At 39.5% G+C, this 144,179-nt stretch overlaps 3 protein-coding genes across 7 annotated transcripts; 1 reads left to right on the top strand and 2 right to left on the bottom strand.

The window, feature by feature from the left end:
* Positions 1 to 6,993: 6,993 nt before the first annotated feature.
* Positions 6,994 to 20,074, bottom strand: LOC124063516 (Krueppel-like factor 15). The gene is made up of 3 exons (XM_046397253.1): positions 19,847 to 20,074; positions 16,144 to 17,747; positions 6,994 to 9,813 (listed from the first exon to the last, which is right to left on the bottom strand). Exons 2-3 carry the CDS (start codon positions 17,661 to 17,663, stop codon positions 9,645 to 9,647), a joined length of 1,689 nt encoding a protein of 562 aa, XP_046253209.1. The 5' UTR covers positions 17,664 to 17,747; positions 19,847 to 20,074; the 3' UTR covers positions 6,994 to 9,644.
* A 10,189-nt stretch (positions 20,075 to 30,263) lies between these two features.
* Positions 30,264 to 99,304, bottom strand: LOC124063631 (copine-9-like). Of its 5 annotated transcripts, XM_046397474.1 has the most exons (21): positions 98,880 to 99,304; positions 97,461 to 97,501; positions 81,967 to 82,013; positions 75,883 to 75,986; positions 73,393 to 73,432; positions 73,131 to 73,133; positions 72,029 to 72,105; positions 53,794 to 53,857; positions 52,513 to 52,616; positions 51,176 to 51,280; positions 49,548 to 49,589; positions 49,191 to 49,266; positions 48,007 to 48,060; positions 47,710 to 47,771; positions 47,211 to 47,257; positions 45,397 to 45,578; positions 44,205 to 44,332; positions 39,958 to 40,060; positions 38,804 to 38,861; positions 36,672 to 36,745; positions 30,264 to 33,630 (listed from the first exon to the last, which is right to left on the bottom strand). In XM_046397474.1, the coding sequence occupies exons 1-21, from the start codon at positions 98,957 to 98,959 to the stop codon at positions 33,448 to 33,450; spliced, it is 1,674 nt and encodes a 557-aa protein (XP_046253430.1). In that variant the 5' UTR covers positions 98,960 to 99,304; the 3' UTR covers positions 30,264 to 33,447. The 5 variants fall into 5 exon arrangements, 2 of the variants coding, with proteins under 2 accessions (XP_046253430.1, XP_046253429.1); XR_006844128.1 differs by lacking the exons at positions 72,029 to 72,105; positions 73,131 to 73,133; positions 73,393 to 73,432; ... (2 more) ...; positions 97,461 to 97,501; positions 98,880 to 99,304 and having other exon boundaries at positions 30,264 to 32,124; positions 32,290 to 32,390; positions 33,312 to 33,630; positions 53,794 to 54,401; XM_046397473.1 differs by lacking the exons at positions 73,393 to 73,432; positions 75,883 to 75,986; positions 81,967 to 82,013; positions 97,461 to 97,501; positions 98,880 to 99,304 and having other exon boundaries at positions 72,880 to 73,317.
* Positions 99,305 to 111,710: 12,406 nt separating this feature from the next.
* On the top strand, positions 111,711 to 137,470 carry LOC124063858 (LHFPL tetraspan subfamily member 4 protein-like). The gene is made up of 4 exons (XM_046397938.1): positions 111,711 to 112,177; positions 130,086 to 130,322; positions 132,717 to 132,733; positions 134,040 to 137,470. Exons 1-4 carry the CDS (start codon positions 111,769 to 111,771, stop codon positions 134,091 to 134,093), a joined length of 717 nt encoding a protein of 238 aa, XP_046253894.1. The 5' UTR covers positions 111,711 to 111,768; the 3' UTR covers positions 134,094 to 137,470.
* Positions 137,471 to 144,179: the final 6,709 nt, after the last annotated feature.

A 144,179-nucleotide genomic window follows, 5' to 3' on the forward strand; every position in this document is an offset into this window, starting at 1 on the left:
GTATTTCATGTAAGAGTTTATCTTGAGTCAAATACATAAAGTTGCAGGGGTTTTTTGTAACCCACAGATGAATGAAAGAATTGTGGCATGGAAAATTAATGAGCAGGTATGAAAGAAGAAACTACTGAAATGAGATAGGAAAGGAAGCAAAAAGTATTACCCATGCTCCCTTCATCCCTTCTTTCTTTCCACAGACCTTGCTATCAACAGGAGACTGCTTTGTATTGAATATGGTTGCTAGTCCAATGGAAACTTTTTAAGCTTTTCTTTGGTGCACATGATTAACAGAGTAACTTCTGTTATGTGCTGGTTGTAGCTAATGATCTCTCTCAGACACATAAAAGACTGTGGCGGGAAGATCTATGTTCAGGCTCTTCTGCATGAAAAGGGAACAGTAAAGTTCATGTCAGTCATGAAAATGCCACAGCAAGATTCCTGTCAGCTGCAGTAGTTCCAACCTCAGGAAGGTATTTTGTGTCCACTCATCGTGTATTGTCCTGTGGGAATTATGTAAGACGTGGGCTCTCTGACACACATGAATAGCCAGCTTGCTGGAGAATGGACTCCATCCCCTCCTGCTGTCATATATTTGGCTCTCAGTTGGCTGGTCAGCTTGTTGACATAAAGGAGAATTCCTCATTCCTCTCAGTATTTGTGTGTGTGCACACATGTACACACAGTATGTATATTACTGAACTTTGCATTTTGTACATCTGGTGTACAAAGTGTGCAAGTTGGTGTGTTTTGGTTGATGTTGAGAGTGTTTTTTCATGCATGTGCGTTTGGGGGTTTCTAGCTGCTTGCACCCCTGTGTGCAAATGAAGTACCATTTATCAATTCCACTGCTGAAGAAGTGTAATAAGATGAGCTGTGCTGGCATTGCAGTCGACCAACGACATTGTATGATTATATGTGTGTATCAGCTCAGTTTGGATCATTAATATGCTGCCTTGCCAAGCAGAGAAAAATAACATTATGTGCTCAGGATCTGTCCACCATATGTAAAATACTTTTTCAAAATAAGATCACAGACCAGACATGCTTTAGGTGAAAAAGGCCAAAGTATAATAAAAGGATGAAAACAAATGTTCATTTCATTATACCATATATTTTTATACACTGTGCATCTGTTACATCCCTGTGGCAACCTCAGTTAAATAATATGGGAAGTGGAAAGTGAAGTTTATAAAGAGCTGTCATAAGAAATTATAGCCACACTTCACAGACAAGGTTGCCATGGCAGACAAAACAAGGCTAATTGTTTATAACCATGCAACAGCATGCTAACAATCTCACAAAGCCATTGTGCTGATGTTAGGCAGCTATATTGTTTTCTGTATCAGCATCTTACTTTCACCCAGAAGACTGCATCCAATACGAAACCAAATGTCACTGATATTTTCCTCAGGCTAATCAAGTAGTGTTTGATTAGGCCTGGACATGGGATGCGTGACAAGGCAGCCATATCCGACAACATGATCAAAACGGGTTGCCATGAACCGAGCTGCACATATACAGTGCTAGATGAGAAGTTAAGTTGTCACCAAAGTTATTACAATTCATCCTGACGGGAAAATTAATGTACCAAATGTCATGGTAAGTCATCCAATAGTTCTTGAGAGTTTCACTCAAAACCACCAAGTGAGCCTCACAGTGTTGCTACATGGAAAGTCAGATCAAATCACCAGAGTGTGTAGAATTCATCCTCTGGGAACTTAAGGAAAGAGGATTGTAAAAGTCAGAATTTATCCACCTGTGATCATGACTAGTAGATCAAAGTAGATCGAATGGCCATCCATAAATCCATACTGCTAAATAAATAAATTAATATAATATAATAATACATAAATCTATACTGCCAAAAATGTGTACTCAAACACATCTGATGTACCACACCCGTATTTTGAGAATGCTAGTCGTCCAAGAAACTAGGAAGAACGGTGGAGAGACTATCAGTTACTGCAGAAAGCATAGTGGCAGCAACAGGTCTCCCTGACTGTTCTGCCTGTCTGTCTGCTGGTACAGCTGCTATTCCTGCACCTTACCTGCTCAGTAATGCCTCGCCATCTATGCTTCACTTTCACAGTTTCCTCAGTATCTCCATTAAACCTTCTTAAATCTCCAATTGTCTCCTGTGTTTATATTCTGCATTTGGGTGCACTGTAACAAATAGCAGTGCAACAACACATGCAACAAAGTTATTATTGCCTCAAGGGATAACTTCAGTTGTTGGAATGTGTGAAAGTACAGTACAGGCAGACAGTAAATGTAACAAACTTATGTTGCGACTTACTTGTTACACATGTTCTCCTTTGTTCTTTCATTACCATTTTATTCCTTTCTCTCTCTATCTCAGACACACATGGACGCTCACGTACACACACACGCACACAAATGAATTCAGTCACACACATACACACGAGACTAAACTTGGGTGAGAGAGTTTGTAGGCAGTTGCATAACAGTTATCATCTGATGCCACATGTCAAATCAGCATGGGGCCTGTTGTAGTTTGCTGCTTGGTAAGCCGCTTCTGACCTTCAGATTTGTTCCCAGTATCTGTTTCTCCTGCTTTCTCGAACATACACGCAGCCAGTGGTCACTCAGCAACTTTTTTGGAACTGGAAAAACCCACCTGCTTTCTTTTTTATATTTCCATGTTAAGATTTCAAAATAATATACTCATATTAGATTATAGAGTACTAAGCTAATGTAAAAGAGAGGCATGCAAAGACATTTGGAGGACAAGCTAAAAGATAAAGAGTATATCCTCAGCTCATATAGTTTTGAAGTCTGAAGTCAAAGTCAACTTTATTGTCAATTCTGCCATATGTGCAGCACATACATAGGATTGAAACTGGGTTACTATAAGACCCACGGTGCAGTAGTAGAACACTAACATAAACATATAATATATATATATATATATATATATATATATATATATATATATATATATATATATAAAAGCTAAGGGCATGCAAAATAAACTAAGTAAGATAAAGGTCAGTAAATATAAATATAAATCTAAGTGACATGCAGTGTGGAGAGAGCAGTCCAATGCTGTATAAAGTGGTTGGTGCAGCTCCTGAGTTCAGTGGTGTTTGTGTGTAGGAGTGAACAGTTTCTGGGGCTAACAGGGGATACAATGTTAGCAAACTATTGCCCATCTTGCCTATCCAGCAGACACAGAGCAACACTGTCAGCCCATTAGAGACATATGTCTGGGCATATAATGAATGTTAGCCCAATATTCACTGTCCTTTTTAAAGCACCATGGTTAGGGCTCAGATAAATACCTGAGTCTTAAGCTTCTAGATGCTTGCCAGCAACTATTCTGGGCACATAGCATGCATTAAGTTAAACCTTAGCACTGGAATGACACTGTGTACATCAAGATTAAGATCAATATTAAGGTCAAAGACAGGTTTAAACTTGTTTTGAACAGGTCAAAGTCATATGATCACTTAAACCCCATTACTGTTCAATGAGAATTTGCAGTTAAACAGATGTGCCTCTGGTTTAGTCTGAACCTGATTGCTGTGTCCTGGATGAGATTTTAACTCAAATGTGCTGCAAAACCCAGAAAAATATCTGGGATTTATTCAAAACCACCCATTGTACTAGCAATATGTTGCCAATTTGGCCAAAACGAAGCATGTAGTATGCAAACAAGAGCAAAATCTGCAGATTGCTAAAAATACCTGGGTGCCATACTGATTGAGAAAAAAAATCTCTGGTATGCATCACACCAGGTTATTTTGCATTCACAGCAGACCACTTCAGCAACAACGGCAGAGAAAAGCCAGGTCACAACTGTAAGAAATTTTAATTGCTCTTTTTCTTTCATTACATTACATTAGTCTATTGAAATTGTCCAGTTATTACCAGGGTCAATGTCCACAATATGACCAAACCAGCATTGCATTAACAAAGAGAAAAAAAAATACAATATAGGTGTATATAATATTAATCAATAATAAAACGCAGCAAGTTTTATTGAAGCAAGAAAAACAAGCACAACTTTATGCTTCCAAAGCAACAGAAATAACTTATCCAGAGAGCTAGCTCGTGTTCGAATGTAAAATGGTTTTAGAGCATAAGGGGATGCTACACAATAGCAGTGGTTTGCTGCACAAACTAACAATACAGTATGTGGGTAAGCAATGATAGAGCAAATCAGCAGTGTGGACCATGCACTGTGGGGGCTGAATGGTGCCAACTGAACAGATAAAGTAGGGTGTGTATTAGCTGGAAACAAAGAAAGACAGAGGATGAGACACATGGCACAGCTTTTACAGTCTGGGAAGCCAAGGTGAAGCAGATGAGCTGACAAAATAACTAACTAATAGATAACTAATTAAAATCATTGAACATACATCAGCATGACAAGAACTACCTCAAAGACAGAAACTATCTCTGGGAAAAATTCATTTCATGTCATCCTTTATATACTCAAGCTTCAGAAGGGATGTGTGCTAACTGTTTTAGCTTTAAGTGGCTGCGGTGAAGATTCCGACTTACAAAAGGGTATAAATAAATCAAATTTGGACTCTGGTTGCTTCCAGAGAGTTGGATTATGCTAAATGAGCTATATGGAGTTGTTTTATATTCTTTAATTCTGTTGTTTTATTTGTGCTTTAAAACAAGTCTCCAGCCTCTCCAGCTGTTTTTAGAGAAAACCGCAATGCTGTTTTTTTTTTTTTTTTCTGTAAAGCTCCAGAAATGTTGTGTGAACGAAGAAATTACACCCGACTTTCCATTGGCATGGGGGTGAGCAGATAATGACTCTATTTTCATTTTTGAGTAAACTGTCAGCAATAAATGCGGGAGTGAACATGTCATGTGAACCACCAGAGAATGTGAAGTCAAATTGCTTTTGATGGTAAAGAAGAAGTTAAAAATGTCCTCTTACAACAATATGTTTTCTTGGGATTTTGTCTTTTTCATAATGTATAATAGCAGTAATCTGTGTCAACATCCGACCATCCATTTTCTATACCGCTTATCCGTCAGGGTCGCGGGGGAGCTGGAGCCTATCCCAGCTGACTACGGGCGAGAGGCGGGGTTCACCCTGGACTGGTCGCCAGTCAATCGCAGGGCCAACACACAAAGACAGACAACCACACACTCTCACACTCACACCTAGGGACAATGTAGAGTAGCCAATTAATCTAATGTGCATGTTTTTGGTATTGTGGGAGGAAGCTGGAGTACCCAGAGAAAACCCACGCAGGCACAGGGAGAACATGCAAACTCCACACAGAATGTTAAATTACTTGTGGGAGACTGTGATTTGATTTTGCTCTTGCATGTTCATACATGCTCAGTATGGCATTCATAAGCAATCAGTGTTTAAGAATGCCTCAGTATTTGGTGTCCAGAAATATAAGTAACCTACAACATCATTTTGTCTTTAACAAAATCCTAGGCCCGGTGACATCAACAACAAACAGAGCCCAAATACTGAACCTGAAATGAGCAGCCAGCAGTGTCGTTGAGATCCAGATGTGTTGAATTAAATCCTCCTGTTGCATCCCAGAATGCCTCTGAGGCTTCACAGGCTCATAAATCACCTTGATTTATGCCATGAGCAGACTTACTTTTGCTGTTAGCTACTACCTCTCTGCTTTTAACACCATGACTCAGCAAACACACACAGAACCAGAAAACTTCCAAAGCCATTCTTTAAAATGTTATGAAGAAGGGGGGAGTAAGTCGCGGGGAGAAGAAGAATGAAGAGCAAAGGATGGGGCTATAATTTCCATGCAAATTTGCCGTGTGGTACAAATCTGACATTTCTCATGTTTCCCAGCTGTACTTTCTTCATGTAGCTTCATGGGAAACAGCTTTTTTTTTTTTTTTATCTTTCTCCCTTAGCTGAATGAGAAAAAATAGCACAAGCACAATATATCTGAATGAGTCACTTTTCCTTATGGGAAAAGTAAAGAAAATATCATGACAAAACATCTCTACCTTTAGTTCTAAATGCTGAATTCAGACTGTTAAATAATGACTGGAGGTAAATGTAGTACATCATTATCAACTCAAGATGCTGATAAGGCTCAAAATTTTATCTAACTAATCTAATGTATCTATTTAAGCATCTGACAGATTTGGAACAACATTTGCTTTTGTTTCTGTTTCTGGTTTGTTGATGAATGTCCCATATTCTATCCAATGTTATAGCACTGATTTCCCCCCCGCCACAACTCCTGAGAGAAATATCTATTTAGCTGTTAAATGTTCCACTGTTTTTCCACATATTACGCTATATACCATATTACCACTGATAAACAAGTCCTTGGCTTTCTTGTACAGTACTGCAGATCCACACTCACACTTCCTCACAGTGCTGCTGTGGCTTTGTTGTATAACTGTCTGCCTTGTAAACAGGAGATCATGGCTTTGAATCCTTGTGGTCTCTGTTAATTACATGGTTTACTGCCTGTTGTGAAATCCTGACATTATTCCATGCACCAATGAGCGTGGTTCGCCGTAAGTGGGAAATGTGATAGTATTATTCACATCCAACAGGAGTTAATAACATACAATATACAATATAGACAATGTCCAATATTGTATATATTACAATAAGTCTAATGCAAGTCTATATTCATTCTCTTACAAATGAAAAGTTTAACTGATAACCCACAAGACTCTAACTTACTTCTGGTATGACCACTAGCTTATGGTGGCTAAAGTTAATGTTGGCTAGTTGTTATGCTACATTTTAGCATTTATGCTTCATCCCCAAATTATCGCTTGTGGTAATGGCTCAGCTAAGATTAGTCTCACTTATGTAAACTGATTGGGTGGTGTGCTCTGGTTTACTTGTGGTTTAAAGTAGTAATTGCACCTATTATGTCTCCTGAGCAAATTAGAATAACCAGATTCTACCAAGGTGAAGTAAACATCAGAACAGCACGTGAAAAGAGACTACAGTTACCTCGCCTTTTAATAGCAACAGAAAAAGAACAGAAAATACACCTCTTCCTTTGGGATTTTTATTGTAAATGTGTTTTACATAAGAACAAAAGCAAAAATATACCATTTCAAGCAACTCTTTCTTTGTAACGTCTTTACAGAGCACATACTCATTATGTTTCATAATACATTATGCTATATTATGGGTGTGCAAGTCAAGACAATATCACAGAAATGCATGGGGTAAAATGTTTCTAAATTCAGATGAATGGATGTATTATGAAACTTTTCATGAGCCTTTTAATAATGTGTTGTGTAAAAACTGGCAAAAAAAAGTAAGTTGCCACACTTTTTCACCATATATTTGACTTATCATATTATGTACAATTTCTTTACATATTTAAAAAGAAAAAAAAATCTTTCAAATCACAGAAATCACTAGAACAGTGTTTCAGTTCTGCTTTCAGATACATGTACAGTATTTACATACATTCATGAGCTCACATGTGACACCCATTCAGAAAATTGTTTCTTCTGATTGTATGGAAGGAATGCCTGACTTACATAATGCACTTCTTCCATACAGTGTCTCATTCAGGTGCTGTGTACTGAACACTCAAAAGCTTTGTCAATCATTGTAGGTTTCAGAAAATCCAACATTTCCAAAAACAACTCAATTGCAATTCAAATGTTAACATTTCTTATATTCATATTGTCAACTGATTGACAATAACTGAACTCTGTGCAGTTGGCATTTTGTGCCCCTCCCATAACTCCTTTGGTTTCATCCAGTGGAGATGCAGAAGGACACATACAAGACATTTATACACATATGTAATGTGACAATAAAGCAAAAAAAGTCACTGTTCCCTTACAGTACAAGACAAAGGCATCTCATTTTATGGCAAGAGATATGATATGTTCAAGATAATGGTGTCATTTCTCCATTTTCCGTAACGAGTCATGTTAGGGTAAGACCGTAGCTTATAGTAGAGAGTCATAAAGATTTCCTTTAAATGTGTTATTTGATGCTGTGATGGTACACACTTCTCAACTAAGGGACAACAAGAACAACAGTTAAATTTGATTCGCATCATTTTCTTTTTATCAAAAAGATTTTTTGTCAGGAAGAGAAAAACCAACTTGATTTGGCTATGGAACAGACTTCAATGGGAGCTAACAGAGTCATGTTTCACTTGATAACTGTTTAAGAAAGGTATAAAATATTGCTTAGACTGTGTTAAAGCAAATCTGCGTAGCTTCTCTTACACTGTCAAAATGAAGTTCAATTCACAATGAAACACTAAATTCAACACTTTCGGGTGTTTGGCTGCAGCAGCCTCTTTGGTCTGGTTTTTCCAGTAGCTTAGGGAGCTCATTTTAACTAATGTCTTACCAACATTTGCTAACTTTTTGTCTCTCCTCTACTACTGCTACTGATACACCACATTTAATTTTTGCTATTATTGGATTTTGTAATCACACACAATTTCAACACAAACCACCACTTACATTGCCTTTGTAAAAACATTTTGTTTCTTTTTCTTTTTGTTTCTAAAAAGAAAACAAGTAAAACCTGCCAGGAGGCAAGAAGTTTGATTTGTTCAACTTTGTCTTGCCCCCTTCCCTCTTGGCAATGTGAATATATTATCTTGTGTAAATTTACGTTTTATCACAGCAGTGACACATATTAAAGTATTAAATGATATGGCATCATTTAAGAACATTACAAAACCAGAAAACAAATGTTGTGACATATCATTATCTGATGACAGAACAACAGACATGTTTTCAACCTTGGCTTGAAATATTTTGTGGGTATTTGCTGGATGTAGCTGCAGCCTTAATTCCTCTTGATGATGTTACAGAGTCAAGTCACAACAAAATACAGCTAAACAAAACACTAAATACTTTGTATGGGTAGACAAGCAGAAATTCCATATGTGCCAGTGCAAATTACATAATGACCTGATCTTTATTGGTGAGCAGTAATTCAACATGAACTTGAGCTTTGTTACTGTGTTTGAGGTTTCTACAGAGTTTTATTTTGTTTCTGTAACCAGGCTCAAAGGCAACAAAGACACTTATTCAAAGCTAAAGGAATGTTGATACATCATTTACTCTGTCTAGAAAGAATTAAACCAAGGCCCCAATTGTTCCCAGTAGCCAATAAGCAATGACTTTTTGATAAGGTTACTCTGAAACAACATTTGGCTCCAGGAAGGTAAAAATAAATGTGGATTTTAAATAGTAGCAGACCCCTTAGTGATGCAACTTTTATTCATATAAGGCTTTTAAATCCAACAATAACAATAATACAACACACCTCAAATTGTAAAAATACTCTGAATAGCAAATATTTCAAATTTCTTCAAATTAGATGAGCAAAAAGATTTGAGGGGAAAAAATAGTTATAATATACAAGAAGCTTATTCCACCTGTGAGGGTGATGTGTCAAGTAACAGTTTTCTGTTTTTAGTTTTTAGAGTCTTTTCCTCGCCACCCAATAAATTATCACAGTACCATGAATGTACGTCACACGTACATATTTGAACATAAACACACACACATAAGCTAACGAGTCTTGCACACTCTTTTAAAAGGTGTTCAGACTTCGCCCCCCCCCCCTCTGTTTCGTCACACACAAATACACGCACACAGCTCCCCCCACCCCCCTTTCCGCTTAGCGTCAGTCTGTCACAGTGGGGTCAGAGGAGTCAGTTTGCAGAGCGCCCTGTCCTGCTGCTTCGTGGAAAGCGGTGGACTTTGAGGTGTTTCGACAGGTGATCGCTGCGGGCAAACTTCTTCTCGCAGACGATGCACTGGTATGGTTTCACTCCAGAGTGGGAGCGGCGATGTCGGGACAGCTCGTCGGATCGGGAGAACCTACCAGGAAGGAAACCCATGATGTGATTCATTACATTTTTATTTTCTTGAACATTAAGCATCTCTTTAAAGACACTTCCCCACTCATTTCTTCAAATGTTTGCATTTTATTCCCTCACCACGGTTGTCAACCAACAGTCAGTTCAGTTTCACAAAAGAAAACTGTTGCTGGCATCCTGAAGCCCTCCCGTTTCTGTGCATAAAACAAGCTGTGTGCACTTCCTATGTTAAAATAATGGATGCAGTCATACCTCAGAGTGCCAAATAGTATAAATAGTATATGAAGCTCTTTCATGAGGGCAGTCTGAGAGGTGTGATTCTATCCACGTGTATTACTCTGCGTCTTCCCTGTTAAAGAGCCATGCCATATTTAGCTCAACACATGAGCACTGCAAATCCAAGTTTGTTTTTTTTTTTCAGCCAGTCTATTCCTGGCCTGGTCTGCACTGGTCTCTATGGCCCCTGGTCAAGCTGATGGAGTAGTTCCTGTTGTAAATGTGTGTGTGTGTGTGTGTGTGTGTGTGCCTATATCTTTGTGTGTACCTGCGTATATTAGTAAAGCTGTTAAGATCAGATTAATCTGTAACACAGATTGATTTCCCGGCACATTTCCAGTAGCAACAGCAGTGGCAGCAGGCTGAAGGCATGAAGGTGATAATTCACAAAGATGTACAAATGTCACTTAGTTATTTCAGACCATTTCCACTCTAGGCATGGATTACACAACCAGCCCATTCATCATTTTAATGGCCCTGCAATAAAAAGAAGATAACAGAGCTTATAAAACTAAGCTGTGATGTCTGAAAAGCTAACAACCTCAAAACAAACAAACTAGACTTGAGGACTCATTGATGAGTTGATTGTTTGGTGTTGAGATCTTTTTAATGTGCCTCTCTATGATAAAAGTTTGACTTGGCCTAGCATCAGATAGTCAGAGAATACCTGGTTCAAGTCCAATGACTAGATTTAAGTTGTATCTGAGCTTACTATACAGTTGTACCCATGCATCTATCCATCCATCCATCCATTTTCCCCCCTGCATCTAATTGCCTTTATTTACTATAAATATTATGCTTAGCATCAGCATGTTAGCATGTTAACATGCTGATGCTAAGCATAATATTTACCATTTTCACTATCTTAGTTTAGCATGAAAGCATGCTCAGCAGATAAAGTAAATAAAGTAGATACAAAGTAGAATGTAGATAAAGTAAAACTGAGGTTGTATTTGGTCATAAACCAAAGTACACTATATAGACAAATGTACTGGGACAAGCCTCTTTATCACTGAATTCAGCTGTGGTATGGGGCTCTTTTAGCCCCCTTACTTATTAGACTTAAACTTAAAATTATTACAATTCATCCTGATATAAAAATTAACAGTGTAACAAATTTTATGGCCATCCAATTTGGAGACTCTTCACCTAAGGCTAAAATATCTGTAGGATTCTTAATCTGGATAGCAGCAGCACAGCCTATTCTATAAGGAAACTGAATGACAGACCAGGTACAGTTATGTTTACTACCCTATTACAAATAAACCTACAATATGCAGGGAAATATTGCTAATTGCAAGCTATTTGTAGCTGCTCTTTGGGCAAATCAGCAACAGTGCACATGGACTGCAAGAGACTTGCACACTTGGAGTCAGTGGGATAAGCTGTTTACACAACACTAACTTATTATCATTTGAAAAGATGATACGACAAATGCTTCCTCTTCTCCATCTGGCAGACAGAGCATACAGTTTTAGTTTCTGGCCAACTGATTGATGTTAGTCGCACTCTGTTTTTGGCTTTGCATTTCTCCATCAACTCATTAAATAAATGTGTGACATTTTAGCTGATAAAGTCTCAATTTTGGCCGCTCATTGCTGCTAACTTCGTTTGAAGCTGGGGATTACTGTACAGTTTTTTTAATATGAGTCTTTTGGCTCAATGAGTGAGCTTAACGTGCTTCAGTGTTTCATAGAGCTGAGGGCGAGTGCAGTTGAATGACAATTCTCTTTGGGTGATGTCACCCCTTTCACATTACAAATAATCATTTGATCCACTCTTAACATAAAAATATTCATTAGTGCAGATTTAACATGAACAAATGTTTTCTACTACACTTGAGGCAAACATATCTTCACACCTCTCTTTATCCATCAGACTTTACGTAACTGTACATTTGTGCTTTATGATGATCTGTGCCTGACATACATGCACACATTATACCCTAAAGCTGTACTACCTCAGCTTCAAGCTGGGGCATGATACAAACCATATATAACCATTCTACTGACTAAAACTGGGCCTGAGCCCAAATATAACATGCACAGGAGAGGATCTTTCAGCAGAGTATGCATTTAGGGCTTATGCAAATAAGACAGTCTGATTGTTTTTCAAATCCACTTTTGGGGGAAGATTGATCATGTGCCAGTTCTCTCTCATTGAATCACCATTCATCTTTCTTCAACTCACTACCTCTCTTGCTATAGCTGTACCTCAATTTCTTTGCTGATCCCTTTCCTCATTTAACTTGTGTAAGGTTTCTCTGCTCTGTTGGTCAGAGTGACCTCTGAGTGAGGTCACTGAGTTTATAGGGTGGAGGGCACTTATGTTGATCACTTAAGGACTGTGGTTTTTGCACCTTAAGTCCTTGGGGCGGTTTGGCGTGGCTTCAGCACAACACATAGTGCACATATTAGTGTGGGCGTTGTGGGAAACACACATATGCAGGCTTTGTTCTAGCTTGTCCCTAAACGCTGTTCTGCAGCCAACAGAGTACAGTGAAAACAGCTGAAAAGGTGTGGCGGTTATGCTGATTACACACCTGGAAAATAACAGTAACAGAGATACCGGCAAGCACATGTACTGTACAGTTACTGTTTGTGTGCCATCTTTGTTTTCCTAGTCTCTATTTGTTTAGTTTTCCTGTCAGCTCATAACCTTTGTGTCACCGTGCGCTGTGTTTGTGAACGGCTCGATTTCAATTCTGTGCAAGCTCAAAGGGAAAACACATTAATGCATGACAGCACTAATCTGTGACATAAGTTTGCCTCCTACTTGAAAAGCTACATACAAGCAACCTTAAAACCTCTTTTGACTGGTTTTATCAAAGAGATTTTGTTTGATCAAAAGAGCAGGATTCCATTAATCAATTTGTTGCTTATCATTATAGTGAAACCTCTCTACCTTCACTGAGGTTGTTTTCTAGACCTCACTGACCTCCCCACAGATGCCAGAGGATAGGAAGGTAGTCGTTTCCTCAGAGAATTTATAACATATCACAACTGATGGACAGCGAGGTCAGTTCTCTCTTTTTGCCTATCAGTTGAGCTCTGATTCTAAATCAAACTGTGATGGCTCTGTCACCACCCAACAACATTGTTGTGCTGTGACAATGAATGCATCAGCTGACAAGGACAACACTGCCCTGATGACAGATGTCGAGTACACATATGTCACAGTGTTATTACAGCAAACTGTTTGGTTTGAGCGATCCAACACTGAGAGTCTCCATGCAGGTGTGAGCTGAAAATACTGCATGTGTGTGTGTGTGTGTGCGTGTGCGTGTTGCCCGCATGTGTTAACATGTGACTTTGTCTTTGTGTCCAGATCTGTACTTGAACATGACTACTACAGCCAAAGAGAAAGACAGGGATGAAGGTCCAAAAAGCTTCAAACAAGAAAACTGTTTCGCAAAAGAAGAAATATAACTTTTACTTAGTTATATGTCGGAGTCTAACCAGTAAAATGTCACTCCTCTGAGGAGTCATGCAGCACATGGATCTACAGTATTCTAAGGTTACAGAGGGTAAGAGGTGTCCGTCTCCCCGGCTCACCTCCAATTCCTGGCCCAGAGAGAGGGGAGCAAGAGCAGGACAACTGCATAAGTATACTGCCGTCACATAAAGACTGCAGAAGTGTAGTTCTGGGAGGAATGGTGGTATGAGGATTTTAAGCCGCATTCCAAAACAGTCTCAATGCTGCGTAAAATATAAATAAAAGCAGAATAGATTGCAAACCCTTTTCAACCAATACTGGAGCGAATACAGTATAAACACATAAAAGTTCAAACTTCTAAATTTATAAAACCAATATGTATGTATGTGTATGTGTGTGTATATATATATACTGTATATATAATTTGATGCAGCATTTTTCAAAACAGTTGGGACAAGGGAAACAAAACACCAAGGACACTGGACAAACGCCAGTTTGGAAAATTTCAGGTAAACAGGTTAATTAGTAACATGTAAAAGTGATAGTATGATGGCAAATGGTCAGAACAACATTTTTCAACTGCACATTTGCAAGGAATTTCAACATCTAAAATCTATAATATCATCAAAAGATTCAAATAATCCAGAGAAATCTCACTTAAGGAGCAAGGCTAAATAACTACACTGACTGCCTATGACCTGAGAGTGTGTGCTGTGGGCAGACAGGTCCACATTTCAAAGACACTCATAATTTGTTACAATTTGGGACTGCAAGTGTTTGAAGTTGCCCAAGTTATATAGACTTTCAAGATCCAAAAGGCCAAATTAAAAGAACAGTTCTACATTCAGGATCTACATTTTGGTGAAAATCCTACCAGGGCCTCTAAATTTGGCTAAACTGACTAAAACTTGTTATATCTTGTTTGTTTAAACGTCACACAAGGAGAAACAAAAAGGTTTTCTAATTAAATGTGTGCAGCCACAAAAGTGGTATCTGCAATCTGATCTGGCTTTCTGCAAGAAAGCAAGTAAACAGGTATTCCAAAATAAAGTATACCTCTAATCCTCATCACCAGCTACATGCCATCACAAGGGGTGCCATAGCAAGTGTGTGCTGCAAATACGCTGAACACATTATTTCTTTGTCTAACATGTGAAAGCCAGTTTATGGCATTGACACAAAACTTTGTTTGAGTAATGTGATATTACATAATATGGGTGTATGCCCAGACATAATGCATGCAGTGAAAAACAGGATTTAAGTGACCGCAGGTGCAGTGCAGCCTCTTTACAGAACGTGAACACTTTATCAGTTATAAAGTGTTGACCATGACTGAGCCAAACCTTTATAATTGGATTGAACTGGCTCTTTATCATCCACACAGGGACATTTGCCTTACTTTTTTTTGTTTTTAATCTAACCCAAATGCAAATTCTAATCAGAACCTTATATATATATATATATATATATATGTATGCACAGATGCACGCAAGACTCCTGTGTCACCTTGGGTTCTTATGGCTTAAATGAGGATTTTCTTAATGATATGAAAGCATAAAATCTAATAATGCCGTAGCACTTAAAAATGTGTGATATACTGAAAATTAATTCTGGGTACCATGTCAGCTTGCTAAAAGTGAAAACTTGAACTTGATTTTGCAATAATCCAATGTATCTCCACTGCATTAATGTGTGTGTATGTAGTGTGTATGTGATTGCAGACAGTGAGCAAACAAGTGGAACAACTAGCAAAGGGCAAAGTCTGCATGCAGACAACTTCAAAAGCCACTCTATCTAATCTACAACTTTACCATGGTACAAAACTACACACACAGTGGGTACACACAGCCTGCCTACAGAATACAAGAAATTATAGTCTTTTTGAAAACACTTGAATGAAATTGTCCTGAGGGCGAGCCCTTTCCTGATCCCCTCTCATCTATAAAACTGAGCCTCCTGAGTTATCTCATCATATATTTCACATATATTTATAGTGCCATAAAACCTTTCTCTCTTATCTTTGGAATACTGTAAAGGACTTACATGTTTCAGGCCTCAGAAGGGAGTTTAACATACAAACAACAAAACTTTCCCATCTTATCTGCGCTCTACTGAAGAGCATCACAGTGTCTTCTTATCTATGATAACCACATTAATAAAGAAATTACTGTTCTTTACATTCCAAAATAATGTGAAACACTCACTTGATGTTTTCAGAGTCTATCCACAATTGAGAAAAGTCAAATATCAGTGCTATCTTCTAGCTATCTGCTAGATAGCTATCTTCAAGTGTCTGTGTATGATATGCTGATATGATATGATATGATATGATATGATATGATATGATATGATATGATATGATATGATATATGATAACTACAAAATACATTTATCCACATGTTCAGTCTATTCATTCATCTCCCTTTACTCATCCAACCTTTGATCAGTTTTAGGCAGCAATGTTTGTAGCTCTGGAGGAAGCGGGAACAAATCACTGATAATAATAATAGCTGATACTAATTTATCTTAATCACTCCAGTCAGTGACTGGTTGCGCTTTCAGCTCATGAATTACTCTTATCATTTGATTATATTACATAACAACTCTTGGTTCTGCTCACCTCCATCCACAGCCAGGCCATGTGCAGGCGAAGGGCTTCTCCCCGGTGTGCCTCCTCAGATGGGCTTTAAGGTGGCTGCTCTTGGTATACATCTTATTACAGCCGGGAAAAGAGCACTTGTGCATTTTAATAAGGTCTGCTACTGCACTCTTCTGGTACCTCTGATTTCCAGCGAGGACCCCTGAAGCTGAACCTCCATCAAACCCGCCCTCCCCAAGCCCAGTGGGTTTTGCAGCAATGGGCACCGGTGCAATCCGGACAAATTTGGATGAAGCAGCACTTATGTTTTTCCTTGAGCCAGTAATGTTTGCTGGGGAAATCAGCTGAGGCACTAAGGCAAAGGTCTGCCCCTGGATGTTGACCAGGAGTTGGGCGATTTTGATATCTGACGGGGCCTGACTTGGCTGGGATTCGGTTTTCTGAGTTTGGGTTTGCTGGGTGACAGCATCTGATATGACACTAGGGTTGGGTTCTTGTTTGATCTGTATGGGCTGGATTTGGAGGATGACAGGCACGCTGGAGGCAGCACTGGAACCTGCTGATGAAGCTGGCGGTGAACCACAGTCCTCCTGTTTGATCCCATCATCTCCACTACTAGTAGAACTGGAACCAGTTCTACACCGAGCATACACTGCTGCCGGTGAGCTGTCCCTATCAGGTGTACATGGGATATGTTTGGTCTCTGTGTAGTAGGTGAGTGGAGAATGAGTCACACTCTGATCTGAGCTCTGTGACACTGACACAAGTTCTCCTGCTAATGTCCTTGAAATTTCTGTCTCAGCATCCTCTGATGTTGTTGACATCCCCTCATCACTCCCCTCCTCTTCTTTCTCCATTACTGCCACCATGTTCTCCTCCAGGAACTCCTCAATCTCCTCCAGGGTAGGCTGAAAAAGGAGCGCTGCAGGATCCTGCAGCTCATCCAGGAAGACAGGGAACTCATAGCAGTCCTCTTTGGCTTGCTGCGGGACAATACTCAGCCGATGCTCCCTCTTGGACTCCCAGGCTAGACCCATGGGCAGAAGAGGGGCAGATGAGGAGGAAGAAGACAGTGGGGAGGTTAGGGATTGAGAGGAAGAGAAAGGTGAAGAATGAGAGCTACTACTGCCATTAGAGCTTAAAGAGGTTGTGTGGGAGGCTTGTGAGAGGAGGAGGTCCAGTAAGCTGTCCTGACTCTCTGCTCCTGAGGAGCTACAGCTCCCACTGCTCCTGCTGCTCCTGCTTTCGTAGCTGGAGTCAAGAGCGCGTTGCAATGTCGGTGACGAGGACTCTGGACTGGAGCAGACAGAGGAACAAGGACTGGAGGAGTCGCTGAGGTCATCCTCAGAGAGATGAGGGTTGGAGGAGATTGTCACCCCTTGGTAGCGATGATGGTGATGATTGTAGATGCATGTTTCAGTTACCATGACGCCTGGTGACACGCCACCATTGGCGTGATGACAGAGGCAGTTGTAGTCAGACCCCGGGGAACCGGTATAATACAGGAAGGTCTCTTCACCAAGTGTCAAGTGATCCACCATTCCTGTGCGGATGAATGGCAGCTGGACTCCGAAGATCAAGCTGTTCTGCTGGAGATCGGACAAATGAAAACTTCTTTCTTCTTCCTGTGCAAGAAAAATGAGTTCATCATTTATGACATGATGGAAAAATGTCTTTTAATTCTATAAAATAAAAGTTGGGGCTGGGCAGCATATCCATAATATATTGATAGTGTGATATGAGACTAGACATAATTTTAGATTTTTGAATGTCGTCATATCATAATGTGGCATAAGTATTTTTTTCCTGGAATCCTGAACTTACCAGGCATCTTACAAGTCATCACATCCACATTATTGATGCGTATCAAAAATCTCTTTGTGTTTTGAAAGCACCCCTAAAATTTTGTCAAAATATGAATATTGAACTATCTGGTCAAAAATAATGCAATATTTGATTTTGCCCACATCACTAAATCCTAATAGCAGCAAAACTTTCATTGCTTGTATAAAAAGAGATAATGATCATCTAACGGCACCCACTTTGGCTGTGCTTGATTTTAATTAAATTTTAATTAAATCTAACTTAGTAGTTAACAGATTTGTGCAGAACAAAAACAGCATGACAACACAGTATCTGTCTCTGTGAGCCCTCGATGTTAATGTTTTACATGCCTCAAATATCAAGAGTTTGCCTCAAGTTTGTTTAAAACAGCAGACTGACTAAAAATTATTGTATTATGATTTTGTCTCTACCTGCTGCTTCTTCAAGAGGTCTCCAGCTGATGGCACTTCAAAAGGAGAGTCAACCACGTGTGAAGGAAGTGCAATTTGAAGACTGTGACTGTGTGTGTGTGTGTGTGTGTGTAGCCCCTGCAGCTGCTGGTTAAGACTTCACGCTGACCATGTGGAATCAGGGGTTCCCATTTCTCACCATGTCTAACATTATAGCCACATGGTTCTGCTGTCATGCAATGGTGTGATTCTTTTCATGTCCTTATATCTTAGTAAAACTACTGAAATGATACATAAAGTTCAGAAATATAGGGCCTAGTGATCTACCCTCAGTAATGATAATAAAGCTACAAATGACTAGAAACTTTCTGCAGGATACCAAGGCACACAGTTACAACATAAATTTATTTTACCACAGCAGTTCAGCTGAAGACCAGCAGATTTCAATGGGATGATGAGTGAAGGATTTTGAGTCTATTTTTATCCACCAAACAGCCAGCAAACAATGCACCACGTCTGCATTTACATGGATTAAAATTGCAAGGCATTATCGAATGGCCTTAAATGCAACGAGTGGCTTATGACGACTGAACATGACGTTGAAATCCCCTTAAAAACCTTAAAAGGTTACATGTGTATTGCACGAGACTGAAAACAAAATGATTGTGCGCCCTCTTCTGTGAAGCTAAAAAGCAGCCTGGGGACGTCCTCAAATTCCAGGTGGTCACCACAAAATTACTTTGATTTATTATATCATCAGCCTTACTTCATTGCCTCTGAGTGAACAATCGCGGATAGGCTACAGGACGTTAAAGGCGATTGTTCTGAGGATGTCCCACTGCTGTTGTTTTTTCAGCTGGTTATGTAATTAGTAATCTAAACTCAAAATTCGACTCAGATAGGGTAGCTTATGTGATAACATCATATGACATCAAGCGGCTGGGTCTACTGTTGCTGTGCCAAGGCGATACCTCATGGAAAAAAGTTTGGGGAAGAGAGTTAGGAACATCTTCTGGGCCAAGTCTTAAGTCATTTGCCCTATAGTAACCCTGCCGCTGTGAAACATCAAAAAGGCTTTGACAGCACGATGCTCCTGGTCTTCACCACGCTGAATGGTCACTTATGGATGTTAGCTCAGGGTTTATGGCATGTTTAACATGTTAATTGTGACAGCTAATCAGATCACAGAAAAAAAAAAAGTTTGACGTGACAGAAATATGAACTCACTAGATTCACCAGATTTTAAACAGATTTTTTTTTTCTGTGGGGGGGTCGCAGCATAATGCATAAGGCACGTAGTGCTATAAAGTCACCTATGTAGGGGGCTACACCAAATTCCTCGACTCACTCCGCAGAACCATGCTTCGCACTGTACTCCACAATGAGCGACAGAAAAAATAAAGGTCTAAACACCACAAACATTTTTCCGTCTACTACAACTACTACTACTACTTAAATCACACAGGCATCCCTAATTCTCACGCACTCACCTGTTAATGCAAGGAATCCAAAATTCCGCTCTTTTGCGCTGAGCGCTCTTTCCTTCAAAGTAGCTGTCAGTGCGTAATAGTGCGTAATGGCAATGTAACTCCACGACACGGTCTTTGCATAGCTGTACGCCTCCACACACTCTCTCTCTCTCACACACACACTCACGCGCGCGCACACACACTATCACTCTCTCTCTCTCCAGAGGGCTGGTGGTTCGCTTAGCCGTCACATGATCAGAGCTGGGTATGTTATACCAGTCAAATTAGGGGGGTCGGCTCATGAAGGCTCGCCTGCTCGGCGCGCCGCAATTGGCTGTCGGTATAGAGAGGCCGGCCTCAGGGTTTGGCGTCAATGGAGGGAGGGAGGGAGTGTGTGTGTGTGTGTGTGTGTTTAAAACCAGATCAATAACTATATGGGACTTGCACTTTTTAGACTGAGTCGTTTACTCTTTATTTAAATGTTACACGTATAATAATTCCTTTAGGATTTTCCGTGTGTTCTGTATGTTTTGACTCATTATGATAATATTTCCGTAATTTTCTTTTAACAGGGTTTACGACAGTTTTCCGATATTGAATCACAATATTACTACAGAAACTTTTGAGACTTAAATGTTGATGATAGTTTCTACCGATTTGTATACATTGTGGCATTTAAAGGAAACACAACAACAATGTCTCTTTCAAGAACCTGAGACCGGGTTACTCAAAATAATCCACAGACCCTGCTATGAGCAGTTTCTTTCTGTCAAATTTAACTTATACCTTATATCTATATCTCTTGGATGATAGGCTTGTGACATGGCAGGATGTAAACATTAATGGTGTCTTCCTAAACTGTGAAACTAAGCCTTTCATCCATGGCTTTCTTCACTACAACTGCTTGTAATAAAGTCTGTGGATTACTTTGATTAATTCAGTCAAGATTTCTGGAAAAGAGACATTGTTATTGAGTTTTTCAATTCTATTTTATAGGATCTTTGAGCACCACAAGTGAAGTGTCATCTAGTTTTATCATATTCCAGAGAAGGCAGACATCTGTTCAGCCAATATCTCCAAAACTCTGCAACTCACGCTAAAACAATCAAGATGGACAAACAGCACTGCAGGTAAGAGGAGAGAACTGGCCCTTCAAGCTGCTAAGATACCTGCCAAGTCATTTTTGTTTTATTTATGTATTGCCAAGTAATTACAAAAGCTGTCTCATGAAAGTTTTAATATAGTGCAGGTGTAGACCAGACTCTTTAAGACCCAACATTCTCCATGAACAAGCACATGGCGACAGTGGTAAAACAAGAAAAACTGCCTTGTAACAGGATAATATTACTGGAGAAAAAAAAAACAGGGGCGTAAATATCAGCACTTTAGTTGATAACAGTCCTCTCTGCTGCCTAGAAAGCACACTGAGCTTTTTGACTGTTACACATGAGCATGTCTGATGCGGAGGCTGAGCTGGTGACTCGGTGAATGAGGGAGCCATTGAGTAGGTAAGTACGTGTGTTTACATGCTTCCTAATAACATCAGTAATAGAAGTTTTGCTTTCACTCCAGCTGTGCAGACCTCATATAAACAGCTCCACTGGGCTGAAGTAACTTTACTGGCTCCAACCTAATTTGATTTGACTGTGTGGGTTAGATTACCCTTCAGTGTGTTTGGATAAATGATCCACTTTCATCCTACTTGTAAACATTAGGAGTGTTTCAGTGTGTACTTGTATACTGTAGAGAGTTGGTGGCTATTATGCTGTGTAAAAGGATACACAATGTCACACTGAGGAGGTCTGTAGCAAAGTACTCCCACTGAATTCAACTGATGCTACTCATACTACTGATGACTATCGCTGCCACTAGTGTTACCATTACTGATAGTGCTGCTGTTGATAATTACAATACTACTACAAGGCCTACAATAGGCCCTGTTAAGACTACTGAGACCACTGACTGTATTTAAATATGGAAAACATGACAGCCCCTCAAAAACTGAAGCCAAAACACCTCAATCACCACCCTGGCAGCAGGCCCCAGTACTGTACTCTATACAGGTAATGATCAAAATCAATACTGAAACCTCTATTAACCTGTGCAGAATGTCTTCTGTGAAAAAAGCCCATTCTAGTTTGATCTCTACCACTGCAAATCCATGGAGTAAAAACCTAACTTGATTTATATTGTCATTAAATTTTCAGTTGAGATGTTTTGGGTTTTTTTTCCTATTTTTATCTCAGTACTTTTGCTTTTCCTCACAAATGAAATAGCTTGAAGAGAAGCAGGGCACCTGCTGTTCACTGCATCCTGTCAACACTTCTCTGATTCCTCACAGAGATCACATCTTTGCTCATATGAATAGTCAGCTTGTTGAATAAATTAGGAAGTCTTGGTATCTTGGTAATCTCTACAGGAGAAATCTGTGTAGCCAATTTTAGGTCCAGATATATACATTTTTAAGTCTAATTTGATGTTATTTTTGAGGAAATACAGGGCTTAGAGTCATTACTCACTAACAAAGTCTCATGAAGCCCACAGAGGTTCTTTTCTCTGTCCCACAAACTAATTGCTTTCGGCTGCTCTATTCAAACTCACAAACACCTACACATATGCGTATTATGTAAGCCCCAGATGGACCTAATGAATCAAATTGATTTATTTCCTATGGTAATGCTTGCAACATGCCAATAGTGAAATGGGGAAAATGTGTGCTTCATGGTTGCATTTTTGTCAAGGTTATAACTATTACAGATGATACATTGAACAAAGTTGGCACTCTCACCAATAAATGCTGGAAGGGAGATAAATACTTTCTGGGCAGTCTAAGCTTCTGAGTTTCAAAGTTGGTTATCAAGAACATGGAGCCTAAAATGGAAAAAAAGATATACATAAAATTGTGAAATGTGAATATGTGAAATCATATTGGCAGCTGGCTCTTTGTTTTGTTCCCTTGTTGGAGGTTTATTTACCCCTTCCAAACTGTTTGTAACCTTGGGTAGATGTTCAAGCTGTAGCTGGCTTTAGCCTTACCAGCTGACGCAGACCCCTGCAGCTTTAAAGCCTGCCATATAAACAGGAAGCTACGACAGTTCACTGGGCGATTGGAGGAAGCCTGTGGCTACATTTTCACTACCAACAACACAACAGTTTTTCATGCATTGACGGTTGTGAAATGATAAGATCTGTGACACAGCAGTGGGAAAAACACTGATCAAACTGTGACCCGTTATGGTCACCTCTGAGATGTTAAAAATATGCGTGTTTCCAAGAAAAGTATTTTTGATAGGAGATTACATTTATTACGGGACACTTCACCCTTCGCCTAAAGTTGTTGTTTTTCCCAAGTAACCAACAAACACGCACATTTATTTTCAGACACTCTCCTGAGACACTCACAGTACCAACAGCAACGTAAAGAAAAAAAACTTAACTGCTTGTTGGGAACAAAGATTTCCTCTGAGAATTACACAAGTTTTTATTAAAGCAAATCCCCCACCACCCCACCCCCAACCAATCACTACCACCAACACAAACACTTGTACAAATACCCTTCTTGTCTCTAATGCACTTCTTAGACAGCTTAGGTGGCTTTTAGTCACACTAGCAAGTCTCATCCTATTTGATGGATTAAGTGTCTTTGCCTTTTGCCTGCATACAGACTCACATTTGAGGAAATAGAATTCAGAGCCACAGTTCAGCAAATGACCTTTTTAAACTCTTACTTTGTATACTTTTGTACTTTTGCAAACTGATCTTGAATTTTATGTTAACATAATACTGTCTGTGTGGGGATTTACACATGAGCCGGGGTCTGCTCCGAGGTTTCTGCCTTCTAAAAGGCAGCTTTTCCTCGCCACTGTCGCCAAGTGCTTGCTCAAGGGGGAATGTTGGGTTCCTTATATTACAATTTAATTAAAGAGTTTGGTCTAGACCTGCTCTAATTGGAAAGTGTCATGAGATAACTTTTGTTGTGAATTGGCGCTATATAAATAAACTGAATTGAATTGAAGCAAGTTTGCTAACTTTAAACCACAGCCTAACATGAGACTGATTTTAGCTTAACACACATATATCTTTAGCGGCATACAGTAGCTGCTGTCAAGAAATTGCACTGCAAAATTGTCAAAGATATCAATCTATCTATTTTCTGCTGCTTTTCAGTGCTAACCACTGCACCACCGTGCTGCCCCGTCTTTGGGTCATTTATAAACTAATTTAATTTTGGTGGCACTTCGTTTTGTAGCGGTATTTTACTTTAAAGTCTACGGTGAGTGGGAAGAAGAGGCGGTGACGTGTTTCAAACGAAAGCTCCTAGATGCTTCGATCCAATGTATGCCACTGGAGCATAATCCTGACTGCATATGAAGGCATACTTGAACAAACAACTAAGAAGATTTAACATTTTTTCTTTCGAAACATTAACAAACCCCTTCTCAAAACTCTTTAATGTTAAACAATGAGTCATTATCAGTCTTTTAGCTGACTCAAAACCCCACTGAACACTTTTTTTTTTTTACCACAACATCAGTTGCTTCTGTCCTGGGTTGAATACACAGATAATGTAACACTGAAAGTGAGTGTTACAGTAATACGTGACTCTTGGTGCGAGATGGCAGTCAGTGTGGAGTGAAGCAACACAGCACTTGGGTCAGAAGCGAGTCCAGGTATTTTTCAAGGTTAAAGAGTGAGAGAGAATGTGAGCGAGACAGGTTAATGCTCCATGACCCCAGACACAATGACGCACATGATCTGTCACAGAGTCCACTGTTACACACCACATTCGTTTAGACATGACCGCTTCTGTTCTGTTACTCTTAAAGACAGAGAAAGACAAAACAGAAGTGATTCTGACCTAAATTACCCAGAGTCCATACATCCTGCACTTGTTTGCTCTGCTTCATTTTCATTTGTTTAACCTATAAAAACATGACCAGGCCAGGGTTCATCACCTGCCTTTCAAGGTCATTTACCAATTCTGTCGTCAACACACATCAGGAGTCAAGGTCTTACTGGTGAATACCTTCCTGCTTACTCTTACACACATATTTTTGATAATATATTTATATATATATTTATATATATATTATGGCATGCCGTAGTATATATATATATATTATGTATTTATTTTTACACCTCTTCACTTGTCTTTCATCATGTCCAGTGGAATTCTGCCCCATCGTATTTTGTAAATCTTGGATAACATGCGGCCAATAATGTAGCATTCATTTAGATAGATAAAAAGATGACTTTATTCATCCCCAAGGGGAAATTAAGTAATGAAAGTATAATTTAAAACTCGATTTGAAGGTATTATAATCAATACGTCTGAATTAATGGTGGATCAGTCTATAACTATGTGCATGCGGGGATCTCTCATTGTTGATGAACCCCATAATTATCTTCTATCTCTGCAGTTGCCCTCAGTTGCTGTCAGCTCCATAAACATTTTTTTACAATTTTTGCCCTTTGCATGGTTTCATAAAATGAGGTGTGTTATTATGTTTAACCTTAGTAAAGTGCTGGTAGGCAGGTTTTGTTACCTTTGTTACCATGAAAAGGCAGACAGATAACATTAGCAGCTAGCTGGTGAACACAGTGGAGCATTGAGCACCTAATGAGCCAAATATTTGTTCTCAGGAGTTGATGGAGACCAAAACAGAGCTAAATGTTGAGAGAATATTGGAGATTTACCAACACACAACTCCAAATTAATGCTAGTGTTGCTCTGGAACTGCCAAATTTGTAAAAAGGCAACTGTTTCCTAACCAAAACAAAATCATGGCAATGTTTATAACTTGTTTTCACTTGCCCCAAGTGGTCCAAAAAACAGTTAATGCAGGTTTTAGTTTACATGTCATCACTGAAATACTTAAACTCCTCTCACACAGAACTGTTTCACTCTAACAGTTATAATCCTCAAAATTATAGTCTTGTTAATTTGGTAACATGTGGTTACTGGTGCAAATGGCAGATGTGTTTTACTAATTGAGGTTCCAGATAATAATATAGGACTCACTGTGTCATGCTGTTTTAAACTTTAGGGACGGCACTTTTTAAAACCATGACATTTTGCTGCTGGGATCTACACTGTCATCACCACCATTGTTTTCCAAAACTCCTCAAGTTCCAGATACTGCTGTTTCTCCAGGACAAAGGTTGTACTGTTTAGCGTTGCTGTCATGGCTACTGCCATGCTCCGCAGAGAATATTATGCCTCCAAGTCTTGGATCTGTAGTCCTAATCCAAACCTTGTACAGACACAGAGAACAAAGCTTTGCCTTTATTCAAACCCCAAAAGAGGGTTATAACATATCCCCTTCCTCCTCTTTCTGCTCTGATCAAAAATGGCTTGTACATGATGCTGGCCAACTTATTTAATGGCTTTAAGTTATGTCTCTGTTTATTCATAGATTCCACTGATGGGAAGAGACAGACGGATTATGTGATGGAGAAGGAAAGTATTGTCAAACGATTTTTGAACTAGACTTCCTGTTCATGTTGAGATAATCACTTGTGAGTTGGTTTAAGGTAGTTGACTGATATGACTAAAGTTGAACAATATCATCAAAGTATGCTGTCAACGCAACTGTAGCTGCACTGGTGGCAGAACATACCAGTAATTTAGTTTAGTGCATGATTTTCAAACTACCAGCTCGCATTTCTGTAAAGTGAATACATTTTTTAGCAAGAATGTGCAGTGGGGGGCTGAATTTGTTTGAATTTGTTTGTGTCATACCACAAACTGTTATTCGGTGCATCCTCTTCAGTATTAACGTATGTGATTAAAATGTGGACAATTAAAGGAATAGTCCCACGTTTTAAGATCTTTATAATCAGTCGAGACTGGAAGCAGAAGGAAAAAACAGTGACTAAATCCAGTTACCAGCACCTTTGAAGCTTGCTCTTTACCATGTCACAGGTTGGTTTAAACTGTATAAAAAGCCTAACATACAAACAAGTTGATATTGTCCAAAGGGATTACGGGACTATTTGATGTGTGGGTGTGGTGATTTCCTCTTTTCTTTTCTGTTTTTTTTTTCTTTTTACTGAATTATACAATGAGATAAAATGTGTTGATAACAATGTTATGTTGTTTTTGGTAGGTGGTAGACCAGTATACATCATGATTTAGACAGGCTAACTGTTTCCTCTTGCTTGTCTTGTCTTTATGTCAAGCTAAGCTAACTGGCTGTAGCTCATATTCAACATACTGATTTTGAATAAGATAAAAACAGAACTTTATTTATGCTGAGGAAACATGTTGTGTAGCAATTATAGTAGAAAGCAGGAAAGAGTGCAAAAATAGAATATATCGACAAAATTGTAAAAGTACAAAATCATCAATTAGCAGATCCACAACATACACAATGCCAAAGCTATGAACATAGCTTGCATATACATATCTCATGCTGAGATATGTATAGACAACATCAAATGTCAGGTATGCGTATATGATTAAGAAAAAAAATTGTAGGACCTTAAGCTATTCCTTTAAAAGGATTCAACTCAGTCCCTCAAGAGAGACATGACATGGTTTTACACAACGTATGATTGTGCCCACTTTGGCCATGTTTCCCTTTGGTTTATAACTCCGTCCACGGCGCCTCTCAGCTGTGACAGCATAACAACAACAAAAAGCTGTTTTATAAAGCAGCTCTGGGGTGAGGTAAGTGTAAAAACAGAAAGGCTATATTGTTGTCATTGGTAATACTACTGGTGCTTTTATTGACTCTTTTAAAATTCAACATGATTACGTCTTTGTAATTATTTATTCATCATTAATCAGAATCTGTCACTTTCACCAAGCACAGTTGTAACTGATCACATAGCCTTGCTGAGCTACATTTGATTCCAGTTTATGTTTGAGAAAACCACTTTGGAATATGCACAAAACCCTCAATGGCCTTTGTTTGAGACCACTGGTTAAAGCAATTTTCTTGAAAACGTACAATCTTACAGCAGCCTGTCCAAATCTAGTAGCCCTAAAGAAGTGCAAACCTCAAGTGTGCCTCCCTTTTCTTCGTTTTTTTCCGAGCTTGAAGGACTCATTTATATTTGCCCAAAGTTTCCCTGAGCTAAGCCTCTCTGACCTATTACCCAAAGTCCCACAAAACCAGGTTTGTTCAAGTCCCTTTAAAAAACACGTTTTTGCCAGATGTTGTTCCTTGTTTCTTTCCACATACTCATAAAAAATTAGGTTGAGAAAGAAAAAAAAAAAACGAATGTCGTAATGACATCAGGACCTGCTTGTTGTTGTCAAGAGCTGCAGGAGGGCAATGTGCTAGTGGGTATATGAAAATGAAATCAGCTTGGGTGAGTGCACCTACATGAAAGACAGATCAGTCTTTCTGTCATCTCATTCCACCATGTTTAAAGTCTCTACAATGCGGTCATTCACTGTCTGAGCTGCCTCTGACTCTTTCTGAACGAGCTCTCCTCCTGTCTCCTTGGCTCCTGCCTGCTTCACAACACCTCCTTTAGTAGCATGTTTACATCGAGGCAGAGTACTCTTTAAGTAATTATGTTTAATAGGCCATCACAGTGTGTCCAGCTCCAACTGTTCACTGGCAGAGATCTGCTGAGTCATTTTTCTTCCCCTTTGCTAGTGTCTACACAACAACATACTTAAATAATAATAAGCAGCCTGTTTGATAGACAAACAGAAATGATGTATTGCTCACCATTTTCCATTAGACTTCACCTTCTAAAGCTATAGCCAGCCACATAAATGCCAAGCAGCACACGCTGTATGCCACACTGAGTAACCTTCCTGTACCACAAGCACAAACACCCACCTACCTCAAAGATAAAAAAAAAAACGTAAGCATTTGATGCCTAGCCATGGCTTTAAATGGTGTGTGATATTCATTTTTGTATTGCTTCCGAATGGGTAACTATTGAATAGTTATTAATAGCAATTTTCAACAATTCGAGAATGTTCCATGCTACAGAAGACTGCAAACTTGAACATCACACATCAACAACGAGGAAGCAGCTAATGTATGAAAGCAGATGAAGAGGGAGAGAGAAAAATCTCTTTACGGGTCCTTTCTGTCGCACTGACATTTGAGATGTGCATGATTTGATGTCTGGGCCCACCAACCAATCACAACACCAAGCACTGTCTACTGATGCAAGCTGCTTTAGCAAAATTAGCCAAACAAGTGTTAGAAAGAAGTATGGCATTTCCTACTCAAGATTAAAAATACATTTTATCACTGCAGCAACTTAGATCACCCTGCTGTGTTCTCTTGTGATGGTTCAGACAAAAGTATGTGGACACTTCATCTTGGTGGACTGGCATAAGATATTTTTGACTTCTAATAATGTGCTTCCAATTTTGTGGTAACAGTTTCAGCAAGCACTGAAAATCATAGATAGGAAACTTAATAATAACTTAATAACTGCAATATAGTTAAAAGGTATTATCTTTTTGTCATTTGAAAATGAGATCCTCTTGGCCAATATGTAGATAGATAGATTTCTTTATTGTCATTTTTATGTTTCACATGCCACCAGTTGATAGATGTACTTCATATAAAATATAATAAAAGCAATAAATCAAATAAATACGAGCACTAACAAATAAGGTGAGATTGTGAGGCTAAAAGAGAATAATGAGTATGAATAAAGTGCCCATAAAAACAGTTCCATGTTCACATATTCTGATTTACCAGTCTAATTGCTGTGACTTACAATTGATTCTTTTCCTCTGTAACCTGCCCATCAGTGGTGGCCTGACTTAGCTGTATTTGGTAAAATATAGGGAATGTATCCCTACTAAATATATAATGAACAAATATGAACAACAGCCAGAAGAGGTGCTAAATGAAGGAAAGAAAGAGCCTGCTCAAATTATCCAGAATTGGTGAAAAGAGGTGGACCTCCCATCACTAGGGTGAACTGGAAGACATACAGTAAACCTGATCACCCACCATCAGCCTTGCAAAAACAGTGGGGGATGTCCCAACATCCATAGATATGGAATTAAATGCCATATCATGTATTATTCAGCACTGTATTTACTCATCCTTCTCTCTCTCCTTGCCTGACTGGCCTCTCACTTACTCAACTGATTAAATAATGTTGAGAAATTAGTAGCTTTTGACCTGACTAGTCCCTAATGAGACCTAAATAACCCATAACATCCAGGAAGTGGAGAATGTTTACAGCTAATGACGTAACAGATTATCTTCCCTATTTTAAATTCATTTCAACTGCATTACACCTTATATCAGTGCTGCTGGTACAGACAAGATAAAGTCACTGCTTTTTTAAGAAAATGTAATATTTGGAAGTTACACACATTTTTCACATATGCAGTTTCAGACTTGGTGCAACATTTATACTTGTATCATAACTTTCCTTTGGGTGCTGTATTTATTTTCAACACAAGATGGAAGCAGATACAAGGGACAGAGATGAATCAACGAGTGCTGTGAGTCAGTTATGAGGCAAACATTATTTATTAAAGTGCTTTAATCTGTTTACTGAATCAACCATTTAAAGCCAGAACTCATTTTCATGGGAGGAGACCCAGCGCTGTGTAGTGTTGTAGAAGGAATCACTACCAAGAATACTGTCACAGAATCAACTTGCAACTTGAAATCATCCTCCTGCAGACAAACAACAGCCTACAATAATCAGATTGTGTTGTTTCATGTTTGGTATTATTGTAATGCAGTTCAACAACTTCAGGAGATATGAGTAAACACAAATGTAGTCAAGCCTCATATCAAAACACAACGACATATTTGTCAAAACAGTTAAGGGTTTCTAGTTCAAACTTCTACATTCTTCTTATTTGGACATTCATAAAAACATACAATATAGATTTATTATTAGAGACACAAATGTAAACGACGTTGGTACCTCTACTGTAAGCAAACGAGTGGGAAACATATTTCATCATGTGACCTACTGTACTTTGCGTGCAGTGAAACCTTGTCCGTCGTTTCTTTTTTTTTCTTTTTTTTTTTAAACATTATGATCAGTGGGAATATACACATGTTCACACAGCCAGACGACAAAGACAAAAGACAAAAATGTCCTTGATGGTCAAAAATCCCACTACAGGCTTACGCGTCTCGGTCTGTGACCCTGGGAAGAGGCCATATCACTGCAAAATATCAAAAATACGTGTCTCTTTTTTTGACCAGTTCCAATGACAACGACCACTTGAACACTTATTTATTCTTCAACATGCAAGAACGTGACAGTTAAACTAAATATTGTACAGGTTGATAAAAAGTGAATATACTTGCACAACACATGAAACAGCGGAAGCAGAAGTGTTTACACCCCTCGCAGTTACCCCTCACCTCTCACATAAGAACACAGATGTGTGAGACATTATAGTTCTTTCTTTTTTGGGGTGCCTGAATTCATTTACTTACACTAGTGGTTCTCAAACTGGTGTTGCACAGAGCCAAAAACTGTGGAATGAAGTTGAAAATAAACAAAGAAGAGTTTGGTGATGCTGTCGTTTATTACTTGCTTCCCCTATCATGAAATAAATGGGCTGGGGGGCAGGAAATTTTTTTTTTCTTTTTTGTTGTCCTGAAGGGTGTCATGCCAGAAAAAGTTTGAGAACCACTGGTTTACAGTCAGTTACGGTTATGACAGCTGCATCAGGTCATGCGTCTGCACTGTGTGAGTTAGTATAGGAATGTACAGTAGTCATGCATAATAAAGATACCCTGCTATATAAATGATGAACACTAGGTGGCAGCATTTCCTCACTGTACACAGCTCTGGCTTGCCTGGGAATAAAATGTCAAGTCATGGCAGGGGAGTGGGAGGGACGCACAAAGGGCAGAAACTGGGAGTCAGGTATATTGCTTTTTGGAGATGTGCATTTATCTTTTATTGAGATTAATTTCTCAAAAAATATCTATACAAAGACTTATCAGACAGAGAAAGACTCAAACTAAAGACTGAGCTATAGTCATCCTCTGCGTAGCTTTCTCCAGCTCAGCCTCTCATTTTTCTTTACCTTCTGGCCTCAAACAAACAAACCTCCTCTAACCTTTGACCTTGTCCACCTCTGTCTCTTTGTCTCATAGCCTTATCTTCTATCATCTTTTTTCCTTCAGTTTCTTCCTCTCTCTCTCTCTCTCTCACACACACACACACCCTCATCTGTCTTCCCTTTACTCCCACCTTTACCTTCTTCCATCCTGCCCATCTCTTCTTTCCTTCCTTCCTCCCTCCTCCTCTCTGCAGGGCAGCCAAGAGAGACTGGCATTTCTCTAACAGCAGGAGGGGAAATCTGCACCCAGCCTCAGCCCACGCTGTGCAAAGAGAGGGTGGGTGTGTCATGGCAGAGAGACGTGTATGTGTATGTGTGTGTGTGTGTTTGGATAAGTACACATGTCTGTGGGAAGGCTTAGTGACTGGTAATAATGAACATGTGACCTGAACCTCCACACTAGAAGTGCCAACACTTGTGTGCTAACCTCTGTATGATGTCCACCTCACAAAGTCAGAGAGTCTTCATGAATGCTGTTCTTGTCACTAATGTAGCTGCTGCCATGAATCCAGGGATTTTATAGTGACACTGTGGACAATTGAGATAATCATAATAACAACAGTTTTGCAGTGTGTGCAGGGTGTACAGACAGCTATCACTGAATAACTTTGATAGTGAAAGAAACTTCAAAATGTGATGATACTTAGGCAAGTTCTGCAGATGCCAGGAGCGTCATTTCTCTTCATGCATGCATCCATAAGTCATGTGATATTTAAAAATACGCGAATAAACTGCGACTATCAGACACTGAGGGTTTTAAAGTGGCTTAATCGCCTCCATTAGCTGTACGTCACACCCACTGCTGCAGCTCCGACTGCTAACTGTGTCAAACAGTCGAACTACAGTAACTAACTTTTGCTGCTTTCAGAACACTGCCATGCACCTGTCACCTCAAGCAGTGTCATTTCCCTACAATCTCCCACTGAGCCATGCCCCACAGTTTGAAAACACCTGAACTGAACTAACTCTTGTAAAGAATTGCTATTGTTAAGAAAACTGGTACAGCCTGATAATAATTATGATTTAAATATAAACCACAAACACAAAAAATACCACAAAAGCACCTAATACATACTGGGGTATATTGCTCATCAAGTGCTCTGCTTACATCTGGGACTGGGATTTAATTTAATTTGGTGTCTTATACTTCCTGGGACTCCTGCCAAAAATGACTAGTGTCAACACTTGATAGAACAAGGACAAATGTAAAAACTTTTTCAGCGAAAACGTGTTGAGCGAGGGGAATTAAAAGAGTCAGAGGTTTGAATGCTAGTCAGTGGGGAGTAAGAGGGACAGGTCATGGTTCAGTCTCGCTGTTCTTCCACGCAGTAAATGAAAAGTAAGGCTATATACCAGAGTGAGTTAGACAGGGGAAAGCAGAGGTACAGCAGAAGGTGAATCAGGGATGAACGCCCACTGCGTTGGTGTGATGTGCCTGGTTAGCCTCACCGCTGATAAGAGAGGAAAAGGGCGAGTCACGGGTCGATCCTCCTGTTCCTTTAAGATGACTAATAGCTGGATGGGAGGTGAGAGGGGAAGATAGAGAGTCAGGGCAGAGAGGCAGAGACGAGTGGCGGTGTCGGGGTCAGATATGATGGTGTAGCTCCGGGAGCGGCGAGGAGGAGAGGGCCGGTCGCGGTTCAATTCCTCGGCTCTTCATATAAGACAGCAGCTGGTCGGGGATCTCGGCGAGGACGTCTTTAGCCAGCCGGGCCATGCTGAGGACCTGGTTGCCAGATCTGTCGATGTAGTCTCTAAATGGAACAAACTGGAAGAGGGATAAAATAAGATTTTGTAGATTTTTTTTCCTATAAATTATACATAAATGTCACAGTGAGGCTCATGTCTTTTTTTTCCTCATAATGTTAATGTTCAACAAGAGCTTTTCAGGCATTAAATAAGCACAAACACATTGCTGGCTTCATCTGACTGTTAAAGAGAAACAACTTTCATCATGTAATGATTTGTTATTATTCAGATGAGACATGACCGTCACGGTTAGAGCCACAATATTTGAGCAACATTTAGTACCTGGCACGTGAGAGGGAGTGCACTGGAAAGTAATAATATCTCAGGCTGCATCAGTGATGGAATTCAGGGCTTTAATTAATGGCCATCATGAGTATGATGGATGCTCACAGTGAAGCCCCGCATTCATTTTCTCATCAGTTTCATCTTTTATTACAGGGTGATTCATGCCGCCATAGAAGACAGAACATTTTGTTGTTACTCTTTCATGATTTCCGATTGCTCAAGTACGTATCTGTTTTAAAGACTCACCTAAGTCTAAGCCTTACTCACTGACGACGCTTTAATTTCTAGGAAATTTTCAAATGTAATTAATTTTCCAATTTTTATTTAATTCATTCCTCTTCCTGACATCAAGCCTGCATTACCCATAATACACGACGACCACCAACAGTCTGACTGGAGATTAAGAAACTCGGGGTAAGCTCACACACTTACCAGACTTCACCCAGCTCCTACTGGAGATACAAAACTTTTTCAAAGATGCAGTACACATATAAGCAGGCTCTGATGTGTATAATTTGAGTCTTCGCTTAAGAATTACAACTTTAAATTTGGCTCATTCACCGTTTATCAACGTTTGTTACCCTTTATTTCCTTTGTGCAAAAGACACGATTACGATAATTGAGTGCTATATTAATGACAGCGGCATCAAGGAGGTGGAAAGAAACCTTCATTTAATCTCTCTTTGTGGATTTGAAGTTTTGTTATTTCATGTGTTATGTTGATCTGACAACCGCAGTGAATTTAGATTTGTTATGTCTGGCATCCGTAGTTCATTTAAAATATCAAAATGTCAAAATATCCCTTTTGAACCATGATGATCTATTTATCATGCAAATGAACATGTGGATATTGCAGTTTCAGGAGAAACATTCTCAACAGTAATAACATTGTATATTTTATGGTTTTATTTTATGTATTTTGGTCTCTGCATTACAGTATTACAATTAACACATGACTGTATATCGACATAAAGTAACCAACAGTTTGTAGGAGGTACTGGACAGATGAGCACTGATTGCAGCTGTCCATCAGTTTACAGTACACACATGGGGGTCTAATGTGAGCAATAAGACTGTAATTTATAACAGGAGAAGTATAATCAATGTCCCTGTACTGAAGGTATTCATCATATTGAATCATTAACAAAGGGAAAGCATGGAAATGTAAAGTAATTGAACTTTGTTTTTTTTTTTTTTTTGCCACAAGTGTAAACATCCTGATTGAATTAGTGTCATAATGCAGTTAAGGGCAATCAAAGGAGTACTGTGGGCATGCAAATGTGATTACTGCTGTTAGTGAAACAAACTCAAGGGACGGGAATGTGAAAACATAATTGCAACATCAATCCAGCTTCAGAGTGAAAACATAAATGATCCAGTTATTAACCTGGCGTGTGGTCAAGCATCTCACAGTGATGCAAATATATTATGGTTACTCTGACTGTAGCCCATTAATATGGTGTTAATGATGAAATTAGAAGTAGATACTTCTTTTGCAATAAATAGAAACTGCCACTCTGTTTAAGTATTAAGTATCAGCAATCTTATACACTCACATGCCCCTGTTGACACTATACATTTATCATTGCAGGAGCTCATTTATCATTGTAGCCTAACCCTATCATTGCTCGGCCAGCTGACTGGCCAGTCTTCTTCATGCTGTTCAAACATTTGATAGTTGTGGGTATCAGAGGCAATTAAGCTTGAATTCTCCTATCTCTAAAACACTTCCCAAAATGACTGTTTACTGTTGGTACCTCTGCTCTTATCATGCACTGATGGGCTTACTGCTCGTTCTTCATAGAACTCACTGCTACACAATTTAAAGAAAGAATGGCTCTCCTTTGTTGAGTTTAAAAATAGAATGGACAAATGGAAGAAAGTCAGCAAGGAAATGTCTTTGCTATGTTCGACAAGTGAAAACTTTTCCAGCGTCTTTCACCATACATTTACTTCTTAGCTCGAATAAGTTCTGTTTTACTTGATCAACTTTAACTTTGAATTGAAGATGAACTCCAAGAGTCACAACAGAGGGTTTCTGTTATTAGTTAGATACAACATTTTCTTTAGGGAGATACAAATACAGATGATTTTGTTTTACTTTAAAAGACCTGCACCAGTGCAGGGTTGTGAATAATGATGAGTTTCCCCAGCACTAGAGTTATAACACAGAGAGAACTTTCCTTTTCTAGAGACAGAGCGTTAATAACATTCATTCATTATTGTCGTACAGGCAGAAGACTGTGACATGCTTCCACGAATGTAGGTTGGGTATGTTTCCCTTCGTTTTTCAACATTTTTTGTTGCAATGTGTGTTTTTTTGTTGCAAAACTTAACTATGCAGGTGGCTTTTCATAAAACAGTCATATGGGTTGTTTCGGTCAGAAATCAGGAATTCTATCAAGTCTGCTAAGTAAGTTGGACTCTGTGTGAATCATAAATAAAACAAGATGTGATAAATTGCTAAACGTTTGACAAATACCCAAATACCAGACGCCTGATTGGAACATTCCATAGGTAAACAAAGTCACAAAATTTTCCAGTGAATAGGACGTTGGAATTTTGAGCTGTGTTAACAAGTAAAACCAGGATCAGAGAGTAGATACCCACAGTAGATGGGTATATTGTACGTATATTGTAAGAAGCGACTCCGCTTGTGTGTGTGTGACTGTATGTCGTGAATGTAACCCATCCTCCTCCTGGGACATTCCTCCATGCTGTTGCTGTTGACAGAAACATGCTCAAATCTAACCTGCAAAGAATAATGATGAGTACCTGTACAATGTCTCTCTCAGCAAGACGTCCTCTGGAGGACACTCTCACTTCATCTCCGTCCAGCTCTTCCATAGCTGAAAGGAGAGAAAGCAGCAGATAGGGTATGACTCAATGCCCCTGAGGGAGAATATAAAGATGGTACAAGATGTTCCTCTGTATTTTATAATGTAATTGCTGGAATGGAGTACAACATGGGAGATAAAGAGCAGGCATTCAATGGAGAATGGTTAGAACATTTCATGCACAAAAATTATGTTTCTTAAGCAAAAATGATCAACAATTACACTACAGGTCAGAAAATCCAAATAATTTTAGCCACTCATTTGGAAAAAAACAATAGCTTAAAAGTAACTTCAGGAGCACTTTCAGAAAAGCCATTTCGACCATGGCCAGATTGTGCTCTGATGGCGATTCAGAGGTCTTCAGAAACAGCAGCTGCACAACAGTGTGCATCCCACATCACGAGTTGTTCTGGCAAAGACACAAAACACCTGGGATGTGTGGCGGTGAGCACGACGTGAGGTCAAATCGGCAGACAGACACGCAACCAGAAAATATTAGTGGACAAATACTAGAACTGACAACACAAAGTGACATGCGAGGTACTTAAAAACAATGAGGAACGTGACTCGAGATAGACTCAAGACAGAACAAATAATAACCCCCACTCATGCACAGATGCAAACACACACACGCGCACTTTGAGGTGCTATTAAACCAGTTAGACCTCGTGACCCACCCAACATGCATGGGTGCTTTCTCTCCTATTCCCAACGTTCGATTGTCTAACCAAGTGGAAAATGATGGGCCATCCAACACAATGATGAGGTGTTAAGTCGTCACGCCCTGCTGACCAGTAACAGACGGCACACACACACACAATAGTGACTGCTGAAAAGTCATTGATCTGCAGCCTGTAAGATGCCTGCATACTTGACTCCACTGACTTTCTGCAGCAGCTGTCTTAAGAAGGGGAACGGCATGCTGGTGTGAAAAAGAAGCAATTAGGATACAGCTGCTATCGTGGTTTCCTATTTGCTCACAAGAGTCTCATCAGGTCAGGGTAAAGTCAAGGCTAAAGTCGAATGCTACCTTTTACATAAAACATCACATATCGGTGTCTTTGTCAAGGTTGCTGAATTGAATTAAAATCTTTTAGATTTCAAATTTATTCAGTGCACATCGCTTCCAATAGTTGCCTTCCTGTGGTGGGCTATCAAATTCTGCTCAGCTATATACATTATTGAAATGTGCACTACGCAGAATCTGACCACCAATGATGCTTGGTACAATATTTGCATGCGCAATGCCCCATATTGTTTATGGGCCAGAAAATAGTATTGATGAGAAACATTACAATGTGGATCTTCAACTGAATTATTGACTTAATAGTAGAAATTCAAAAATTAATGATATCTACATTTCATTTCTCACTGGTCAAAATGTTAATGCCTCATATCAACATTTATTGTCTTATTATTGGAAATGGAGATATCTGTAACTTAACTGCAGTTGGTCATCTTGTATCGTTGACTTCTATTCAAATTCAAATACAATTCAGTTTTGTTGTGGTGTAATCAAGTTGATGTATCGGTAATGTAAGTTTGGCTAGTTGACATTCTGATCACTGATAGCTACAACTCACATCTCACTAGACAAAATAATCATTATTGACATCAATAATTCAGTTCTCATCTTCATTGGAGATATGAACAATTGTTCTCACATTACAGATGGTCAATAGAATTATAAAATAGAATTCTTGAGATCTAAATTTTAGTATTGTCAGAATTAAATTGCTGACTTGTTGGCTTAGAGTTGTAGATAATAAAATTGTAATTCCAGGTATCTAGAATTTTTTTTTTAGATATTGGAAATGTCATTCTAACTTGTCATAAAGTTATTTGAGGACATGAAACTATTTGTATATATTTGTATTTTATATTTGTAACGTGTCAAAAAATGTTATGAGATATCTTAAATCATCATTTTAACTTGTCAACTCATCAAGTAAAGTGATTTAAATTAATCAAACTAAAATTAGTTATTGAGTGCAACCCTTTACTTGTCAGTCATGTTTATTCATGGTAACATGAAAAATTAGAGACCTTGTACTAAAATCAAACACTCACCGTCAAACTCAGCTGGTCCAACACCCACGATAATTATGGAAAGGGGGAGTGAAGCTGCCTGCACAAGAATGACAATGAATAATCAGTTCAATTGCTTCATTAAGACACGTGGAAGCTTTGGGAGAACAACAGCACACTAAAGAGGGTTCAATAATTTTGGCATAGCAAACAGTGTCTTGCAAAGACAAATTAAATATTGACTCAAGCTTGTTCAGTTTTATATTATTTTAAACTGAAAGTTGAGGCTATGAACCTGATTGAACATATGAGGAGTCAGGGGGACATTACCTTCATCTTTCAAATCTAAGTAATAATAGGTAATAAGTTGACCACCTGGAGTGTACTGTGTATGAAGACAATAGAACAATAAAGCAAATATCTGAGGCTGAGCTACCTGCACAGGTAATAATTATCAGTAAGGAAACAACTAACAACTTTAATTTAAAATATTCTACACCTGCCTGTCAAGAGAGAAAACAACCTAATTGGATCAGACACTTTTCAAACATTTCAAACAGTCATTTGTCAGGTTGTTGGAACAACTATTGTTCTCTCCACAAAAGTGAGATCAATCACAATAACAGCAAAAATGTTTTTCGTCTCCTTGACTTGAATCTTGAAGAGAAAATCTGAGCTGTATTTTGGTATTTTGGCTTTACTTCTGAGGTACCGATTATCACAGAATGCTGAATGCTGGGACATACCAAGAAGCATCTTTCTTGACAAATAGAGCTTTTGCAAAAGACATGAGGATGGCTCAAATGGGTGAAAAAGTACAGAAAAACTCAACTGAAAAAGCATCCATATCCCTGTGTGTGTTTATATTTACCTGTGTGTGTGCGTGGATGAATATTACTGTAGTTGTGGCTTCAAAACTCATTCACACAGTCACATTGTGAGGACCCGCCTTACTTTTGGGGACAAAATGCAAGTCTCCGCAACGTAAGTCACTAAATATTACGGTGAAGATTTGCTTTAAGGTTGGGCTGAGGTTAGGGAAAAGTTAAAATGAGGGTTAGAATGAGGCAGGTAGTGTTTGTTGTTATGGTTAGGTGGTGGTTAAGCCTCCAGGAAATGAATGTAAGTCTATGTAATGTTTCCAGGAGTGATAGAAACAAGACAGACTGTGTGTGTGTGTGTGTGTGTTTACTCACATTGACCACAGCCTCTTTGGTCTGGACCATGTCAGATATCACTCCATCTGTGATCATCAACAGAACAAAGTACTGAGAGCCATCTGTAATCTCTGCTGCACAGCTGGGAAATGAGGACACACACACACACACACACATACAAACACACAAACACAACCCAAGTTAACATTCTGCCTGAGCACCTGAGTGACAAAGAAAAACAAAAAGCACACCTGCCTGTTGGTCTCATACGTTATTCCTTTGTCTACAGCTGCTCTGGACTTCAAGGTCGAATTAAGGCCTGACACTTTACTGTAACACAATTATTTATCTGACCCTTTGACCTTCACCTGCATGGCCCTGGCCAAGGCCCTCCCCTGACCAGCTCTTGTTCCCTTGTTACTCTGCATTCGATTTGTACTCGATAGTCATAACTCTGTAACTCCGTCACTCAGAGTGAGATTACATCTGTTAAAAACCGAACTGGATGCATTCTATTAGCCAAGACAGACGTTTGTCACAGCCATTGTTGTTACATGAGCTGATTACAAGCAGCACCAGGTGATAAACAACACATTACGCAGTTTTTCATGCCTATCAAGAGCAGTATGTCTATAGGCAGCAGTAAGACAGTATTGTGTATATGGTTTACTAAACTGACAAAAGACAAAAGTGCTAAACGCACACAAAACTACAGCTTTTATTTACAGCTGAAATTCTGGGCAGCCATCTTGGTTTGCGAACTCAGTGTCTGAGGACCGCTGAGTTGACGAGATAGAATTCCAACTTTGGGTGGCGTTCGATTTGTTACTTCCAGCTTCGTAAGTTGGAAAACAATTCAGAAAACGACTTACAAGTACAAATCGAATGCATTCAATAACAATTGTAGGTACAGCAGATGTGTTAAACTTTGGGTTTTCTCACATGGCAAAGTGGTGGCCATGGTGCTCAAGTAAGAGTCATAATTAGTATATGTAAAATTTAGGGAGCTGTGCCTTTTCTCACATTTATAAAACTAAAAATGCAAGTGCAAAATTGGAAGGAATCAGTAATAAAGTGTTTATCTGCTATAATGTATGTTACAAATGCAAACTAGCTTACGACAAATAGTAGTAACTAGGGATGAGCAAGTACACTGTTAAACCATCCTCAGATCAAGGTTTTTGATCTCAGTAAGTAAGAGACCTATTTACAGAAGGACTTTTTTAGATAAACTTGAATGAATAAACTTCAGTCAGATACTCAATGAGGATTTTCCTTCATCATGAGTTCGGATATTGACACATTTCACTCAGAGGATACTCGTACCACTAAAAAGTATGTTATGGATAAGACAGACCCTCTCATTTCAGCTGAGCGCTCATTCAACCCTGATAGTGATCTATAACTAATTGCTAAGTACTCAATATTGTAGAATTAGAGTTTTAGTGTTACACAGTGAAACATTGATGCCAATAACCTACTTGCACCACAGTAAGAGTGGAGTATCACAGAATTTGAGAGTTTATGGTAACAATAGCTGATCTATCCTATTTTTTTTGGGACATGGGAAAGTTTCAAGTCCAGTATTCCCAGCAAATTTGTTTCTTAAAACAGTTTAATTTTCCCGATAACACTCTACTACTATTTCATAGTATTCTGGTTTACATTTTCCTTAGATGTGGATTTATTATTATACTATTCACACAAATTCATACACATGTGACTACCATACATGTTGATGTATTTGACATATAACATTTCCAAAAGGATATTTTCATTTGGGAATAGTCTATTTTCTTTCAGATTAAGTTTTGTGTGTTGTATATACAGTCCATATTGTCATATAGAAAATTCAGTAGCATTTTCCCCACTCAGCAGGTATTAATGACCAATGTTCAACTTTGTGAAAACCATTATAATAACTTAAAAATGCACGTGTTTTGAAATAGGGAGACACCACAAAGAATTGATTTTCAAAATACAAATTCATTCAATAGTTAACCTTATCTAGGAAATCTATCAAATCTGGCCCTCTGACAGGTGATTTCTCTCTAGCCAATAAAGCTGCCTTTAAATCCTACTCTCACCAAAGCAAAGAGCAGATTCTTTGCAGTTTGACCCAGTCTTAGACTGACGTTGTATCCACACAGTGTGGCTGGTCCCACTGGCTTGTAACAGTTTACAGACAGATAGTCAGGACATAACCCATCCGCAAATACAATGGCTCTCTTAATTGTCCAGCCACCTTCTACTGTGTCTATCTGGTTGCGCTGGAACACCAGTGCTATGTGAGACCTTTCCTGAATTATGTCCCTTGGATCTGTCTTATCAGAGAAAAGAACATGTTTTCCACTTGAATTTATGGAAGAATGCAGTATTTGCAGGGGGTTTGAGAGTCACCATGACCATTACTAAAAGTGATTTTTCTCTATTTGTGCTACATTTTGGCTCTTACAACCATTAGCACATGCATTTAATTTGTGCCCACAGTGGCCACTATTAAAATAAAAAAAAAAAAAAAAAGATACAGACAGAATCAATGATATTCAACAATTATTTAACTTTGGAATCTTTGGATTAAATGCCTTTTGATTTAAATCTTACATAAAACCCAGTTAAAATTGATCTGATCTCTTTTCTTGCACCATGGCAACTCCTTTGTTCGAGGATACCATTTCCCCTGCCAGACCAGACTTGTTTACTACCTAAAACTAAAACCTTCAGCAAAAGAAAGACCTTTCAAAAATAACAAGTACTGAAAAACATGGCATGCAGAAAATCATGTGACCTTGCTTGTTGTTTTTCCACCACACTTCATTCCCTTTCCAGCATGAGGTTCAACAAGAAAAACAAATTAATTTACCCACATTGCCAAATACCAGGTCTAGCTTGATATAATGCCAGAGAAGTTTAGAGGACTGTTAACACACAGGTGTGTGTGTTTGGGCGGGGGAGAGAGAGAGAGAGAGAGAGAGAGAGAGAGAGAGAGAGTGAGAGAGTCTTTATTGCAAGGAGACAGAATCTAATACCAACAACTTAACTGGCTAGACACAACATTGATCTGTGACTCTGTGTCTGTGTGTGTGTGTGTGTGTGTGTGTGTGTGTGTGTGTGTGTGCATGTGTGTGCATGCACGCACATGTATGGGATTTTAGCCTTATATCAGATGATACCTCTGTCTCCCTAATAATACAGTTAAGTGACATGAATGTCCCACACAATTCTGATCTAACAACCAGGTAAATCCAACCTGTGACAGTGTAGACAGGTTTAAGGTGTGAAAATGGACAAAGAGATCAGTCAGTCATCTACCTATACTAACCAAGGAGGAGTACTATTAGCTGGTTATAGTTACATTGATTGTATAAATTACACTATATAGTCAAAAGTGTTGTAACACCTGACCATGACATGAACAGGGTCTTCAATAACATCACACTCTGAATAAATAAACAGCTTATCATTTGCAGCCCGAAAAAATGTTGCTAAGTTCACATTTATCAGATCGGAACTACAATCACATCTCATACATGTATGGATTGGGTTTGATTCAGCTCTGTGTGTAGTTTGTATTTTGCATCATGTACTGTAATTTATACATTCTGTTATGGACCTCATTAAAAATAAAGAAGAAGATTTATATTACCTACACTGCATAAACACTCCGTCTACATGGAGTCTGGAGTCTGTCCTGAATTTAGGAAAAGTGTATTTCTGTACTGGGCACTGAGGTCTGGGAATAATCAACAAGACAAACTTTATTTGGAAACACTGGCTTCATATCAGGCATTAAAAGGCCACATTCAAAAACACATTTTATGAAGACTGTATCTGTTTTCAGTAAGTCAAGCTCTTCTCCCGCCTTCATTTAGCACCTTTTAAACTGTCCTTTCCCCATATGTACTGTCCCAACTCATTTTTGTGACTTTTCACTGAAAGTCTGTGTAAGCTAGTCCATGCAAAAAAAATGTCTGCAGTGAGCAGTCATTGGTCTGCTAGCAAAACAACCAAGGACAGGTTGTTTTGATAGTTCCCATTGGGATGGTGTCTGCCGCTTAACTTCTGGATTCTAAACTTGAAAATAAATAAATCTTATCATTAGATGACAGGCTGTAACCTTCTTAATCCTTCATATATTCTCCTGCACTTACCCTCTGCTGTTTCATGTTTCTGGTTAAAACATTAATCAGCAATGTCATTCGGCCCGTGACTATGTAAATGGGAAAAAAAAATCCCTGGGGTTTGATTGAGAAAAAAAACTTTAACTTTAACACACACAAACTTACTTTGCAACTTTGTTGATAACAGGGGCAAAATTAGTGGGTCCATATAGTTGCACTGTCCTCAGGCTCTGGAAATACGCCTCTAGGACCCCCTCTATGCCCACACAGTTTGGACTCTCATTATCACCACTCTGCAACAGACAGCATACAGCACATTAACGAAGCACACATTTATACATACAAAAGCTATAAATAAATAAGGAACATCAATCAGAGTAGGTAACTGTTAATATATTTTACATTGTCCAACCAATGATAATCAAACATATCCTGAAATGCAGCTAATAGCCATGATATTATTTATTCTATCTGCATTTAATAAGCCATTTGTCTGATACACTGTGTAAAAAAAATATATATAGCATCAGCCCCACAAAAAAAACAGGAAACTCCTCCTCTCAGACCTACAGTAGGAACAATATATAATGACATTTTCTTTACCTTTCTGTGTCTAGAGAGGGCTATGCTGCTCACTTTGTTGCTCATGAAAGCACAGTAAGTTTCATGGACATTCAAAGTTGCAGGAGCAAGAATCAGTGTCAACCTTGGGAGAGCACTGACAGGATTTAAGACTCAATAATCTGTAATATCACGGCAATAAAGTTTAAAGGTGCTCTTAAAAGTTTTTAAAGAGATCCCCCAATGATTTAGTGCTTTCTCACTTCCATAAATCCAGGGACTCAGAAGAATGATATTAAAAAAATAACAAAAGCAGCACACACTAGACATATTAATCCCTCTGAGCCAGAAAAGACCCTCTGTGCCTGGTCACTGATTCTGTCTTTTGAAGTTTGTAAAGCAAGTTGAAGCTGAAGTTCAAGCTGAAATAACCTTGGTGACATCATCGGGGGGGGCACCACATTTTTTTTTAAACACATAAAAAATCATTTTTATAAAATCTGGTTTCATTTAACCCAAACTGACTAATTTTGATAACACAAGAAATGAGGTCGCCTCAGCTTAACATCGAGTGGCTTCTGACTGACTGACTGCCCTGATCCCTCAGGAGGATGCAAGGACAAAGTGAAGGGACTGCTGGGAGATTCCTGCTGGCTTGCAGATGAGCCAACTTCTCAACTTGTGCGACCAGCTGTCGTCGCAGTAACAACTACTGGTCCAAACCAGAACCTGTGTGTGTGTGAGTGTATGTGTGTGAATTCATATATTTGTATGTGTGCTCAAGTGTGTATCTCACCAGTGGGAAGGCGTGGGAGATTTTGCCGTCAGGGGGCAGCTTAGCTCCAAAGCCATAGGCAGGAAAAAGCTTGTCGCTGTCGTAGTCCTGGATAATCTCACCCACTGCTTTCAGGGCCATGGCATATGCATTCATCTGGTAGGGACTCATATAGTGTAGGGAGGTGGGCTGGGAGGGGTTACCTTGGAGGAAGACACATACACATAACACAATGATGTGAATGATAATAAGTCTCCCCCCTATCTGTCTGTCTGGTTTTCACCTGCAAAATACACAGCGCAGTGTGTCGCCTGTGGAACACAGGAGATGATTCATGGTTAGAAAGTACTTTATGTTTCATCTTCTTCTTGTAAATGGGTTGCCCAAAAGTAGCAACTAGCATTTGCATTTTGAAATGCAATAAAGACAAACTGTGATGCACTACATTAAGAATGATGGCTTTTACAGTCAAATTTTAGATTTGCAGGACAGAAAATATTCTTGAAATCAAAGAGTCATGTAAATGGGATTATTATGGTGAGTTATCAGTTTATGCAATCATAAACAGTCGCTTTATTTTAAGTAGCAGAATTACTGTGCGAATGTAAAGATAGCCAAATCTGACTGAATACAACTCTTCTCCCCTCAGGATAAGCAGGTCTAGACACTCTCTTCCATTATGGAGCGAGTGCCCTGCTTTAAAGGGAATGAAAGGAGGGCGTTGATTTGATTAGCTATGATAGATGCCTGCTCCCAACACGCGTACTGATAATGTATTCCTCCTGTATGTATTCCCCATCTAGCTTCCAACTGTGCTGCAGGTGCACAGCATGGCTCTGACCATGAAAACAGTTCACCATGCCTCGTGCACCTTGCATGGTTGGCTGCACTTTCCACGATAAGAAAATAACAGCCTAAAAGTAAAAATCTATTCAGACAGCGGTGGGCCCACCATCACAAGCGCAAGTGTAAGTGCCATGAAAAATGAATAAAGGTCATGTTACTTTGCAGAGGGGAAAAGGGACAAGTGACTTTCACACTAAGGTGATATATTTTAAAAGTAACCTACTCCCTGCCTGTAATTACTGAAAACATGAAACTTAGGAAATGTCAGTTTAATAGTTTCAGACAGAAAAAAAGTGACTACGTGACTAAGTGACTACATGGTATTTAACCTTAATGGACTGACAGCCTCAAATGTGGCCTTTAGGAAAATGTAAAACAAAAGAAGAATCAATTAGTTACTTTGTGGGATACCACAATAGTTGTCTCAAACTGAAACTGACGATGTAAAAACACTTTGCTTTCACAACTGAAATGACCAACACCTAATATAGGTTATCAGTTATGTTCCTTTTTCTAACATGGTTATGGATATTAGATACATTATTTGATCATTTCATTCAATTTGTGAGGGATTATGTACAAAGATTAATCCCATAGTAACTAAAACTGTAGTGCTTTGGCACAAGCCTCAACAGCACAGCACAATTACCCAAAGCTCAGAAATACGCCTACAAACACCTCTAAAGCTTACTAATCAAACTTCTTGCTTGTCAAACTGAAATTTAACACAGCAACTTTGAATAATGAATAAGCATTATCCCAAAATGTCAAACTATTCCTTTATTCTCGGCTGTGGAAGACAACTGATTAATCGCTAGCAGTTCATGGCTATTCTGACAGCTGCGGGGTTCTTATTTTATGTTAGTTACAAGGGGTTGAGACATCACATCTGGTCTGCTTTGACACAATGTCCACCCATGTACACCACTATTAATGAAAAGACAAAGTTGTCCAAGTCAAAGACATACATACAGCAGAAAGTGACCTACCATTGGATGCTGTGAAGTCTATAGCCACAGTGAAGTTCAGTTGTGTTCTGTCACAAAGAAAGTGGTAATCAAAGAGAGGAAAACAGAAAAACATTGAGCAAAGATGCAGACAGTATCTTCAGCACATATACACCCCAACACAATGAACTGCAATGTAATGAGTGTACTGGTTCACTGGCTAATTAGTATGACAAGACAATATTCCCTCTACCATCTTGAAGGTCTAATTAGACAAAACAAATAGAACCCCTAATTAAAAGTGAACGAACTGAATAAATAAGATATCTGCAAATAAGATTTACCAATGCAAAATTCCCCCAAAATTCTGTCCCTTTGGAACCAATATCAATTCAGCATGATGCTCACAAAAGGGCTTTTAGGAAATTCAATCTGGTATCTTCACAGAGAGAGAGATAGAGAGACCTACAGAGACACCAACAACCAAAATGGTGGCTGTTGACACTCACTGTGATACCAGGATAATTATCATTCCACTCACCCTCCTCGGATGAAATCCACAAAGGTATACTCGGACTCCACTTTGAAGGACAGCAGAGTTACCTGGCACACACACACAAACACACAAACACCAGCACACATACAGAGTGATAAACAGAAGAGGAGGATGGAATAGAGACCGGTAGACCAAAAGGAAAAATACAAACAGGTGGCCAGACAGCAAAGGAGTCCACGAGGGAGAAGCAGATTTAAGAGGTGATGATACCTATATAAATATATAAGATAACATAAAGTACCAATACAGAGGAAATGACATGAAAGAGGTGGGTGTACTCACAGTTCCAGAATTGATGTATTTCTTCTTTTTGCCTTTCTTCTTGGGATTTAAAACCTGATGGGGAAAGTAAGTTAGCGATTGAGAGGGTACCTGTAAAACCACTTCATACCCCTGAGTGATAGTTAAAAATGAACATGAATAATTCAACAGATCCCTGATAATACTGGCAATCCATGAATTGAAACTGATATTATTTTTCGTTCTGTGTATATCTAGAGTAGAGAAGATAAAATTTAGAGCTGAAGAGATCCATCCATCCAGAGGCGTCGATTTATGTTTTTGCTGGTGGGTGCTCGCCGAGCTTGCATGACTAGTTATTTTGACACGAGTATGCACACACACACACACAGTCTTTCACAAACACACACAGTCTACCTCCTGGTGTTGCATATGAGGAGTTTAATGTCAATGCAACAGCTCCGATGAAGAAAAAGGAAAAACAAAATCCACAATTCAACCATTTACCGGCAGAAATTGATGTGGCAATATTTACACCCGCATTGGTAGCACCAACAGTGCTAACTGCAGCTCCATGCAAATTTGACTTGAAATCTCTCCAGTACTTTGGCCCCGCTGGAAAAACCATCCCGTACAAAGGCTCTCAAAGACTCTTGGTCATGTGTTGTAGATGGGAGAGGGGCACCAGGTTAGCTATCTTCCATTTGTTATATCTTTGACAATGTACAAAACTAGTTTTATCTTCTTTTTAATAATGGAAATATATGTACAATATCGTCAGTACCACTACAGTTTGTAATTCCTTACACACACAAAGTGAGAATTGAAATTGGCATTATTTTAGTGTATTTTAGTCTAAATTTACTATTTTTTATTTTACCATTTTTCTGATGAAAGAAATTTTGTTGAAATCTGTTCATGTTGGTTTATTTATCCATATTATCCATATATGTATCTGTTTGTGAAATACATTCCTTTGAAGGTAAGGGGAAAGAATTTCACCTACATTTTTTTCAGCATTTTCAGGCAATTTTATCTCCTAGTGTGTGACCTACTTCACTTCAGAAAGGTTGTATAAGCCTTTGCTGGGGCAATAGACTTTTCTTGGCCTTTGGAGAGCCAGCCAGCTGGAGTGAATATATCAGAATCACCTCAATTGCAGTTACAAGGTCTTCACAAGATGAAAGTAGTGAGAAACAATAAACCACCCCCATGTCATGTCTCACCTCATAGACATTGAACTGGTTCTGCCCCCGAGACAGCTCTCTGTAGCTGGTGGTGAACTCTCCAATGAAGTCATGGCTGCAGACAAACACCCACACATACAGGCAAGCATGAATACAATTTTTCCAATCTGATATGAATGCTCACGTCTCTATCTTCCTCCTCATCTTTGTTTCTGTCAATCCCACAGTTTCTACCCAATCACACGTCTTGCTGCATGATTAAGTTTGCTTTGTAACACACCAAAACTCTTCAACGCCCCCCCATGTACACTAGGTGTTTCATTTTCTTCTGACATTTGAGAGATATCAGTGTAAATTCCAAAGTTATACTTAATGTTTATCCACAGATGATATTACCTTCCATCTCGATCCCAGTCATAGACATCTACCTTCACAGTCCTGAAACAAACAGAGAATATCTTATTTCTGTGATCAGCTCTGTATCAAATCACCTCCTGTCAATAAAATGCGAACCTGAATTACTGTTTAATAAAAAGAAAAAACCCTTTTCATTCCATCACACTGGGAACAGAGCAATTACATATTCATTGATTCAATAGTGTCACGCTGAAGAGGATTATTGGTGTAGCATGTACAGGCTGTTATGTGAACTCAAGGCCTATTTATGCACAGACTGGTTTCCACCAAGTGAAGATCATCAATTTCAGATCTAGGAGAGAAGTATGAATAGAAGTTTTAAAATTTTTCAGCAGTACAACAACTGAACATACAATTCAATCCAGCTGTAAAGAGTCAAATCTGCTGTGTATGTAAAGGTTGTAAAGGTTGCTGTGTTACATGAGAGAAACTGTATTTGGTTTATGTATCACAGGAGTCATGCCAACTAAACAACACAGAAATTGTCTTTGTGTTTATCTACCAGAAACTGTATCGTTTGTAAGGTGTAAGCTAGCCAACATTGTTCGTGCAACTGTTTGTATTTAGTATACTGACTCAACTCAGAAGGAAGTCCAATTCTATCGGTTCTATTATCTTCCTCCAATCTTTCTAATTTTTCACTTGAAATGAAACATCTGAAACTAGCAGGGATGACTTAATTCATGCTGCATAAGGCAAATTTTTTCCATTCAGTTCAATAACATTTGAACAGTCTAGAAGAGTAGTGTGATTAAATAATTTTATCCCCACTAAAGTTAGCAATCTCGACTGATGAATGTCTCTAATGCGCTTGTTTTGTGGGACCCTCAGTGCAGAAGCTATGCAGAGAATCTATGTAATTATGTACTTGGAAGTCAAACCTTTTTGGCTTCATGCTGTACCAAGGAACTTTCATAGGGATGAATGGATCCCTGTCTCTGAGACTGTATCCAGCTCTCTTTAAACATTCATGACTGAGTCCCACAGACAGGGTAGATAAATTGATAAGTACTGAGAGCTGGACTAATGCCGTGTTAGTTTTGGTCTTGTTATGAAATATCTGACAGCAAGAAAAATATAAAGAAAGACTATCCCTCACTTGTAAGATATGCAGCTCATATCAAAAGCATGATAATCAAGTTAAATATTCAGTCTAAAGGGATAGTGAGTCAGTAAATCTACAAATTACCATTCACTTTAAGGATAAGTAGAGGATAATAGATCCTATTTTTGCATAAGTGGCACTTCTGTATTCATACTTGATGCACAATCTAACCTGATTTTGATATATTACAGTATGCTGTGCGAAAGCTGAGTCAGTCTCAATAACACCAGTGCTGGTCCCTGGTACACCATGACCGACTGCTGGCATTATTCTGACCGCCCCAGCAACAACTGATGTCATCCACATACGAGTCTGCCTGCGCCTTACCTGTTTCCCTACTTCATTTAATCTTAGTGTGTTTTTCCAGGACACACGAATGTATGTTGCTCATGTAAACAGTGAAGTTTCATCCAGGATTCTTCAGTGTGTAAATACCTCACAATCACAGTTTATTCACTCTCCATTTGGACATATGATCGAGTTGTGCAAAATGTTTTCTTACCTGTCATAGTCACCATTGCAGAGAGCTCTAACAGGGATGGTGAAGGACTGCCATACTGGGTTCAGTGTGTTTTTGATCACCTCTGTCTTATGGCAGATGGTGAACCTGCCAGCGAAACAACAGACATGAGGCCAGTGAAGGGAGAGGACATTTATACTGCTCACATTGTATCTGTGAAAATGATCCCACAGTACTTATTTCCAGCTTCCTCCGCAATGCTACAAAATATTTTACAAGTTGTTTTGTCTCTCGGCTTAAGTATATCTGGAGGGCCACGACAGAATTGCAGATTGAGTTTTAATCCTACAAACATCTCTCCAAGACAGACTGAGGTAATAATCCTAAAAACTGAGATAAACCTCAGAGGCTGGTGCCGTATGAGGCAAAACAAAGTCATAGTGAAAAGCTGGAAACAAATGAAATACAGATGATTGTTTGCTTGAACATCTGGAGTCTTCACGTCAAAATTTCTCATGAAAATCTTTGCTTTCTTAGTCCATTACAAATATGGCTGCTGCTGCAATACCAGCTAATGGCAGTGCTTTGATCAGCAGTACCTTAACAGTACATTTTATCCACTTGGGGATAAGTGCCACAAATAGCTTAAAGCAACAGCCATCCCCTGCAATCCCTTTACCGAAACATACTCATCTGAGCTCAGACTTGTCAATAAAGTGATGTACCACCTGTTCTGTATGCATGTAGGCAAATTTTCAAAAATAAGTAACGTTTTTGGACTACCACATTGTTTTGTAGGTAACAAAATAACATATTTTTTAAGGTTTAAATATCCATTGTACCAGCATTATTTTTAGTCAGGGTATTCTTTTTGAAAATAACTTTAACAACTAACTGAGGTTGACAAAAATGACTCCTTTGCTTTCTACTGCCATTTATACTACTCATGACATGTGTACAATTTTAGATGTTTGGTCAAGACGGTACCATAATAGCAGCAGCCTGTTGTAGCAGTTTCCTGAGGTTCCCTTTTGGGATTAATACAGCACTTTATCTGTCCATCTAAAGCATGATTTGTATTAGAATCTCAACTTTACAAGATGAAAAAGCAAGTCTGAACTTAGTGGATACAAAAGCTAAATGACTGTGAATGAATCATGTAAGTGAAAAGCTCTCTTGGCCATTTGGCAAATTGCATGCACTTTTGAGACAGTCCCTAACTTCAGGCTTCACTGTAGGATACTGAGATAAAGTAATACCTGTGGAACATCAAATCTGTTCATATCTGAATAATTTATTCACATTTGTTTAGACCCCACCTACCAGTCCATTAAAGTCTTACATAATGCAAGTGTCTCGGGGACATAACAGTGACTCACGTTCCGTCCTCATTGCTCCGATAGAAAACCAAGAAGGGGTCCGACTTGCCAAAGAAGTCTTTTTTGTCCAACTTGTTGGCACACAACTGCATTGTAGCAATATCCTGAGAGAAGAGAAGCAGTTTTAGTTGAATGTCAACATGATAATTTCTACGTAAATTCATTTCTAGGTCAGCAACTCATTTCTTGGCAGTGAAGGCACAATTTTTTTTTTTCTTTTGTGGACATGGGTGCAACAGTCTAGCAGCTGAGAGCCCCTCAGTGTAAAACTCATGCATAATGGCAATGCAAATGTGGGGTGGAATCACAAATGCCGGCAATTGGAATTGCTTAATAACTGGCGTACATAGATTACAGTGATTGCAATCTAGAGTTTCATTTGAATTACAGACTTATGGGCTGTCTGTAATACAGTCAGAGAGGCAAGGGAAGGGCTTCATACATATGAATGAATGGTTACAGCAGTTAAGGAGAAACTATGTTATTGCTCCTTCTCTTTTGAGATGCCTCAGATAAGAGTAGATAGACAGACAGGCAGAGAGACAGACAGACAGACAGACAGACAGGTAGATAGATAGATAGATAGATAGATAGATAGATAGATAGATAGATAGATAGATAGGTCTTAATGAGGTCTTTAAGTCATTGCCTCCAGTAAAAAGGCATCATGGGAAACTATGCTAGTTAGTGATAGGGGTTGTCAGATTATAGACACACATTAAAAGAGTATTTGGTACTTGTCAGGAGCAAAACCTGACAAATTTTGAGGAGCAGTAACAATGGTAAACACAACCAAGATAGACTTGTTAATGGTCTCTGGAGCCCACCCACACACACATACGCACATACGCACACACACACACACACACACAAGGAAATAGGAAATTCTGTTCGTATTTGACTGTCTGGTTGATATTAATATATTATTGTGGCAGGGGAGTGCCAAAACTGGAAGAGAAAAATCCCTTTGTTCATAGCTTGACAGTTCATTTTAAACACATTTAGAGGACTTTGGGGGGGTCTGGGTAACACGATATCAAGTGTTCATTAGCGTGGAACATTGAAAAAATACACTTAAGTGCCGAGCGAAGTCATTTACAGATTAAACTCGTGTACAGATTGTTCCATCATTAAATATGTTCTGCATATCTTGCTGCGCATGGGTGTGAATGTGTGTGCAGGGAAGAGGATTGCAAGCTATTACAGCAACAGCATCATGGCAAATAAAAAACACAGACAACGTGAAAATGTTTCAGCAACACTTCGGTCGGTTGTACTGACCCTGCAGTTACTGAGCTCCTCTGCAGAAAAGATTATGGTTCCACACTTTTTACCTGGAATCCCACTGAGAGGGAAAGGAGGGAGAGGGAGAGACAGACACAGCCATTGAGATGGAGGATAATTGTAGTGTGACATAAATAATACAACAGTCGTGTAGATGTCATTCATAGCTATGCACTGTTATCGTGATAGGTGACAGCACAGCATGGAGATTGTCATATTTACAAGAAAAAGCTCACTTACTTTTGAACACAGTGATGTCTGTTTTATTCTAATAATTCATTTCCTGCCATTTTGACTCAAAGATAAAACAAATGAAATAAAAATCACTACACGCCAACTCAGGTATCCAAATCCTGTGGATCTGAAGCACATTTTGGTCACACCACTCCCACCACATATCACACCTGTTATCTACACCCACACAGTAGTTTGAAAGTGATAAGAGTGTATGCTTCCTAAAATTAAACATCATCTTCTACCATAACAGCTGCTAAAGCAATAGCAATAAAATGACTTACCAGGGCAGTTTTTCTGAGAGCAAATGCTGGCAGCTACACATTATAATTTGGTCACGAGGAGCTCCTCTGGAGCAGCTCAATGTTGTTGGGTGGGCTGCTCAAAGGCACCTCCGAAAATTTTTCATCTTTACATCCTGATTTATTGTGCCAGTTCAGGATATATTAAATACTGAATATACAGTAAGTGTACTGAATATTGCTTGGAAGAGAATGCTTAACACATATTTATTTATTTATTGGTGACCCTGTGAAATATCTGCTGAACAGCAAAAGTTGCGGTTACAGTAGAGAAAAGTAATAAAGTGAAAACAAAAACAGTAGGATGGGTACACACTTTTGTCTGTCTTACTGTCCTGATGTACTTGGACGCCTTAATAAAACAAGGCCATTCCTCACGTTGCAGGTAATATCTGTGTTTTTCCTGCTTAGTGAAGGGAAATGTCTGCTGTGAGAAGGCCTATTACTGTGAAGCTTCAGTAGAATTATGTTTGTGTCACCTGCATGCTTAAGCTTAATCTGTTTTTATTCAAAAACAAGTGACTTTTTTGAAGTGAAATATACTATAATAAAATTATTGATCCAAGAAAGGAGTATATTAAAGCTTGAATCATTTTAAAAGTAACCGCTGGTCTGATTTCTTAAATGTACAACAGCAGCTCTCAATGGTATCAGATCAAATGAGTTTGTATTTTTTTAAGCACAGATTGTTAGAAATTGGAGGACTGGCTTGCACAAGAATTCACACTTTCGTATGCTTCCCTTCCACCATGTCCTCCATTTTTTGGTTTCTGCAATGTAGGCTATTTAAGGTTAAAGCTTTTTTTTTTCCCCCTTCTTTTTTGACTTCAGACTGACTGCAATGAAAGGACACTTTCCTGAACCGACACAAAAGCGAGAAAAAGTGAACAAAAAGAGAGTGGAAAGTGCATTCTTATAAAAGTGACTCAGAGAAAAGGAATGGAGGGAATGAAAACAGAGACTGGCAATGAAAGAACAAAAAATGACAGGTAAATTGTGATAATCGGGTCACAAAAGGGCCAAGCGTGGCTGCTGTATTTTACTTCCCTAACTCACAAGATGAGTTTAACAAAGATGAATTCAGAGCAGGGGAAGTGGGAGGACAAGAAAAGAAAAATATGGTTGAAAGAAGGATGAGAGAAGGTGAAGAAGCGAATGTCAGTCTTGGACATAAATGATGTTGGCATGTAGCCAGCACATTTTAATTATACTCATCCTTATAGTCCTAATAATATCCACACTGTTTTGCAATATAAAATGATTCTGAAATTAACATTACACATTTTCCTTATATTGGAAATGTTTGAATGCAGGGGTGAACTGGTTGAAGGCTGAGGAAAGCAGGTTTAGTCGGTCACATAAACATAGACCACTGTAGGCATTTGAACACTGTTGTTTTGCTTGTGAAGACAGTCACTAGGACTGGATTCTGAACAATTTTAAACATTGTTATAGATAGTCTAGTACTGATAACAGTACAGTACAGCACTTCCCTATCATCAACTAGTAGTTTGCGTCAGTGAACTTTCAGGCTTTTCATCAGCATTGGATTTATTCAGTGGCTACAGCAGCCATTGAACTGAAGCATAAAGCTACAACAGGGGAGAAAACCACAGCCAACTGCTTTTAAAAAGTACACTGAGAGACATTCATTGTTTCCACAGCTGACAGCTCCAGTGACAGCTAAGTCAAATTGTATGGCACAGCCACAATGTGTTTGAGTCTTGATATCCAGAATCCCATTGCAAATCCTTGTCCTTCTTAAGCACACATAGACACATGCACACAGCAAACAGTGTACTAAAACAGACTACAGAACACATTACTTTATTAAAAATAGTACATAAGATCACCTATTGCGATTTGCAATTCAGTTCAGCTTGATTTTAATAATTTCATGAGCAAGAATGTAAAACTGAATGAATGATTTTTTTCAATTTTCATGACAAGTGATTATTCTGTTTTATGGCTGCCTTTTTGGCGTTCGATTGCATTGTCATCTATCACCTTGTGCCACAGTGGTGTCTAAATCCTTTTTTTTTTTTTTTTCGGAAACAGGGGGTCTTCGGCAAAGCCAGGGGGCAGAGTTGCTGTTCACTGACCCTGTGTCCCCGTTCAGTGTCACGATAAACAGACTAGACGGCAGAATAACAGCCCCATCAAATGAGTTATTTAGCTTTGATACCACAGAAGAAGAAACAAAGAATTAGCAAGAGAACGGGCAGCGGGTGAGAGAAAAGGGGAAAGGGAGTGACCATGAAAAAGTTTAGTTACAAAGAGGAAAGAGAGGGACAGAGGGAAGAAAGAATGATGAAAACAAAATCAAATCCGACGACAGTGTTTGTTAGCCATGTCTGATAAATCTACAGCCTTCCATGACATAGTTCTGAAGTCAATGGATTCTCTTGCTCATAGTGGCTGCCAGCTACAGGCGGCTACAGTGAAAGAATTATTTATGACTTTATCTACACTGTGAGTCAAGCTGCACCCCTGCCAGCCAGCCCACCGGATACAAGAACTGCCTGGACTCTGGAGTATCCATCCAAGTGCTGACTGCTCACTGACTGCAGAATAATAAGAACATGCTGCTCCTCTGCTAGACAACACAAGTATTTAGCCTGGTGTGCTTTTCATCATGACGTGCATCTGATGCCACAGAGACTTGTTAGAGCTCTGCTTTGAAAATGTGTTTACAGTGTATCGCTGTAAGCTTGAATTACATGATACGAAGCAACAACACAGATTTTATGCGGAATGATCTGGAATTACTGTATTTGCAACGTCTTCCACAATACCTACAAAAAAACGCCATCAAAGTGACTCAGCTATGAGCTGTTTCATACAGGGACACACAGCAGGCTAAGCTGCCATCTGCTGTTAATGAGAATGACGTGAAGTACAGTCTCTTGACAGAACACTGGTTAACCTTGGGGTCATAGCTGTCATTTGAAAAGTTCATGAAGTGTCAGGCATGAGCATATTAGCCTATTTCGTTCTGGGAATCTACCCAATATTTCCTCTGGCTTGGACCAGGCTCTCTGGCTCTTTACCTCACAGTTCAGTGTGCAAATTTTTCATTCTGACCAAACAATGCAGAATGTGATTTCACTGATTAGCTCACCGCAGCCAGGGAATATTTTCTCAGCCCATATATGCATGCAGGTATAACAGCATTAAGAATCTCCTGACGAAGTTTAAAAAAAAAAAAAAATTCTTCTAAGGGCAGTAAGTCCACTGAAAAACATCTCACCGTCCATCTCACAAGTGCGTACTTAACAGTGATGCTGCTTTTTCCATAATTCAGTGACTTTCCTCATTATACTGTATTAGCTAGAGCCCAGCTAATACAGATGACGTTACTGATGTTCGTTAGCAAAAGAATTCTGATGTAATGTATTGATCAAATGTCAAGTGTGGTTATCATTACATGACAAAGGTATGTAATGGAGGCAGAACATTTTCCCATTTAACCAGAAACATTATTGTCCAAATTGACATCAGTGCACTGAAACGGTAAGCTTCACAGGGATATTAATATTTAAATATAATATGCTTTTCTGCATCATGTAAAAAGCATTCACACTTGCACATAGCAGACAATCTACAGTAAACACCATTATTGACATATCCCCAATGTCTGTGATAGGCCTGTCTTGAGCATTACTATCAGCTGACTGTTCAAGCTCTGACTCTGTCACTGCTGACTTGTGTGATGTACTGTTTGTGTATATATGATATATATGTTTTGTTCTGTTTTTTTGCATTGTTATGATTAATCTGTGTTTTCATACATAGGCGATTATTTGAATTATATGTTGTAATGTATATTTTGTATTTATTGTATATGTTAAAATGCGGGCGGTACGATGGTGCAGTGGTTAGCAGGTTCGAATCCCGGTCTGGGCCCTTCTGTGTGGAGTTTGCATGTTCTCCTTGTGCCTGCGTGGGTTTTCTCCGGGTACTCCGGCTTCCTCCCACAATACCAAAAACATGCACATTAGGTTAACTGGCTACTCTACATTGCCCCTAGGTGTGAGTGTGAGAGTGTGTGGTTGTCTGTCTTTGTGTGTTGGCCCTGCGATTGACTGGCGACCAGTCCAGGGTGTACCCCGCCTCTCGCCCGTAGTCAGCTGGGATAGGCTCCAGCTCCCCCACGACCATGATGGATAAGCGGTATAGAAAATGGATGGATGGTTGTTAAAATGCACACCAAACTTCAGCTGAAAAGGCAGCCCCATTTTCAAAATGAACAACACAAACCATAAGTGCTTTATTTTAATTTGCTGATAGGTGGTCCTTATCATAACCTTAAAAAAATGTACCTAATTTGTCATTTCTTTATTACATCAAGGCAGCAATTATAACATATAATGAGGGAAAATAACCTCCTTATAATTAAAAAGTGGAAAACTAGAATGTAATGTAAGCTATGTAGGTTATACAACAGGCAATGAGTTCATTTTTTTTTTTTTTTATCATCATTATAATTATTATCATTGTTCTGGGAGCGAGGGTCCCAGTAGATTTGCTCCCCCAATAATTTTTTTAGAAATTTGTACAGTGCATATACAACTTTTTACGAGATATACACCAAAAATTTCTCATGCTGCTTAATAATTTTGTCATGCAAGCAAAGGTGTCATTAAAAAGGCTGGTAGAACTTTCAGCTCAAAGCTTCAGATTTGGGCATTCTGGGACTTGTAGCATTTGACAGTGAGACAGGCAAGTAGATTATCTGCTGAACAGTAAAATCAGAATAGTGGTTTTGTATAACCTTACTAACAGGAAGAATGCTGTATTGAATACCTGGTCCCCTTAATTTGGAACAATTCTCATAAAAATTCTTTATACCTTACATGGAATATTTCTTTTACTGTAACATTTACAAAAATGCTCATTTTTGCTGCACTCTGTGCCAGGTCTCTCTTCAAAATGAGATCAGAGGTCTCAATGGGACTGACTTAGTTTAAAATGGGTCTAAAAACTACACAACCTAATATTTTCTTCTTTTCAAGATAAGTTTCTATTTTTATCAATGTTTTCATGAATACCTTGTTATACGACATGAAAAGTCTTGCATTAGTCTTATCTGATTATGTTGTTCTGCTATGAAGAACTGTCATCTGTCTTAAACATCTAGTATCACTAGTTCATTTGTTTTCATCACAGTGACTCTGATGCAGACAAGAAAGGTCAGCTCACCTTGGAAGTCTTATTTCTCCTTTAAATCAGTTTACTCCCTGTGTTCATCTCCTAACCACTAAACTAATTTCTTGTACGCTTAATTCTGTCAGTGCACTTCCCTCTATCTCTGTGCATGCTCCCAAATCAGTTAACCTGTCTGTTCGTTGCCATCTTTTTCCAAAGATTCCCTGTGGAGTTTTTTTTTTCAGTGTTACTAATAACCTTTCCAGTACGAGCTTGAAATATTTGCATTGTTTCCATCACTGTTCATTTTAGACTGCCTTTAACAGCACCTGGAGTTCATACTAAATTATCATCTCATAAATAAAGACCTCTGGTTATCCTACTCCAGCCACTGCTGCTGACATTCAGGGCCAAATCCTAAAAGAACGGGATGGGATATGATGAATGAGGCTGTACATTTTTTATTAATTATTTTGTTTAGATGTGATTTTATACTTTATGTTACTAGATTAGTTTCAAATCTGACTCTCCACTCCCACTCCTAAATGAAATGCCACTTTGTATGAAAAACTGATATCTAAATCACAGCATAGCATATCATTTCATAGCTTAGCATAGCATAGCATAGCATGGCATATCTAAATAAACTCCATAGTAGTCACTACACATGCAGTTCTGCATAATAAGCTGTGTCATGTTATATGCCTCAGCATGAACAAAGGTGTGAGCTGAAACAAGCTGTGGCAGAGAAACGGTGGGGGGGGGGGGCATCATCCTAACCTGAATCTGACAACATGGGTACACAGAAAGCATCATGTTACCTTCACACCAGCTATCTGCTGAGACACACCTCATGACTTCAAATGCAGAAGAATTATTTGAGATGTGTTTTGCACACTGAAAGAGGCTTTTAAATGGGACTTACATTGCAAGCCAGTAAGTCTAAGTCTACTGATCTGTACACAGGGCTGAGGGACACTTTGAGTGCAATAACTGAATGAATGCAGGTTATATGGGACAATAGACCACGGACTGTGCTCTCGCTCTCCTTTTTTGTGAGTGCAGCTGGCACTGATAGACACACACACAAACATGCAGCCTCCAAATATACAAAACCTCAAATGCAGACTAATGGGGATGATTTTTACCCCAATGCAGAGCCATTATGTTGTTTTGCAAAAGGGGAAAAAAAAAACGGGTCTAAAGTCAAAAGCGTAGTTTTTTTCTTCCTGCTGTTTAAAGGTTGTAGTATTCAGATAGTAAGATGCTATACTCTGCTTGTTACACACTGGTCATGCATGGATCGTCACTGATTTAATCTGTAGACTTATAGAAGGTGCATTCAGTAACTATTCCATGCTCACAGCAATGTCACTATGGAAAATATCATGGGACATTTAATTACCTGGACTGCATGTGGCCCTTTGGATGTGTGGAAGAACACATAACAATAACTGGCATCAGATCCTGACCAGTCCTGTCTGCGTGCTGGGAGATTAAAATGATCAGTGAAGTTAAGCTTCTGCGCCTCATGTGCACAGCATGTCACTTAATGGGCAGACACAATTATTATTTTTGCTGTGGAGGCGATCGCTACAGGTAATGTAATTCATATTTTCTTCATTAATTGTGAATTATTCACCCGCTATTAATCACAATGATGATTTTTATTACCCAGCCTGCCCCATGTACATCTACAAATATTGAGGCATTTGCAATGCAGTCCATTGGACTGGGAGAAAACCACAGACCCGTCCCTCAGCAAGAAGACTGCTGCTGTTCAAATAATAATGCGACAGGTGAAGGCACACCTGATTTTTTTTACTAACACGTTAGAGAATAAATATAAGTCTTTTGTGCCTTGCACCATAGATTGCACCCATATTATGTACTGTTTACATGGCAAAAGGGAGATAGAAATGTACTTGGGCCACGCATATACTACAGATCATTTAAACTGGGCCCAAAGTCTGAGTGCCTTATCTAATATTAAAAAGGAGGCCTGCAAAATAGGTGCTATCTTTCTGACTCAGAGTGGTGTTTCATTACTCAGATGACTAAAGTGTTGCAGCCCTGCTTTGTCCAAAGGAGACATTCAGCTAAGATCAGGTGATTCCTTTCCTCTGCAGATCCAGAAAAGGTCACCCATGCTTTTGTCTCATCCAGACTTGACTAATGTGGCACACTTTATTCTGGTATCAGCAGGTGAAACATCCACAGACTAAAACGTACTAAAAGAAGCAACCACATCACACTGACCCTTTCTGTCCTTCACTGCTTACCGGTCACTTTTAGAATTGATTTTAAGATTTTACTGCTTATTTTTAAAATATTGAATGGTTGTGGACTTGTGGTTCTTAAATCTTGACTTGACTTGTTATTAAAAGTGACTGCACTTTTGTCCGTCCAAGTGTCCTCTTTCAATGTTATCTTAAAACTTGCTTTTAACTTGTGGATTTTCACTAATGGTATTATTTACAATTCTTTTAATAATATTATTTGTTTTCTTTGTCTGTTTGATTTTTTTACTTACACTTTTTACTGTAGAGCTCTTTATAATTCTGTTTTAAAGGCACTATTCAAATAATGTTATTATGAAGTTAAAACACATAAAAATGACATTAATAAATACATTAAACAAAACCTGATGAAAAATTAAAACGTATCTTTCTCTTCCCACTCTGAATTCTTTGTCCTATCAACAAGTGGTGTTGCTAACAGATTAGAGGTGTTGTCTGTATCCGTGACTGTTACAGAAAAACACTGTCACATTATTTGCCAAGATGCTCAAAGCTGGCAAGCACCAGACTAGTTCTAAGCTAATTTCCACTTGCTCAAACAGAGCCAACTGCAAACATATCTTTGGTTTACGAGATAAAGTAACAACTAATTCTTGCCAGTTGGAAGAGACACTGTAAATCTCTGCCCTGATTCATCTGTTGTGCAGTCGAGGTTGGTTTTTTTCAATGGGGATTTGGAATTGATAAAACAAAGAATGATTTCCGTTTTGTATACACACATTAACACACACAACAAGAATCACTGGTTTAGGATGATATTTACTAAAACTGAACGTGGAAGCCTAGCAATTTGACATGGACAAGGATAACTATACCTTTTAAATCCCATCTGCAGCAGATGAAACATTAAATGTGGCCGATAAGGTTTAACATTGCCAACAGAGGAAGAAGAGGAGCAGCAGCAGCAGCAGCAGCAGCAGCAGCAGGAGTGTTTTGTCTCCGAGCCTGTCATAGCAGAGCACGGCAGCAGATGAGACCTGAACTGCCACACCAGATGGCAAGTGACTGGTCTGCAGGACACAGACCACAGGGGACACTCAATGATGACACTGTCGTGTGTGTGAGCAAGAGAAATAATAAGACAGAAAGAGAGTGAGACTGAACACGAGTTTTGCTGTAAGATTGTAATATTAGTTTGCAAAGTAAATGTAAGGATCTGATGTCAAAACAAAATGTCACTTGAGTCTTTGACTGGATATCTGGAACACCTAATGGTACCTGCCAGCAAATTTATCATCTAAATTAAACCTAAAGTAAGTGTTAATTGGTGACTCTGGCATTCGTGACCTTTAAAGGTCAGTAGTCTTGCTAACTAGTTTCTAATGTAGGAAGGCTATAAGCTTGAAATCAAGGCTGGATCAGGACCGACATTCAATTTAACCTGAACCCAAAGCAAAAATTTCAATCCATGCCAACTAGAGCACGAGACATTTCTGCCACTAGCCACAGCTACTGTAGTATGCAAGCAAGTACGTCTTAGGAAGGAGATGCTCAAATTTAAAAAGTGAAAGACTAATCAGTGATTCTGAATGCTAATACATAAAGAATAAGAAAAACAAAATGTCACTCTGACATAAAACAGGCCATTTTTAAAAATTAAGAATGACAAAGCTTTAATTGATTAATATGTCATATAAAACCACCATCAGAATAATTGTAAAATCAATGGAACTATGAGAGTGGGCAATCAAACCAGCAAATTCTCAGATGAACACTTACATCCCTAACTGACCATCACAGTTTTTTGTGCCGTAGTTTAAAGACTTAAAGGTTACACAATTAGCCTGTCACTTGTCTCATTAATGCAATGTGTTTTGTGAATGTAAGTCTGTGACTTTCAGAGCTTATACATTGTCACTTGACACTATGGATATTCAGAAGGTGGACCATTAAGACTTGTATGTGAGTAGACTGTATTATGTTTTGTCAGTTAGTAACAAGCGCTTCACTATATAAGCTTCCTCCATGCTTTCCATGATTCTCATCAACAGCTGTGGACCTGTTAGCATACAGCTATAGAAGATGAAGGAGAGGAAGCATGAAAGAAAAGCTTCTTTTAATGTGGGTAACAGCAGTTGAGCAGATCATAACTTTCGTGTCATGTGGACCAAAGAGGACCCTAGAAGGCATGGAGGATACAGATCAACTAGCTGAAAGAAGGTCTGTGTTTGATGCATATTGTGAAATATACATAAATATTGCAGTGGAAACCAAGTGACTGTTTATAAATAAAATAATTGGACAGGAAGCTACACTTACATATACCAGTTCTTCAAAAATGTAGACCTTATGATGATTAAATGATAACTAAAGTTACAATTCATCCTGCAGGGAACAGACTGTGTGTACTAAATTCCAATAGTTGTCCAGCCACACACAATCACAAATACCAACCTCATGCACTTCACGAAAAGGCAGAGGATCATCTAGTTATTCACCCTCTGGGACTCTGAATGTTAATTTTGTGCAAATTCCATCCCATTGATTTTTAGTTTTTAGTGCATAACTGAAAACTAGCTGGCAGCACTACAGCCATGGAATCACCAAATCACCAAAGTCACATAGCATCCACTATTTACAGTATGTTACACACACACACACACACACACACACACACACACACTATGGCTGTAGTTATGTTGTAAACAAACAGAGGACTCAAAAAACAGGAGGTGAGGAAAAACAGGAACTGAGGAAACACTATAAAATGCAGAGTACTGATGAATAATTAAATAATAATATAAAATAAGGCAAACAAAAACAAATAAAGTTATGAATAGATAAATAATAAAAATACCCTAAAACAATGAACAGGGGAACTTGTTTTTAACCTGAGAAACTTTTGACCCTCATCATGGTTCACTTCAGCAGGAGTCACTTTCCAAAAATGCATTCCTCTCCATCTGCATTTCAATGTGTTGCAACAACATAAAACAACATCCGCACATCGACCTCCTCCACCAGCAGCAGCTCAGTAACAGCTACGATCTGCTGCCATTCGCTACCCCTCACAGAGCAGAAATAAAGCCTTTCTGTGCCTAAAGTTTGTGGTACTCTTGGTTTGTTGGTCTTTGCCTACATGACATCAGCCACAGAGCAGAAGGCATCCCATCAACTGGCTCCAATTACACACCCTGCCCTGTGACACACTGCACTAATAGACTGTCCCATGTCTCTCAGCGAAACAGAGACAGGTATAATTTCATGACACAGGCCGTTTTGTTGTCAGGCACCCAGCAACATAACGATCCCTGTGGACAGCTTGTTTAGTCCACTACCCACCTCATCAGTCTACATCTGGGTGCCTGGCAGTATGTGGTATTGCTAATAGATCAGTCTCATTTTTTTCATATTACATTTACAAACGGATGATTTGTCTCGGTTTTGCTTGCTTGTCAACTGCAAATGATGATGATGAGGTGGTAAAAGTTTTAGGTCATGCAAGGTACTGCTCTGTTTCCTATATGAATTCATACATTATACACAAGTATGTGTCAAAGGTTACATTTCTCCAGATAAATACCATCTCCAGTTTAAAAGTACGCCTGGTATGTGGTCATACTGTAAAGGTGCCCATATAATACATCCTGCCAAGCTCACCATTTATCTTTTTCAAAAGGGTGCTTTTTGGAACATTGTTATGCCATTACCGCCTCAGCTATTAGTCCCCCTTGGTTACCATAGCAACATACAGGTAAGTGTAAAGGAGTGCTTAGTTTGCCACACAGCGTGAAGCCCGTTTCTAAAATTGTTGACCTATAAAAACATACACCCACCGACATGTGGAGGCTACTAGAACAATATATGTTTTAAACTCTTGTGTGCATGTGTGTGTGTGTGTGTGTGTGTGTATGTTGGATGACAGCAAATGCAGAAAAAATATCAATAAACATTGTTTTATATACTGGGTCTGTGTTGTCTTTGTCCAAGCTTGTGTGTGTGTGTGTGTGTGTGTGTCTCACAGCTTGCACCACAAGTGGAGAGATTCTTCTAAATGACAGCACATATAGAGAGGTCTGTGCAGTTTGGGAAGCACAGACAAATCTGTCTCTTTCTGCCTCTATAACAAAACTCCTCCTTACCTGCATCTATCTTCCTTTTTCAATTGCACCATCTCACTTACCCCAACTTCATCCTCTCTTCTGTTCGATCTTTCGCACCTTTTCAATCTTCTTCAACATATTTTGTTCCTCTCCTTTTGTTAAATTACTTTCTTTTTGCTCCATTCTTCCTCTTTTCCTTGTCTGGTGACTTGTCTGTCCCCCTTTACATACCTCCCTTTCACTTTCTATCTCTCCTTTACCTCCGTTTCTCCCTTCATCCTCCTTTGTTTCTCCCCCTGGGCTTTGCTGTGTCTGATCTATCAGAAGCTTCAGACAGCTGTCTATTCCCTGCAGGCAGCCATCAGAGACACTGACCATATGGGAGGAATAGTGATTTGATCTTATTGTTCCCTTTTCATTTTTAGCCTTTTCCCAAAACACTACTTGTGTGTCCGTTCCCTTTGTTCCTTTTCATTTTCCTTTTCTTTAAATCTTTCAGGCTGTCAAGAGCCAAACTGAACGGCTTGTGGTGCAGAGGGGAGGGCCGTGGAGGGAAAGTAGGTATTTTTGTGACAATACCATAAACGGAAGGTGCATCAAGTGATCAATGGGGAATAATGTGACAGTTGTGTACTTCTGCTGTATTGTTTTGCTTGTTTGGCCTGTGTTTTTAAATTGAAAATGTTTGTCTTGAAAGGAAATTGAGGCCATCAGGTATTTTTGTCTCAGGTATTTTAGGATTTTTCTATGCTTGGCAGAGAAGAATGGAGATAAAAATGGAAAAAGGCATTTATGAGGAATTATGGAAAATAAAATGTCAGCCTCAGCTTGATATGTGTATATGTACTATTCAGCACAATACAACAAAGGTAATGGAGAATCAATATTTTGTTGTTTTTGCTCTCTGGAGTATCTGCATCTGTATTATTTGGCTATGAGCAATGACTGAACTGCAAGAAGTTAGGAACACAGACTTGAGCAATGCCAGAAAGCCTGCAAACTAGCTTAGCCTAATTAGATTGAGCTTAGATGTTTACAGGCCTGATGCAGCTGACCCAAATAAATCTGTGATTTTTGGACACAGATTGTCTGTACAGGATTATATACTTGGATTCACCTGGATTTCTATTTTGATCCTGAACACAAACCTTGACCTACTGAGTAGTAGTACCCTGCTAACTTGATTTAGTTAGCCTGACTGTATCTGTGTAGGTGCTGGTTGCAACTGTCAAAGCTTTGGTTTTTTTTGCTGATTCAGCTTGTTCTCCATTAACTAACCAAATGAAATGCCGACAAAATGGCCTGCTACACTTTTGGAAGAGGAAGTTGAGTGTGTTCTTGCAGGTCAGTATTGTTCAGTCTGTGCTCCGTCACATCCAGAGTACCACCCGGTCATTTGGTACAGAACTGCCCTAAAACATGCAAAAAAAGTTCCAGAATAAGGCAGCCAGATTAGTTCTCATCTGCTTTTTCCTCACCAATGTGTGCTAGATGGATAGCAATTAACCTGGAAAATAAATAAATGAAAGTTATTTTTTATCTTTCTGCTTTTTTTTCCCTTAACACCATGTGTGTGACAATTTTATGTTTGACTCTATGGATTGTGCCCCTATTGTGGGTTTTGTTGCTTTTTGTTTAAGGTATATAGTTAATTCATTTGTTTTCCATCTTTATGTTTGACTTCTATAGCACTGATGATATTAAATGAGGTAATTGGCGTTACTTTCAGTGTTTGTTAGAAGGACCTCTGTGCTACGTGCCCAAAACCAAATGTCACCTAGTAAGTGACTAGCTGAACTAGTGAACATTTAAGCTTTTACAGCTAATAAGCCTTTTATTTAACAAAGGAGTTTGTGTGCATTATTTGACTTTTCATGGAGTCTGATGAGACCTTTGCTCTGTGAAAATGTCAACTTTCAGCTTTCCAAATCCCACTTCAACATCTGTTACTTGAAGGTAATACAATTTTCAACTGAAACTGAAAAAAAAAAACCTTGTGTTGTTAGCATATGAACTTGACATTTACCTTAATGGCTCTTTAATTGGTCACACATAACTAAAGTCACATCGTGCCACTTTGTTCTCACCTTCAGGCTTTTTTATACCATACACCTGCTAATTAGCACTGCAACAAATACCAGCTATAAGAAGAGTAGACTTTGATGACATACGAGGCCAAGAAGCTGAAACAACTGATTGTAGAATTACATAGTAGTCTGCAGCTTTTCCAGTTTTGGTTGATACATTTACTTGTTAAATTTACTGAGGTTAAATGCAAGTATTTTCCTCAGTCACACTTTCATTTGATAGACTGGGTTGACAATGTTGGACAGTTTCCTTTATCAGTGTCTTTAAGCTCCATTGTGCCCCATTAATCACAGAACAAGTCATTATACCAGTCCATCAGACAGGGGTCTTATTGTTTGTAGCCTTTCGCTTATGTCACGTTTCTCATTTCTCTCCTGAAGGTGAATTCCTTTAAGGGATACGGTGAAAAGATGATTAATGTCTTTAAAGTCAATTAAATAAAGAAAATTAAGAAAAGGAGAACATAAATCTATGTTGTCGGCATGTGTGTGTGTTTCTGTGTCGGATAGAGCTTAAAAGGAAGCATACAAAATGCTAAGAATTTAACTGAGTTGTGCAGAAATTATGGCTTAAATGTTTCCCTGAATAATGTTTTCTATCCTTTTCATTTTGATGTCAGAGCTGATTTCTGTTTTTCAATTGCTTTATATGTGTCTGAGCATCAGATTCACTTCACATTCCAGTATTGCCAAAATGTAAAATAATTTATAACTCTCTGTCCACTTCTGCTCTGTTTTTCTCTTCGTCCCCAGCAGCAGACCATAACTGGCTCATTGTTTGGTCTGTCTGAGCATGATAAGCTTTCTAAAACATGTCAATAGTGCTACTGGCAGGGGACAGCTGCAGGGCCCATAAACTGGCCCCTAGCCGAATAGGATCAACACCAAGTCTCGCTCAAGTCAGTGGCCATATAGCAGCAGACACAAACTCTACAACCCAGATGGACTTGCTATTGACAGATTGTAGTGTTAAATATACAAGTATTAGTTCATAAGCAGAGCTATTGGTTGTGCTAACTCTATGAGCAATGCCAAAGAACCTTCTGGGGGTGAAAATGATATGCCTGGCATACTTGCACAGCAACTAGAAAGTCTGGTGAAAACATCAATGGATTTAGTTCAAGTTTGAAAGTGAAATCACCACTTCGGAGAAGTGGATAAAACGGATAAAGGATATCACTCAAGGTCTACCTGATTTTTCCAGAAGTTTCAACTGTTTCTCACAGTCCTCAGTAGACATAGTTTGGTCATGGCTTGTTTGTCAGTTGAAGTATGCAACCTCAGTTGCCTGACAACAGAGACAACTGACAAGTGTCTCGGCAAACCTCCTTTTGCTGAGAGAGTGTGAGAAGTGGTTCAAAGCTTAAATATTTTTCAGTCACAAAAGTAAAGAGGGTGCATCCTGCTTTACTTTGTATTGTATTATTGACAAATGAACATATTTTGGATTGTTGGACAAAACAAGACATCTGAAGCAAAATCTAAGAAGCACATTTTATAGACAAAACTATCAAGAAAATCATTATTGGATGAACCAATATGAAAATAATCATTCTTTGTAGTCCTAGAAGTGAGCAGTTTGGCTCAGAGTGGCTCACTTGCTTGGCTACTTTGCTAAATTCAGCTTTAGCCTTCCTTAGAAGTGTCGTAGATGATGATGACCACCTGATGGTGCACAGTGACACCTGGAACACTTGAGGGAAAGAGTTGCAGTTGCAGTCACAAGGTAAAGAGGCAAGTATGCTAACGTGTCACTCATGGTTGAGCATGTACTTGGTTGAAATGAGTATACTGATACTTTTTACAAGTACAAGCATCAACTGAGTAAAAAGTGCCAATATTCTGAGGCTGTCATCATTTTCTAATGAAAACAGCAACTTCTGATTAGGGCTGGGCGATATTAGAAAAAATGATCATACGATTTTTTTTGTTCAAAATGTTCGATAACGATATATAAAACGATATACATGAAATCACTATTTTTTCATTCTTTTTTAATCGGATTGCTGTCTGCGAGAAGTGCTTGCGGCCTGGGAGTTGATAACGAGGATCGATCACTTTCATTAGATTTTTAAACCCGGCTGTTTCGACAGTGCAAATTGGCTGCATGCCTTTTGCGATGAATTGTGTGATGGCATGTGTGATGTCTTTGTGTCGTTTCGATGTTTTTTCATACACCATGGCGCTGGAAAGAGCGGACTGTATGGTTTGTTGATCAGCTTTCCTCTTATTGCTGGTCGAGGGGGCTTTACCAACCTGGCAGCACTCTGTGTGCTCTAATGGGTGATATTGTTTTAAATGCTGAAATAAGTTGCTGGTGTTTCCTGTTTTAGTAGGGACGTGACTTCTACACATTTTACACAGGACTTTGCTCTGTTGTTTATCCGATTTCAAATAGCCAAAGTACCTCCAGACAGCCGAGCACTTCTGACCCTTCTTCTCAACGATTTCCTCCTGGGAAGAACTGAGGCTTAAATGCTGTGCAGAACTCTGCCCAGCCGAGTTTTCGCTCATTTTTATACAGTCTTGCCTGGTTGGTTGGAGACACGCTGTAGTGGCTGCAACCACTACGCTATAGAATCTTTGCCGCAAACTTTGATGAGATGCTTCTGTTCTGTTAGCCACCACAGCGGGCCGTGTGTGTATGTTTGTACACACAACCTGGTGGCTCTCTTCAAAAACTGATGGGCTACGTGCGTCAATTTTTAGTTATGATTGGCTACTCGCGTGCCCGTGAAAACGTTGGAGATTTTTTTTGTGAAGGCGTGCGCTATCGAATGTTATCGAATGTGTCTTAATTTCTAATCGTATTAATTATAAATCGCGATTAAAATCGAAATCGAAAAATCGCCCAAGCCTACTTCTGATCAACCCACACCAATTTCAGGCTTAAATTAACAACTTCTAGTTAACCCCACTCTGCTTTAGTGCCACTCATTTTCATTTTAAGTCACGCCCACTGCAGACACAGACACAGCCTGCTAAACAGATACAAGTACAGATCTGAACAGATAATGGTGTACTTGTTTATCCCTACTGTCCTAAAGGAGCACCTCACAAAGCCTCACATGATGTCATCTACCTCTTCTCTTCTTGTTCCCTGTTCAGTTGTTTGACTCAGTTAATAAATTCACTCAGCCAATTAGATTATTGAAGTTTCAGTGCTCTGTTCAGTCTCTTCCTAATCAGCTCATGTGTCAGCCAGTACACAGCATACAAAAATCCCTCGAAAAAGTTTCTCCTTCAAATGGAGCTACAAAGTAAACAGCAAAAACAATCAAGCAAATCGTCTTTCTTTCTACTCACGTAGACAACCGAGCTGCAGTGCAGAAGATACACTTGTTGAGCTGGTATTATACAGCCTCTGATGCATATGCTGCCCTGTAGTGGCACTGAGAAGAACTTTTTGCCTGCACCGTGTATGATGAGCTCCACAGTGTATCGGCAGACGTGGGGATACCTGGACTTAGTAATAAAATAAGTTCAAGTCTGGTTCATGGCTCCTCTGACCTCACAGCTCTCTCTGTCTCCCATCATTCCTTTCACTCCTTAGAATATATTATGTTATCTAACACTACAGAACTACAATAAAAGTAGGGTTTTGTGTTTGCAATAAATGCATCATATTCTCCCTTTTTACTAAGTGAAAGAAATCCTCTGATTTCTACTTTCCACACATAACCAAACAGAATATATGATCCGGTTCTGTATCCATCTGTCAATATTAAATTTTTTACTGACTTTCCTCACAATAAAATAGTGTTGCAGATTTCTGTCACTTCTATGCAAGACATATAATAAAAGGTCTACTTCAATAACAGCAGCTCATTATGCAATAATGCAACAGCTTGATCTGGCCTCTCACAATCGAATGCAACAATACAATAGATGGGGCTATTTAAATTAAGGTGGGTCTCCACACATTCCATTAATAAGATTGCTTTCCACTGCAGCCAATAATATAAATGGAATGAGAGACAGATGGGGTGTTGTTTCATTCTAACTTTCCTTTTGTGTTTAAACAATTTATGTGCACAACTTCTATCATGAATACCTGAACAGCACAAAAACAGCAATTGTTTTCATTGATACAATACAGAGTATGTTGGCGGACTTACGAGAGGGTCCTTTCCAGCCTCCCACCAGTGGAGCCAATGATTTCTCCAAGGGTGCAGAATGTCTGGCCCAGAAAGTCCTTTGGAGGAAAAAAGATAAAAGAGAGAGAATTAACTCCAAGTCAAAGATGCTTCCTTGGTAGGACAGGTCCTACAGAGGCGAAGCAAGACCTTGTCCTTGAATTCAAAGAACACATGCTATGGAGCATCCAAGGTCTTGCCTATAATGCATATTGCAGCGTCTGTAAGGGTGTCCCTCCGCCAATTTACAAGACTGGAAAATAATTCCTGTGTTCAATAGGAATTATGAAAGACTATGAAATTAACAGGGATGGTGATAAAGATATTAAAATCCATTAAAAATTCATCTCATTTTATCAAGCTCTCATCTCAAATTAAACTTTAAATTTAGGGATCATTTCCACCTTTTTTATAAGCATGCATTAACTGAAATAGGTCAAGCCCAGGAGGTCTTAAGGAGATGCATTATTCAGGTACATGTTCACCAATCGATTACTCTTAAAAGCACCACTGTGCAAAACCCAAAAGCAGTAAGTTTACTCCTCCAGTCAGCATTTTCATTGAGCCACAGATTTTGACTTTTACAACCAGTCTAGAAAATACAAAAACATACATATGGCAACATAAAAAAGCAGAGTGTTGACACAACGTAATAAAACTGTTATGTTTTGATGTTTGTAACGTGTGGGCGCCAGCAGGTGTAGGTCTGAGTCCCACAAACTGAATGAGTGGATCTCCTCTAAATGGCTTGACATGCACAATCTGCTCTGGTATACTGTCTCATACAAAGACAGCTTTTACTTTGAAGTTTGTTGTTCGAAGGGTAGTTTTACCTGAGTGAATCACAAAATGCAGACAGACAAAATGAGGACTAACACCACAGGGGTGGGGTGCTTCCAGATGGGAGCTGTTGGTGTTTGTCCTTGATGACATGAGATGGAAGAATGAGAGAAAAATACAAAATTAAAATGAATAAAACACTCTGAGAAGAATGACATTTTTTGGAAAATAAAAGTAAATGAATGAGGAATCATTTGGTGCCAGGACTCATGAGGATAATACAATGCTTATACACAGCACTCACCTTCTGCTCTCCCACATTAGTTGATTTGTTAGGGAGGAAAAAGATTTCGTCAAAAGATGGATTTACAGCATACTACACACTAGAGTAGAATAAATAGTAGACTTTATTCATGCTGAATCATCATTAACTGCTTCACTCGTTCACTGTAAATTAGCTTTAACAGGATGAGTAATGCTGAATACAACGCCATATATTTCAGAGCTGATGGAAGCTGTCAGCGCTGACTCAAAACTGTCATTTGAGTTTGACATACTGTACTTACGTGTTTGGAAATGTTACAGCTTCTAGAGTCCACATTGTACCTGTAAGAAATGATTGGAAGAACTTGTGACACTGTAGCCTACTAAGAGAGATTTATTACAACTATGTCCCTGTTGCGTTCGCTAGGTTGCGGGTGAGACACGGGAAAGCCACGGGTGATTGGTGGTAACAGGTGAACAAGTGGGAGGTTCACTTACCTGGTTGAAGCATGGGCCAGTAAACAGTTGAAACGTAGACAAGTAATCCAATAGCGACAAACTAGAATCCGGTAATGAACGAGCACGAGCTGTAAGCGGGTACGAGCACTAGTTTGGCATGTTGTCTCGTCAGGAGAGATGCGCCACCGGTAAGCTGCTGTTTACATTCTTTCAGCTGCGGTTTAAGTTTGTCTGTTGTTTGTGTTGCCGCTGTGCTGCCGTGATGCGGTTCATGTGCTTGACAACTGTTACTTTGGTCACGCTGATAAAACATTCTTAGCGGTCTGTTGATTAACGTTGCCGGTTTCATAGTATCCGTGTCTGTTTGAATTGTAGCGCTTTCACCGTCACATGAGTACACTTCCTATTTTGCGGTGCTGGTTGGGTGACGTAGTTGCTTGTAATTGGTTGTATTCCCGCAGGAATACAACCAATGGAATGCAGGCTGGGTAATGTAGTCAGTCGGTTAATACTAATAATGAATTGCTATGCTCTGCTTTACTATTTAAAACTACATTCACTGGTTGCATTTAGGACAGCACTTTTAGGCTATTGATTTAATATGTATGCATTGTGGTTTGTGTGTGGCAATACAAAGTTTAATGTTAATGTACTTTGCTTGGTCATTCAATTAACACACTATTTATATTGTGCTATTTAAAATGCTTAATAATGCTTACTGATTATTGCAATTGATGGATATGTATTTATATGAATTCATACAGTATATTTAGTCTATATTTGTGTGTTTTTATATGGATATATTTTTGCATTATTCAGAGTTTATACAGTATGCTTACTTGGCTTTCAATATTGCTGTTTACATCATAGCCTTTTTATTCTATAGGTTTATAACCTACTACTACCTACTGCAATTTGTGGCTACTACTACCTACTGCTATTTGTGGATGTTATCAGTGGATTAAAAACTTAAAACTGGAAAATCAAACAAAGTAAATAAAGACCACAAAGAGTTATAACAACGTGTCCTCTCCTGGCGCCCCGTTCGGTGGGGAGAATCTTAAAGAACCGAACAGTCCCCCTGATATTTCTCTTTAAGCGATTGAGGTGTTTACTTTGGAAAGCACCAATTTCCCTGCCTCATTTTTTACTAGCTATTGATCATGCAGATACACATTACTGAGCAACATGTTATAGCACAACATATTTCCAATAACAAGTAGTGTAAGGAATTACAGTTTGAAGAGTTTAGAATTACATTGCAGGTATTAATCCCAGTTCCACCACTTTGGAGCACTACTGGGATACGTGTACCTGGTGGTATATCAAATGTACAAAACATAGTTCCTCCTATGTTCTGTCCTCACTCTACATGCTCAGTTAGTTAAATTAAACTGTTACCATTTCTAGTCCTATATTTAATATAGAATCATGACAGTTCAATCCATCCTTTCAATATAATTGTTTTTTAAACTGATTATAAATGAGTAATAACAAATGGACTTTTGTCAGGTACATTGCATAGCCCTACTAATCATTCTACCCTTTCCCATTTTTTTTATTTTAGTTTAAGGTTTTTAGAGATTGACTTTTTTTTTTCAAAAGAGCAAAGAACAAGGGAAATCTGAGAGTGCTTTTATCTTGATGTTATGTAAAATAACAATAATAAAGATGTTTTGTGAAATTCTCCTGCCTGGTACAACCTCTCATTTAGTGTAGCATCTAGGCTGTTTCACAAAAAGCCTATTATTTGGGGACTGAACATAAAAAATGACCTTGCAAAGCAGGAGGGATGCTCTTAGGTTGGAAATATGCACAACACACATCATCATAAACAATGTCCCTGTTCCATTTTCAAGATTTCACCACTGTATATACAAGCTGCTGCTGTACAGACCCCACTGAGCAGTAAAAACACATGTCTGGGCCTTGATTAAAGCAGAGGCACGTAAGTGATCTTTCTCTAGTATTGACTGAGAATAATAGACAGGTGAACTAAATAGAATAACAAAGTGGACAAACAGACACTAATCTAATCAATGGGGCTATCAAGCAGCCTTGGTAATGGGCCCTTTAAAAAAAATCTCTTTTCATGGCATCCCAATCCCAGCATCTAATTTTAGCATTGATTGGCCTGTTCATTTATCCTAATCGGGTGAAATTACCTTTTCACCAAAGTGACCTGCACAGAAAGAAATTATTCTAATGCAATCAAAGCCACTGCTAGTTTCTGAATCCACACTGAAGCTGGAATAGCAGAATGTATTTGAGTTTAGAATTAAATTCATTCAGGCTCATTCAGGAAAAGTAAATCAAAAGCTGGTACTACTTACACATCGAACCTTAGATTCTGTTTCTCCTCAAAGAAGAAATCCAGGACAAACTTCCTGACGAAATCTGGATTCCGAGTATTATCGATTACCTCTGTCCTGCCAAACTACAGAAATATAAAGAAAGTAGTAAGTGGTGGTGATAGCAGCATTGATTCATGAGTAAATATATGGTTATGGTATTATTGTGATAATAATCAAGAAAAAGTACAGCAGAGAAAGGAGTGACAAAAATTGATGTGATTCAGCAGCAACCCACCCTGTAATATTTCACACAGGATTGAATTCAGGTTTCCTTTGCAAAAATATGGCCCCACCGAGCTTCATTGTGGTGTGTGCTAAATCTCGTGTCCCCAAAGAAATCAGACTGCTACATTAGAGCCAGCTCTCCACCCTATGAGCCCACAAATTCCCAGTCCCAGCCTCCCTCCTGGGCCAGGCCTTTTCTCCATCTCCGTGACAATCACACCGGTAATCCCCCTGGTGGACTTCCAGCCTCGCCTCTGCGGCCTGGCCTGACAGCACCGTGTAATGAGCTATTGATCTTGGTACTGCCTCACCACGGCCTCAATACCTCTACTCATGTCTTTAGTGTCCAGTGCACATAATCCGAGCAATCAACTGCATCCCCAGCCTATCCATTACCAAAGGCGCGAAGGGGAGTGTATTGGACCTCAGAACCTAACTGTTGCATCGACCCAAAGGGAAAATCCTGTGATATTTCCTTGTAGTGTTTCTATTTTTAGACCTGGAGGCCTTTGGATTGGTTAATAGGTGTTGCAGTGTGGTGGGTGAAAGTTAGGGAATTGCTTTGTTACTGGGAAGATGTAAGAGTAAGCAGAGCAGCTGACTAGACAATTACTGGTTTCAACATAGTACATATGTAGACCTATTACAAATACAATGTATTTTTTTCAACTACTTCTGACCAATATCTTTGATTTTATGTTTTTTGGGGAAACAAATTAATTCAGAATCTAAGGAAAGCAACATTATGAAAGCATTTTATCATAAATTAACAGCTTCACAATCATTTTGTTGGTACAATGACTTGGAATATGGAGGATGGTGGCTCTTTTATTCCCATGGCCCCTGAATGCCTGTACTTGCATTAAAAAGAGGTCCTGACAAACATTATTCTCAGATAGATTAGCACCTCAGGTGGTAAACTACGTCTTGTTTTGCAGTTGCTTTGATCGTCTTTAGCGGTTGCTTTGATCATCTGATATTGATAGATGTGTGTGGAGGTACATTAAAGCCCAGAGCATGTTTAATTTAGTCAGTTTTCAGTCCTTTGCCTTTGTTTTATGCCTAAAACAAGTAAGGAATTTAAATAAATATGAAATGATTTCCTTTATGGGCAGCACAGTGGTGCAGTGGTTAGCACTGTTGCCTTACAGCAAGAGGGTTGCAGGTTCCTTCTGTGTGGAGTTTGCATGTTCTCCTTGTGCCTGTATGAGTTTTCTCTGGGTTCTCCAGCTTCTTCCCACAGTATTTTTAGTTTATCACATTGACAGAACATGACAAAAACACTGCATTAAATGTGACCTTTACACTTAACTTGTGTAAAAAGTAGATGAAAATTTTACATGCAACACTTTGGGCATAATTATTTTTTTTAGTGCATCACTTAGTTTCATGATGTTGCTTGTGCACAAAAGAAGGATTTGTGCGTAAAATGGTTTCCGTGTGTGTGTGCATAATGTGTTACCTTGTAAAAGATTTACATTCATTGTGGGTTAATCACATGGAGTTTATGCAGACCACAGCTGTATTATTAGAAAGCATTTTTGAACCAGTTCATTGCAGATTTGTTGCAGAGGAAATCTGTAAATCTCAGGCTTACAGTAAAAACACAGCACTGCATACAATGTTTTTGTAAATGGTGTTATCATTGCATAGTGTTTTTCTGTTGCCTTTTGTTTTGTGCTTATTTCAAAACATAGCACAGGTAGGTCAGCTGTGTTTATTCAAGAGCTGCAAAAGGGAGTGAACTGACCCTGAACTCAGCGAGTTGTTTGTGTTCTACAGCATGACCTTGGCAGAACTCCTGTGGACTCTGGAAGGAACCCAGGTTAAGATGTGTTCAAGCTCACAAGGCTATTGAGTGATTTGAGCAATTATTTTATTATTTTAATATGATTCCCATGAAATATGTTGTCCTCTAACACTTAGTCATGACTACCGTAATTTCCAGACTATAAGCCGCTATTTTTTTCACACACTTTGAACCCTGCGGCCTAAACAATGATGCGGCTGGTTTGTGGATTTTGCCTTGAGACGAAAGTGACATTGAGAGAGACAACGAAAGAGAGACTGACAACGTGGACACCTGCGGCTTATAGACAGTTGCGGCCTGTTTTTTTTCTTTTCAAATTTAGTGGGTGCGGCTTATATTCAGGTGCGCTCAATAGTCCGGAAATGACGGTGAATATATTTAGGTCACTACAAAATTTAAATAGGATCCCAGTATTCACAGTGAGAAGCTGACTGAGAAACTGTTTATTCAGGGCCTTTGCTGCACACCAGAGGCTGCAATCCAAACCAGACCTGGAAATAATTTGACATGGTCACACCATGAAGTGCCACAGCAAAATTCAGCCAAACTTCTGTTGCAAAATGTTTAGCTGTGGAAGCTGTGTAACACTGGGATGATTCACTGGACTAGTTTGTGTACCACTGTGGCTGGTGAGCTAACTGTTATCAAGCTAGCCAGCTGGGACTTGTTAATGCTTGCAGTCACAGTCAAGGCTGATTTAGACTTGCCTCCAGACAGCAAACCTAAATCAGGAGAACAACCTTAACCAGTATATCTGACAGTCTTCAACCATAAAACTTAATTTCATAGATTATTTTCTTTCATTCTAGTGATTTTATGATTCTATTGCAGAAATGGAGTGTTGGGAGGACAGTAGGGAAGGGGCACACTGAAAAATGGGACACTCGGGAGACTCTAGAGGGTTGGCAAGAGGCTGCATCAACAAACACTGTATGAAAAACAAATATTGAAGTGGAGTTTGCAGGATCATTTGGTCCAGAAAACAAACAAACTTTTATTAAACTAGAGAACTACGCTAGAAATAGAAGAGAAGGAAAGATTTCTTGGATTTGTCTTATTGCTTATGTCTCAAGTACTGTATTTTCACACATACACTATAAGTAAAAGTATTGGCACACACGTCTTTATTACTGAATTCAGCTGTGGTGTGGGGCTGTTTTAGCCCCTTTACTTTCAGGGAAGGAAATCGTAATGTTTCAGCACACCAAGACATTTTGGACAATGTTATGCTTCCAACTTTGTGGCAACAGTTTGGGGAAGGCCCTTTTCTATTCCAGCATGACTGTGCCCCAGTGCACAAGATTCAAGATTCAAGAGTCTTTATTGTCATTATGCAAGCATAATGAAATTTTGTGCAGATTCTTGGCTTAAAAGCACACTTATAAATAGCAGCAGAAAATTAAAATTGCACACTTAAGAAAAATATAAAAATATAAAATACAAAATACATGTGAAGTAGATAAAGTGCACTTAGTGCCAGTCAAGAGCCATAAAGACATGGCTGGATTTTACACCCCAATTGTGGGACACCTTCCCAGAAGAACATAAGCTCACAAGTTATAGCTGCAAAAGGGAGACCAACTCCATAATATGATGACATTGAAGTCCCTATAGGTATAATGGTCATGTGCCCCAATACTTTTGTCCATATAGTTCATTTCCTGATTCAATTCCTCTTCTGACAGCTTAAGTGAGGTATTAACCACTGTGCCCATCTGATAAAAGTAGAGAAGAGTAGTGATTCTATCATCATATTAACAATGAGCCTAATTTATCTAACATAACCTAACTTGTTTTAACAGCATTAAGAGTAATATTTTTTAAAGGGGACATATTACAAAAGACTCACTTTTCCAGTGCTTGTACACATATATTTGTGTATTTAGATTGCCTAGCCACTCATAAAATGTGAAATACGACAACCCAGTGACTCTGTATGATCATATGTTAGATCAGAAAATATGGGATTCTGCGTGTTGTTTTGATTTTGCTCCCCTCTTGACCTCAACAGGCTTAAGAGGCTTATTTGCATAATTCGCCCCCCCCACCTCAGTCTCTACCCACTGATTCAGACTGCCACTGATTCAGGGAAACATTTTTGTTTCTCACATGCGCCAGATGCAATTGTCATGTCTAAAGTTAGAGCTAAGCGTGGGAACTGCTCTGTTGTTGGTTGCATCAACCAACACAGTTCACTTCTTCGCCTTCCAGCCTCAGAGGACCAAAGAAATCTGTGCATTCATTTTATTTTTGATGGAAACATCCCAGCAAGAGTTGCTTTAATGGGTTTTGGGACAGTTTCACAGAGAATACAACATGCTGTTATTATGTTTTACTGGTTACTAACTAATTAATTAATTGATTTGATAAACAGTTTTGTTGCGCAGGGGAAAAAAGCTCTCAGAGCTTTGCTGACAGTAAGCTTAGCCATAAGCCATCTCGTTAGCTTGGTTGCTGATCATGTTAACACAGTGTATTCAAAAGACATATTCATTTCAATAAATTCTGTCTTGTAGTTTTATTGAAGTGGTTTATACTAAAATCTGATGGTGCACCAGAGTGAATAAACTACAATGGCTTTTCAAATTTTGAACTTTCCAGCTTTCTGTTATCTCAAGATGGTTTGCTTTTGGTCAATGTCAGGAACCAAACTTTACCACAATTGAACTGCACATGGATTAAGTTCAGCTCCCCAAGCGAATGCAGTAATCCCACTGATTACATTAAAATGCATTGATTTCACCACATTTAGCAGTTTCAAATCATGCCATCACCAGGCATTTTTTCTTGTTTTACAACAGCTTGTAATGACACAGAGTTATCTATAGTCTTGCAAGGGAAGCTATGATGATGATTTGTGGGAGCCTGTAAGAGGAGGAACATATCCATGGACAGGAAAAATGGAACCATTTGCGAAAACAGTTTAGTGCACAGCCTGATGCAGTGGGAACATTAAGCAGCCAGAAAAGAAACAACAACCTTTAACATACCGCTGAGAAAACACTCCATGATGGTGGTGGTAGGTTTTCAGGTTCTAGTGATAGGATAAAATGAATGGGCTAAGGAATTCCCTACTTAAAAATTTAATTTAAAGATTATATAGAGATTGCCTTAATGCAGAACATGATGTCAAAAGAAAGCAGGTTTTGTTAGGTTTCCACTCAAGCACAATTATCTGCTGATGATGTCAATATGTGCAGAGCTGACAGCTAGATGTTTACTCTGCTGATTGCAGTGCGATTCATGCCGTGTTTTTGATTAAGCCCTGTCACACGGAATAAAAAGGTGTGAGGTGTCTTGAAGTGAGGGGATCAGTGGTGGCAAAGCCCTCCCTGACACATTAGGGGTGACTTTGAATTTGCAAACGGGCAAATACACTGACTGAACACAGAATGTCATAGGCAAATTAGATGAAGGGAAATAGGGATAAGAGATAATGTGGCACGTATCTTTGTGCTGGAGAGGTGAAAAAATGAAAAGGGGGAGGAATTCAAAGGTGCAGCAGTGAATGGGAGGTCACATGACCCCAACTTAAAAAATAGTGAAGGAGGACAAGACCACAAGAAGTCAAGGGGAGCAGACGGTGCATATTTGATGAGGGTGAAGAGGAATCTCCCTTCTCTTTCTCCCAGCTATGAGACATGATGTGAATTCCTTTTGTCTTACATTGGCTCATATAATGAGTTTGCCTGATATAATGAGATCAATTTTATTTATTTATTCTTTAACCTGTATTATTAATTCATCAGTTTGGGTCAGGTATATGGAGCTTTTGTGCCTTCCTGTGTCTATTACAGGCCTTTCTTACACTTGTGTGGGCAAGTGAGGAGGTTGGCACTTTCAATTATCCACAACAATGTTCTCAGGGGTTTGCAGTCAGTTGCCTCTGGACTTTGTTTTAATAACCACCTGTCTTTGCCCCGGTTGAATGTCTTAAAGTTTATACACTGCATTCCTAAACAAAATGCACATGCAGACTGATAGACACAAATATTGATGCTGGAGTACAAAAAGTTCACTTCACTTACCTCCCTCCATTCTTTGGTTCCCACAGCCTGCAAATACAACACGACCACTGAGGAGAGGAAGTCCAAGGAGAGGCATGAGGAAAAGAAGAAAAGCAGAAGAAGCATTTCATTTTTAGTGATTATCTTGATGTTTTTACATGTTGGCACCTGCAGCATCTGAGAGATATAAAAATACTCAGGTAACAAGATCAATAAGATCCACATTCATTTCATTAGATCTGGCGAAGCTTGAAGCAAAGTCAATAATACCTTAATAAAAGCCATTACAAAACCACTGTCAGACTGAGAAGCTCAGTACAGTTACAGGATTTTATTTAATCTATAATGAATACATTCACCATAATAAGACAAAAGAAAAATACAGCTGACCTTGAAAATAATGAAAACATATCAACATGACATTTTTTGGTTCTTTCTCACTTTTCTGCCAAGTATACCTATGTAACAGTGCAGGACTACTCAATTTCTCAGCTTTCTGCCTTGAAGATATGCTGTCACCACCTTCAGCTCGGACTCTCCCTGGATATCAATATCTATAATTAAGGAAAGGCAGAGTTGCTGTGCATGAGGCTTTATTCTAAGGACTAAATGTAGTCTGGGTCTCATTGATAAATGTCAAGTTCCTCCAAACCACACAGAGATTGTCGATGTTCAAGTGACAAAGCCCACCAGCAGCCTTAGTAATTATTCAATTCAATTGAATTTTATGTATATAGTACCTTATACAATCAAAATTGTCTCTAGGTGCTTTATAGAAACCCAGAGCCTGAACCCCTAAGCAAGCAGACAGTGGCAAGGAAAAACTCCTTTTTAACAGGAAGAAACCTTGAACAGGACCCGGCTCACAAGGGAGAACTATCCTGCTGATAGTCGGCTGGGTGAAGGGGGGGAACAAGAGGTAGACAGGACAGAGAGGATGAAAGAGAGAGAAAGAGAAACATACATGCAATAAACATCATACATTATAAAGGACAAACATGACAAGTTGTTATAATTGGAATTGTGAAAGACTATGTATTGTTTGTATTTGTTTTTTAGCTGATATGTTGTGTAAGTTAGTTCTAATAGCACTACATAGAAGAACAACATGGGCAGATGTTGACAGTAGACATTGGGTTTGTCAGAGGGCTGGATGCAGTTCAACATGTAGATCTGGATGGAGAGATACCTGCAGAAAGATACAGAGAGAGAAAGAAAGGGAGGGAGAGACACAAAACTACGAGGAGAACTGGACACACAGTTAGTGACATAAAATAATGAATCATATGTTGACCTGATGAGAGGAGAGGAGGGGAGAGGAAGAAGAGCAGAGGAGGTGGGGGAGTAGAGATGGTGGTGGTGTTGTGGAGGTGGGCGAACTGCTCAGTGGATCATGTTTGTGACCCCCAGCAGCATAGGCCTATAGCAGCGTAGCTATGATAGAGATTAAAGACTAAGAGTTAGTCAGCCCTATTCTACCTGTGGCTGTATGTCAAGAAGTGACTGTAACTATACCTACCAGCCCTACACACTTTGTTTGAGGCTAACTATACGCTTTACTAAATACTTGCTTTACTAATAGAAGCTTAGTTGGGGAGATATGATCCCTTTTGCTGATTCCTGTCAAAACTTGCTAGCTGCTGCATTCTGGATCAGCTGCAGGCTATTAATAGAGTGATTTGAACATCCTGATAATCATGAGTTGCAGTAGTCCAGCCTAGAAGTAACAAAAGCATGGACAAGTTTTTCAGCATCACTCTGAGAGAGGACGCTCCTAATCTTAGCAATATTACGGAGGTGAAAGAAGGCGTCTTAGAGAACTGTTTATTATGATGGATAAATGACACGTCCTGATCGAAGGTAACGCCGAGGTTCCTCACAGTCGTACTGGAGACCAAAGTAATGCTGTCCAGAGAGAGAATATTATCAGCTACTCTAATTCTGAGATGTTTGGAGACATAATAAAAAATTGGAGGTCATCCAGTCCTTTATGTCCTTAAGACATGCCTGGAGCCTGGCTCTGTTTCTTCAGGCTTTAAGGATAAGTACAGCTGGATGTCATCAGCATAACAATGAAGGTTTATGCCATGTCTCTGAATAATATTTCCTAGAAGGAGCATGTATAAAGTGAACAGGATGGGCCCGAGCACTGAACACAGAGCACTGAACCCTGAGCACTGAATTATGACTCCTGTCAACGACAATCGTCAGGTGACCTAATTCTTGACTGCCGGATGTGTCACCATAAAATCTTGTACAGACAGTTTTGATCTCCAGAGGATCTATCCCACTGAGTTTGATGATCCTCTGACTTGTCCTCCATTTCCACCAGGAGGTTAATAAGTAACTAGTTAATGGGTTGACGGTTTTGGTTCACACTGAAATATCTCAACAACTGCTGGATTGTGTTGAATTATGGAATTTGGTACAGACAGTCATAGAGTCCAGAGGATAAATCTTAATGATCATGGTAATCCCCTGCCTTTTCATCTCATGCCATTATTCAGTGAAAGAGCTCCACTTCTATAATGTCAGATGATCTGGCACAAAATTTGGAAAGATTTTCCTAATCCCTAAAGAATATAGTCCTTTCCCCTAGAATTCATGTTTATATACAGCTAATATGTAACAGCATATACATTTGGTGATGCTGTTTACTGTAATATTTTGGTTTATAAGTTAATACCTTCAGAGTTACATTCCCAGCAGTTTCAAATGTTTCAAAGACTAGATAAATTAATAAAATGAATTGATCAGTAATTCATCAATAAATCCAAAGTTCAAAAATTTCCACTGCCAGCAAATAATTTGCACAATAATTGTATGTGATTTTTATAGGAGGTATATTTTACACTTCATTTACCACAACTCCTGGAGACCAAAAAGAGCTTAGTTTTCCATGAACATTACTGGGTCACAAAGCTGTAGTATTGCTGGAAAAAGAGTAATAACAGTGGGTATAAGCCAAAGTTAAAGTATGGGGCCACAGACTGGCTATTATTTCTGGTTTACAAAACCCTACTGTGGTTTGTTCACCAAACATTTCATTTATCTTCTGTAGAGAATTTTTGCTTTGCATAAATGAGGCAGCCCAATTATAGCTCACACATTTATCATGTTGTCATGCTAAAATCAAATATGTTTGTGCATATGCAAACAAACAAAGACTCACTAAAGTCTCCTATGAGACATATTAGTAATTGGCCAAGTGTTGCTGTGTCCAGATGAGCACCAACAGTGTGCCTCTGTGAAGTTTGGACATTAGCTCTAATGAACCTCAAACTGGCTGGACAATTAAAACCACATCTTCCCTCCTAATGAGCAATTAACAGAGGGGAGATAACTGAGGGAGGGCAGCAGACAGAAAACCTTTTGCGCGTTGTGTCTTAAGAAGAAACCAATCTTTTCTTCATCAGGATGTTAACAATACTAAAAGCACACAGTGCTGCTTAAAGAGGGTTTGTAAATCCTAATTTAATCCATTTGTAAATAGCATGTAGGCTTTCAATTTAGTTCTAGAAAACATTCAAGGAAAATACCATCCAGGGATTAATCAGCTTGTCTCAAAGTCATATCACAATGCTCCCTTTGCCTCAGCAACTAAAATAATGTTCGTGACGTTCAAGAAACAGGGAGGAGTTCTCTATTGGAGATAAAAGTCACAGGACCTTCATGCTTCCCCAAGGTTGCAGAGTAACAGTACCACAGCCCAAGAGTGTTGCACACTAATCCATGTCAATGCTACATCAGGGTCCGCGGTGTCCGAAGAACCTGGCTGATTGCCTGTTTCATGGAAAGTGACTGAGAAAGGAAAGAGCCCATCTGGTCACCCATGGAACAGCATAATCACATGGTAATTCATTGTTGCTCTGAGCCCTACTCCAACTACAACTGGCTGCAGGGTGAGGACACGGGTGACTCTGGGCATGAATGAATCAGAAGTAAGCACATACAAACAGGAACATATACAGACATTTTGAGGAGCTGTGGCAACCCCGGCACTGTCCTCTTGATGATGGCACACTGTAGAAAATTGTTGGCCTTGATTTGCAATTTCATTGTATTAAAAATAAACCTGTATATAACTAGTTATATACAAATATAACAAAAGATATAGCAATACTATAAATCATGCATTCAGATTCCTAATCCACATGTCCACACTTTTTTGAGCCATGCCTATGGATTTGCAATAACTGCACGTCAGCTGAGGTGAGTCCATAGGACACATATTGTCATATTTTTATCATGTGTTTCTTGAATGTTCATATAGTTTATAAGGAGATTATAGAGATGACTGTCATCATGGTAACACTTCAGATTAGTGAACACATACTAACCACTGAATATTTGCTTATTAACATGCATACCAGTAACATGCTGGCTCTTTATTAATCACTATAAAACTTAATTCTGCATGACTGTATTCTAAAACCACTAGGCCGATAACTAAGAATGATTTATGACCTTCATGTGTTTTGAACATTATGGGCTTTAAAAGGTAGTGGTATCAGAACTGTCCCTTTATCACTTCAGCATGGTCTATGGTCTATATATTCAAATATGGTCTATTGTTATGTAACAAAACACAAAATGCAAGCATTATTACTGTCTAAATAACTTTGAATTAAGTTTTTCTGTGCTGTTGTTTCGAGGTTGGAGGCACAGCATTGTCCAAAATGTCTTGGTATGCTGAAAGTGGCTGACCCCAACTCCTGACCACAGCTCCATACCACACCTGAATTCAATAATAAAGAGGTGTGTCTAAATACTTTCGTCTATATGATGTAATTAATGTGCTAATTAATTGTGTGTGTGTGTGTGTAGCAAGTTTCATCCACAGATAAAAAAAATAAATGAAAAAAAAAAAAAAGATCCCAGCTGGATACAAACACACAAATATTCCTGGCTACAGCGTTGACCTACCATACATTTGTGTGTGTGTGTGTGTGTGTGTGTGTGTGTGCATGTGTGTATGGTGCTTCATCTTCCTTTAATTTCCCCTGGCTAAACTATCAGTCACTGTGGTGTGACAAGCAGATGACAGCCAGGGCCCTGAAAAAGAAATTATGAGACATACTCATCTACTCTGGATACTTCAGCCTGTCTGTCAAACAAACAAGGTGATACCTGCTCTCTTAATGTGGTTTCTGTTGGTCCGATCAACTGACGTTACTGTCATAAATAACAACAGCATTTTATTTGGTATGACTGTAATAGTTTGATGTAATAATAACGTTTATTAATTTGGTCCAGAGGAGCTCAAACTTCATCCACCATGCACGTCCCTGCCAGCAACTATTTTACTGCTGTGCCCTTTCTTTTATAAGATATTGCTACAGAACATGAAGAATGTGTAATCTCCAGTCTATGCAGATATGCAAGCAAACGGCATTTCAGTCCATTCTATATTAAAATTTATGTCCCATCAGTGTGTTGAGCTTAATTGAAAATGGCAAAGTGTACTTTTGGACTCATGCCGAGCGAGCTGACAGCAAGAGTCACCTGTGTGAAGGTTTTTTCGACTGGGGATTTCTTGCTGCCTGCCTGTCTCTTGGATTTGCGCTGCAGGAAAATATAATCAGAGAATAGGCACACATAGACAGAATGCCACAGGCTTACTCACAGGAGGGCACAAGCTGCTCACGGTGAGGTGAAACATGGGGTGGGAGTGGGGGTGGAAAGGAAGGAGTAAAGGAGGACGGAATATTAAGGAGAAGGATGCAGAGGGAAGGTCGAAGAAGAATAATAGAGCAGTTGAGAGCGAAACAGAATAGGGAAATAGATGAAGAAAGTCTTACGTGATGAATGTAGAAGATGAGATGGAGGACTGTGGAAACACAGTCAGGCAGCAGCAGATTTCAGCTGTAGAAGATGGGGTGGGTTTTAGGGGTTTGGCTGTTAGAAATCCCTCACAGATCCACTTCTCGCATAGCAGTTTAGGTGAGGCAGGGTCTGCACATAGCTCCCCACTAATCTATTGATCTCTTGCCAAGAGAGGGATAAGACACGAGAGCACTGAACCTTTGGAGGCCAATTCAATGGAGCAGGTATGACAAAGACCATGGTTGGAAACCAGTATGGGGGCATAGCCTGCATTTGGGAGGTTTTTTAGGGGAGGTGGGGTGGGGTTCCTGAAAATCCAGCTTTCACATGAGCATAAATTACAAAGTGATGCTGCAATAATGAAGAGCACACCATCACAGGTGGCACAGATTCCCTCTGATTCTCAAAATCAAGACATATTATTATTTGAGCTCATCAGAGCCCACTCTTCATCACATTACATTCAACACAGATTTTCAGCCACAAAATACGCTACAAAATAACCAATTTCCATGGCAATAATTTTGACAACATAACTACCTTGATATTTTATTTTGGAATTAGGTTGTGTTAGATTATTACATTAGATCTGCTTATGGTTAGATTTTTGCAATACAGATCAGTTTGTACAGTTTTAAGATGAAATGTAAAGATGCACCAGGGTAGTGATTGTTCAGGGAAAAGGGAAAATGGTATTGTTAAGTAAATATGCCCCGCTCCCACAGGATGAGTGAGCCCCTGCTCAGCAACAGACTCTTGATCAGTGAGCTAACCCAGCAGCACAAAGAGGCCAGCAGTGACAGTGAAGACAGACAGCTGGGATAGCAGTGTGTAGAGCCAGAATATTATCACATTTAAGTCAGCAAATGAGGGGTTTATTTCAATAAAACCAGAGCAGGTGATTGCTGGAACAGTGCAAAAACTAAACCATGATGGTTTTGTTGAGTCTCAGACCTGTGCAAAAACATCTGCAATCTGTTTTCACGACCACAGGTGAGCTACGTGTAGGGGAGGCTTGTTGCAATGATGTAGCCTACTGAGATGATCAAAACCAGTGTGGTTCTGGATGACATCATATGCACCAGATGCAGTTACAAGGTTAAAACACACACACACACACACACACACACAAGCACAAGTAGACCTACATTAAACAGAAGAGGTTGCGCCACAATCAGTGCACTTTCAGAAGGGACGTAATACCAGAAAACGTCTCTCCCTCTCTCTCTCTCCGTCTTTCTCTGCAGAGCATGTGTGTTTGTCAGGAGAAGGAACGGAGAAATGAGGGGAGACTGGCCACTTGTTAATCAGTCTCAGACAGTACTGTCAGACAGATCTATCAAAAATAAATAAATACATAAAAATAAGAAAATGCTAAAATGAGTTACCAAATATACTTTTGGCAGCCTTTTATATATCTGGGTGACCCCAAGTCAGTGTGTGGGAAACATGATGTGTGTTGAGAGAGAGAGGGAGAGAGCGAGAGATGTGATATTGTTGATATTGTTGATATTGTACTGGGTTTCCAGAAATAACTGAATGTATGGGAAACATTGAAATTGCTTTTTAAAATCTGCATGCCCACAATCATCATGGAAACATATAAAAGTTAAAAATGTAACAGCAGAGTATTGTTTTATCACATTACTGTCCTGTGTATGTTTCAAAAACAGCCTTTTTAAATTAATGTGGCCATTAAATGGCATGAGTGTGGGATGGGCATTGAATCAACAGGGGCCACTCACTCTTTCCTCACACCTCATTAGGAGACCATAGGGGTAATTAGAGACCAGTGACCTTTATTTAGATGGTCTGGCTAAGGCCTTGCCTTCATTCATCTCAGCTACTGAGCCTTTATTAAATTATAACTGACCTGCCTACACTGAATAAGGAAAATGTTATAGATTTATTGCTATTATTATTACTTAAATCAGTCATCTTTAGTTCCATAAGAGAACTCGGCTTTAAAAATTGCAAAAGCAGTTTTCACAAAGTTTATTCTCAAATTCTTACAGCTGCAACCCCCCCATGGAGACAAAATATCTGCAGTTCTAAAAAGTAATGACATTCTAAAAATGACTTAATTCTACATGAAAAACGTCATAATCATATAGTTTATATATCAAAATATAATCTACCAGATGAGTAATTTTATAACCACAACAGGCACATAAACAGATTTTTAGACCACAATGAACAGCAAACAAACATCAAAACTACAACCACACCCGCTGTGTCCGAGCAAAACATTCACTCCTACTTGCTAGTGAGTCAGAATCCTCAAGCAGATACAGCAAAATGAATCTACAGGAAGTATCACACAGTGTGTAGAATGTAACAAATATGACTCACAAACTTTGCAGTGACTATGAAGACTACAAATAATAATCATGTACAGTTATGTGTATGGACATTATTGTATTTAATTTTAAATACTCCTGGACCGGAGTGGGGAGGCCATCTCTCCTACAGATTTTAATGGAGTAAAACACTCATGCAATTGGCTGAAAACTGTCAGTACTCCGCTGGCAAATGATGTTACATAAGAGAAGTGGGATGTTTCATATGGGAGCTTCATAGTGTTTTCGATAATGGTGGATAGAAATAAAAGAGCCAGAGAGGCTGTGCAAGATGTGTGTAGCTTTGGGAGCTGCACAGTGAGAACATATCAGCCATTTAAAGATTTCCTCAGTTTTCGTTAAGTGTTCTCTCTTGAACTTTCTTCAAGTTTTACCGAGCCAATGTCATCATTTCTTTTTACTTTAAAATTGAAATGGTATTAATGCAATGTCAAATTTGAATAGGGGGGGGGGGGGGGGGTGGAAATTGAGCTTTTTGAAGTGCAAAAGAGTCACTTCAGTGGCAGAGAAGCTGTGTCAAACACAAAGAAGTACAGAAATGGCTAGTGGGAATGAAAAGAAAAATGTCTCATCAATTCCACTGTTTTCATGTGGGTCCAATCATACAGATACATTTGTCTCAGGCCACGACAGAACAGCCCATAATCTCTCCAGAGATTTCAGTTTTCTTATTACTTCAGTTCAAATGGATGAAGAATTCTGCTCGCTCGGGGGAAACTGTACGAGCGGCGTTCGCATCTCTCCAAGGGCAGCGTCAGTGCGGTTGAGGTCACGCATGCCTAGAATATGTTAAAACCCAGTCAAGACAGGACTAAATAAAACTGTGCAAAGGGTCAGCACGAGTATCCATCCAACGACAGCAAGGTGAAAAAAGCTTTGTTTCAAAATGAAAAGTCCATCATTTAAAAAAAGTGACACCTACTCTCAAACACTGACTGACAGCGTGAATTGGTACACAGCATGCATGAATACTTTCCAACAGGGTTTACATAACTTCCGTCTTTGGTGAACAAAATATCAACGTAAAATCAACTAGTGATTGATTGATTCGATGATTATACTACATGCTTATGTACAGATCACTTCAGTCTGATCAGAAATAAGTCCTAATGTGGGTCTAAATGTGCTGGAGAGGACAGGGTGAAACAAAATGAAGCCTGTTGTAACTCACTAACTTACTGTCTTCCTGTTGTTTACATTGAGACTCATTTCTTAAATTTTGAATTGCTACAAATGCAGTTACAGTTACATGGCAAACTGAAGCACCTTTTGACGAATTTGTGTATGATCTAGTACGAGGATGATTGTTATGTGGTAAAGACACACAATGGAAAATAAGCATTAGTTTTTCTTATTGTGGCCACTCTGGTACAGAACACAACAAGCTGAACGTCTCACATTTGACATACATTATAAGCCTGATTCCAAAAAAGCTGGGACATCGTGTAAAACATAACCAACAAATAACCAATACCATAACCAATAAAGGCTAAAACTCTCTACAGAGCTGAGGGGAACTGCTGCCGTTGGTGCTAAATAGCAATTTGAGCCACTGACGATATAAAAAGATTTGGCACTGGAGCTTTAAAGACAGCTGTGCCTCTATGACAACTGATTAGCCAGAAACTTGGACAGGAACAGCAGAACACAAAAACTGGACTTAGTCAAGACCACAGGTGAGACTGGTGGCCAAGAATGAGGTCCAAAAAGAGAAAGAAAAAGAGAAAAACGAATCTGGACCAGAAGAAAATGTGGGCCGTGCACCCTGGGGTTCATGGTCTTCATGAAGCATATAAATAAAAATAAAAATACAGCTGTTGATGTCAACAGAATAAAATGTGCCTGTCTTGTAATCAATCATAAATGTAAAAGTAGAAAGAATAAGAAAGTCAAAAAGAGGCTTCGAAAGAAAAAGAACTCTGAACTAGAAATATGATGTTTCTCATATGTTTACCCACTGCTCTCCATGCTTCTGCTTATTCTTCCAGATCAATTAAAAGCCAGGCTCCTAGTTCTTCACTTCAGAGGGAAGAACACACTGCAAAATTATACGTACTTTACGTGTGGGCAGACACAAAGGGGCATCAGGCAGTTTAATGGTGGAGTACAGGAAAACTCAAATTTAATTTACACAATGACCAGGCAATGTGATACAGCATCCCCAAGGACAAACTCTGAGTCATCAACAAATTAGATAAGGAGAAGTGCTTCACAGTGTTGCTTTGCTATCTTGGCACATTCTTGTACAAAGCAGCAACGCACAAATATGCCACAGCAGATGCACGCAGTAAAACTCTGGCAGCAAGGGGGGGAAAAAAACCTTGTATTTCCATCACATTCCATGACAAATACCTCAGGTGTTAGGAACAAAACAGTATTCAAAACTGTACTGAAATGAAAGAGAATATCACTCACAGGATCATTGGGAGCCAAACTATCATCTGATATGAAGCACATCAAAGGGCAGAAGCCCTTCTTTTTATTTTTGCATGTGTCAAAAATGTACAAAGTGTTTCCATGTTTGAGGCCTTTGTTGTTATCTCTCTTTTGATATCTGTACTGTAGATCGGTGATTTATTGCTAACAGTGTCACATTTTGCAACAGAGCGACAAAGTCTGCACAGATGGGAGGTTAGGGTGGATCGATGGATCAAATACAGAATTTTCACCCAAGAGACCAATGTTTGTGCCCTATGTGAAATCAAAAATCAGTGTTGGCATTTTTAAACTTACATACCTAAGTTAAAGTATGTTACGTAAACTACATAGACAGAAGTATTGGGCCACCTCACCATTGCACAAACTGACATCACATTCTAAATACACAGACAGCTTTGCAGCTATAACAGCTTCCACTCTTCTGGGAAGGCTTTCCACAAGATTTTGGAGTGTTTCTGAGGGAATGAGTTCAGGCACTGATGTTGGACTAAAAGGCCTGGCTCAAAATCTTCATTCCAGTTCGTTCTAAAGGTGTTGGATGGGGTTGAGTTCAGGGCTCTGTGTGACTCAGTCAAGTTCTTCCACACCAAACTCATCCAGCCATGTCTTCATGGAGCTTTGCATTGAGCACTGGGGAACAGTCATGCTGGAACAGAAAAGAGCCTTCCCCAAACTGTTGCCACGAAGTTGGAAGCATAACATTGTCCAAAATGTCTTGCTTTGCCGAAAGCTTTAAGATTTTCCTTCACTGGAAGTTTTTTGGGTGTGGAGGATTTGGTCCCTCCCAACATTCACTGAGTTTGTTATTTTGACCAGGCCTCTCACTGATGTTATATTTAATGTTCTACTTATATATGGCGACAAAAGATTGAAATATTGAACTGGTTGCACATTAAGTTGAGGTTGTAACACAGAGCTGACCCCTTTATCAAATGCTACCTGTTAATTCTAAATGACCTGTGTGATTAACTCACATTCAGCTATGTGATGTCAAAAACTCCTTTTGATCTGACTGCATACTGTGCTTTTTTTCTCTATCTGTCCTGTACGATTTACACAATCAGGAGACTACAGTAACTCCCACCACACGAATATCCCTGATTAAGCATGTTTAATTTGATTAAATCGTTCATATGAGAAGAGGAACAAGAATGACTGACTGAGCAGGTCAGTCTCCTCTCCTGGCTTGCACCCACATTGTTAATTACTTCCTTCCTGTCATAAACTGCAGTCACATCGCTGCCATGGCATTTCCTCCCATGTAGCTTTGCTGCCAGATATCCAACAGCTGAGACTCGACAGTCGTAAGGACTGAGCACACACAGCAGGGAGCAGCTGTGACTGTAAATATATCAGTTAACTGAAGATTTAAGGGCTTGTGGTCCAACTTAGAAAAACACCTGCAGACAAGTTTATCGAGATAACAGCTCTAGATTTTACTGTATTTCAATAGACAGAAAGTGACATCCCATTACAGTATGATTATCTTTGTATTTAAACGCGTTAGTTAACAGAAACATTACTATTACGTTACTATTATTTCCAGGGCGTTGGTATATGTGCTGTCAGACAGACGGTTGTCAAGCCTGTCACTTAGTTTCAGCTTCGTATGACAGCCTCAGTTTGAAAGTTATTGTGCACTTGTTAGAGCTCAGTGGGTCAGATGGCAGAGGTTCACATGGTGAAAAGACTCACTTTACATATTGTATAAAATCTCAGAGTGGTCCAAACCTGAAAGTGGAACTGTCAGAAGCCCAAGATTTAATTTAGGAATGGATACAAGTTTATCTGACAATTGTATACTGCTGGTGTGCTCACCTCTTGGTGTGACTTCCTAGGTGGAGCTCAAAATCAGTTTGGGTGCCAAAGTGCCCGAGCAGCCATGGATTCGTGTCTGTGTCATATAGTTGTATGACACAGACACGATGTACGTGATATGTTGTATCATAGTTAAAGTTTAGCCATGCTCAACAAGATGATGCTGTGCTTTTTTGTCATCTGTTTTTTTGCAACATTTGTCTGAACATGGTCTTAGTTCATATGTGTGAGTCTAGGGACTTAGAAGTAAAGACACTTAGCGACCACTAGAATGCATAATAATACTAATTATGTTAGCAAGCCTTAATTGGTGTGCATACAAATACTCTGGGGTCCAGTGTCTCTACTTGCCATATTCATTATGAAACCAAGGATTTCCAAGTGAAACAAGATGACTTTTCTTAAAGTTAAGAACCAATTCTTATCCTCTCTTATCTTTTACGAGCACAATTTGCCTTCATTTTAATATTGTACTACCAAATGTGCTGTACAAATATTTTATTGCTACTGAGCTGAAAATGTTTGCATTCGTTTTACATATAACTTGGCACATTTGTGTTGCTGTTGCACGTCACACCCTTATCATTGGCTTTATTTCTTTTCTATTTGTATAATTAACCTAATGTCAATGGATATCAAGCAGCGAGGACAGAAACAAATTCATTATAGTCTGATGTGTTCAAGGTGCCTAAACACAAAAAGTTCTGAGTCTTAAAACTCCACCTTTCCTCTCTGTCTGTGTTACTAAGGTTACAATTGGTACCAGTGTCTCTTATAATTACATCTTCCAGCTGTGGTGCTCATAGCAACAGGCAGCTCTGAGCACCGTTTTCCACATCTGCTAATGTTGCCTGGACTGAAGGAAAGCCTCATGCACCACTGCTCCTTGTCTGTACTGGTTGGAGCCCAATAGCTCCTCAGGCTGCACAAACATCTGTGGCCAGTCATAGACATTTTAGCTTGAGCCTCAAGGTCAGCCTGGATGAGGTGTTAGACAGCTGTGCTCTCCAGCTGTGATTTGTGCAATTCATTTAAAGCCCAACTGACTAGCTCATTTGGGGTAGCATGTCTGAGAAGGATGTTCCCTGTTGGCTCTCAAAGGTAGCACACTGCTCCTCTGTTCAGAGGCTCCTGGACATACTGCATTTAGGCTGGTAAGGATGGAGACCTTTAGCATCAGAAAGGCAACAGGAATAAACACCTAAAACTTGTGACAGAGCAGTTTGTAATTCTCCCTGTAGTTTTTGTACTCTTTTTGAGGGACCAATGCACTAATGTTTCAAACTAAAACACATTTTCTGTTGCCTTGTCTTCCACATGGTTTTGCTGACACAGGAAAGCTTGAGATTATTGTTTTATTACAGATTTATGCATAGCTTTATCTGAGGGTTGTTTTCTTCCCTGTGAAGAATTCTTGAGAAATGTATCAATTGATCCCAAACAGCTAAGTTTGATTTGTTGTATTTAAATGACTGAAGCACTGCACTAATATCTTGTGTGGCCATGTTCTATATGTGTTAATTTAATGTTATCCAACTCTAAATGTCTTTTAACAGCCTTCCTCTGTTATTTTATTCTCTTGTTTTCTAATCAATTAATCTATAGATGAATGTCGGGGTTTTTCAAGCATTTAGAGATGAAATACCTGCCTGGAAACCCATCAAAATACTGAACTCAAAAGTAAATTTGTATGCAACACATGTCACATCTGTCTTGGTCATAGTTGAGCTGTCAGTTTTGTCTTGCTAACGTGACACATTGAATTCCACTGAGATATGGCAGCTAGTGGCAATGATAATGCTAACCGAGACTGTCCACAAAGTTTTACCTCTACAGGCAGCGAAACATGAGCTGTGCATGTCACACAACATTCACCAGCAGTGAAAAAGCACAGAAGACTTCCTCACACAAACACTTAACATTAGCACAAAAATGAACATTGGTATTCTATAAGAAGTTCCTACTGTTAAGGGTAAGAGCAAGGTTAAGGGCAGCTCTAAACACCTGCTGGTACTTTGCACAGTATAAAACCTGGGCTCCGCCAAAACCACTGGAGCTATGAGGTAATTCTGCAGGCTGAGCTAACGATGACGTATCCTTGAAATAATGACCCTTTACCACTTATTACTTTGCTGATTTGTGCAGTGAGAGGTACAACTTTTCATATCTACCCAGTAAGCTCCCCATCGTTCGTTTGTCTTCTACCCTCACCATGCTAATGTGTCTCTCTCCTGACATGCGTGGGGGCTGCCTATTTCGTGGCCACTGAGAATTTTCAGTTCTAAATGCCTGGCAGTTGTGGATTAACGTAGTAATCAGAAAGCATAAACAGTCACCTATGGTGCTTGTCAACATATAGAATTTTGTTGGCAAGGCGCAATAGGATAAATGGAATGATATCCTTTAAACTAAAATTTCCAAATGCATAAAAGCTACTGTATTTGTAGCTGGTGTCTCTGAAAAAGTCTTAATTTGTTTACTGAGTCTTAGTTTGAAGAGAGTACACAGAATTATGTGGTTGGTAGAATTCGATTGGAACACAGCTCAGAAACCTGAATACCTGGTTAACATCTGTAGATCCCATATGCCGCATTAAAGAAACATTTCAAGTACATGTACCAGTGCAGAGACCCAGAGGTGAATGGTCACAGGTTGTCAGGAAATTCATTCCAACCCTTCAATACTAGTACGTGCAGGGGGTTTTTTAATCCTCAAATTGTCTTCCAGCTCTGACATCCTCCTCCCCTTAATTGTTCTCCCTGTCATTTTTTCCACAGCACAACACACTGAGACTCAAACTTGGCTTGACCTCAACCTTGACTTTTCAACCTCTCTTCACTCTTCTGTTTTATCGGCAGATTTATTGCCCATTGACCACCAATGCAAGAATCAGAGGAACACATGCCTCTCCCTCTTGTTTTTAATGTAAACTTAAATGCATAAATATAGAGTTGATAGTCAGTTTGATATCTAAATTGGAAATAAAATAGTTTATTCTCTAAAGTAATGAAAGACAAACGAAGAATGTTGTGTTATTACCAGCACGTCAGACAGTAAAGAGTTTGTACATACCAGGATCTGACTTGGAGAATGTATCCACATCCAGCAGACTCCTGTGGAAACAGCAACAGTGCAAGTAAAAATGGATCCAGAGGGTCCAAATGGGTCCATATTAGGTTACAACAGCACTGACTTAAGGCTACATTATCACAACTGAAACTGAACATAAATTTCATGTGTATCAAGAAGCCATCTAATGCTTTAATCTGGGAAAACCTCAGTCAAGCTTTAGAGGTATTTGTCATTACACAACCCCTGAGCTTAAAAAAAAAACAACAACAACAACAACAACAACAACAACTGAGGGCAAAAGTGAAATCAAAATACTATGCATTTACTACATTTTTGTGCAAAACCATGGTAAAACTCTATAAATCCTTAAAATGTCTGAAATGTAATTTTAGCTGTTTTGGTTCTGTGGTGGGAAATGGGAGAACTTCATCATCTATTTTCCCATCGGATCTCACTCCTCCTCCCAGGTTGTTGCTGTCTAACTCAGGTGTCTGGTCACTTTGAGTCTGACTGATCTCAGGAGGGACTTTACAGGAGCAACAGTCATTCATTATTCAGGAGTGAACTGGAAAGACAGTCAGCACACTGCCAGGCAGGCAGCCCTGACTGAGTCGTACTGCTCCGCCAGCCAGCCAGCCAGTCGCTAAGCAGAGCAGCCAACCATTCAGCTTAGGCATCCTGACAGCAAATAATCAATTCAGGTAGATAATAATACTGTTTTGTTTCAGGGTTCTAATAATAATATTAATCATGTATTTCTGTATCATTGTTATTGTATTTACTGGCATAAATACATTTCAATCATACATGTTGTGCCAAACATGTATGACACTACATCATGTTTCTATAACTTTATGCTTTTAAGTGTCACACAAACAATTCAGCTGCAGTATCCACAATCAACCGTGTGTGTGTCTGTGAATATCAAAAGGTAATCTCCTGGATGGTTGCCAGGTCTTGCAGAAGTCGAGAGAGTCTATAAGGATTTCTAAATGTTGCGACGCTTACTGGAGACAGGTGATGCTCCAGAAAGGGCATCAGTAAGTAAAACGTCATAGACAGATAGCCTTGCTTTAAAGATGTCTTTCTCATTTACACGGCTGCACCGACACATTACATAAAAATCTTAACTGTTACAAACACTGAGGTTTGTCTTTAGAGGTGGCAGAAATGTGGAGGCACACTGGGGAATAACCTCAGCGGAAGGCATCAGTGTTAGATCAGAAGAAGACGAGAAAAAAATAAGTCCACACTACTACAATCATGTTCACCACACAAGTCTCATTAACTTCTGTCACTCTGATGCTTTGCTTGCTTCTAAATTTGAATATCAAATCAGACGCATTTACAGGTGACACAACAGACTTTTCATCTGGATTTAAACTGGACTGTATTTGTATGAGAGCTGTTTGACCTTACCGGCAAGATACGGTAACTTCTATTTTAGTTGCAGGGACTCTGGTGTTGAGAGGATCGAATTCCCCTATGGATGCCATCATCTCGACTCACGACGCTAATGAGCATCCGCAAAGAAAAAAAAAAAAGAAAAAGAAAGAAGATGTGATCATTCACAACAGGGTCGTGATTGCAGTAAATCCATTGTGGAGATCTTCGAGATTCTTTTCTCTCTCTCTCTCTCTCTCTCTCTCTCTCTCTCTCTCTCTTCTGGAGCAGCGGAGGCGGGAAAGACAGAAACAGCGAGGGAAAGAGAGAGGGAGAGGCAGTGAAAGTTGTGAGGCAGATTTAAAGTTCATTCATCCTTCACGCGTTCACGGTGCGCCCCATGTGTCTGTCCGGTGCTGAGGAGGAGGAGGAGGAGGAGGAGGAGGAGGAGGAGGAGAGCGCAGCCAACCGGAGACACCAGCAACAACACGGTGCTCTCTCTCCTCTGTCTGCCTCTTCCCACCTCCCTGTGTGTGTGTGTGTGTGTGTGTGAGGTTTATTCACTTATGTTTAGTCACCTGTTACTTAACACACAGAATATTTTTCTACACACACAATTAATATTTACATATTCTCAGCTACATATTCAAGTTGTCTGAACTGTTGCATAAACATTAAATGCAGTGCAACAAGAGGCTGAGTCATTTGTTACTGTGATTTAAGTTAATTGTGCATATCTCACATGCAATATATAAGCAGATGCAGTAACACAAAACATACACCTTTATCACAGTCTTTTGAAAAGTGTTGCATGCATGATTATTATTGCCGTTAATGTTGTCTAATGCACGATTCACTGATTTCACACGTGAATTTATGTAGGCTTTATCATAGATTTGCTCACCATTAACAATTGAATATTTAATTCACAGTTAGTCGATATCCTACATTCACTGACACACCATCAAATGTGTCCAGGTTTCACAGAAAAAGAGCTGCGTGTCCTGCTCTGCTGTCAGAGAGACTGCTCACATTCATGGGTCTGAAATGCCTTTTAGTGACATGTCTCAGCCAGCTGTTTATTAACATCAATGCTGTGTTTGCTAATCAAAAAATCATGAGTTATTAATGGTGAGCGACAACAATTCATGATACACCCTGTAATTTCATTTATGCATTGAATGAGTAACGCATTAGTCAAGCAGAGCATATGTTTTGTGGCTTGAGTGTTACCACAGATGCATCATGGATAAATGGTGGAATGTAAACCAGTGTTTCAGTGAAGTGATTATCGTAACGTACGATCACATATGCAATTTTTTGAAAATGTTTTGCAAATGCTTTTAAAAATAGTCTACATTTCTTTCACATAAGTGTAAAAATATTGCATTTCCCTGTGGGTTAAAGAAGAGGGTTTTCATTAGAAAAAAAAAAACAAACCTTTGTCAGCTGTCCCTTTGTCTCAAAAAATAAGTTTTCCCCAGAAGAGAAAAGAGAAAAGGCTTTGTTTGTTATGTGATTTACGTCAGACTCAAGGCAAGGTCATTTTATGTTTTATTGCTCAGTATATGGTTTTTAACATCAATGATCATCATGAATATCACACAAACAAAAGCTTTTCAATTTAGAATAAGCATTTCATCGCAGTAATAAAGGAATGACTACGCAAAATGTCCCAGTAAAAGATCTTTCCAGTAAGCTTCAGTCTGTTCCAGATCTTCTCACTAATTGCTGTCAACGCAAGTTTGCTTCCCAAATCACCAGTGACTGTCAGAGGAACGCCGTTCCTCTCTGCTTCACCAACTTTTGTACATTAAACAAGTTTATTTTGGACATGTTAGCTGAGAGAAGCAATTAAAAACTTATAAAAAATGAAACTAAATAAATATATGGATAATGAAACCTAAATATAACCTATATATATGTGTGTGTACACTGTACACTAAACAGAACAAAGGAGGCTGAGGCTGAGGACTAGTGAGTGTCAGAGCCACTGTCCAGGATCAAACAACAAGACCAGACAAGACAAGACAATCTTATTTGTATAGCCCATTTTTACCAGACGTTTGCCTCAAAGGACTTTACATAACATCACAGCAACATCCTCTGCCCTTCGACCCTCACATCGACTGAGGAGAAACCTTTAACAGGGATAAAAAAAAACCTCAGGGTGAGCAACAGAAGAGGGATCCGTCACCCAGGACGGGGAGACGTGCAATTGATGCTGTACAGGCAGGAAAGAAGTTAACAGCATGAAATATGGGATAAGCAATACTTTAGGAAGATGGCACCCTGAGATGAACTGCTAAGTGAATACGTCAGGCAGCCGAAACTTGGCAATGATGAAGAGGAAGAGGATGAACTGTCATGGAGGGACAAGCCCCTGCACGGCATGTACCACTGACAGATAGAAGAAGTGTCTGATATTAAGCAATCCTATCAATGGCTAGAGAAGTCTGGACTGAAGTACAGCACAGAAGCACTAATCATGGCAGCACAAGAACAGGCACTCGGTGCAAGATCAATACAGGCTGGGTTCTACCACACCAGACAGGACCAGGTGCAGACTGCGCAAAGATGCCTCTCAAACAATCCAGCACATAACGGCAGTGTGTATGATGATGGCAGGAACAGCGTACATGGAACGCCACAACCAAGTGGCTGGCATAGTATGCAGGAACATCTGCAGTGAGTATGGGCTGGAAGGTCAAAGTGGAAGACGCTTCCCAAGGTGGTTGAGAATGACCACACGAAGATCCTGTGGGACTTCCAGATCCAGACTGACAAAATGGTGATGGCGACCCAGCTGGACAATGTGGTGGTCAACAAACAACAGAAGAAGGTAATAGTGATAGATGTAGCGATCCCAAGCAGCAGCAACATCAAGAAGAACAACAAGAAGCTTGAAAAATACCAAAGGCTGAAAGAGGAGCTAGAAAAGATGTGCTGAGTAAAAGCAACTGGTGCCATTCGGGCACTGTGTGTGTGTGTGTGTGTGTGTGTGTAAGATGAACTCTGAAAGTTAAAAAAAAACTGCTAGTAATTCCCATTAGATGCACCTAAAACTATGGAAAAAGCTATTGTGTATGCCTTCAGTTAGGATTTTTATTGCTAAAGTATCTAATTCAGGATCTAAATGTGGTTTCCATACTACAAGATGTTGTCTTTAGTCCAGCTGTAATTCCAGTCAATAAGGGTAGTGGATTAAAAAGTATGGTGATGTGTGGTGGAATTAAACAACCTTTGGTAAGAGAAGATGTTAACAAAATGCATCATGGACACAGACTAGCCACACTTCATAAACATGGATACAGCCATTAAAGGATAATTCCAGGGAATTCAAAGCAATTCAGATTAATATGAACTCACAGGCAGCCCGCTATCCTGATTTGATCCCAGCATTTTGGTCCTCATCATCTCATATAAATGGGAGTTCTGAGAACTGGGAGACATTTAAAATGATTATACTACTTCCAGCATCAGTAAATACTTACATCAGCCTAGATTCATTTCAATCATAACTAATGACAAAGGGGAGACAGTGTTTCCTCAAGCAGTGCTCGAGCATTCAAGATGGTTATGATACATAATATGTATGCAGAAATCCAGTTGTCTAAAAATCCAGTTAGAAGTTCAATAACAACTTTGTGGCTTTGAAATAGCAATGTCATCTCTCTCACCACAGTGAACTACCACCGTATTTAGACAGCTAAAATCCGTTTTTCTGCTGCCTCCATCTAAAGCAGTGCATTTATTGCTTAGCTTCCTACGCCGGTGCTCCCGGTGCTCCCGGTGCTCCCGGTGCTCCTGCTGCTTCTCCAATCTGCATGGGGACTGCTATCTATCTATTATTGTTAATATATTGACTATCAATAAGTACGTCACTGAAGACCACTGCAAAAAACCCAAACCAAAAGTGTAACTTTGTCCTTTACCTAATCTTAACCCAGTGTTTTAGTTCACTGTCTGTAACCATATTTAGTTTATGTGCAACAACCATATCCCCCAGTAAAGACTTTGTATTTTAGAAAACCTGGACAAGATAGTCAAATGCCAGCAAAGGTACACTGGTTGGTCTGTGGATCTCTGGACATGCAATGAAGCTGTCATGATCAATAATCTTCAGTTTTCACTGTACTTAATGGAAACTGTGTGAAGTGAAATACTTTGTAAGCATAGTGGAAGTTATATACGTTGTGGGGGCCCATTAGGGGCCCAACAGCTGTTTCTCACCCCATGGTTGCCTGACAGTTTCATGTCACAAAATGCAATAAACCATAGGACACCAGTGTAAGGTAACCTGAGAACAACAATCTCACTTACAACATATGCCAACAGTCACCTGAGGCCCTGAGCAAGAAACACTGTGTGACCCTAATTCATGCTTTCCTGCTGCCCTCCCACTTCTAACATTCACGCCACAGCTGACCTTATTGTTCACTTTCTGAAAGGGAAAAAAGGGATGGTTACATCATATACTGCATGTATTCACTGGAGCAGGTAATGAAACAGTCAGGCTTTCACACTCATGGTCAATTAGTTTAACAGAAGAAACAAGCTGTCATCCTCTAATGAGATGTCTGTGCTTCTAAATCTGGAAGGGCTACTCTGTAATTTTCCATTAATCAGCTCTTCTGAAATCATCAGGACAACAGTGTTTAAAGCCTCCCACTGTGACCTCATCACATGAATTGCATTTCCAAACTTTCACAGAAATAGATGTGTTTTGAAATATTGTATTTTTGGAAAAACAAAGCCACAAAGAGCTTTGAGAAGACAAAGGGAAGAAGGTGAGCGTGAATATGTTGCAAGAACAATAGGAAAAGGGAAAAGTGGTACAAGCAAAGGCAATGATAACTTTTAGCATAAGATCTATAGATTGGTTCACAAGTAATGGAGTGCATTTGTATTATTTCTCTCTTGGTTTTTATACACACCATACATGACAAATAGTTGTTAGTCCCAGCTGTGTGTGTGTGTGTGTGTGTGCAGAAATATAATTTTGCAACTGATTGGGAAGAAATTGAAAATTTTCATGGGTTGAAGGAAACTGCAGTGAGAAGATAGGGAAGTAAGCCAGAAATGGAGTAAGAATAGATGGAGAATGGTAGCTAGATGAAGAAAATGAGACAGGAAAAAAAGGAAAGACTGAGAGTGTAGTGCTGAGAGGACAGAGCTGTAAGTCTAGTTATTTAGCCATTTTCCTCTCACCAGTCAGTGGCTGATCTATAAATAAAGAAATTGGACATTAGAGTAGGATGTGTGTGAGTCTGTGTGTGTGTGTGTGTGTGTGTGTGTGTGTGTGTGTGTGTGTGTGAAATGGAAGCTAATTATTCAAGGAGGAGAAATCCTGCTTAGTTTCCATTTCACTGCAGTCCAAAGCAGGTGTCTGAAAATAGTGAAAGCCTCCAGCAATTATGTAAACAGAAGAAAACAAATATTCCGTACCTGCAGATTTTCTTCAGGTGTTTTTGCTTTCCTCCTTTTTCATTCCATATCACATCTGCTGTCCCATCTGATCGGTCGCTGAGACCTCCTCAGAGTGAAATGCTGATAAATATTGATTTCAAGGCAATAAGAAAGATTTGTTCTTCCTTGTTGATCTTAAAAGCAAGAAGTACTGGTAAACAAGAAAAACAAAAAATAGAAACATATATTTGTGCTTATTGAATTACAGAATGTGTTTTTCTAACGTACATAAGTCCTGGAAAGTAAATATGAATATACGCTGATAGTGTCTAGATCTTTCATGTCTAATTTATGACTTCATAGGAGGCCAGTAATTGCTTTAAACATGTAAATAACTACTATTGGTGGGTTCATCAGGTGAGCAGTCTTTATAAACAGAATAATAATAAAGTAACAACTACAATGTCCATCCACCCATTTTCTATACTGCTTATCCATCAGGGTCACGGGGGGCTGGAGACTATCCCAGCTGACTACAGGCAGGAGGTGGGGTTCACCCTGGACTGGTTGCCAGTCAATAGCAGGGCCAACACACAAAGACAGACAACCACACACTCTCACACTCACACCTAGGGGCAATGTAGAGTAGCCAATTAACCTAACGTGCATGTTTTTGGTATTGTGGGAGGAAGCCGGAGTACCCGGACATAACCCACGCAGGCACAGGGAGAACATGCAAACTCCACATTTGAAGGGCCTAGACCGGGATTCGAACCTGGAACCCTCTTGCTACGAGGTGATGTTCCCTCAGTCCATGATCATTCACGCCTCTCTTCCTGACAATAGTGTCAAATTGGAGGAGGGGGCAGGAGTTTTCTCTGTGGATATTCTGACCATCTGAGGTACACACAGTGGGTTCTGGGTCTATGTGGCATTGTAATACAGTAATTTTAGGACCTCTGCTTATGAAAACAGTCAGGGCACAGCAAAACCCTGTTCAGTTCTCCATTACCCAATACCATATTGGTCATTTACCAGGGGGAACTACTCTGGCCTTTTCTCACCTCTCTGGTAGACAGCAGTTTTAAGCGAATCACATTCACTCCAGTGCCTTGCAGCTCAACCAGTCCTAGCACTTGAGGACTGTAAGATCTTGTTTGCATGAATGCATCTGCCTTTGTTTCACTCTAAGAGATCATTTTTTTAGAGATAGTCTCCTGTAGTAAACAGGAGTGTGTCTCAGTTCTGCCACATTCACAATTCTGTCTGATTAGGACATGATAAGCCTGTCTGAGTGTGCTAAATGCGATGCATTATGGTTCAAAAGCGCATGTCTACCCACATATACACAAGCATATGCTGATTATAGCAAGACGAGCAGAAACACATAATGTATGACTGTGTGACTCAGTCTAAAGCTATAAAATATGAGAAGTAATGGCACCAAAAAGAAATGCATGAGGCGTGGAAGAAAACCTCAAATGAACCACATGCTGCTCCATATTTCATAAATGTTTCTCTCTGAAAGAGTAGATGAATGAACTGGCCTCTGCTACAGCTGTGTGCATCTTAGTGTGTTTCTGAGTGTGTCTAGCCGTGCAAAATGTTACCATTTCCAATTTCCAGCTCAAATCACAGTTTGAAGTGCCTTTGATGATGCAACAGCACATTTGATTCGAAAGGCCTCAGTCTGAACGGCTCAAACTCAGCACAACCGCTGCCAACATTCAGTCTGTGATCAGCTGGACCAACGTCCTGCATAAGAGACAACTGCCACAGCATCTCACAGCACTTGACTTCCATAAAACCAAGGGCAACAGATGCAGAAGGAAATGCTGAAGCTGCTAGATGACCATCCCAGTCCATCCACAGAGGCAATATATTACACATTGTTTCAGGGTCAGGGGTAGGAGTGTGATGTTAAATTGTGATGATGCTACTACACTGTTTTGTCCACATCTCACTGTTCTTCATCAAAAAAAAATAAAAGAAATAAATAAATAAAAGGGAAGCAGTAGTTAAAGCACCTATGAGCTATGTAATGCTCATTGGAAGTGAATTCCAAATGTCAGGTTTTTCCTCTGGTTTTAAAAAGCTGAGCTGTAAACATGACATGATGGTAATGAGCAGAATGCACCTAACATAACAAGGTATTTGTTATGGCAACTGTGAAAAGGGAAACACTCCACTGTAATGAAGTGGAGTGTCTGTGCTGTAGCTGTGCCAGATTTGATTAAATGCTCCCTTCTAGTGTTCACTGCACAACATTACAACTCAGCTACATTTTGTACAGAAATTTGCTTGGCCTCAGGTAAAATATCACGTGGGTGCATCTTCTCATCTGGGAATATATATTGATTTTTCAGTGAATTCTGCGCATGGTCATGTCTAATTAAATTCAAGACACAGAGGAAAATGACCTCAAAAACATGAAATTTATCATTTACAGTGGTGGAGGAGGTAGTCCAGTTACCACACTGCAGAGTCCAAACAGAAATAAACAGCTCTGCATGTGCTGAAAAATGAAAGGCAAATGAAATGATTAGTGACATCTTCAACAGATCTATATAAATATTCTGCTGTGTGAACTACAGGTGACAGAGTACATACACAGTGAAAAGAGAGTATATATACATCAACAGTATTATAATCCTCACTATTCAATTATTATTTTTATTATTTATAATAACGATATACAACACACTTAAGAGTTTGTGTGTATCTCTATTACTGTTGATACTATAGTTAATCAGTATTTATATGACAGTCTCATATAGGTAGGACTGCATATAATAATAATTATAATAGTAATAATAATAATAATAATAATAATAGTAATAATTACCAAAGGGGCTAAATTGTTGCTGTTATGATCACACCATCCATCCATCCATTTTCTATACAGCTTATCCGTCAGGGTCACGGAGGCCTGGAGCCTTGATCACAACATATACTGCATATTATTATAATAATATATTATCATTAGTAGTAGTAGTAGTAGTAGCAGTAGTTTTATTTCTAACAAAAATCTGATAAAGGAAAGTTATTTTGATTACTGGATGACGTACAAATTCAGGAAGGTATGTGAAAACGTCACTAAACATTTTTTAGGACCAGTTGCTATTTCATTTTTTTTCTTCTTCTCAGAAAACCCCATGAACAATCAAACCTAGCAATGAATGGATTCTACTTACAAGTAAAACCTGTACAACAACTTCGAACTGTGCCAAATACAACGCACTGGGCTTCACCACCACAGACTATATTGGTTGTAACTGCTGTGGTGGTGGGCCAGACGCATGTGGTATTAAACTGAAGCCAGCTTACTTACAAATAGTACTGAATTACTTACAATAGTACTGGAGGTATCACTCAGTAGAGAAATTCCAAAACTACGTGGTACTGGGTTATTTTGGTTGCTACCTTAAAGGTATCCAGTTCTGGAACCCAGCCCTGTACATCACAGAGGTGTTGTTGAAGGATATATTGTGACTAGTTTTTGAAGATTCTTGTACAAATGAATGGGCCTGGGGCTTGAATCTTCACACAGGTTGGGAAAGTAAAAATACTGAGGACAGACTAATGCATTGTTAACTGTTCTTACTGAATTTATTGAAATGGCAAATGGACTTTACTTAGCCCTCTTCTAATCTGACTGACCACTCAAACTCCTTTACTACATGAGCCAGCACTCACCCAATCACACAAACATTCATGCACTGGTGGCAGAGGATACCATGCAAGGTGGCACCATCTTATCATGAAAGATAACATTCACATGAACACTCACACCCCTATGGAACATTTGGGGTTCAGTGTCTAGCCCAAGGACATCAGGGGCCAGGGATAGAAGCACCAACCTTCCCACTGGTACACCTATTCCTCCCGATGTTTTGATGTTATGAGCCTTCAGCAGAAATGTGTACATACTGGCTCATACAAACAGTTTTTAGGAACGTGTGAACATTTAGCTGCACTGTAGACACTTAACTTTAAAGATTGATAATTACTTGGAAATACCCATGGACTTTTATCATTGCACACTTGCAGTTCACTGTCGTTCCAACAGATGGCAACCTAGGACAAGATCTTGTGAACAGCCATAAAGTGCTGCGTGTTGATGACAAGGAAACATGCGTAGAAATGCAGTGTGTTAAACACACATCCTGTTCAGGTCTAAAAATGTGCTGCATTTAATATGATAGCAGGAGCCAAAAAAAATCATCCAAACAAGCAGACATGGACGAGCATACACACACACACTATAGTCAATTCTCATGTGGTGTTTTACAGCTGCATGAGGCTTTTAACACACATGCAGAGTGCAGTCATGCACACACACTGCACGCAAAATTCGCAAACCCCCTCTTTTCCTTTCTCCTTCTCTCCCTCCCTCTCCCTCTCTCTGAAAACACCTCTCATTTCTCAAGAGGCATCCCCTCGCTGTGTGCAAGTCTATTTTCTTCCACTGACATGTCCTCACTTCAGCAGCCACAATGCACCTTTTGCTCTCACTCTACCACTTTTAGCACACACACATGCTCACACGCAATACTAGCACACATACCATAAATCCCCACATGCTCGTACATGTGCAGACGTGAAAACACACACATACACACACACACACACACACACTTGTCAGCTCCCCTGCTGCTGCTAACAGATGACAGCATGCCTCGGGATGAAGAAAGATAGTCTGAGTCGTGTGGAAGTGGAGGGCAAAAATACATGTGTGTTTGGACAGCATCCAGATGTGCTACACGTGTTCTGAATGTGCGCTGCGGCCTGAAGATATGAAAGAAAAAATGAGCACGGTGTATTATTCATCAGATTTCTATATCAACCGTCATACATGTGGAAACATGAAGGAATGAGCTTTTGGTCCTCTAAGAGTTCTGCTGCATATTTATTTTGTCAAGCTCAAATACAACCTGCTTGAAGAACATGACCCTACCGTGACCACCATACACAACAGTCTTTGTATGTTCCACTTCTAAAACATACACTCTATCAGAGACCACTGTCTTGGCCTAGTTTTCCATGAATATGCTCGCTTGAGGGCAGATGTGTTTCTCCCCAGAGTGAGTAACAGAGCTTTTAATGGACATGAAGGCTTCAATAGTTAAGGCAGCATCTGGCCGTAAAGAAAAAAAGACAGCTGAATACACAATACGCAGTTCAGTACGGTAATGCATTCTGCCATACAGCAGTAACTTCATGTTTTTCATATCGAGATATTCTGTACTGTTCACCCCTCACCTAAGAAAACACAGTATTTGCACTAAACACAAACATGGCACAGTTTTGTACAATTCATGGTCCCCAGAGGATCAAGCTAACTGACTTGGATCCCTTGACTTTGCCTCTGGCTCCACCAGTGAGTCAACGTTTTCAGTTACGCTTACAAATACTTTTGTCACCAGAATTTTTCGTGGTTTCAAGAGGTTTCAAGGGATGAGGCCTAATCTTAGATCACCTGATTTTTCCTCTAGCACCACCATGAGGTTGACATTTATGATTTTCAGTGAAATGCTTCAGCAACTGCTGGATGACTGGCATCACATTTGGAACAGACATTTATGTGCCTTTCAGGATAAAATCCAACAGCTTTCGTAAATCAACCTTTTCGTCTAGCGCCATCTTCAGGTCAAAATGTCAGTTCGTCCACTCCTTTGGTTTTTAGCTAAGCGTCTACAAAGCTAACAGCACTCCCATCACTCTGAAGCCTACCTTATCTGACCTTATCTAAGCTGTACTTTGTGTTTACGTGCTAATTACCAAATGTTAGCTTGCAAACATGCTTAATTAAGATAGTGATCTTGGTAAACGTATCACCATCGCGTATGAGAATGTTAGCATGCTTAGCATTTCTTTCGTTTCTGATGCAGATCATGCTGTTTTTACAGATCTTCACTGGCCACAGTGTGGGACAACATAGTCAAAAACCAGGCATGTTGGTCCTGAAGGGCGCACATTTAAATAGGAAAACATAGGAACGCCATTTACATGAAGACCCTCATATGATACATGACGTGTGACTTTAAAAAATAAAAATAAAAAAAATGATAACGTAGTAGGCTATAAAATATACGCTTTCAGAAGTGCTGACACGGATGTCATATTTCGCCCTATAAGGTGTAGTGAGGCGACGTAAAGAACTAGGCTACTTCAGCTTTAGCATCATTCCACATCATTCACTGAAGACGACTGTAAAACATCTGGAATATTGTGATTTCAGGTTTAACTTCACTTTTTTTTCACCTGATACCGTAGTAAACATCCTGTCACACTGAGGTGCAGGAGTCAGAGCGGTTATTTCACAAGGGTTCAGCGTCCCTTTGTTGAAAACGATCACTGAGGTGAGGAAATATTTGTTGGTCTATTTTCAAATTCAAGGTGAACAGGAGCGGAGACGCGCTTTGATGCAAATGTCCCCCTGCTGCTGCTGCTGCTGCTGCTGCTGATGCTTCCGTGCCGTACGTGAACGCGCTCCATCGCTGTCATCAGTACAACATCAGCATCTTCCGGGGGGGGCGCGCAGAGAAACGGGAGGAGGAGGACGGAGAAAGAGAGAGAGAGAGAGGGAGAGGGGGAGAGAGAGAGAGAGAGAGGGAGGGAGGGAGAGGGAGAGGAGACATACTGGATAAAGGCTACGGCAAAAACCATGATGATAATGGAGTCGAAGCGGTGGAGGATGTCGGATTTACGGGAAAGGACTGTTGAAATTTGACAGAGGGTCCGTGTTGAAACCTGTTCACGATTTTTTTTTAATTCATCCGGTTTGATTTCCACATGCTGCGTGGACTGTGAAGGCGAGCAGAGGAAGGGGAGCACCCCCTCCCCCCCCCCCCGCGCCCCCACCACCCCCCCTCTCCGGATGCCTCGGAAGGTAAAAACGGGGTCCACCGTTAGCGCTACAGGCAAAAAGACGCATCTCATCTCACGGATGGTAATAAAGGACATCCAGAAGAGATCTCTGGACTGATGGATGAGGACGAAAAACAGCTTTAACCCCCTCCACCCCAACCACTGTGAAATAAAAAAAATCCTATTTTGATGTTTTTTTTTTTAATCATTCATGGTGTAGCCCCAAGGAAACGAGCCTTAGACAGCAATGTTGAATCACTGGTGTTGGTAAATTATTCATTAGCGATGTAGGTAGGCTATGATTTTGTATTGCTTCAATGTAGCATTTTCCCTCATCCACCTTTACAATGTTTAGTCTTGTCATGTCATTTTTGCAGGTTACATTTGCATCGTGTGGTTATGTAGGCCCATTTAATAGCCTTTAACAGCCACAGAAGAATCAGCCAAAGCGGGAGAAATATTAGGCAGGAAAGCTTTGAGGACGCAAAAAATACAAGATCTGGGCAGTGGGGGTGTGGGACTGTCTGGGATTTTTTTTTTTTTTTTTTTCTTTTCTTAAGATTTACATTTTTCTTTGTGAGAGTGGAAAGAGGACGGGGGGGGGGAAGAGAAATATAAGGAGAAAAAAAACTAAAAACGACCAAACATGTTGCCTTCCCAAGAAGCCTCCAAGATCTACCATGACAATTATATGCGCAACTCCCGGGCCATCGGGGTGCTGTGGGCCATCTTCACCATCTGCTTTGCCATAGTCAACGTGGTGGTGTTCATCCAGCCCTACTGGATCGGCGACAGCGTCAACACGCCGCAGGCCGGCTACTTCGGCCTCTTCCACTACTGCGTGGGCACCGGGCCGTCGCCCAGCCGGGAGCTCACCTGCGTGGGCAGCTTCTCCGACTTCAGCTCCATCCCGTCCGGAGCATTCAAGGCGGCTTCTGTGTTTGTGCTGCTGTCCATGGTGCTGATCCTCAGCTGCATCGCCTGCATGGCGCTCTTTTTCTTCTGCAACACCTCCACCGTTTACAAGACCTGCGCCTGGATGCAGCTGCTGTGCGGTAGGCTCTCGTACAACTGTTGTCTCTCACGGTGCACACTGTATTTCGTCTGTTCGGTCACACAGATGCATGTATCAAGTCCCTGAAATGTGCCAAAAACAAGCCAAAACTCAATTGACCCTTCTGTTGTATTTGCATGAATTGTCACTTTGCAGTAGGCAGGTGTTTAGCTGTATACACATATCATCACTTAGTTTAGGAACGTTCTAAGATGAAACAGAACATTTTTTAATGAATGGATTCAGTTCACCCACATTTACTTTCCACCAGAATCTGTTGGTCTCTGTTACATGGAGAAGGTACTGTAAGGCGACACCAAAACGAGTTCATTATTTCAATGCTTGTGAAGATAATTTAGAAAGATGCAGACTGCACATATAAAAGCACAAAACTGCAAATGTCCTATGTGAAGGCTATCGTGGTGACACCATCAAACACCATCACGGACGTCTGAGGTCAGTATGTTAGAAACATCACAGGAATAGCATGGGTAGAGATACGGTTTGTGCAGCAGTTTCATTGTGTGCTACTTGGAATCAATATGCTGTAGTCTAAAGGGTATAGGCCATGTCTTGTTACAGTTAATTAGAAGTGTTGTACAGATTTTCCATTCCTGCAACAACAGGAGATAGTAGGTGTACATCTGACCAATTATTCACACCACTGAAAGCAATAACAGGTCCGGAGCTGCCATGTTACGATTGATATTCTGAGGATACGCCACTGCATCTCTAAAGAAAGCAGCAGCAGGATCATAGTTTTGTGCTGATGAAATGCAAATGTCATTCATTCATCCATTTCAGCTCATGATGCAGTGTAATGTGATGTACGTTGCAGTGGGGTTGTGAATTCGTTCCGCTGTGACTGAGGACCGTACTGCTATTTTGAGGTGATGATTCCAGGTCGATTGGATTACTGATTTAAGAATGGTGATGTTTTGCCTCCTGCTCTGGTGGGCAGATTACAGTCTGTAGGAATGATTGGGGATAAAGGTTAGCTTCCCAACACATCCAGAACATACTGAAATGTGCTACTTTGACTGACAGCTGAATAACTTCAGTGTTTACAAATGGTATACTTTGCTGGTTCAGTTTGAATTTTTGCCGGAGCTAACACACCTTTGTAGCTGGCAGCATTAAAGGCACCGACTATGATAGTCAGGAATGGTTTGTGGTGACTAATAACACCAGAAATTAAATATGTATTAATTAACCACATCACAAGTTCCCAGAGCCTCAAGAAACATTTTGCTTGACCAACAGTCCAAAAGATGAAGAAAAGTAGCAAATACCGATGTTTGAGGAGCTTGAATCAGAGAGGTTTTGCAGTTTTTGCCTAAAAAAAAATTCAGTGATTAATCGATTCTGAAAATGGTTGCAGATAACAGGATTGATTATAGGACTAATCACTTCCCCACCTTGTATGGTTCTTGAGTGTTCTGATCAGCTCACATGGAAACAAGAATTTTGTTTCAATTTACTTCTGCTGTCTTTTTCAATTTCTTCTGATTTTCAGTGTTGGTATTTAACAAGATCGCTGTATAAGATAAAGTCTCAAATACCAATTTAATGTACGGTGATTAGATGTCACAAGGATAAGTGAGTAAAATGACCATGTCAGCAAGACTTAACCTTCTGAGCAGCGAGAGCACCATGAATCTGCCTGAAGGTGCAACAAATCATGATTTCTCTCATACACACATTTCTAGCAAGCCTCCTGTGTACATCCGACTTCTTTATAAGCTCATCAATGTGATAAATAGGCCAGGCAGAACAGCGTGGGAGTCAGTTTTCTGTACAGAAACAGTCAGCATACTGAATGAGAGGGAGGGAGAAAGGAAGAGAAAGACAGAGATGGAAAGAAACGAAGGAGGGAGGGAGAGGAGGGAGATCAGCACTTTTATTTCCTTCTGCATTGTTTTTTTCCTCATCCTCATCTGCCTACTCTGTCCTCCTCTTTTCTGCCGAGTGTGTTGAAAGGGGTTGGTGCTCTACAATCAGCACGAATCAGACATTTTACTATCTTAAGCAAAATTTTCATGACTTAACAGGAATGGAACCTGGATCGTCCCACAAACCATTAATCAAGAAAAACACTGATTAAACCCCTGATGGAAGAAGTACTCAGACTCAAGTAAAAGTAGCAATAACGCAATGTAAACATTTTCCTGTACACAGTAAAAGTCCTGCCTTAAAGATATTTCTCAAGTAAAAACAATAAAGTACTATTCGTGAAATGTACTAAAAGTTTAAAATATTATTAAGTTGTTAACGCTGATGCATCAATACACTTATAGTGCATGAAATGTGATGAGCCCCAACTACATACTGTAAAGCCTGGGAAGCACTGGCTTAATCTTTGAAGATGTACTCTGCAGAATTTCCTTGTTAAACATTCACTCATACAGAATTAATCCTTCCCAATCACTGGTTTCTGTATTTCCACTATTAGTGAACAGGACCTTTATTTACCTCCGCTCCAGAAGGTAACAGACCTTTATATGAAGCAGGCTTGTATTAGAGGTGGACCTTTATTTCTACATTATCATTTTCTTTCTTTTTGTTAAGGACTGTAAACTTGGTAATATTTCAGTGTGAAGCTTCATTTTGATGTTCTCCCCTCATCAGAAACCTGACTGGACTCTTTCCTCTTTTCTAATTTCTAAATACATGCATGTGCTTTGGATGACAAAATCTTATTGTGTGTTGAGTGTTCAACAAAATTAGGTTTTCTATTTTGCAACAATGCAACTCAATCTCAGCATATACTGAATATGCTGTATTAACTTCTACTTAATGTAGCTAGATCTTAACAATTCAAACTTTTTTTAGTTAGAGTAAAAAAAGAAAAAAACTTTTCTGTAGAGTAACAGCATGTATTTTGGACTTCCCATATATTCTGACTATATTAAAATGTACATAGTTTTTTTTTTTGTTATCAAACTAAATTTCTGTCTGCGCTGTAATTTGTGAATAAATGTCACGATGAAACTTCAGAAGGTTCTGCTGTCCTTCCAGTGGCTGCATATGAAGCGTGGCAGAGGTAAGTTGTCTAGGCTTGGCAGACAGCCTAATGCTGTTCAGCACCTTGGAGATGATCATTTAATCATCCACCCTGCCCTGCTGGGTGCAGCAGCAGCAGCAGCAGCAGGTCTCCTGGCACTGCTCAGTGACAGAGTGTACCACCGCAAATACAGGAAGGGCCAATTTGAGGCGATGGTGGCTAGATTTAGGCCAGCTGGACCAAAAGTGTCAGTTATGGAGCAGTTTGCACCCTGATCACAATGGTGTAGCAGACCAGCCAAAACACTGGGGTGTGAGTCTCCTGGCAAAGCAGAGCGACTCAGTGTGTCTTGGCGTCTACAAGGAAAAAATGCATCAGAGTTGGCCTGTGCATATACTGAACTGAACAAATGTGAACAAGGTTAAATGATTATAAAGTGCCATTCATAGCTGTTGGCAAAAAAAGTGTGACTGTAGGCTCAAATGAAGCAATATTGACTTGCACGGGTGTCTGGTCACGGGGGAACAAACTTGGAAAGATAGATAACATCCTGCATTTTACACTGGCAAACCTCTTGGATGTCACAAAATGGTCACTAGTTACATTGAAGCTGCTATGAAGAATGCATCAAGAACAGTTACTGGGTGGAGAGGAAACTGGATAGAAATATTATGGGAAATGATTTTTAGAACGGAGTATAGCCTAAATTGGTAGTATGTTGCTAGGCCATATTCACAGTCAGACAAGGAAAAACATTATATATATGATTTGGATAATTAAACGTGGTTAAACAATGTGAAAGACAGCAGTTGCTATTCTCAGTACTCACAAGGCCATCTTCAAAGTCTCACAACTGCTATACAACTGTTATAAGCTGCTTAAATATAATGACCTGATTGCATGGACTGTATGAAGACAAAGTGTAGGTAGGTACTTAGGTTTAAAAGTGGGCAAATGTATATTAAATGGTTATTTGGTAAATTTAAGACAATAATGAGTTGAGTCTGGTTTGGAAAGTAAGTGTGCGTAGAACTGGCATAGGTTTGAGCCATTAGCAAATAATCAGTAATAGGTGACAGTCTTCCTATATCCCCCAGTTATGTCACACCTCAATGGGAAAGTGGATAATGGGGTCATTTTACACTTAGAATCTTGGCTAAGCAGCATTTTCCCTCACACAAAAAGAACAAGAGGAGGGCTCAGTTTTCCAAAAGCACCTAAGGTCTGCGACGAGCTGCACTGTACGCACCTCTAGATTAATTCAGTGGAAACGCTTCTGGGAAAATGGATAGATCCTTGATTTTAATTCCCTGTTTTTGAAAACAGATGAGGTTTGAGTTTTCACCTTCCTACAGAAGCTGGGAGGGCTATTTAATTTCTTGAGGTTGTTCCCTTTTCTCCCTCTCAGTCTTATTCTTCTGTGATTCCTCTCCCACCTCTTCTCCATCTTTCTCCTGTTTGTATCGTTTTCTACCAGTTCTTAGCACTTGCTGCACTGTAGAAAAGCTCAAGAGCCCACAAGCCTTTCTCATTCCTCTCTTCAGCTGGCTCAGGTCTCCATTCGTCCATCATGTCTTTCGCTGTCTGTTGCAATATTAAACAGAACTAAGCAGGACATGGGCTGTGGCACAGGGGAGGAGCTGTCTTGGGAGAAACGACCTGTCGGCGACTGCTCGGTCTTAGTGTTTTTGTGTGTATGTGGTGTAAAGAGATAAAAAAGATGGAAACAGTGTGTGACTTGGAGGAAGTAATAGTGTGAGTAAAATCCAAAAGAAGGGGGGAAAAAACATACAGCACAACATGTGGAATCAGAATAACAGATCAACTTGTAGAGGCCGCTATTGTCGAGGCTAACATGTTAGCAAACACTTGCCCATTTACACATTCATCATACAGCTAGCAACATCAGCTTTCATTTGGAGTCGTGTTTACATGTGCATACAAGCCTAACGTGCACTCCTGAGGCGATCAGACTTCTTAGCTGCTAAATGTCAAATTCACTATTGTTTCCGTCAAGTGACCAACATTGTCTGTATGTCACCTGGTGCTGGGCAGGTAGTGCGCAGCAGGTTTATTAGAGCTTTTCCATTCACAGCTAAACATTCCTGGAGAGCTGAGGTGAATCCAATAGCCAGAACCCATTTTTTTAACCTTAATTTTTCTTTGCTATTGGACTTGGTAGTATAGCCTTTTAGATTGGAATTAAAGGGGAAAAAAAGAAGAGTTTAACCAGGCATCATTGTGTGTGTTTCACTCTGTATCAGAGAATTTAATGTGGTGGATTTGTGCCTGCAAACTATGCTGCTAATCTTAATATGAAGAATAAGGCAGCAGTACTGCTGGTGTTATTCATACTGTGGTCATATTGTTCGCAGTGAGGATAGTTTTTGGTCCTGTGAAGTCCTGTTTATTGATGAACTGAGCCTCGAGATGTCCGCTAACCTTTTCATTAAAGTGATCGATGTTGTTCTGCAGCAGATTACTGTGTGTATTACTGGCTTGCACAGCCTCTTGTTTCTTATTGGTTGGTTGGTTTTTCATTGACTCGGAGCGGTGATCGTAAGGTGGATGCTGCATGAATATTCACAAGTTGCTATACTTATCAGAAAACTATTTACAGAACAGCCTCAAAATTGAGCTTCAAATCAATGTCTGCCAAACGAGATTTAGTTGTGATGTGAGAAATGATAGATTACTTCAGTACTGACTCTTACTGTAGATACTGTCAGTAAACCAATGATGAATGATTAGAGGCTATCTGTGAATCAGCTTTGTTACACTTTGTAAATATTTGTGATTAACCTACTAAATGACACTTGATTTAACCAATCACACCATAATATTTCATTATGTGCACATTAGTTCTTATCTGTGTGTTCCCCTTGGTAAAGCAGTGCATCATACAGCATGAGTTGTTACTGGCAAGGCATCATTACCTCATGATTACTTAGCATTACTCACCATTTTTCTGTCCCCTCAAGAAGATCATCATCCTACCCAGCTGACAAGGAGTCTTAACAGGGAATCCACAACTTGTTCATGAATGACCCAAGCTATAGACTGCAGGGTTAGAAGGCAAAAAAAAAAAAAAAAAAATCTTGTAATTTTATTCAGAGCACATTTTCATTAATATTCACATCTGCATGTTACATTATTAGCTAACACAGTCAGACTAGATGTTAGATGCCCTCACAGTAGTTCTGTCTCCAAGAAATATTTGCGGAACTTAAAAGATGTTTAAATCTGTTTAATTATCTTACTTGTGACACTTTGGACCCTGACCTCTTACTGTAAAACTCACTGTACATGGTTTACATTGTAAGAGGATCAACAAATGCATGAACTCTGGTTGTGAATGAAGTGAGCTTTAACTCAAAATGGCTAGTGTTTAATCATAAATAAGAGAGAATTAAACTGTCACATTCAACCCTATTGACAGATGAGAACACCAATATTTGGGGAGGAAATTGTTCTTAACTTTTTCCTTTTTCTTTGTTTTTTTTTTTTTTTTTTTTTTTTACATCCAGCGTCAACATTTTTAGAAATTTTCCTTTCTATTGTGTCTGCTGACATTACAGCAGCTGAGTGAGCACAACACACTGCAGCTTAAGAAAACACACAGACAAAAGACAACCAGATAAAGAAAGCGTCATCAGTGTGAAAAGAAGTGCAGGGACACGTGTCAGTGGTGTCGCAAATGAGATCAAAGTTTTTTATGCTTTTTTCACGCTGGGATGGCATTGTTGAGATTTCATTGCAGGTATGGACTGTCAGTCTGTTGCTTATGGTTATGGCCAATTGAAATAATCTGACGAAAAACACACAATGATGGTTGTGTTGTGACTATTTGTAGTGTGTTTGTCTATTTGGCTGTGTGGCGTGTGTTTGCAGCACATATGTTGTCAGGTGGATAAAGATGTTTTCTTAAGTTACAGTATTTTGAGCTTTCACTTTAACAAACGGCTGAGGTGAGGCACCTAAAACATTTGGTTTAGGTCAAGAAAAGATTGTGGTTGCAGTTCCTAAAGAGGCAAACGTCAATTTTAGGTCTCTAAGAGTCTTTAAGTCCAGTGTTGTGCGTGAAAGTCTGAAAACACGTCACAGGCTGCGCTGGCACTGACAGTCAGCACTGAACATTAAAAATCCAATGTGGACAAAACTCTGTGGCTGAATTTTGAAGAAGAAGACACATTAAGTGACCAACATTATCACTTTTTTTTTCTTTTTGTCAGTTTTTTAAAATATATACTCAGACACAATTGTGTTATTGTGTATGGGTTTTCTTTTTTTTCACACATGCAGTGTGAAGTGTATCGAAAGCAATCGAAAAGCCTGTGTGTGAGAAAGAGAGCAGAAAGACAGAATGAGAGTGACTGAAACATAGCAACTGAATGTGTGTGTGTGTGTGTGCTGATGATACGCTACCATGCCTATATTTCTGTATGAACGTACGTGCATGCGTGGCCACACAATGCATCTGTTCGTGTGAGCGTGTAAGACAGTGGGGAAATGTGTATATGATGGTGTGAGGGTTGAATTATTAATGAGAAACGTTTTCTTGCTCTTCTTTGGGGCCCGTGTGTGGGTTTCTTATGTTTTGTTTTTTTCTGCTGTACTAGTAAATGCATAACGACTGTCTGTCCATGTGTTTTTGTGTAGCTAATGAGTGTGGTAATGCTAGTGCACGTATGTAGATAAATGCATGCATGTGTTTCCAGCAGAAGCTAAATAAATGCTGCAGTGGTCGAGTTAAATATAGAACTACAGAGGGAGAGAGAGAAGACTTTCCCTGGGGGATATCCCTGCCTCCCTCTCTCTCTCTCTCTCCCTCTCTCTCTCTCTCTCTGAGATTTCTGCCTGGCTTTTCCCAACCAAACGTACATGTTTTAATTATCAGGCTGTTAATAAATAATTCCAAAGTCACCGGGGTGTTTCTAAAAATACCCTGACAGCTGAATAATGGATTCCTTTGACCCTTCTCAGCATTGTCACTCAGTGTGTGTGTGTGTGTGTGAGAGAGAGAGAGAATATAGAGAAATAAAAAGAGAGACAGACCCTGAAGCTTGTTGATAAGATGTATAAATATGAAGGAAAAATGGAAATTTCTCTGCTATACATCAGGCATACATCATTTTATTAATGTGTAATTCTTTCTAGAACATACATGCAATCTGATGAGGACATAGCATATTGCAGCTTCATTGTGATCACATTATGATAATGGGTGATTTCATTCATGTATGGATTGCACTTTCCTTCCTGTAGTTCAGCTAGTTTGACCATGTGCCATTTGATTGAATTTATGCTTTGTTTAAGTAAGTAAGTGAAATGTCTAAGTACTTTGCTGATGTTTTTAAAGCGATCTGCAATAACTGCAGAGGCCAGCATTGTTGTGGTGCCCTGTGAGACAATGAAAGGACAACTGGAGGTTGATAGGCAGACTGCTTCTGTGGCGATGGAAGCACTCAATGTGTTTTTGTGTGCATAAACTGTATATACGGTACATATATTTCGTGGCATCAGTTTGGGGAAGGCCCTTTTCTATTCCAGCATGACTGTGCCCCAGTGCACAAAGCAAAGCTCCATAAAGACTTGGTTGGATGAGTTTGATGTGGAAGAACTTGACTGACCCACACAGAGCCCTGATGTCAACCCCATCCAACACCTTTTGGGATGACCTGGAACGAAGATTTCGAGCCAGGCCTTTTAGTCCAACATCAGTGCCTGAACTCAGTATTGCTCTACTGCATGAATGGGCAAACATTCCCACAGAAACACTGAAATCTTGTGGAAAGCCTTCCCAGAATAGCGGAAGCTGTTAGCTGCAAAGCTGTCTATGTATTTAGAATGTGATTTCATTAAAGTCTCTGTTTGGTGTGACGGTCAAGTGGCCCAATACTTTTGTCAGGTCACTGTGACATCATAGTTTTCTGTCCATCATTCAACAGCATAACTCATGAACAGAAGGGCAGATTGTGACCATATTTCACATTTTGTCAGATCCTGAACTTGGTGACACTAATCTTGAAACTGTGCTGATTGTGTAGATCTTCTGTGCTGAACATGTGCATATTAGAATGTATAGCTTTGCCGCCACATCCATATTTGAAGCTTCGCACTCCACCGCAAGCTCACTGGTTTAGGTGACAGGTGACTGTAGTTGCACCGTGTCAGTTCCATCTATGAAAGCAATAAAAAGTAAAAACATCCAAGGGGGTGAATACTTTTTTATAAGTGCTGTATGATCTATTCTGACATTCACTGTCATTGTCGTGACTAACATAATAATAATACAGCATACGACACACATAGAGTGCCTGACTGTCTGATTCTGATGCACATTAACCGTATCGCCAGTCAAGAACCTCAATATTGGAATATTCTTCTTTAGTGACTGGTTTTTTATATCCAATATTTTGTGCTGAGAGTTGTGTTAGGATTATTGTCATATAAATGCTATTATAAAACCACAGCTAAGACAATGTGCATTTGTTAAAGGGTTAGTAAAGTGCAGTTTCACTCAGATACTTTTCTTCTAAAACTGAATTAGGTGGATTGCCAGAAAGGGACCATTCACTGATCCCGCAGTAACAAAAGTGCTTTGCAAAGCTCAATGAAAAATGATGTTTGGACTTGTGCGATGACACATTATATGGTTATGTGCAAGGCTCTGTTCGCCTGCCAATCCTCTTTCCAGATTCAGGACTCGTGCCAGCAACTTCCTCCACAGCCATTGAAGGACACAGGGATGAGTGAGGAAAAGATTAAGGAGGACAAAAAGAAGGGAAGGAGGGGTTGTTTTTTGACATTTAAACATTTAAAGCAAGGTCAACAATTTGGTAAAATCTGTTGATTTATGAATAAAAACTGAGATGTTACCAGAAGAGAGTATGATGTTCAGCTTGCCTTCCCCAAATATAATTAATAAATGATAAATACACAAACAAGAAATAAGCACAGAGAGAATTTACAGTAGGTAGCAGGAGTGTAAGAGTGTAAATACAGCATAGAGGGGGAAAAAAAGAGGAAGAGCTCGATGCCAAGTGGGCCAGTGAACCCTGGCGGCAGCAACATCTTGTAAAGTGCCCCCTCAGCAATACACACGCACACAACACACACATGCATACTCACACACACACACACAGGCTTGATCCTAAGTCCAATAAAAGCTCTGTATATCAGTGCAAAGGCTGTGCATTAGATAGATGGACGACAGCAGGCCAAGGTCTGGCCACATTAGCAGAGGGAAGGGCAGACCTCAGACAGCATTATTAAATTATTGTCTGAACGCGCTGATCTCCTAATGTACTCGTGTTCACACTTTTCCACCCTGTGCTGAACTTCAAATTGCAGAAGCTTGCTTCAGTATGGAGGCCATTGGTTTGAACAGGAGGTCTCCATTCAGAGAGATTCAGTTTGGTCTAAGATATCGACCTTTAGTTGTAAGTTTTTAAACTTCCAGGAACACTTTTGGATTTTGGAATGGTAGGTTTTATAAAGTTATATAAGACCACTGGATTCTCCCCCATTATACCACAGCCACAGTAAATGCTCATTCCTAAATGGCTATTAAAATCATCAAATGGAAAAATTCAAGCAATGCTACACTATCAGGTAACACGCCAGTGAACGTAAACATTGTTTAAAGCAAACATAAAGTTAAACAAGGAAATAACATTCTTCCTGTCACAAATTAAAAAAATTGAATTACAAGGTACACAAGTTATTACACACTCAGTTTGGTCCAGTGCAGTCTCACTCGGTTTGGGGTCTAATATTAGCTAAGGTTAGCAAAGTTTAAAGTCTCCTAAACTGAACAAGAAAACAGGTTGTTTGTGACTGACTTTTCTTTTCTGACATTATCGACGCATCACTTGTCTGTGCCTTCCAAAACTATTACGAACCACCGCTGAAAATAAATCAGTTTTGAGGTTTGATTAGGTTTCCGTAACAAACATGACCTGGTTTGGTTTGAGTTCAAATAAATAATTAACGTTTGAAAATTACAACGGTATGAAGTACAGGGAGCTTCATCATCAAGGTTAAATTGGCTAAAGAAACGACTCACCTTTCCACCCGCAGCCCCTCATTACACATGTTACACATTATGACAAAGTCATAATTTAACCTAAGCCCGCGTCCGGACAACAAGCATGTCAGATGCGTTTTTCAGTTGCACATCTCACACAACAGACGCTGCTGTCTGCACAAGCTCTTTTAAGATCGCAATTTTCGTTCTCTTCCTATGGAATGAAAACCATGCATCTCTGAATGTGATGACTTCTTTATTGCCAATAGCATAAGTACTACTTTATATAGAGTTTATTTGGTATGAAGTATAGATACAATTTACGACTGTTGTAAAATAGTGCATTGATAATGTCACCACTTTATTTTGGCCTTAGTAAGAGTCTTGGATGCCTCTTTTGCTTCAGGGCAGAAGAATTGGGAAAATAACATGAATGTTTTTTATACTGACTATTCAAAGTCATTCAGATCGTCTGTGTGGATGCCTCAATCTGCAGTGAATATTAATTGGTGGGTTTATATGTGCCACTTTGTGTGCGCAAATCTCAAGTGCAGACTGTATGGCATCATAAAGTACTTCAGTCAGAGCACAAGACACAGTGCTGGATGGAGTCACAGCCCTGTACACACAATGCTCAGGAGGAATACTGAGGACAAAGACTTCACACACACATTTGTGCAGTATATAGCATACAGATGATATTTTTAGAGCTCTTATATCATTTTTGACTGTCAAGAGTAAAGAAAAGATCTGTGTGGACAAGCAGATAAGAAAGTCTGACAAATTGTTACAAGTCTATAAATATCTTTAGTGAGCTATTAATAAATTGGTTCACAGAATTTTTAACCAGTTGAATCACAAACATGTCCTGACAGTGTTTATCCAAATGTTTTCATTTCGTCTAATCAGATTGTTTCTATCAGCTGACAGGCTGTGGATGCCACAATGAATAGAAGCCAGGACGTGATAAACTGAGAGGAGAAAAATGACATAATGATGACATCATTGCGTGGAGCAGCGATAGTTATCCTGCACTCTTTCTCCTTATGAATTGTTTTTCCCTTTCATTCTCCAGCTCTCTCTCGATCCCACCGCTTGCCGCCTTTGAAGTTCCTCCCCTCCAAGTTCAGAATGCGGCGTCTTGAGAGAGCAGAGGGGAGGAAGGAAGAGGAAACACCCCAACAACTTCAAAGGGCTTTTCTTGGGTTGTAGGAAGGTGGGGGTTATTTTTAGCTCGCTGGTGCCCATTTAAACCCCTGAGTTGAAGATGGCTGAATAGGGAAGACAGAGAGAGGGCACAAAGAGATCATGTCACATTGCTGTCATACTGCCATACGCTACACAAAGAAAGAGTTTTTCAACCATATTCCATTTGCCCTTTTTTTAAATTGTCGACTTTTTAAAAAATAGAGCAGTACTGAAGGCTCAAAATATAAAAAAAAAACCTAGTTATCTTTAAACATGTAGTTTGCAACATATGTTTGCAAATTCAGCTTAAAATGTTCAAAACACGAATTAATATTATCAACAGATTGTAAAGAAACAGAGAGATGTCTATGTATCGTCTAAACATGCTCTCAATTCAGTTCAATTCATTTTATTGCTATATCTCCACTTCACAACAAAAGTTATATCTGGTCGCTTTCCAAAGAGAGTAGGTCTAGACCAAACTCTTTAATTAAGTTTAGACCCAACAAAACCTCCATGAGCATGCACTTGGTGACAATGGCGAGGAAAAATTTTAAAAGGCAGAAAACCTTGGAGCAGACCCCAGCTGTAGGTGGGCAGCTGTCTGCCTTGACTGGTTGGATTGAGAGAGAGAGAGCGAGAGAGAGAGAGAGAGAGAGAGAGAGAGAAAGAGAGAGAGAGAGAGAGAGAGAGAGAGAGAGAAAGAAAGAGAGAGACAGAGAGAAAGAAAGTGAAGGAGACAGAGAGGGAGGAAGGGGGCACACATGCATGGAAACAGCAATAATAACAAAGTACTAGAACTTTATGTAAAGCTAATAATGATATGCACAGTAAAAACTATTAAAAAAAGTAATAATAATAAGGACATGTACAGTACCAATTATAATAACCACCATAATAATTATAATAATAAGGTCCCCTCACCTGCCATGTCTTCTCATTCTGGGAGCCACAGTCCTCTTCTGAGCCGCTATAAAACGCATCTGTACTGGCCTCTGCCAGTCTTAGAGGCTGGGTCTGGTCCCAGTCTGTTGTCCAGCTGTGGTCAGTGGCTATTGAGTTCAACCCCCAATCCAGGCAGAATATAATCAGCGACTGGACTGACTGAGCAAATTCAACTAATGGTAACTATCACTACAGCCGACTACAGATAACCACAGCAAACAGTGAGCAGCAGGTGGAGGCTGCTCTGGTGAGATGCTGGCTGCTAAATGTTTTGAGCTACCTTTGGATTCTGGCTATATTTTTACAAATTGCCCCTTTAAACAGAAAAAAATGTTAGGAGTAACCAGAGCATAGGAGGCGGACAACAACTGAGTGTCATTAATGTTAATGCATATTGTACACTTGTGTACTGCAGTGCGTCCCAATGATATATCTACCTTTTGAGCCGAGATGGATTCACTTAGATAAGAAGATAAGCGACTGAACTGATCACACTCTTCATAACCCTGTGTTGTGAGGTTGGATTTTCAACAGATATTCACTTCAGAGTCAAACACCCAACTGTCGAATACCCAACCTAAAGCTAACTTCACTGCAGTGCTCAAATAGTTCTGAGCTTCAGAACAAGTGACCACAGACCTCCTCAGCTGAACAATGAACACCGACTCTTGATCAGTGGCTAATTCAGTTAGCGCTAAGCACACACCCACAGCGGTGAACAGTAACTGCTGGGCTGGTAGCTTCGGCTTTTTATATAATCTTGACATTTAACAGGAGGTTTTATTTTTGTATTTATTAGACAAAAGAAAAGCTGTGTGTGTTCATGTGTTTCGGAGGAGGGGCAGTGATGTTAGTGAGTGCAACTGGTTTACAACCACTGGCCACAGCTATGAAAATGAAGTGTAATTAGCTGCCATCATCTAAAACAATATCACATAATAATGTTTCATTTCATGCCAAAACACCATTTGGGTCAGAAATTAATTTTAAACACACGTCTGTCTGGACAGGTAACAAAATTAGTATGTGCTCCACAGTATTCTGTACCGTTATTAAAATATGACTAAGACTTAATAACATTTATGACAAAGGAAAATGACTGAAGTAACTTGCCCATCAGGTTTCTTGTATTCACTTTTTTTAAAATCCCACACTCATTAACTGTGAATGAGCTTTGTGCCAGATGGGGAAACATTCATCAAAAATCCATAAAACATGTTACCTGACACTCATTACTCAGTCAATGATTTTATCATCTCTCATTCGTGTTACTGTCTTGTATGAAGGTCATAAAAGGAGCTAATAACATGATGATTTCCCATGATGATTACTTCCATTGCTCTTCTATTCTCTCATTACTTACTGTATTATCGTCATTATATTCTTTCTCATTACATTCTCTTATTACGCCTGCAATCATTTTGTCAAAGGAGAGGTCACATTTTCTAATGATGTATATCTCAGCTTGAAATAAGACTCCTCATATTTGCATGGTGTTCTGCGTTACACAGAGAGGTGGTGACTAATATGATATCCTGCCTCATCTGTTGCCATGAGTTCACCACCCACCATTTTCTCATGATGGATGGCTGCTAGGTGAAAGGCAGAGTTGTCAGAGAGAATCACTAATACGACAGGGTTCAGCCGTGTGACTAATGGACTTCATGGACTTCACTTTAACACACTCAGAACCATCACCTTCAGACCCTCTGAGCACAAAATTCTCCCACAGTTCTGCCCTTTTTTGAAGTTCATTCATATTTCAAAGTCCAGCTAAAATTAAATTGCATGTTTATTTTCCACTACAACATATAGGCTGGGACCTTTAACACCTCTTGTACCCCTGTATCTCCAGCCCACTTCTGTGCTGTAGGCTGCCATAAACCTGCACTCTTTCTTTTGGCCGGGGAGGCGACTCCACTTGTTGCAAAAAGAAAGCTGATTGTATGAGAAAATGACTTGTTACTTCATTTATTACATCAATAAGCAGTATAGGGATGTACCACATGTGCTTATTTTCAATAGATAATGATCAAGGACAATCACAGATTTTTTTATGGCTATTATCCATATTTGAAGGCGCATGCAGCCATTGTGCCTCCTACTGCATTGGAGTGTGTAGATGCTGCACTTGTGAAATCAGTGAAAGCAATTTTTTATTCATATTATCAGTTTTACTCATTTCATTATCGTCCCAGTGGCTACCGCCACTTCGTTTATATTTTCTGTGAGCTTGTTCTGTTGACAAATAACAGCAAATTTAGTCATTTGCATGTTTGGTAGTTAGGCTCTTCAGTGATAGCACTGTTTTCAGGAAATAGACACAGCCTTGCTGCCCAACACTCAGAATGGAATCCCCTCCCAATTCAATTGAAATTGAAGTACTGTGACCTCAGACAGTAAACCTAACTTGAGTACAATCTGTAAGTTCTTTAAGCACTGCAGTGCTAACTGGAAAATGTTGTAACCTACACACACACACACACACAGTTTTATAGAATAGGAAATTTTGATTCAGTACTGGCACATCCTGCTTGTGTGTTCTCTTTGTACGAGGAAGCGCACAATACCTATATTAGAAAACCCAAAAATCTTTTAAAGTATGGAGATGTCCACACTCTTAACACTTACCTCATGAACAAACATCCGAGGAAAATGCACTGCCTAACATCAGTTTGCAGATTAGATAGCTATTTGGCTAATTAACATATTGAAACACTAATAAATATGCCTCTAGATTTCTGACAAACTATTGTTTAGCTTGTAAGCTCCATTTACCACACGAGTTTGTTAGATCGTCTTGGTGTGCCTACAGATTAAGCTATGGGTCAAATACATGTATCTATGAAATACTTGTCATTTCAGTTGGATGTTACTGATTGCATCAACTATTGGAAATCTTTTTTAAAAAATTCTGTTTTGACAGCAGTGGAGGAGTATATCTATCAGTGTGACTAGCCAGTTGTTGGCCTTTGAGGCTTTGATGCCAACAAAAAAGATTTAGCTTCATACTTTCAGCAGCAGATCACCAGAATTTACAGAAAGCCCAATGCTATTATCCTCTGTTTCAAATTTCAGCTTGTGATCTCTCTCTGTGTTACTGCACGCCTCATTCCGCACAGCAGCCACTGTGTTTAAAAGCCACCAAACACCCTTCAATAGACACATATGGCACAGACGGTACTTAAAATACTCACAATTGTACACCAATTGAGTTCCAGAAGTTAGATCTTTTGAATATTTATTGGACTGATGTGTGATAATCACCAACTCAGGCAAATCTGCCTGACTTTTCATATATATATATATATCAAGTCATGTCACCCATGGAAAAGACATGTCTGGTCTGGAATAAAGATTCAGTGTGACGTCTGCCATGTATGTTCCCCATCTCCCAGTGGAGCCCACTGCTTTACTTACAGCCCCTCAGGCACAGACTGACTGCTATTTAAACAGTGCTGGTGAGCAAAGAATATGGCACAATCAGCTCCCCAGTGATGCTCACTTTGATGAATGAGCAGAGGTGTAAAGTATAGATTACCATTTTTTTTTTAGTGTCAAAATTGCATGTTTGCATTTCCTTGAAGAACTTTGAACTTTGAGGGTCAGTGGGTCTGTGTGAACTTACTTTTGCTTGCAGGTGTGCATGTATGCAGGTTTGTGAGTGATCTATATGTTTTAAATGCTTTTAAAATAATTGTCTCCAGGTAAATAATGTATACGGTGCACGGATTCCATCTTGTTATTGTTGATATTCCTACAGCTGCTATTGCTAATGACTTCCATACTGCCTACACGTCACCATGTTTTGTAGGTGTTTTCATGAATGTAGCAAGGCAGGTAACTTGCAAGTGTTGTCAGTATTTTCAACTGAAAGTGGATAATGACAGCTCAGAAGTCATTAGATGTTGCTAGGTAATGTCATGCTAATTTGCATATACATAGAGGTCTTAAAACAGCACAGTACTTTTTTTCATACTGTACATTGCTGCAGTACATTTATTCACCCGCTGTCTGACATGCTCCGTTTTAGCTCCAATATCTTTAAGGCTCCCCTCCTGATAAGCCCAGTCTGCTCTGATTGGTCAGCTCCACGGGCCTGAGCAGGCACAGCCCGCCAGTTCTCCCGTCTGCTCTATCAGTGTTTTTCCAACCAGGAAATGCCCAGGACATCGTGTGCAAGTTCAACATTTTTAAATCACCAAGCTACTATCAGTAGCAATCACAGTTTTTTGTGCTGCGAACTCACATAGAGCAGCAACATACACACACACACACACACACACACCAATCAACACAACAGCAAAGCTAATACCATTTCTGCAGTGTAAAGGTTTACAAAAAAGCAGCATGAATAAACAGTTGCCAGCAACCTAATAGTTTCTTTATTTAGTTTAATTCAATTGACGCACAGTCCAAACTGTTTTTTGACTGTCCCTCCATTATACATTAGTCCATCATCACCACAGACTGGGTCCCAGATTGCCAGCAACAGGCTAACGCTAAGTTCAATAGGCCAGTCTACACAATAAACCATAAAACAACGTTTTAAAAATGGCAGAACTTACAAGTTTAAAGTTCGGTCCTAGACTGCTGTGGTTGATAAAGCCTTTTCCACTATCTTTGGGCACATTTCTTTAACATTTACATCAAAAATACAATTGACATCCTCAGATGGGATGTGACGACCCATTTCCAAATTTCACCTTAACACTGCTTCTCTGCTCTTGTATCATCCTGCAGGAGTGTGCCTGGTGCTGGGTTGCATGATCTTCCCTGACGGATGGGACGCAGAGGTGATCCGGGACATGTGCGGAGAGCAGACGGGGAAATACTCCTTAGGCGATTGCTCTGTACGCTGGGCATATATGCTTGCTATCATGGGCATCCTGGACGCACTCATCCTCTCCTTCCTGGCCTTCGTCCTGGGTAACCGGCAGACAGACTTCTATCTTGATGATTTGCAGACAGACAACAAAGGTAAGTGAACTAATAATAATAAAGAGGGTATTTCTGGAAGAATTGATCATCTGTAGGTAGCTAGCTAGTTTACAAGCTACTCACTACCAACATTATGAGTTGGAGGAAAATTTCAAATCTCTAATGTTTTCATCTTAAACTTTCTTAAACAAGAGTCTTGTGAAATGGCCTGAAATATGCACTGATATGATCTAACTCTAAAAGACAGACAGTCAGTGTCTTCACCAACTGATGATCCATGTAGAGGACTTAAAAATAAGGAACATCACTGTTTTTGCATTAAATCAGTGTGATTTCATCTTAACACAACTCTGTTTGGATGTTCACTATGGAAAAACACACTTTGGCAAGGTTCAGTTTATGCTTTATTATTATCAAGGGCTCCATCTTCCATGCACCATGAAGTGGCACACAGTGCAGCGCAGGTGTCATTGCTGGTGTACAACTGTCACAGTTGACATTTTCAGCCCACATTGTTTCCTTGTGCCCATCTGTGCCACCATGGGTGTGTTAGTCTCAAAATGAGGTGTGGTCAGGTGCATTGTTAGCGCATTGCCATCTTGAACATTATGCTAAAATCTGCATTAAAATTAGTGACACAGGCACTTTCTGCTGTCTCAAGATAGCAATGTACGTTGGGTGTTTCAGGTTCCACTGGCATATGTGAACACAGTGCTAGGACACAGTGCAAGTCAGCTGAGAACAAAGAGACCTCCACTCAAACTCTGGCATGGTTTGTTTGTAGCCTTAATGCAAATGAGCCCAACCATCTGAAACAACTGACATTATCCACTGATTAAAGAAAATCTAATCATGGTTATTCGATTCCCAGTCTAAACAACAGTTATAAGTCCGGTGTGTGGTTGTATACGCCCATCAGGGCCCATCTCTGACGGTCAATTCTTAAGACGGCACATCTTCCAATAAGTTACGATGTTCACTGCAATTGGATATTTTGTTTATTTAATGAACTGCATATAGGCAATGAAAACAATTAGCAATACACACTGCTGGTGCTCCATAATAAAGGAAAAAAAGAAAGGAAAGGAAGCATTTTGGGACTAATTCTTCCTGTAATAGTTTGACCAATGAGAGAGCAGCTTGATTGGTATTTGTTTACAACCTTCTGACTGTGCCTGAGTGATGCTGTGTGATCATGAACAACCCAACAGGCAAATATAACAACTGTATTAAATTATTTGCTGAGTGGTTGAGTGGTAACAAAGTAAAGTACAGGTCCTAAATCATCATGTTTATTTAACAAGCCTTTTAAACCACATTACTGCAAAGCTGAATAAAAGCATAAGGAAAAAAGAAAAAAAAAGAGCAACTCATTGTGTCTGTCTTCCTCCTGCTCTATTTTTCTGGGCTTTAACTGTCAGGCCATTAACATGAACAAAATTTGTGCATTTGAAAAATGAGTGCACTGCAACCTGACCTCAGTAGCTCCAGCCAAATTGCTTTCAGTGCTGTATTCAAGGGTAGGAGAGAGTTCTCCAGAGGGTTTCTGACAGTTTGCATGATGTTGCATCAGTTGCATTGCATTGTTTCAAAGAGAGCAAGAGGAGGAAAGGAATGGCAGAAGAAGGGGGTGGAGGGGCATGAGTAAAGGATACAATGCAAAACAATAAAAAGTGTCCTTACATACAGATTATGTGTTTGATTTGACTCCATAAGCCAAATGTACAACAACACAAAAAAAAAACAGAGCGAGGAGGGTGAAGGAAAAAGAGGTAGAGAGATCTGTGACATAACACATAGTAGACTGAGAGTGTGAGAGATATACAGACAGATATAGAGCAAGATAAAGGAGAGAGGAGGAGTGAGAGGAAGAGACTGAGAGATAAAAAGAGAGAAAAGTGACATAAGATGTCTCGGTTCTCCGACGATGATGGTTTCCATGGTAACTGGAGATATTCCAGAGCGTGGGTGTGTCTTTCTGTTCTTATCTGATTAACCTCACTGACAGTCTCAGAGATTTTACACATTTAATGCATCTAATGCTTTACCAGTTGTGTGAAGTTTCCTTTATTTCACTTGTATTTCCTCTGTAGAAACAAATTATAAAAATTTGTATCAACCAATACAAACAAAGCTGCATGACAACAACAGTCTATGGGCAGTCCATGAGAGCAATGGTTGTCCATATAAGGGACAAAGGTGGAAAACAAAACTGGATGAGCATCAAGTCAAAAACATTTTGAGAAAAAAGTGACTGGAAGAACAATGAAATGAAAGAAAAATGTGGTCTTAGGTTGGACACAAGTTAAAAATTACAATATATAAAATCCAGATAATGTTTTCAGAATAAACATTCCGAAACAAATATTCACATTTTCTGGCCTTACTTCCCCATGTATATGTCATCACTTTTGTTCTGTTTTGTCCTTGCAGATTTTGCTGTGTCAAGGGTAAGTTGACTTTTGCTTCATACGTTTCATTTGCATCATGTGTGAGGAATATGCTAACATGTGCCTCATTAGCTTTTGAGGATAGTTTAGTGCCCAGTCACATTGGCAGTCATGGCAGCCGCAGTGCAGCTTTTATTTCTGCTGAGGGACATCTTTTGCTGAGGGGCAGTAATACCTGTGATTTATTCCATTCCTCCACATGCAACTCCCTAAACCCATCCACTAACCATATGTCACATGTCACATACAGTAGGTGAAATAATATGGGCTTACTCTGAAAATAGTTGTTGTTTGGTGTTGGTGTGCAGATAAATGCATACACTAACTTATTAAACACAACTCTTTCATTCTGTTCAAAATTAAAATGAATTTACTTTAGAATTAAGCTTAGGGACACAAACCATCCACAGGTGACATGAAATGTTTATTCTGTTTCGCATTTATCTCTCTTACTCAGCAGATGGGATGTCTGCAGATGAGGCAGTCTGTTGTTGGACAGCTAGCTTTACATCCACACAGTGTCAGCTTCAGTATAATTATATATTTAAAAGCATTCTCAATATTGTAAAGAAAAATGTAGTTTATGTTACCTCATTGTGTGATGAAATGCTATACATATATATATATATATGTGTGTGTGTGTGTGTGTGTGTGTGTGTGTCACTGAGATATTCTGACCTTTAGTCTGTAGTATGGGTGGAGCTCCAACCCACTGCCATATATAAAGATGGAAGGCACTTCTTGAATTTTTCTATGGCTCACCATTCCTCTGCTAACATGGAGGGGGCGGGTTTTATGACCTGTATAATAGTTAGCCACCAGGGGGTGATCAGTATGTTTTGGTAGTTCTTTTGGGAAGCTCTCATGTCATCTATTTTTATATACAGCCAAACACATCCATGATGCAGCTAAGTAGCAGCTTTTCATTATCTGCCTGTTGAAACTCTACACTCGGCATGTCTGTGCTGTGTTCGCAACACACTGCCTAACAGCATTTCCAAGGTCTTCCAGTATTGGTTGTTCATCTATTCTGGTCTGGACACAGGAATGCCATAGAGAATCCTGTGAATTTTCAAAATAAAACACCCTGTGCAGACTTCTGATCATATATCATATCTGCAAAAATATCTGCAAAAAGAACCAAATCAACAAAATCTGAACAATTCAATAGAGCTGGGCAGGCAAAAGCTCTGCCTCTGATGCGCTCCTAGTGCAGCTATATGGAGTACTGAAAGAAAACTCCACCCATTTCTATGACCTCAGTCTGAATCAGTATGATATTAATCATGTGTCTTGCTCCCATCAGATTGAGGTGCGGGACAGAAGAGAGCCAAGGTATGGTGTTCAGCGTCTCCACTGAGGACAACAATGGCAGTGGACAACTTCTCTTCTCTTCTCTTCTCTTCTCTTCTCTTCTGTTCTCTTCTCTTCTCTTCTTTCCCCACCCCCACTCTCTTCTTCTCTCCAATGATCAGGATATCACCCAATCTCAATGCAGACACCAAGTGTACAGGATTCTGTAAGATAAAAAAATAAATAAATAAATAAATAAACAAAACAAAACACACACAACTATATTTTGAAAAAAAAAAACATACAAGGTTGTACAGTGCATTTAACACTCGACTTTCTCAACGAATTCCTTTATGATGAAAAGATTTACTGTATTTAAAGTCTTGATTTGTGTGAGAAACTCAATCCTTAAGATGAAGAACCATAATGTCCATTTATAATTTTAAGATGATTTATTTAAAATCTTGCTATTTAATGACTTTGAGTTTGTGTGTTGTGTGCATTCATAGCTTCAGACGGCAGACACTCCTCGTGCAGTGATAGAGTCAAGACTTGCAATACAGCGGCAAGTACATTATTAAACACTCACAACACTTCAACAGGGAATTGTATGGCTCTTCATCTAAGGACTTTCAAATGTGAGGAATTTAAAGGAGTACCCCATTGCAGCTTTACAGAACCTCAACATCTCTGGGAGATTCTCTACTGTACATACTGAACAATGTAAATAACATTACTCCTGACACAAACAGCCGACAACAAAACCTCATCTGACTCTAATGCATTCAAGTATAGTATTTCTACCCTTGGTTTCATTGTTCTTCTTGCCCGAAGAGCATCAGAGTATGTGCAGATCCTTTGTGTTTATATGACTCCGCGATACTGATTTGGTATATGAAAGATGGAAATAAACTGGATATTTTAGATCAGCCCTGTCTTGCTGAGTGGCATATAAATAACACGACAAAGTCTCAAGTTATTTTTGCTTTTTGTTTGTCATTTAACATTTGTCATTTTAGATATACAGAAAAAAAATATCAGGTGATATAAGGGTATAAAGACCAAGGAAGTTTGAGAGATGAAAATGTGGTGATGGATGGGTCAAACAAACAAGGGACTTTCACCTAGAGGACCAGTGTTTGTGTCCTGTGTTAAGCCAAAAGTCAACATGACTTATTTTAACTTAGGTCTGCTAGTTAAATAGTGAGTAAGTGAGTTTTTCTGCCTAAACAAACTGTGTCTATGACAACGTAGGTCACAAATCATATAATGTCTGTTAAATGACACACAAAATGTTCTTAAATGTGCCATGCTATTTATATGCCATCCCATGACATCATGCTCCTTCGCTGGATATTCCAGAGAAAGGCAGAGGACCATGAATCAAAGTGATCGTGTAGGGCCACAGAAGAAAGATGCCTCCCTTGCATCAAAACGGCCTAAAAATGTGCCCCTTATTGTAGTATTTCAACCTACAGTATGTACTAAAAATTCAGATTGCTGAACTTAACTTCCGCTGTAAGTCAGACTTAGAAGTCATGTTTTTTGTCTAAGTTCATTGCTTTGTAATACCCTTTTTTTCAGTGTGCAGTTTACTCCAGTTTATGGTTCCAGCATACAGTGATAGTTTACTCTGCGGTGTCTTAAGACTGTGTGAATATGGCTGTATGAGTCGGCCTTCTCTCAGTGGGAAGCCCCAAGTGCTGCATTGTCTTAAGGTGATGTCACTTATATGCCTCTTTGAATAAGCAACACTGCTTGTAGTTGGAATAGGGATCATAAGAGGGACAAAATCACAGCAAATATCCCCCAAATTAAAGTCTCAAATCACATCAAAAATGTTGTTTCTGCAACATGAATATTGGTCAACAAAATATACTGGGACTTGGTGTTTGACCATTTAATCCTTGCTTCAGTGTTACACATCACTTTAGATATCAAGTGACTTGTATTGGGCCTCGTGCAGGAACATTTTAAAATATAGCTTTTTGTCAAACGCATGTATCATTTTGGATTCTGCAAACTTTCCAAGTGCTATATAAGGGGACTGCACTGTGCTATGTCTGAGATAAAGATGATTTGATATGAAGCTAAAAACTAAAAAACCTTGCTAAAGTAAAGCAGCCCGTGACTTAGATGGCAGGCACTTAACGTAGCTTGACCAGAAACCAATGGGAAGATAATACACAGCAACAGCAACCGAAGTTGCCTTACATAAATATGGCAATCATATCAGAAACATAAATCCAAAAATGAGAAATACTTCCTCACAGTAAATTGGCTAGCTAACTATTAATGAATGGTGAACAGAACATTATTCATTGACTTTGACAAGATATTTCAACTTCAGATTATTTAGTCAAATAAAAGCATCATAATTCATAAGCCAGTCTACCTGTGGATCAACGCAGAGCATTTGTTGGGTGCTGGAACACAAATGAATTTCGCTAGAACCACAAATTCTAAACATAATGAATTCTGTACAAATGATTCTTGCATGAGGCCCGACAAATACTGGTCCCAACCTATAATATAGCTGCCATGTGTTGTAGTAACACAGTCCCAGGAGAAATGCGGATACGTGAACTCACTCAACATAATTTATGTAGCCACTACCCAGTTTATTGTTGCTCAAACAGTAATTTACCTTTATGTAGCACTCAAGATAATGCCAGTGACACTGGCTGTTAACAAAATACCTATGACATTAACAATGATCACTGCTACACCAGCAACATAAAGGTTGAAATTTATACAAGATGTCAGGATGTTTGAATCAAGACAACCATGAGGTGATTGACTTGACAGACCTGATTTGTTGTTTTGATAACCCGTGTTCATAAATTTATGAAAATGTGCAACTCTGAACTAAAAACTGCTACCAACTCTGCGAGTATGACATCACTTGCAGTGGGGATCTATGACTCAACATTATACCCATGAGCGCCCCTCTATGGGCTGTAGCCACATGCAACAGTGACACTGACTGTCACGATATCGTTGACAAGTATGAGTCTAACGTGATAAGTTGTGGTTGCACCATGGGGCTGTCATCCCTCTCAGAGCAGAATGTCTAGGCTGTAAGTGAACCTCCTTAGGCACCAAACTGGGGTTGAGTCGAGAAGGGAATAAAATTAGTTGTTAAAAAAATAATAAATCACATGCTAATTGTTTAGTATGAGGAATTAGCATGCTTTGTGCATTTGGGGTGGAAGTCATGATCAATACTGTAAACCCTGAGACAGCATTTTACATAGCTAAAGCCCAGTTCAGACCAAAGACTCAGGACGAGACAGAACTGTTTTTGGAACGTTAAGAGGAAAGTTGTAGCGGTGTGAACTGGTCTGTCTCAGCTTGACTCAAGTCATCTGATGCTTTTAGAACAAACAGCCAATCAGTGCCTCGCTATGAAGTCAGCTCATCAAGTCAGTTAGAAACCGTGCTGGGGGTTATATGTTTCAAAAGTTACTAAAGTAATGTGTCTAAGTAATGTATTGCTTTGAGCAATAACAATGTAAGATAACACATTATTAGCAGGATTGCATTATTATTATTAATTTATGATTATTATCAATTGCCACCCCAATCAGTCCAGGGTGAAGCCCGCCTCTCGCCCGTAGTCAGCTGGGATAGGCTCCAGCTCCCCCGCGACCCTGACCATTTGCAGTTGCAAAGAAATGCAACTGCAAATCAATCCCAGCTACAAAAAAAAAAAGTCTGAAACGCAGGCAGTTAGAAGAGGAGTCAAAATGATAGGCTGTTTTATCTACTGGCATTGGTGTACACCTGCAGTTTTCCAGAATGCTGCACAGAGGCACATTCCAAACAGTTTCAAGTTTCAACCTGTCTCGCTGTTAAACTTTGGTCTGAATGAGGCTTAACATGCAACACCATGTTGGTAGGGATGCACTATTAATACGTTAAGGTATTCATCTCAAAATATCAGATGATACCATCACTTTTACTAAACAATATCGGTGTTACAAGAAAAGAAATATAATGAAGAATTTGTGTTTTACATGGGTAATGGGTTAATATAAGATCAGATACCTGATTCCTGAAAGATGTTTGGCTCAGTAGTGTATATGCATTGTTTTGGTTATTGGTGCATATCTACAATCTATACATGTAATGAGCAGATAGCTAGATGTGAGTGTGTTTTTCAGAATGGTAGCTAGCTAACTCTCAGGAAGCTGTGTAAACAGCACTGTATTAAAGGCTCATTATGGAAACGATCAGCAAAACACAAAGCAAGAGTCTTAATCGATGCTCTTGTGATGTGGTCATAGCCCAAATGACTCATTACTCCATAGCATCCCTTTTTAGTCAAGTTTCAGTTAGACACATTTGGGTAAAATAGCACTACTCTGGTTTTCCAAGCTGGGCCTTTAAGACAATATGAAAACAGCCCTTATGCTGAACCTACAATGCTGTCCACACAGGCTCTGCACAGACCTTGGCCTACATCTATCAACCATCTTAGGGTAGGAGCGCTGGGCCCTTAAAAGTTTCTTTCACTTTAATCATGAAGTAACTGCAAGCATTTGAAAAAAACAAACGATTGAAACTGTATCTACAGACCTCATCCATTCGGTATTGCAAGAAATATGTTTTTGCTTTTGATATGTACAGGATGATTTGAGAAAATTAATGCACTTGCTGAGACATCAGCATGATGATTTTTTTTTATATCTAATGGTATAAATGGCGGTAATGTCTCTCATATAGTATATATTGTGATTTAGACATCTCCTATAGCGTGCATCTCTCATTTGGGAATACTTTCATGGGCCCAGGATATATGTTACGATCTGTTACAACTCTACAAACAAAGAAAAAAGCCCTGAGAGCGCAGTGGTCACGTGGGGCCTCAGAGCATCATTACCTGTGTGATCATCGGTCTGGTCTCCTCTCCGGGTACTCTGTTCCTGAGGACTTGATGATGAACTGAAAAAAATACCTTAACAAGGAACTGACAATACCTTAACCCTGATGAGCACATATTTGTACCACTCCAGGTGCCTCTAAGAACTCTTGATTTAATTCAGATGTGGTGCAGAACCAGCAAAACAAGTAGTGACACTGTAGTTTTTTCTACTAAAGACTACATACTCTGACTGAGCTCTGAAACTAGGTGGGTTTTACTGCAGGTTTGAGGTCAATTGAGTTTCATGTTGAACAATTGAAACTAAAATAATGATTTCTTTTTTTTTTTCCTGTCAATTATTTGAATTAATTCGGGGAAACGTTTTGATATGTGGAACTAAAAAAAAGAAGCAGCACTTGATTTTCCTTCATTTTTAGTGATTGATCTCCAAAGCTGACTTCAACTTTGGTCTTGAACTGCATAATCACTCAAAGACTTAAAACAAGAATGAAAAGCTAATAAAGAGTACAAGGAAACGATGAGAAGTCATTTCAATTCTCTAGCAGCAAATGTTTGCTGACCGTGTAAATGTCATTGATGTGTCAATGATCTCATCATAGTTTTTATCATGCAATATCATGTATAAAGACATATTGTTGGGGTTGGGACAGGTTGAGGGCAAAGATGAATAATGTCCAGTGACTTATGTTATGTTAATAGTTGACTTTCTGTTAACTCCTGAAATGCAGATGTTTCCAAAATACCATCAACTATCATGTGTTGACATGGAAAAAAAAAAAAAAAGAAATCAGTTTTTGTTTTGTATAACAAAGAATTATATACTGATATTTGTCAAGTACTTCTGATGAGATCTTTGTTTTATGTGTTAACTACAAAATCTTTCCTTTCTGATATGGTTTACTTTCTATGTATTTTGGTATGATGTTTGATGATTGTTGTTCTGTCACATCAGACTTAACATCTCTGATTCAATCTTGACTCACTAATGGACGACTGCTTTTTGAAATCTCAACACCTAAAAATGTATAAAAGTCTATTTATAAAGTTGCTTGATCAAGTGAGAGTCTGAAAGAGGCTTGTTGCTTTTCACGAATTATGATGACATGCTGATTTTGATTTGAAAACTATGTCTAATTAATTCCTATTTGTGAATTGTATTTCAACTCACCATGATGACAATTTCTGTTATTCAAACACATTTTGAGAAGGTCAAATAAAGATATTTTACATTCAAAAACCTTATACTGACTGATTCATTCATTTGAAGCAAATCATTAAACCCTGTTCTGTAACATACAGCTTTGTATACAGCATACTGTCAGGATCCTGATGCCTGCATCCATCATTATGCACAAAGTTGTGGTGGAAACAGGATTGTTTATGTAATTAACAGCCAAGTCAGAGCACCCAGCTCTGCTGTTAGTGTTGAGGGTGAGTCACACAACCAAAAATATCACACAGGGCCTTTGCACACAGATGCGCACTAAGAGGGAGAGAGAGGCACAGTCTGAGACCGCCTATGACTTGAGAATCTGCAGCTTGTCACAGTAAGTACCTGCAATTCATCAGTGGTTTCACCTTCTGTGTGGTCTGCTTTTAGCAACTACCATGCTGGTCAACCAGCAATGTTATTTATTGAATTTTGTGTTGTATCCATGCGGAAGAGTGAAGCAGGGTGAGGCTTAGATACCACAAGGTCGGCTCCACTACAGTACTAAGTTCTACTTTTGGAAACCTTAAAAGTTTCACTGCTATTTGGGTTTGGAGCTAAAGTCAGTTCCTCACCTAGAATTCAAACCAGTTGCAGTTGACCATTAGTGGTCAACTAATGTGGGTTTTTTCTTCTGAAATACTTAGAGTTGCCCTGGCAACCGAGGGCTGATAAACAATATTAAAACAAAGAAAAGTTATGCATACTTTCCTGCACATTACAGTCTCATGGTTATAGTAGCCAGTAACATGTAGTTTTAGATGAAATTATTAATGAAGAAATAGAGAAATAAACTGGGTTATGTTGTGTGTTTTTTTTTACCAGGGAAAAGGGAATGCATCCATGCCCCCCTTGTTATCAAGATATTGCATTTGGATATTGCATTTGGATGTTATCAAGATATTTCACCCAGGAGTGCTCAAGTAGTCATCTAGTAGCACATCAGAATCAGAATCAGAAATACTTTATTGATCCCTGGGGGAAATTGGGTAACATGCATCTCATGTACAAAAGGCTGAGCAATGGCCTGGGTTCTAATCTGGTTTGTAGGTCTTTGCTACACATCATCTCCTCCCTCTCCTTTTTTCTCTGTTTCCTCTCAAGATCCTCAGCTAGCCAATACACAACCTGGACAGTCTGATTACAGTTTTTCTGAATTGCTAAAACATTAATTCCTGTTGCGTGAATCAGTTGCTCAGTTGTCTAAACTCATTCGCTGAATTGAGCATCATTTTTGACAAAACCATAAACTAGTCTTCACCTAGTAAAACACTATTTGCAGATCTCAGTACTTCCTTCAGAGACACAGAGGACGAGTGCGTGTAAGAGGAGGTAGAGGCAGAGAACAAGAAGGAGGAAGAGGAAGAGGAACAGAAAGAGGAGGGAGAGGAAGAGGAGGAGGAATTTCTGATGAAATTTCTGATGAAATTTGGGCTGCAGTCGTAGACCATGTACTGGTGCATGGCAATTACCACGAGGGAGGCAGGCCAAAGAGTCCAGCCAAACAACAGTCGATTCTCTGTGTCCACCACAATCCGGAGATTCAGACATGAGAACAGGTACAGTCTACTTTACTGTACTGTTTTATCATTGCAAATTTAAAGTACTACTGTATACTGTATATATATTTCAGAACATTACATTACATATATTTTGCACATTCTCTTTTTGCAGAATTGCAAGACTGCCATATGAGGGTGGGAGGACAACCATGTTCACACCCCAGCAGGAGGCCATTGTAGCTGACATTGTTCGTCAAAACAATGCCATTACACTACAGGAAATACAGCAACAAATTACTGAGAACCATACAGACACACAATAGTGTGAGCCCTTCCACCACCGACAATACCCTCCATCCCAACAGGATACGAATGAAGCAAGTTGACAGAGTGCCCTTTGAATGTAATTCTGAAAAGGTAAAGGAGCTGCGATTTCAGTATGTACAGGTAAGTGTTCAGTTAGCTATGGTAAAGTACTATATACATATTACTGTCATGTTCAATGGCATCACATTACATATACAATGCATGTTAGTGAAGAATGCATACATTGTACTCCACAGCATAGGCCTGTCTCTTTCAAGCACTTACAAAACTATATCAGTCTAACAGCAGAGAATGTTTGAACTGGACGCCATGAAGAGACTCCATGAATTCATTTTTGTTGATGAAACTGGCTTCACTCTCACCAAGAGAAGAAGGAGAGGCAGGAACATAATTGACCAACGAGCCATTGTTGAAATGTTTGGCCAGCGTGATGGTGATGTAACACTGTGTGCAGCTATAAGCAACCGGGGTGATCTTCATCATCATGCCACACTGGGGCCATATAACTCCCAGCACCTTCTGACCTTTCTTGGTGGTCTTAGAGATATCCATCCATCCATTTTCTATACCACTTATCCGTCAGGGTCGCGGGGGAGCTGGAGCCTAGCCCAGCTGACTACGGGCGAGAGGCAGGGTTCACCCTGGACTGGTCGCCAGTCAATCGCAGGGCCAACACACAAAGACAGACAACCACACACTCTCACACTCACACTCTCACACTCACACCTAGGGGCAATTTAGAGTAGCCAATTAACCTAATGTGCATGTTTTTGGTATTGTGGGAGGAAGCCGGAGAACCCGGAGAAAACCCACGCAGGCACAGGGAGAACATGCAAACTCCACATAGAAGGGCCCAGACCGGGATTCGAACCTGGAACCCTCTTGCTATGAGGCGACAGTGCTAACCACTGCACCACTGTGCCGCCCGTCTTAGAGATATGTTGTCTGCAAATGAACAGCAGGAACAGGAGATGATTGAGCGACCTGTTTATGTTATAGTTTGGGACAATGTTAGTTTTCGTTGCGCTGTCCAAGTCAGAGAATGGTTCAATATGAATCAGAATCCCATTAACCTATACTTGCCACCGTACTCTCCCTTCCTTAATGCAATAGAGGAGCCTTTCTTCACTTCACTTCTCTTGGAGATGGAAGGTGTATGAGCTAGACCAGGCTTAATCTTCTTGAGGCCATGGAACCAGCCTGTGATGACACTGGCGAGGAGACGTGTCAGGGCTGGGTACGGCACACTAACGTTTTTTTCCTCCTGTTGCCTGGCAAGGGCAAATATAGCATGTGATGTGGATGAAGTGCTGTGGCCTGACCCAGCCCAAAGACAGGATGATGCTAAACGAAGCTCAATGATGGTTGTTTGAGTTGGGTTTTTTTTTTGTTTGTTTGTTCTACACTTTCATTTGTATTTGTCAATTACCAGGATGATTTTTTTTTCCACAGTACCTATTATACTATAGTTTATGTTTGAATGCAGAGTAAATGCTAAATCCACAGAGTTGTGAAATGTGTTTGTCTTTACTTTTGAAGATACAAAATGCATGTGCTATACTTTATTGTGACCAATAAACTCTCTCTAACACAACTCTAAAATCTCTCCATAAGCAACATTCCTTGACCACTGTGTTTTCATTTTTTTCATTTTAGTGTTTAATGACTGCTCAGCAGTTTTTCTCTTTTGTCCAATTTGTGCAAGAAGAATCAGAGGTTTTGTGAACGTAGTTTGAACAAAAAATTTTGTGTTTAGAATTCTGAAAAAAGACAGGAGGATGTGTTTTAACAATTGTGAAAAACTGTAATGAATACTTTCCAGGTCCAGAAGTAAAAAATTGTATTGTACTGTACTGAAATTGTATAGCTTTTTCTTGGATCATAATTTATGCAATAACAGTGTTTTTAGTATTGTTTTGCCCCATCATATTCTGTAAATTTCTAACTAGTTATCTCAGAGCAATTGGTGCAACAACAATGTGAAATGAGGCTAATAGAAAGGATTTCGACTTCAAAATCCACACCTTGACACAACAGTGACAGATCATCAGTGGTTTGGATGCCTGTGTGGTCTGCTGAGTCGTGCTGGTCCTCCCATCCTGCCATGCTGTTACACTCCAGAGGCAAAACCTCTTACAGTTGTTTACTGCCAACCTACCACAGTCAGCCTCATTCACAGAGCTTCTGTTGTCTCTGACCTACCACACTGTGTGATGGTCCGCCATC

The sequence above is a fragment of the Scatophagus argus genome, chromosome 8 (assembly GCF_020382885.2).
Source record: "Scatophagus argus isolate fScaArg1 chromosome 8, fScaArg1.pri, whole genome shotgun sequence".
Taxonomy (NCBI): Eukaryota; Metazoa; Chordata; class Actinopteri; family Scatophagidae; genus Scatophagus; species Scatophagus argus.

Bases quoted from the DNA above. Each gene is read 5' to 3' on its own strand.
- LOC124063516 (XM_046397253.1), bottom strand. From the start codon at position 17,663: ATGGTGGATCACTTGACACTTGGTGAAGAGACCTTCCTGTATTATACC. The intron at 9,814-16,143 runs GTGAGCAGAACC...CCTTCCTGGTAG, and splicing joins TGGCCTGGCTGTGGATGGAG to GTTCTCCCGATCCGACGAGC.
- LOC124063631 (XM_046397474.1), bottom strand. From the start codon at position 98,959: ATGATGGCATCCATAGGGGAATTCGATCCTCTCAACACCAGAGTCCCT. The intron at 75,987-81,966 runs GTAAGTGAAGTG...ATATTTCTGTAG, and splicing joins GAACCAAAGAATGGAGGGAG to TTTGGCAGGACAGAGGTAAT. The intron at 47,772-48,006 runs GTGAGTACACCC...TGTGTGTGCCAG, and splicing joins AATACATCAATTCTGGAACT to GTAACTCTGCTGTCCTTCAA.
- LOC124063858 (XM_046397938.1), top strand. From the start codon at position 111,769: ATGTTGCCTTCCCAAGAAGCCTCCAAGATCTACCATGACAATTATATG. The intron at 112,178-130,085 runs GTAGGCTCTCGT...ATCATCCTGCAG, and splicing joins CTGGATGCAGCTGCTGTGCG to GAGTGTGCCTGGTGCTGGGT.